The sequence below is a fragment of the Bombina bombina genome, chromosome 6 (genome assembly GCF_027579735.1).
Source record: "Bombina bombina isolate aBomBom1 chromosome 6, aBomBom1.pri, whole genome shotgun sequence".
NCBI classification, from domain to species: domain Eukaryota; kingdom Metazoa; phylum Chordata; class Amphibia; order Anura; family Bombinatoridae; genus Bombina; species Bombina bombina.
Genome location: NC_069504.1, coordinates 807,575,109 through 807,719,287, shown reverse-complemented (window position 1 = coordinate 807,719,287; position 144,179 = coordinate 807,575,109). Strand labels below are relative to the sequence as shown.

The 144,179-nt window shown below is 39.6% G+C and overlaps 1 protein-coding gene across 1 annotated transcript; it reads right to left on the bottom strand.

The window, feature by feature from the left end:
* Positions 1-25,586: 25,586 nt before the first annotated feature.
* LOC128662274 (peptidyl-prolyl cis-trans isomerase-like) lies at positions 25,587-135,420 on the bottom strand. Its single transcript, XM_053716087.1, has 5 exons — positions 135,326-135,420; positions 36,724-36,754; positions 35,181-35,269; positions 34,522-34,694; positions 25,587-26,080 (listed from the first exon to the last, which is right to left on the bottom strand). The coding sequence occupies exons 1-5, from the start codon at positions 135,392-135,394 to the stop codon at positions 25,930-25,932; spliced, it is 513 nt and encodes a 170-aa protein (XP_053572062.1). The 5' UTR covers positions 135,395-135,420; the 3' UTR covers positions 25,587-25,929.
* Positions 135,421-144,179: the final 8,759 nt, after the last annotated feature.

The following is a 144,179-nucleotide window of genomic DNA, read 5'->3' as shown; positions in this document are numbered from 1 at the left end:
TTGTAGCAGGGCTAAAGCAACAAGCAAGTAGTGGAAAAAACTGGCATTCCCTTATATAGCATTTATGATGTAATGCCAGGTGGTGCACCAAAGGGCACAATTTTTAACCCAAGTGAGAGGTGTACACAAACCACTTAGAAGGAGCACACAACTAACCATAAATATGGCATCCCTTTGTCAGACACAGATACATGCACAAGAGGTACAGAAAATAAGTAACTTTTATTATGTTAGCGAAACATTTGAATGTTCATTCTCATTAATGAATTTGATTGGTATTGAATACTTTTAATAAAGATGATATTCCTACTGGCAAGCAAATTCCCAGCACCTCTGAGTCCCAGCCACACACACAACCTATGTAAAATACTCTCTCTTTGCAATAATTCTCAAATACATATACATATAGATTCACATCTATATGTATTCCCCTATTCAGGGCCAGACTGGGACCAAAAATATGGGAACGCGCTGTAAAAAACAGCATATGAGAGGTAAAGAACTATATAAGGAATGTGGATTACACAAGAGTATAATAAAAAAGTTTATAATTGTATTACAATAAGCGATGCCGGCATCTGATACAAAGTAAAATAGTACAATTAAAATAGGATGAGAATCAGCATAAATTATAAAACATCAGTGTGTGGTGCTATAAGTAACTATAAAAATAATAATATGTTGCAAAGTAACACAATGTTAAAATTGAAACAGAGTCAATGTTACCGTCCTTTCACAATCAGGCCAGTGATTAGAGTGTCTGATCCAGCTGTTTATATGACTGCAGGTATGACTTGGAAAATTCCCTCTGCGTTGTTTTTAAAACAGCGAAAAGCTTGCAAAATCTTCTGGCTTGTATCCAATGACTGTGAGTTAAATTTCAAAGACACATTCACAGCCGTATTTGCGGGATGTCCCGTGCTGTGGACCGGTTCCGGTCAGGAGGTCAGAGTGCAGGAGTAATGATAAGCAACGACAGACTTCGTTTCTTTGAAGTAAAAATGAATCAGACTGCTTTTAACAAATGTGGGTCATGGGTGGGAATTACGCATATACAGGGAGTGCAGAATTATTAGGCAAGTTGTATTTTTGAGGATTAATTTTATTATTGAACAACAACCATGTTCTCAATGAACCCAAAAAACTCATTAATATCAAAGCTGAATATTTTTGGAAGTAGTTTTTAGTTTGTTTTTAGTTTTAGCTATTTTAGGGGGATATCTGTGTGTGCAGGTGACTATTACTGTGCATAATTATTAGGCAACTTAACAAAAAACAAATATATACCCATTTCAATTATTTATTTTTACCAGTGAAACCAATATAACATCTCAACATTCACAAATATACATTTCTGACATTCAAAAACAAAACAAAAACAAATCAGTGACCAATATAGCCACCTTTCTTTGCAAGGACAATCAAAAGCCTGCCATCCATGGATTCTGTCAGTGTTTTGATCTGTTCACCATCAACATTGCGTGCAGCAGCAACCACAGCCTCCCAGACACTGTTCAGAGAGGTGTACTGTTTTCCCTCCTTGTAAATCTCACATTTGATGATGGACCACAGGTTCTCAATGGGGTTCAGATCAGGTGAACAAGGAGGCCATGTCATTAGATTTTCTTCTTTTATACCCTTTCTTGCCAGCCACGCTGTGGAGTACTTGGACGCGTGTGATGGAGCATTGTCCTGCATGAAAATCATGTTTTTCTTGAAGGATGCAGACTTCTTCCTGTACCAATGCTTGAAGAAGGTGTCTTCCAGAAACTGGCAGTAGGACTGGGAGTTGAGCTTGACTCCATCCTCAACCCGAAAAGGCCCCACAAGCTCATCTTTGATGATACCAGCCCAAACCAGTACTCCACCTCCACCTTGCTGGTGTCTGAGTCGGACTGGAGCTCTCTGCCCTTTACCAATCCAGCCACAGGCCCATCCATCTGGCCCATCAAGACTCACTCTCATTTCATCAGTCCATAAAACCTTAGAAAAATCAGTCTTGAGATATTTCTTGGCCCAGTCTTGACGTTTCAGCTTGTGTGTCTTGTTCAGTGGTGGTCGTCTTTCAGCCTTTCTTACCTTGGCCATGTCTCTGAGTATTGCACACCTTGTGCTTTTGGGCACTCCAGTGATGTTGCAGCTCTGAAATATGGCCAAACTGGTGGCAAGTGGCATCTTGGCAGCTGCACGCTTGACTTTTCTCAGTTCATGGGCAGTTATTTTGCGCCTTGGTTTTTCCACACGCTTCTTGCGACCCTGTTGACTATTTTAAATGAAACGCTTGATTGTTCGATGATCACACTTCAGTAGCTTTGCAATTTTAAGAGTGCTGCATCCCTCTGCAAGATATCTCACTATTTTTGACTTTTCTGAGCCTGTCAAGTCCTTCTTTTGACCCATTTTGCCAAAGGAAAGGAAGTTGCCTAATAATTATGCACACCTGATATAGGGTGTTGATGTCATTAGACCACACCCCTTCTCATTACAGAGATGCACATCACCTAATATGCTTAATTGGTAGTAGGCTTTCAAGCCTATACAGCTTGGAGTAAGACAACATGCATGAAGAGGATGATGTGGTCAAAATACTCATTTGCCTAATAATTCTGCACTCCCTGTAGAGTCAATTCATATATTAAAGAGGCTCAATGCACCACACCTACCGCATATGTAAAGCAGTTGTATTGCAAATGGAGTTTGTAACAGCGTCCATATTATTCAGATTCCAGTGCTGGACAGAAGAAAGTAGATCATGGGTATGATGGTATTTCCAAGAAAAAACAACTCTGTGAATTAGAGTTGGTCTCACCCACCTTACCTACTACTTAATTTCACAAGTTATGAGCAAATTTTTACGCGTTTCAGCCTAGTCAGGCCTGACTAGGATGAAACGCGTAGAAATTTGCTCATAACTTGTGAAATTAAGTAGTAGGTAAGGTGGTTGAGACCAACTCTAATTCACAGAGTTGTTTTTTCTTGGAAATACCATCATACCCATGATCTACTTTCTTCTGTCCAGCACTGGAATCTGAATAATATGGACGCTGTTACAAACTCCATTTGCAATACAACTGCTTGACTTACATATGCGGTAGGTGTGGTGCATTGAGCCTCTTTAATATATGAATTGACTCTATATGCGTAATTCCCACCCATGACCCACATTTGTTAAAAGCAGTCTGATTCATTTTTACTTCAAAGAAACAAAGTCTGTCGTTGCTTATCATTACTCCTGCACTCTGACCTCCTGACCGGAACCGGTCCACAGCACGGGACATCCCGCAAATACGGCTGTGAATGTGTCTTTGAAATTTAACTCACAGTCATTGGATACAAGCCAGAAGATTTTGCAAGCTTTTCGCTGTTTTAAAAACAACGCAGAGGGAATTTTCCAAGTCATACCTGCATTCATATAAACAGCTGGATCAGACACTCTAATCACTGGCCTGATTGTGAAAGGACGGTAACATTGACTCTGTTTCAATTTTAACATTGTGTTACTTTGCAACATATTATTTTTATAGTTACTTATAGCACCACACACTGATGTTTTATAATTTATGCTGATTCTCATCCTATTTTAATTGTACTATTTTACTTTGTATCAGATGCCGGCATCGCTTATTGTAATATAATTATATACAAATATAAACTTTTTTATTATACTCTTGTGTAATCCACATTCATTATATAGTTCTTTACCTCTCATATGCTGTTTTTTACAGCGCGTTCCCATATCCCCTTGTTCTTTTTCTATTTTGGTTTGATGTTAGGAGGTGCACTTACCTTTTGGGAATAGCATTTGAGATTTGAGCGTTGTATCTTATACCTACCCTGTTGTTTTGGGACCAAAAATATGCCTGGGCATTTTAAGGCAGAGCAGCCCCCACAATATTTTAAATGACCATATGGAGGAGTGGCAACTTTTGGCCCAGCGATCAAGTACAACCCAGAGGCCCCGGGAACAGCAACTGCGCCACTTTGAAATCCAATATTTAATAATGAAAACAACAGAGTAAGTGAAACACATACGGCTAGATTTAGAGTTTGGCGTTAGCCGTCAAAACCAGCGTTAGAGGCTCCTAACGCTGGTTTTGGGCTACCGCTGGTATTTAGCGTCGTGTAGGTAAGGTTCTAACGCTCACTTTCCAGCCGCGACTTTTCCATACCGCAGATCCCCCTACGTATCCTATCTTTTCAATGGGATCTTCCTAACGCCGGTATTTAGAGTCTTGGCTGAAGTGAGCGTTAGAAATCTAACGACAAAACTCCAGCCGCAGAAAAAAGTCAGGAGTTAAGAGCTTTCTGGGCTAACGCCGGTTTATAAAGCTCTTAACTACTGTGCTCTAAAGTACACTAACACCCATAAACTACCTATGTACCCCTAAACCGAGGTCCCCCCCACATCGCCGCAACTCTATTAAAATTTTTTAACCCCTAATCTGCCAACCGCACACCACCGCCACCTACGTTATCCCTATGTACCCCTAATATGCTGCCCCTAACACCGCCGACCCCTATATTATATTTATTAACCCCTAATCTGCCACCCCAAACGTCGCCGCCACCTACCTACACTTATTAACCCCTAATCTGCTGACCGGACCTCACCGCTACTATAATAAATGTATTAACCCCTAATCCGCCTCACTCCCGCCTCAAAAACCCTATAATAAATAGTATTAACCCCTAATCTGCCCTCCCTAACATCGCTGACACCTAACTTCAAGTATTAACCCCTAATCTGCCGATCGGACCTCACCGCTACTTTAATAAATTTTTTAACCCCTAAAGCTAAGTCTAACCCTAACACTAACACCCCCCTAAGTTAAATATAATTTTTATCTAACGAAATAAATTAACTCTTATTAAATAAATTAATCCTATTTAAAACTAAATATTTACCTTTAAAATAAACCCTAATATAGCTACAATATAAATTATAATTATATTGTAGCTATTTTAGGATTAATATTTATTTTACAGGCAACTTAGTATTTATTTTAACCAGGTACAATAGCTATTAAATAGTTATTAGCTATTTAATAGCTACCTAGTTAAAATAATTACAAAATTACCTGTAAAATAAATCCTAACCTAAGTTACAATTAAACCTAACACTACACTATCAATAAATTAATTAAATAAAATACCTACAATTATCTACAATTAAACCTAACACTACACTATGAATAAATTAATTAAATACAATACCTACAAATAAATACAATTAAATATACTAACTAAAGTACAAAAAAAAAAAGAACTAAGTGACAAAAAAACATACAATACCCCCCAACATTACAACCCACATACCCCTAATCTAACCCAAACCCCCCTTAAATAAACCTAACACTAAGCCCCTGAAGATCTCCCTACCTTGTCTTCCCCACACCGGGTTCACTGATCCGTCCTGGCTCCGACGTCTTCATCCAAGCCCAAGCGGGGGCTGAAGATGTCCATGATCCGGCTGAAGTCTTGATCCAAGCGGCGGCTGAAGAGGTCCATGATCCGGCTGAAGTCTTGATCCAAGCGGGAGCTGAAGAGGTCCATGATCCGGCTGAAGTCTTCTATCAAGCGGCATCTTCAATCTTCTTTCTTCCGGGTCCATCTTCATCCCGCCGACGCGGAACATCCATCTTCGCCGACGACTTCCCGACGAATGACGGTTCCTTTCAGGTACGTCATTCAAGATGGCGTCCCTCGAATTCCGATTGGCTGATAGGATTCTATCAGCCAATCGGAATTAAGGTAGGAAAATTCTGATTGGCTGATGGAATCAGCCAATCAGATTCAAGTTCAATCTGATTGGCTGATCCAATCAGCCAATCAGATTGAGCTTGCATTCTATTGGCTGTTTAAAAGGTGCGGGGGAAAAAAAGCCAGCGTTAGCTACACGGGTCGTTACCGACAAAACTCTAAATCTAGCCGATAGCATATAATAAATTAAATAAGGCTGTTTAAAATTGAACTTTAATGTAACTATATAATGGTTATCAGAATCTATACACTGTGCATGCTACACTGTATAAGCGAGGAGTATGTATATGCCCCCAGCCCCCCTGTAATAAATTATACCCCAGCCGCCTTGTAATAAATTATACCCCCATCCCCCTGTAATAAATCATGCCCCCAGCTCCATGTAATAAAGTATGTCCCCAACCCCCCTTCAATAAATGATGCCCCCAGCCCCCTGTAATAATTTATGCCTCCAGCCCCCCTGCAATAATTTATGCCTCCAGCCCCCCTGTAATTAATTATGCCTAGAAAAGAAGTTTAAAAAACATAAGCGCTTCCTAAGTGACTGGCACACTTACTTAAATATGTAATATGTAAATTCTGAAAAATATGCCAGAATAGTTAAATGAGTATAGATATACACACATATAAAAAATGCAATGCAATATGCAGTAAGCAAAAAAAGCAAACAATGTTAGTATTAGTATAACTCTGTTTCAATGTTCAGCTGAGATATGGAGTCCACAGTGATCCGTGCACTGTGTAACAAAGACAGCACGCTCCCAATGTATGATAGTACCTGACCTTAGTATGTTTGAAAAGGTCCCAAGTAGGAGTGGTAATTCAAAAGATGATAGAAACAGAGCTGATGTGCCTGTTAGACGCTGTACCCACGATCTCAGCGGGATAGACTGAAGAGCCTTCGCTGCTGCGGTGTATTGATAGAAGTGCTGCTCCTTGTGAAAAAAGGTTCTCCGGTGACACCTTTATGTAGGAAAACTGTGAAATACAAAAGGAACAAGAGCGCACAGCCCAATCTAAGAGTAAAAGTCTTTACTAAAAGATAAAAGCGCATAAACAATAATAAACGTACAGGATAAAAACAATTAGATGCAGTGTGTGATTATATCACCATAAAGAGACTCCCCCACAGTTAAGGTGTATGCAGAGCTGCCGGAAACACTGGGATCTTTAGTCAGTCAGTCCGCTGTTCCTCAAGCCAAATGCATAAAATCCATTCGTGTTGCAGCCGGTCAGCTGTTCTGAAAGTCTTAACGGGGGTGAGTACAGATGCCTCAACGCGTTTCCTCTGGTCTCCACCAGACTTTTTCAAGAGGTATGTTTACATCACAGCCTAATGTGATGTCTTTTAAAGTGTCTGTTCACAGGTAACCGGTATCAATCTCAGTTGTGGATAGGTGGGTCAAAATGTCCATCACAGACCTAACAGCTGACAGGTAAATTAGAAACTGAGACACACCTATGATTCTCCTTTCTAGAATTAACCCTGTGTGGGCAAATTATTCTGAAAGGTCATTACCTGATATTCTATACAACAAATTCAATTAATAGTCCCCCTGTAATAAATTATGCCCCAGCAATAAATGATGTCCCCAGCCCCCCTGTAATAAGTGATGCCCCCAGCCCCCCAGCAATAAATGATTCCCCCAGCCCCCCTGCAATATAATAATGCCCCAGCCCCCCTGCAATAAAAATTATGCTCCCAACAATAAAATGATGCCCCAGCCCCCTGCAATAAAATGATGCCCCATCCCCCTGCAATAAAATAATGATCCCAGCCCCCTGCAATAAAATAATGCCCCCTGCCCCTCTGCAATAAAATGATGTCCCCAGTACCCTGCAATAAAAATATGCCCCCAGCCCCCCTGCAATAAAATGATGTCCCCCTGCAATAAAACAATGCCCCCATCCTCCTGCAATAAAATAATGATCCTAGCCCCCCTGCATTAAAATGATGCCCCCGGCCCCCTGCAATAAATGATGCACCCAGTCTCCCTGTAATAAATTATGCCCCCATCCCCCTTGCAATAAAATGCCCCCAGCTACCTGCAATAAAATGATGTTCCCATCCCCCTTACAATTAGATGATGCCCCCAGCAATAAAATGATGCACCCAGCAATAAAATGATGCCCCCAGCCCCCCTGCAATAAACAAATGCCCACAGCCACTTGCAATAAAATGATGCTCCTGCCCCCTTGCAATAAAATGATGCCCCCAGCAATAAATGATGCACCCAGTCCCCCTGTAATAAATTATACCCCCAGCAATAAAATGATGCCCCAGCCATAAATGATGCCCCAGACCCCCTGCAATAAAATTATGCTCCAGCAATAAAATGATGCCCCCAGCCCCCTGCAATAAAATGATGCCCCTAGCCCCCTGCAATAAAATTATGGCCCATCACCCTGCAGTAAAATAATGATCCTAGCCCCATAAAATAATGCTTCCACCCCCTCTGCAAGAAAATGATGCCCCCAGCCCCCCTGCAAAAAAATTATGCCCCAGCAATAAAATGATGCCCCCAGCCCCCTGCATTAAAATGATGCCCCATCCCACTGCAATAAAATGATCACCCCTGCAATAAAATGATGCCCCCAGCAATCCTAGGAGGGGGTAAGAGGGCGGATGGTGGGTAAGGGATCTGGTCAGTGGCCAGTTCGGGCCTGCCCCTATTGCTTGCATATTTTTTAACACTTAACGGCTTTTCGCACTCGTATATTTTTAAACGTGCATTGTTCATTTTTTGCGCATGTATTTTTTTGACTCAAGAATGATGACGCACCTTAGCTTTTGTGCTTGAGTGCATCGGCATGATGGTGTACATTTTGATGCGTTTCTTTCATTATATGACGCCAGAATGACGTAAGACTCCTATAGTATGTACGCTATTTGAATTACAGGTGTCCTGTGTACTACCACATCTCTGCCTTTAAATTTTGTTTTTACAAATTTAAAAATGATAAAGCTCTTTTCAGTTTTTTTTTTATTTATTTTTAAATAACATTGCTCTGATTTTCAGACTCCTAATCAAGCCCCAAAGTTTTAGGAGAAAATAGAATATCAACGTACACCTACTCCAGCTTGCTTCTGTTTGTGTAAAGGGTCTTTTCATATGCAAAGGAAGCGGGAGGGGGGAGTGTCTGTTATTTCCCACTTGCAGTGGGTGTTCCAGTAACCTTTTAAACAGAGCTAAACTGGAAGTAAGTTTTTCAACGGTTTTATACTGGATTTTTATATTAGTATCTATGCATATTAGTCTTTATAGTAGTGCCTATTCAATGCAGTTTTATGAAAATTGGTCTATACTGTCCCTTTAAGTGTTTATATTGTTTATAAGCTGAGTTTGGTTTATATCTCCAGCTAACTTATGCAATAAATGTATTAACATTCTAATGCATTCTGACCTATCTAAAACTGCATGCTTCTAAGGGTGTTACAGCTTTTTCTGCTTGTTTCTTACAGGAAAATACTGCTAGTTCTTGGAATCAATGATTTTATTCAGTCTGCTGTGAATGAAATGTTGGTGGACATGCTTCCTTCAAGTAAGCGTAAAATGTCATGTAAAAATGTACCTTCTACTAGAGGTTAATATTTATAGTCATAAAGCTGCTATGTCCTCAGAGGAAGAGGTTTGGTTTGGTTCTGATGATCAGGGGTTTACCTCTGAGTATGAAACTGAAATACATACTTATTTGTTTATATTTAGCATATTTGTTCTCTTTTTAAATAAACTTAGTTTTCTTCAGAGGTCCTAAAGTAGATAGGACAAGCCAGTTAACTGTTTAAATTATGTTTTTATACCTATGGTTAAATCCCCTGATGCAGTGGCGTAGCGTGGGTTGTCAGCGCCCAGGGCAAGGTAAGAATTGCGCCCCCCTAACCCATTATAATTTTTATATTATAACTTTTACATGCTATGGCAGTGGCTGATATATTGCAGTCAATAGGGTTGGCATCAGTTATCAGTATCTCTGTCACCTTCTAACACTGCGTTTTCCTGCATTGTACTTTCAGATCTTTTCTGTTATAAGATATCTTTTTTTAGAATTAAGCCTGCAATTGTTTTCCCTATAAAAGAAGGTATCATCTGTCTGTGTGTTTCTTTTGTTATTTTATTTGCTACCCTTTTTCTACATGTTTATTCTGCATACTTGCAGCTTGCTCCTGCTTATAATAAAATAAAAAAAGCACAGACTTCTCTCTTCCCATGAGACAGACATACGATAAATGTTGCAAAGTTAGTGTAGCTCAGCTACACTAACTTTGCAACATTTATCTTATGTCTGTCTCATGGGAAGAGAGAAGTCTGGTGCTTTTTTATTTTATTATAAGCAGGAGCAAGCTGCAAGTATGCTCACTGTGGGGGGGGGGACAGTGAGACAAACTAAGCAGCAACAAACATACACATCATAACATACACGGTGGCCGCTCAGCCACCGACATCCCTTTATCCTCCCACATTACTTATCTTAAAGTCGGGGGCGGCACAACGCTCTAGAAGAGACAGTCTTCCTCCATTTCTTGCTCCCTCCTGAACTGCGCTCTGGGAGTGGGAGGAGACTGGACGGTGGACCCGCCGTGCTAAGTGACGTAAAACAATGCTAGTCAGCAGGTAACAGTCTGATTACACTTACAGACAGTCACAGACTCTCAGGCATCGCTTGACTGACAATTGAAGTTCACACTTGACTTGAGACTCAAGACAGAACAGCAGGGCGCCTGTTAGAATGTTTATTCTCCCTCCCTGTTCCCTTTGCTTGCCAAAGCACCGCTGGAGTCTGGGACTGTCTAATGTCTGGTGGACGCTGTGAACCAAGCGCTTTGCGCCCCCCATAATTATGCGCCCGGGGCAACCACCCCTGTGGCCACCCCCCACGCTACGCCACTGCCCTGATGTATTTCCTATCCCTTATGCGGTTTCTGAGATTATTTCAACAGATTGGGCTAAAGCAGCCAAGCATGTATTCCTTTCAATCCTTCTGCAATATCCTTTCCCAGATTTCATTGTTAAATTTTGGGAAACTATTACCAAAGTGGATGGGGATATTTCTACTCTGGCTTTACATAACTCTATTCCTTTGGAAGTTTGAATCTTTCAATATTAGGGTTTTTACACAAGCATGTTATCTTTTTATGTCAGCTGTATCTAATTATGTTAAAGCCTTTAGGTTTAATAATCTTTTGGGGCAGTTTTCTGATGATTCTGCTAGTGAAGGTTGTTTAAACCTTCTTGGAGTTGCTTAAATGTGCTAATGCTTTCATTTGTGATACTATTTTGTCTTCATTAAGTTTTATGCTACAGCATGTCTTTAGCAATATTTTCTAAAGTCTTTAGAGATGTCCCGAATAGTTCGCCGGCGAACATAGTTTGTTCGCGTTCGCCGCGGTGGGCGAACATATGTGATGTTCGGTCTGCCCCCTATTCATCATCATTGAGTAAACTTTGACCCTGTACCTCACAGTCAGCAGACACATTCCAGCCAATCAGCAGCAGCCCCTCCCTCCCAGACCCTCCCACCTCCTGGACAGCATCCATTTTAGATTCATTCGGAAGCTGCATTCTTAGTGAGAGGAGGCACAGTGTAGCTGCTGCTGATTTAATAGGGAAATCTATAGCTAGGTATTCAGTGTCCACTACAGTCCTGAAGGACTCATCTGATCTCTGCTGTAAGGACAGCAGCCCAAATAGCCCTTTTAGGGCTAGAACATCAGTCTGCTTTTTTTTTCCTCCTGTGTGTCAGGCTCACTGCGTATACTGTGCCCACTTGCCCAGTGCCACCACTCATATCTGGTGTCACAATAGCTTGCATTTTAAAAAAAAAAAAACTTTTTTGACTGTAATATAATAGCAGTCAGTTTCCTTCACACGTGTGCGTTTCAGGGCCTGCCAGGGCACAGTGTCACACCAGTGCAACTCATATCTGGTGTACCAGTAGTGTACATTTAAAAAAAACAACACTTTTTTGACTGTGAAATAATAGCAGTCAGTTTCCTTCACACGTGTGCGTTTCAGGGCTTGCCAGGGCACAGTGTCACACCAGTGCAACTCATATCTGGTGTAACAGTAGTGTACATTTAAAAAAAAAAATTAGAAATTTGACTGTGAAATAATAGCAGTCAGTTTCCTTCACACGTGTGCGTTTCAGGGCCTGCCAGGGCACAGTGTCACACCAGTGCAACTCATATCTGGTGTAACAGTAGTGTACATTTAAAAAAAAAAACACTTTTTTGACTGTGAAATAATAGCAGTCAGTTTCCTTCACACGTGTGCGTTTCAGGGCCTGCCAGGGCACAGTGTCACACCAGTGCAACTCATATCTGGTGTAACAGTAGTGTACATTAAAATTTTTTTTAGAAATTTGACTGTGAAATAATAGCAGTCAGTTTCCTTCACACGTGTGCGTTTCAGGGCCTGCCAGGGCACAGTGTCACACCAGTGCAACTCATATCTGGTGTAACAGTAGTGTACATTTAAAAAAAACAACACTTTTTTGACTGTGAAATAATAGCAGTCAGTTTCCTTCACACGTGTGCGTTTCAGGGCCTGCCAGGGCACAGTGTCACACCAGTGCAACTCATATCTGGTGTAACAGTAGTGTACATTTAAAAAAAAAATTGAAATTTGACTGTGAAATAATAGCAGTCAGTTTCCTTCACACGTGTGCGTTTCAGGGCCTGCCAGGGCACAGTGTCACACCAGTGCAACTCATATCTGGTGTAACAGTAGTGTACATTTAAAAAAAAAAAAACTTTTTTAACTGTGAAATAATAGCAGTCAGTTTCCTTCACACTTGTGCGTTTCAGGGCCTGCCAGGGCACAGTGTCACACCAGTGCAACTCATATCTGGTGTAACAGTAGTGTACATTAAAAAAAAAACTAGAAATTTGACTGTGAAATAATAGCAGTCAGTTTCCTTCACACGTGTGTGTTTCAGGGCCTGCCAGGGCACAGTGTCACACCAGGGCAACTCATATCTGGTGTAACAGTAGTGTACATTTAAAAAAAAAAGTACAATTTTGACTGTAATAGATTGAATAGGAGTTAGTTGTCTGCAAGCGTGTGTGTCAGGCCTACAGCGTCTACTCTGCTAACTTCTGCCAGTGCACAGTGCCACTCATATCTGTTGTCACAGTAGCTTGCACGCATAGTACCACTAATCAGAAAAAAAATGACAGGCAGAGGCAGGCCACTCCGCAGGGGCCGTCGTGGTGCTGTGATTCCCTTTGGCCCTAGAATAATGCCCAGTGTTCAGAGGCCACGTACCCTGAACTCGAAAAGTTCTGAGGACATATTTGACTGGCTAACACAGGACACCCAATCTTCTACAGCTTCTGCTCGGAAACTTGACGCACCATCCTCCTCCAGCTTAGCTTCGGGCACCTCTCAAAGTACCACTCGCACGCCTGCCGCCACCACCAACACTAGCACCACAGCCGCTTCACTTGATCTGTCAGAGGAGTTATTTACACATCAGTTGGAAGAAATGAGTGATGCGCAACCATTATTGCCAGAGGATGTAGATAACAGGGATATGTCTCAGTCAGGCAGCATTACACACATGGGCGTACGGTGTGATGATGATGATGTTGTACCCGCTGCTGCTTCCTTTGTTGAGTTGTCAGATACAAGTGAAGAGGTTGATGATGACGATGCGTCCGTGGATGTCACGTGGGTGCCCGCTAGAAGAGAAGAAGAACAGGGGGAAAGTTCAGATGGGGAGACAGAGAGGAGGAGTAGACAAGTTGGAAGCAGGGGGAGGTCGTCACAAGGAGCTAGTGGCACAGTCAGACAGCATGCATCGGCACCCAGGGTCAGCCGGACAGCACACCAATCAACGCATGCTGTTGCCACCACCAGAATGCCGTCATTGCAGAGCTCAGCAGTGTGGCATTTTTTTTGTGTGTCTGCCTCTGACAACAGCGATACCATTTGCAACCTGTGCCAAAAGAAACTGAGTCGTGGGAAGTCCAACACCCACCTAGGTACAACTGCTTTGCGAGCGCACATGATCGCACATCACAAACGCCTATGGGATCAACACATGAGTACAAGCAGCACACACACTCAAAGCCACCATCCTCCTCCTGGTCCAGCATCTTCAGCCACGTCAACCACTGCTGTCCTCCTTGCCCCCTCTCAACCATCCACCACTCCGTCTTTTGCCTTGAGCAGTTCCTGCTCATCTGCCCACAGTCAGGTGTCTGTCAAGGACATGTTTGAGCGTAAGAAGCCAATGTCACAAAGTCATCCCCTTGCCCGGCATCTGACAGCTGGCTTGTCTGAACTCTTAGCCCGCCAGCTTTTACCATACAAGCTGGTGAAGTTTGAGGCGTTCCAAAAATTTGTAGCTATTGGGACACTGCAATGGAAGGTACCCAGCCGAAATTTCTTTGCCCAAAAGGCAATCCCCAACCTGTACTCGATTGTGCAAAAGGAAGTAATGGCATGTCTGGCACAGAGTGTTGGGCAAGGGTCCATCTGACCACTGATACCTGGTCTGCAAAGCATGGTCAGGGCAGGTATATCACCTACACTGCGCATTGGGTAAACCTGCTGACGGCTGCCAAGCATGGAATGCGTGGCTCTGCAGAGGAGTTGGTGACACTGCCACGACTTGCAGGCAGGCCTGCTGCCACCTCCTCTACTCCTCCTACTCCATCCTCTTCCATAACCTCCTTGGCTGAGTCCTCTTCTGCTGCTGCGTCTTGCTCCACATCAACGGCATCCCCCAGCTCCCCAGGTACTATTCCACATCCTGGATACGGCAGTGTCACGCCGTATTGGGGTTGATTTGCCTGAAAGCAGAGAGTCACACCGGACCAGCACTCCTGTCCGCCCTGAAGGCACAGGTGGATCAGTGGCTGACTCCGCACCAACTGGAGATCGGCAAAGTGGTTTGTGACAACGGAAGAAATTTGTTGGCGGCATTGAATTTGGGCAAGTTGACACATGTGCCGTGCATGGCACATGTGTGTAATCTGATCGTACAAAGCTTTGTGCATAAGTACCCAGGCTTACAGGACGTCCTGAAGCAGGCCAGGAAGGTGTGTGGCCATTTCATGCTTTCCTACACGGCCATGGCACACTTTCCAGATATCCAGCGGCGAAACAACATGCCAGTGAGGCGCTTGATTTGCGACAGCCCGACACGTTGGAATTCAACACTCCTAATGTTCGAACGCCTGCTCCAACAAGAAAAAGCCATTAACGACTATTTGTATGACCGGGGTGCTAGGACAGCCTCTGCGGAGCTGGGAATTTTTTTGCCACGTTACTGGACGCTCATGCGCAATGCCTGTAGGCTCATGCGTCCTTTTGAGAAGGTGACAAACCTAGTCAGTCGCAGCAAAGGCACCATCAGCGACATCATACCATTTGTTTTCTTCCTGGAGCGTGCCCTGTGAAGAGTGCTGGATCAGGCCATAGATGAGCGTGAAGAGGAAGAGGAAGAGTTGTGGTCACCATCACCACCAGAAACAGCCTTAGAAGCATCGCTTGCTGGACCTGCAGCAACGCTGGAAGAGGATTGTGAGGAAGAGGAGTCAGAGGAGGAATGTGGCTTTGAGGAGGAGGAGGAAGACCAACCACAACCGGCATCCCAGGGTGCTCGTTGTCACCTATCTGGTACCTGTGGTGTTGTACGTGGCTGGGGGGAAGAACATACCTTCAGTGAGATCACTGAGGACGAGGAACCGGACATGAGTAGCTCGGCATCCAACCTTGTGCAAATGGGGTCTTTCATGCTGTTGTGCCTGTTGAGGGACCCTCGTATTAAAAGGCTGAAGGAGAACGACCTGTACTGGGTGTCCACGCTACTAGGCCCCCGGTATAAGGAGAAAGTGACTGAAATGTTACCGAATTACCACAAGTCGGAAAGGATGCAGCAGTTCCAAAATAAATTAAAAAGTATGCTTTACACAGCGTATAACAGTGATGTCACAGCACAACGGGAATCTAACAGGGGAAGAGGTGAAATTAACCCTCCTCCTCCCACGACCACGCCGGCAAGGACAGGACGCTTTACAGACGTGTTGTTGATGGAAGACATGCAGAGCTTTTTAAGTCCTACGCAACGCCACAGCCCTTCGGGGTCCACCCTCAGAGAACGACTCGACCGACAGGTAGCAGACTTCCTCGCATTAACTGCAGATATTGACACTCTGAGGAGCGATGAACCCCTTGACTACTGGGTGTGCAGGCTTGACCTGTGGCCTGAGCTATCCCAATTTGCGATAGAACTTCTGGCCTGCCCCGCTTCAAGTGTCCTGTCAGAAAGGACCTTCAGTGCAGCAGGAGGCATTGTCACTGAGAAGAGAAGTCGCCTAGGTCAAAAAAGTCTAGATTACCTCACCTTTATTAAGATGAATGAGGGATGGATCCTGAAAGGACTGACAGTGGGCGATACATTCAACTAAAAAAGGCCTGATAAGATGAACTGCCTTGGGCTAAAAATGGTCTACACGCTGCTGTATTTTATCTCTGAATGCCGGATGACTTGCGTGACTTATCCGCCACCAACTAGGGTTCAAGCCGCAATGTTTTAGGGCACTTTCTGCCTGGGAAACAAACATCAATTTTTCAGGCTGCTGCTACAGCAGCGGCTGCAACAATACCTAATTTTTCAGGCATGTACTGTGGCTTCAAAAACCAAACCAAAAAAAAAAAGGCACATAACAGGGATTAAACTGATAGGAATAGTACTACTTAACACACCACTCCTATCTGGTGGCACATTAGATTGCACGCGCAGTGCCCCAAATTTGAAGTAGGAGGTCCGACCAAGCATCTTTTTCCATCTCCCGGTTCCTAAAATCGATGCCATATACACATCCCCTGATAGGGGACGTAACAGGGATTAAACTGATAAGAATAGTACTACTTAACACACCTTATAATAACGCAGAGAGAGGCAACGCAGAGAGAGGAGTCTGAAGAAGAGGAGTCAGAGGAGGAAGGTGGCTTTGAGGAGGTGGAAGACCAAACACAGCAGGCGTCCCAGGGGGCTTGTTGTCACCTTTCGGGGACCCTTGGTGTTGTACGTGGCTGGGTGGAGGAAGAGACCTTGAATGACATCAGTGAGGACAAGGAACGGGACATGGCTAGCTTGGTATCCAACCTTGTGCAAATGGGGAGTTTGCGGTTGTGCAAATGGACTGTTTGCGGTTGTTTGCGGTGCGTTAAACGGGGAGTTTGGTCTGTCACTGTGAAGCAGGCGTAACCCTTACACTACCTGATCGATACAACATCATACCTGATGTTTTAAAGCACATTATTCCAAACAATTTATGAATGTTATGTGATTTATGCCCTTTATCGATTAAAACCAGACTCTGCATCAACTATGTAATTTTCCATGGGAGTTTTGCCAGGGATCCCCCTCCGGCATGCCACAGTCCAGGTGTTAGTCCCTTTGAAACAACTTTTCCATCACTATTGTGGCCAGAAAGAGTCCCTGTGGGTTTTAAAATTCGCCTGCCTATTGAAGTCTATGGCGGTTCGCCCGGTTCGCCCGTTCGCGAACATTTGCGAAAATTCGCGTTCGCCATTCGCGAACGGAAAATTTTATGTTCGCGACATCACTATGGTTAAGTCTTGGTCTTCTGTTATGGTTTCTAATCCAGGCTTTTATCTCTTTCTTTCTGGGAAAGATTATATATGGTTCTGGTTTGGATTCTATTATCTCAAAGAGTGATGGAAGGTTAAGGAGCTAGAAGTCCAAGGGTAAATTTTAATCTCGCTTTTGTCCCTTTTGTTAGAACAGGGAAAAACAAATCTAATTCCTTCACTTTGAAGCAGGTTCCTCTGGTTCTATCTGGAAGCTATGTTCTACTTGGAACAAGTCTGAGCAGTCCAAGCATTTTTCTCCCTGATCTCTGTTTGCATAAAGGTGCAGCCCCTTGATCCAGAGACTCTGGTAGGGAGCAGTTTACTCTTTCAGGAAGGTTGGCCTCAGTCTGTTCAGGATCCCTGAATTCTAGATATAGTCTCCCAGGGTTATTGAATAGGTTTTGGAATGAGGCCTTCCTGTGAAGGTTATTTTCTGTCCTATGTTCTGTGAAATCCTGTGAAGGTTTAGACCTTTTTTATTTTTAACCTTTTCTTTATTCCTTTAAAGGAGGAAGCTTTTGAACCAATTCTATATCTAAAGGTTTTGAATTAATTTCTCAGAGTTCCTACTTTCTAAATAGAAACTATTTGGATTTTCTGCCTTTTGTTTAGCAAGGTCTGTTTTTGTTAAACAATAGGTTTATGGGATTCTTATCTTCATGTTCCTATTCTGAAGTAACATCCAGGGCCGCCACTAAGAATTTTGGGGCCCCTGACTTAACCATTGATCAGGCCCCCCCCCCCCCCCCTTGACATGTGCAATTTTTGACCAAGTTACTAAAACGTATATGCACTTTATTCTTAAGTGTCTATATAAACTTGGAAATGTTGTAAAGGTAGTAACATACAAACACACAGACACACTCATACACTGAAACACACACTCACACTCACACATAAGGATTCACATATAGACACTCTAGTGGACACGCAAAGAAACACACTCAGACAGACACCCAAACAGACACTCAGCACTTGTTTACATTGACCTGACAAGTAATGAGGTAGACTAAAGTTTTGTAAAAAAAAAAAAAAGGAGATTTAGAAAACAAAATATGGAGTTCTGATGATCTTTTTGTAAAGGAAGATGCCAACTAAATGATGACAACAGCATGCAGTGGCTGAAAGGAAGGGCCCTGAACTGCCTAAACAATAATTTAAAGGTTAAATTATGGATTGGTGACTTCCGGAAAGGTCTTATTAGTCTCAAAGTCTGTAGAAAGATGTGAATAATCAGTAGTAAGGTCAAAATGTCCTAAAAAGGAACAGACAATGGACACACACATAAACTCAAACTTGCACATACACCCAAGGAAACACCAACAGAGACAGCCTCAGAAAACACACAAAGACACACACACACACAGAAACTCACAGAAAACACACAAAGACATACACACACAGAGAGACAACCACATAAAACACAGAAAGACATACATACACACACCCTCACTGAGACATTCACAGAAAACACACAAAGATATACACACACCCTCACAGAGACACCCACAGAAAACACACACTCTCACAGAGACATCCACAGAAAACACAGACATACATACATACATACACCCTCACACACCCTCACAGACACATCCACAGAAAACACAGACATACACACCCACCCTCACAGAGGCATCCAGAGAAAATACACAAAGACAAACATACACACACCCTCACAGAGACACCCATAGAAAAAGCTCAAAGACATATGCAAACACCCTCACAGACATCCAAAGAAAATGCACAAAGACATACACACCCACCCTCACAGAGAGACCCACAGAAAAAAAATACAAACACACTCATAGAGACACAAACCAAAGAACAAAGACATAAACACAGACACCCACAGAAACACTCACAGGAGGAAACATTGATGCACCTTGCATCCCCTAAATCAACGTTGGGTGACATGCATGATAAAAAAAATGCAGAAATTAAGAGATCACTCTTTAAAGAATCATATTTGTAAATGTGCAAACAAAAATAATTCTGTGAATTCAAAATTGTACATTAATGATCTGGGTAGATGGCTAGATGAAGAAAAGTACTTTTAAAAGGTTGACACATGTTTGTTTTTTCCCCATTTTCCCCAACCAAAAGCACCACTTCAAATATAGTGTACAAAAGTTCCCATCTGTCAGCTTTACTTATGGATTTTGAAAATGCTGTACTCTATATGGTCTTGGTGGAGCCATAAGCTGTGGTACTCATACCATTAGATCTGGTTAATTGCAGGATTTAGGCTTGTTGGTATGTATTTCAAAATTAAGTCAGCAGTAGTGTAAACTGAACAGTTTTAAGTTAACCTGACTCATTTCAAACACTGAGCAATCTTAGTCTGAGAGTATAACATTTTATGCAGATGTAAAAATCTTAGATAAAATGCCTCCTTGCATCTGGAAAGTCTATGCATAAAGTGGCAGTAAACTGGAATGTAATATATATATATATATATATATATATATATATATAAAATGCATATCTGCCAAAAGGGCACCTACCATTTGTGTATTGAGGAGGTGCCAAGTGCCAAGTCTGTCTCACACTGTGCATAGTGGTTTAGTGCACACTCAGAAAACCTCTCAAATGCTAATACTTTACTCCTTGTAATAACATTTCCCATGCTCAATAGCACTCTGCTGTAGTACCCACTGGTGGCTGCCATTTTTTTTTTTTTTTTAAAAATATATATTTTTTTAGTTCTTGCCTCATGGGGCCCCCCTGGCCCATTGGGCCCCTGACAGGAGTAACCCCTGTCACCCCCTGATGGCGGCCCTGGTAACATCATCGGTTTCCTAGGTTTGCCTTTCTGGAATAGCATCTCCACTGTGTTGCTCTTCCATTTGGTCTGCATAATACTACCAGAATATTTTCCAAAGTCCTGGGTACCCTTTTGTCTGCAATCAGAACTCAGGGTATTGCAGTGTTTCCTTTTCTGGAAGATATTTTGGTTCAAGCTTCATCTTTTAAGCAGATTCTCTCACAAGCAGACTGTTGTGGAAAATAAAAAAAAATTCCAAAGAGTTTGCTGGTTCCTTAGACTAAGGTCGTTGTTTCTTAAGTTCAGATGGTTTCCTGGTCTTTTCTTGATATTTTTAAGAAGAATAAAGCTTGCCTAAACCTTCAGTTTCTTTCTTTTCCATCAGTTGCTCTTTGCATGGAGGTGTTAGGTCTCTTGTTTGTCACTTTGGATGCTATTACGTTTTTCTGCTTCCTTATAAGGCTTCTTCAGCTTTGTATGCTTAAGCAGTGATGTAGGGTTTTTACTCTGCAATCTAAAGGCTTCATTTAGATTTCAGAACAAGACAGTCTCTGTCTTGATGGCTGAATCATCAGCTTATTACGCAGAGGGCTTCTTTTGTTCATTTTACTTGATCTGTATTTTCTACAGATGTAAGTTTTTTCAGGATGGGGGGGCCATCTGGGGGTCTCAGAGAGTGCAAGGGTTGTTTTGGTTTCCTCAGGGGCGAGGTTTCCTATTAATGTTTTACTCAATGCCATTTTCAGAGTCCTTCAGTCCTGGCACCTCTTTTGGAAAGGGAGAGCCTTATCTCTTATCTGTTTTCAGATAAATTATGTTTCAGCAGTAAAATATGTCAGTCATCAAGGGCGAACTCTCAGTTTCCTAGTCATGAGGAAGGTATTGTGAATTCTTTCCTGGTCAGAAATCTATTGTTGTTATTTCTGCTGTTCTTATTCCTGGAGTGTACAACTGTGAAATAGACTTTCTCAGTCTTTAGCCCTTGCATTCAGGAGAGTGGTCTCTTCATCTTGATGTCTTTATCAGATAGTTGCTCTTTGAGGTCAGAGTTAGATCTGATGGTCTCTGGTTCAATCTTGAACTTTCCAGGTACCGTGCAAGGTCCATAGATCCTCAAGCACTGTTTGCAGATGCTCTGGTAGTTCTGTAGTCATTTCGACTAGCTTATCTTTTTTTCCACCTCTGGTTCTTCCCAGGTTGGTTGCCTTAATCAGATTAGAGGGAGCGCTAGTGGTTTTAACTGCTCTGACTTGGTTTCTCAGAGTTTAATATGCAAATCTAGTTCAGAGGTCCAGTTGCCCTCTTTTGTCTCTTCCTTTTTTACCATCTCCTGCACTCTGGTTGATGAAACACCATTTTTTTGATTGTTGTATTTTGTATCCTGATCTTTGGGAGTTCCCTACTACACTGGAGGCCAGTCTGCTGGGTGACTGTTAGATTCCAGCCTGCTTCTTATGCACCAAGAGAGGTGCTATACTACATGTTAGTGCAATTAATTCTGATACTATATTCCTTACAGTAATACAGTACTAGGCCATATTGGAATGCTTGTTTGTTCTCTCCACATTATCTACAGATTGCTGTTTTAATACAGGAGATCAGTCTGCTGGGTGACTGTTTGATTCCAGCTCACCTCTTCTGCACCACTAGGGGTGCTCTACTAAATGTGAGTGTAATATTTTACACATTAAATTGTATTTCCATCTATACAATTCTAGGCCATGTGGCGCTTCTGTTTCTCTATGTTGCTTACAGATTAATATTTTTATGTCGGGTTAACACACTTGAGAATATGCAATCGTGTTTGCGCCCGAGAAGGCATACGTTATCGCAGTCGCGATATTCTACTTTTTGTGTGCATCGGGTTAGTGCAGAAGCGAAAACTTTTTAAGTTCAACTTGTAATATGAGCAATACCCAACACGTGCAAAAACCTTACTTCTAGTGGTGTTAGCTCGTGAGCAGGAGCGAGAAATACCACTTCACTTGTAATCTGGCCCATAATATTTTCCACATTCATTTAAACAGGAACTTAAATCTTTCGGTGCTAGGACCTTTATGACCACTTTTGGTGAACCTACTATAAAGGCGTGTGTATGAAGCCACTAACCTCCAGCTACATGCAAGCATTACATAGCTGCTCCTTAGCATATCTAGGTATGCTTCTCAACAAAGGATATCAAGAGAATAATGTACATTTGATAACAGAAGTAAAATAAGAAGCCCCTTGTTCTATCTATACTAAAAGAAAAACATCAACATAGTCAGATTTTTCTGGAATCTCTCTGTTTATTTTTTGTATATCCTTCTGCTAGAAGGTGATTCCGCATAAATAAAACAAACAATCTAAAATAAACAATAAACTGATTAGAATATTCACAACATTTTAGGTATATCTTAGTCAGTCTTAAAACCTATTCCAGCACGTATGCCTAAAACCCTCTTTAGGAATATTATTCTCCATGTGCCTACTCCCTGTTTTCTTTTAGTAAAATGCAGTATTTGAAAAGTATGTTAAAGCAATTCAACTTTTAAGCTGCAAGAACCATTTATTTTATTTTTTTTATCTTTTTTTATTGAGCTTATGGTCATATCACCTTAAGAAAAAAAAATGAAATCATCTTTATGGCTCAAGTTAAATTTGTATGCAGATGAAAGAAAGCTAGTACTATTTATTTAGATTCACTGTATAATATCAATACCTCCACTTTTGGTATCTGTCTACATATCAATCTATCTATCTATTTTAATTAATCCACTCTCTGTTATTCAGGGACATTTCGGTCAAAATTTAAAAGCACACAGATGAATTATATCTTTGAACAGAAACATATATGCAATATAGATTTATTGGCAAAAATGCTTCTAGTAAAAGTTATCACTGTTTTGGTGTTAACATTTTTCTCTGCACGTGCATGTGAAGCATAGCTAGATATTCTCAGTGCACCAGCATTTTAAATACTGCAGCTGCCCAGAGCGCCAGTGGAACTTGTATCATGTCAGCAATTAAAAAAAATCAAGTCATTACCAGATGGTACAAACATCTTAGGCTGTTTAAAATGCTGGTGCACTGTGCATACTTAAATACAAATTTAAAAGAGCTATAGCTTTTGTTAAAAGCATTTTTGCTAATACATGTATATTACAAAAATGCATCTATTCAAAACTGAAATACATCCATATGGATTCCAAATTTGGCTGGAATTTTCCTTTAATAAAGTATACTCAGGGGTCAAGTTGGGTGGGGACGCATGGGAACTGAGTTCCTGCACTATTTTTGCAGGTGGAACTAAGTTCCCTCTGGAAAGAGAACAAAAAAGCTTCAGTGCTGCAATTGGTTGGAGGAGCTGTGACATAGTCTGGTTAGAGGGATAGTGAGATTCTCTAGTAATGGGCAGTAACACTTCCTACAATACACTAAATGCAAGCCTGTCAGCAGTCCTGCGGTGTGATCACAACGCACTGTGTGGAACACATGGTGTTTACATTTCTGTGTGGTTGCTCTGGGGTTATTTAGCTCCCTTCAGCATAAATAGAACTATTGCACCTTAAGTGGGTGAGACTCTGTGACAGAGGAGGAGTCTCTGGCCCAAAGGCAACCATTCAACTCTTTATTGGATTTAATTTGCTTTCATTAACCAAAGTGTATAGATTATATACATACAGTGTGTGTGTGTAAAACAATATTTATTGTGAGTGGGGTGGAAGTCTTGGTGAGTTCCCACACTTTTATTTGTAGGACTTGACCCCTGAGTATACTCTGTATGAACACATATATTGCAATAATCTGTATTACAAAATTGAATAATATAATTTTCAGTTCACAGAATAACAACTTTTCAGTAATTCTATGTTAAACCTATAATATATAATGCATAGATTTATATGCATAGATACAATTGGCTTATAACACATTTTACATTAGTAACACATATATTATAAAATGATATAATATGCACATACTAGCAGAGATAAAATACACTGTAATGTTGTGTATTACAATTCCCTACAATAATGATAGCTTGCATATGACTATTACTTTAATACATGGTTGCATTTGGCAGAATCATATAAAAGAAAAAAAAGTGTAACATTTCTAAAAATAAAAATTTTAGTCTTCAGGTGGCTACTGTTATGCTCCCTGCTTTGCAAACAATTTAAACACTTTGATAAAATCAATACACAAAATTGGGTCGCATTGTTAAATGGTGATGGATGGAATTGTTTCTTGTGGCTACAGCTCCCTCTGGTGTCTGCCATAGGTAATGGCAGACCGACAGATTCTCTTTTCCATTACAATAAAATAAAGTAGTCCAAAGTCAGCCTTTCCCTTTGTCAATCTTCACCTTATTCGAACTGGATGTTTTAAACAGTGATGTAATGTTCCACTGAGTTCTTCTTCCATGAAGGGGTTATGCAGGTTCAGCTTCAATATGGTGCTACAAGCGGTTTGCTGGGGTTAAGCTGCTTTGTTTTACAGAGCAGGTTAAAAAGAGGTCAGTATGGTTGCAGTAGTGCGTCTTTATTTCAGAGGGTGTAATAGTGAGTCATTAAGAAGTCAGACTGTGGGTGGGCAGGTTGCAAGCCAATAACTGGGCTAACAATGGCATTTGTAAAGTGTAGGTGGTGGAATTATCCAATTCATATTTTAGTTGTCACAGGTCAAGGGCCTATATTAAAGGGACATGAAACAGTTTTTTTTTTTTTTTCAATTTAATGATTCAGATAGAGCATACAATTTCAAACAGCTTTCTAATGTACTTATTGACATTTTTTCCTTCTTCTCTTGGCATCTTTTGTTTAAAAAGCTGAGGAGCGTGCACGTCTGGAGCAGTATATGGCAGCAGTTTTGCTAGAATATTATCCATTTACAAGAGAACTATTTCCTGCCATGTAGTGTTCCCGACCATAGGGATAAAGCAAATTTTATAATAGAAGTAAACTAGTATGCTCTGTCTGAATCATGGAAGAACATTTTTGGGTTTCATATCCCTTTAAGATGCCTTTCATCAAGGTTACATAGATACAACCTCTGCATTGAAATCCCATTTTCTAGCCAGACCCATATACAATCTATTTGCCATTTGGGAAAATATTCTCAAAGATTTTAAATGTTGTGGGGGGTGGGGTTTACTCTTAAAGGGATAGTAAAGTCAAAACTAAACGTTCATGATTAAGATAGAGCATACAATATTAAACAACTTTCCAATTTACTTGTTATCAAATTTGCTTCATTCTCTTGGTATCTTTTATTAAAGAGTAAAACTAGGTAGGCTCATAAGTGCTCAGGAGTGTGCACGTGTCTTTAGTACATGGCAGCAGTGTTTTGCAACACTGAATAATAAAGCTGCAAATAATGTTGCAAAACACTGCTGCCATAGAGTACTAAAGACACATGCACACTCCTCAGCCTACCTAGTTTTAGTCTTCAATAAAAGATACCAAAAGAGTACAAAGCAAATTTGATAACAAAAGTAAATTGGAAAGTTGTTTAAAATTGCATGCTCTATCATGAAAGTTTAATTTTGACTTTGCTGTCCCTTTAAATCTTGTGGATTTACTATATTTCAAATGATTTCTTAAATTAAGTCCTAGTTCATTCATGATGTTCTTGTTAAGCTCTTAAAAATGGTTGGTTGTAGTTATAGTGCGGTTGATCATATAGTTGAGCACATAAATTATGATAAAATTATTAGCGTGGATAAGGCTCGATCAGACAATGTCACATGACTTAGGATTTACTGACACTTTTTAAAGGGGGTGTGACCATGCAACAGATGTGTTTTGGGTGAGGTCACTCAGTGGGTGCATCATTTAAGACCCCGCAGTCATCTATAACAATCTTCTTGCTAGTCTTGCCACTGTTTGATCCATAACTTTCCATCTTCTTAATGACTTCCATACCCTCAACGACATGGCCAAATACCACATGCTTTCCATTTAGCCTATGGATGGATTGAGAGGAAAGACAAAATAGTCCATTAAACAGAGCAATGTAAAACAAGCAATCAGAAAAAATAAGATAAAAAATAAAGGGATAAAAAAATGCGGAGACATGTAAAGAAGACAAAGAACAAAACTGTTATTATTAAAGGAACATTAAACACTAAATGCATTTTATAAGCATTGTGTCAAGTTGATTTGGCAGGCAGGCAACTGCAATTAGATTACACTAGCAGACTGATGTTTCACAGTCAAAAAAGTTTTTTTTTACAACATTTACACTACTGTTACAACAGATATGAGTGATGGCACTGCAGGCAGGCAACTGCAATTAGATTACACTAGCAGACTGATGTTTCACAGTCAAAATTACACAGGCAAAAAAAAAAAAAAAAAAGATGTTCTAGCCCTAAAAAGGGCTTTTTGGGGGTGCTGTCCTTACAGCAGAGATCAGATGAGTCCTTCAGGACTGCTGTGGGTGATCCTCTAGCTGTCATATCCAGTAATTCGACCGAAAACAAACAGAGAAAGGAGAAACCATAGGGTGCAGTGGTGACTGTAGTTTAATTAAAATTTAGACCTGCCTTAAAAGGACAGGGTGGGCCGTGGACTGGATACACTACAAGAGAAATAAATTTATCAGGTAAGCATAAATTATGTTTTCTCTTGTTAAGTGTATCCAGTCCACGGATCATCCATTACTTATGGGATACCAATACCAAAGCTAAAGTACACGGATGATGGGAGGGACAAGGCAGGATTAAGCGGAAGGAACCACTGCCTGAAGAACCTTTCTCCCAAAAACAGCCTCCGAAGAAGCAAAAGTATCAAATTTGGAAAATTTGGAAAAAGTGTGAAGCGAAGACCAAGTCGCGGCCTTGCAAATCTGTTCAACAGAGGCCTCATTTTTAAAGGCCCAGGTGGAAGCCACAGCTAATCCTTTCAGGGGGCTGCTGTCCAGCAGTCTCATAGGCTAGGCGTATTATGCTCCGAAGCCAAAAGGAAAGAGAGGTTGCCGAAGCTTTTTGACCTCTCCTCTGTCCAGAGTAAACGACAAACAGGGTAGATGTTTGAAGAAAATCTTTAGTAGCTTGTAAGTAAAACTTCAAGGCACGGACTACGTCCAGATTATGTAAAAGACGTTCCTTCTTTGAAGAAGGATTAGGACACAATGATGGAACAACAATCTCTTGATTGATATTCTTGTTAGAAACCACCTTAGGTAAAAACCCAGGTTTGGTACGCAGGACTACCTTATCTGCATGAAAAATCAGATAAGGAGAATCACATTGTAAGGCAGATAGCTCAGAGACTCTCCGAGCCGAGGAAATAGCCATCAAAAACAGAACTTTCCAAGATAAAAGTTTAATATCAATGGAATGAAGGGGTTCAAACGGAACTCCTTGAAGAACTTTAAGAACCAAGTTTAAGCTCCACGGGGGAGCAACAGGTTTAAACACAGGCTTAATTCTAACCAAAGCCTGGCAAAATGCCTGGACGTCTGGAACCTCTGCCAGACGCTTGTGCAAAAGAATAGACAGAGCAGAAATCTGTCCGTTTAAGGAACTAGCTGATAATCCTTTGTCCAAGCCCTCTTGGAGAAAAGACAATATTCTAGGAATCCTAACCTTACTCCATGAGTAATACTTGGATTCACACCAATAAAGATATTTACTCCATATCTTGTGGTAGATTTTCCTGGTAACAGGCTTTCGTGCCTGTATTAATGTATCAATGACTGACTCGGAGAAGCCACGCTTTGATAGAATCAAGCGTTCAATCTCCATGCAGTCATTCTCAGAGAAATTAGATTTGGATGATTGAAAGGACCTTGTATCAGAAGGTCCTGTCTTAGAGGCAGAGTCCATGGTGGAAAGGATGACATGTCCACTAGGTCTGCATACCAAGTCCTGCGTGGCCACGCAGGTGCTATCAGAATCACCGATGCTCTCTCCTGTTTGATTTTGGCAATCAGTCAAGGGAGCAGAGGAAACGGTGGAAACACATAAGCCAGGTTGAAGAACCAAGGCGCTGCTAGAGCATCTATCAGCGTCACTTCTGGGACCCTGGACCTGGATCCGTAACAAGGAAGCTTGGCGATCTGGCGAGACGCCATGAGATCCAACTCTGGTTTGCCCCAACGATGAATCAACTGAGCAAACACCTCCGGATGGAGTTCCCACTCCCCCGGATGGAAAGTCTAATGACTTAGAAAATCCGCCTCCCAGTTCTCCACGCCTGGGATATGGATTGCTGACAGGTGGCAAGAGTGGTACTCTGCCCAGCAAATTATTTTTGAGACTTCTAACATCGCTAGGGAACTCCTGGTTCCCCCTTGATGGTTGATGTAAGCCCCAGTCGTGATGTTGTCCGACTGAAATCTGATGAACCTCAGTGTTGCTAACTGAGGCCAAGCCAGAAGAGCATTGAATATCGCTCTGAACTCCAGAATATTTATTGGAAGGAGTTTCTCCTCCTGAGTCCACGATCCCTGTGCCTTCAGGGAATTCCAGACTGCACCCCAGAAATTCTGATGACTAAAATACGACTAAAACTAAAATGACATTTTAGTCAAAAGACTATGACTAAAACTAAATCAAAATGGCATTTTAGTCAAAAGACTATGACTAAAACTAAATCAAAATTTGCTGCCAAAATTAACAGTTTCTAAATCTGTGTCTGTACTGGATGTTTAAACCTTAATTCAATAAATAATAACAGGTGTTATGTTTACACCTAGAGTATATAATAAGTTTGGAAATTATAGAGAAATGCTTAAATAATACATTACACTTTAACTAAACCCCTTAGAATTTAGTCAACTAAAATCTACTGGAGATTTAGTCGACTAATATAAACTGAAGATTTAGTCGACTAAAACTAGACTAAAACTAAAACAATTCAGATGACTAAAATACGACTAAAACTAAAATGGCATTTTAGTCAAAAGACTAAAACTAAGACTAAATTGAAATTTGCCGTCAAAATTAACACTGGCGCAAATGGCACTATGTCCATTGCCGCTACCATTAAGCCGATTACCTCCATACACTGAGCTACCGAAGGGCGCGGAATGGAGTGAAGAACACGGCAAGCATTTAGAAGTTTTGATAACCTGGACTCCGTCAGGTAAATTTTCATTTCTACAGAATCTATAAGAGTCCCTAAGAAGGAGACTCTTGTGAGTGGGGATAGAGAACTCTTTTCCTCGTTCACTTTCCACCCGTGCAACCTCAGAAATGCCAGAACTATCTCTGTATGAGACTTGGCAACTTGAAAGCTTGACGCCTGTATCAGGATGTCGTCTAGATACGGAGCCACCGCTATGCCTCGCGGTCTTAGAACCGCCAGAAGTGAGCCCAGAACCTTTGTAAAGATTCTCGGGGCTGTAGCCAACCCGAAGGGAAGAGCTACAAATTGGTAATGCCTGTCTAGAAAGGCAAACCTTAGAAACAGATGATGATCTTTGTGAATCGGCATGTGAAGGTAGGCATCCTTTAAGTCCACTGTGGTCATGTACTGACCTTCTTGGATCATGGGTAGGATGGTCCGAATAGTTTCCATTTTGAAAGATGGAACTCTGAGGAATTTGTTTAAGATCTTTAGATCCAAAATTGGTCTGAAGGTTCCCTCTTTTTTGGGAACCACAAACAGATTCGAATAAAAACCCTGTCCTTGTTCCGTCCGCGGAACTGGATGGATCACTCCCATAACTAGGAGGTCTTGCACACAGCGTAGGAATGCCTCTTTCTTTATCTGATTTGCAGATAGCCTTGAAAGATGAAATCTCCCTTGTGGAGGGGAAGCTTTGAAGTCCAGAAGATATTCCTGAGATATGATCTCCAACGCCCAGGGATCCTGAACATCTCTTGCCCACGCCTGGGCGAAGAGAGAAAGTCTGCCCCCTACTAGATCCGTCACCGGATAGGGGGCCGTTCCTTCATGCTGTCTTAGAGGCAGCAGCAGGCTTTCTGGCCTGCTTGCCTTTGTTCCAGGACTGGTTAGGTTTCCAGGCCTGCTTAGATTGAGCAAAGGTTCCCTCTTGTTTTGAAGCGGAGGAAGTTGATGCTGCACCTGCTTTGAAATTTCGAAAGGCACGAAAATTAGAATGTTTGGCCTTTGCTTTGGCCCTGTCCTGAGGAAGGGTGTGACCCTTACCTCCAGTAATGTCAGCAATAATTTCATTCAAACCAGGCCCAAATAAGGTCTGCCCCTTGAAAGGAATGTTGAGTAATTTAGACTTCGAAGTCACGTCAGCTGACCAGGATTTAAGCCATAGCGCCCTACGCGCTTGGATGGCGAATCCGGAATTCTTAGCCGTTAGTTTAGTCAAATGAACAATGGCATCAGAAATAAATGAGTTAGCTAGCTTAAGTGTTCTAAGCTTGTCAATAATTTCAGTCAATGGAGCTGTATGGATGGCCTCTTCCAGGGCCTCAAACCAGAATGCCGCCGCGGCTGTGACAGGTGCAATGCATGTAAGGGGCTGTAAAATAAAACCTTGTTGAATAAACATTTTCTTAAGGTAACCCTCCAATTTTTTATCCATTGGATCTGAAAAAGCACAACTGTCCTCAACCGGGATAGTAGTACGCTTTGCTAAAGTAGAAACTGCTCCCTCCACCTTAGGGACCGTCTGCCATAAGTCCTGTGTAGTGGCGTCTATTGGAAACATTTTTCTAAATATAGGAGGTGGGGAAAAAGGCACACCCGGTCTATCCCACTCCTTGCTAATAATTTCTGTAAGCTTTTTAGGTATAGGAAAAACATGAGTACACACCGGTACCGCATAGTATTTATCCAGCCTACACAATTTCTCTGGTACTGCAACTGTGTTACAGTCATTCAGAGCAGCTAATACCTCCCCAAGCAACACACAGAGGTTCTCAAGCTTAAATTTAAAATTAGAAATCTCTGAATCAGGTTTCTCCGAATCAGAGATGTCACCCACAGACTGAAGCTCTCCATCCTCATGATCTGCATATTGTGACGCAGTATCAGACATGGCCCTTACAGCATCTGCGCGCTCTGTATTTCTCCTAACCCCAGAGCAATCGCGCTTGCCTCTTAATTCAGGCAACCTGGATAATACCTCTGACAGGGTATTATTTATGATTGCAGCCATGTCCTGGCGTGCATCCCCTGAGCGGGAGGCAAAGGGTCTGACACGTGGGGAGAGTTAGTCGGCATAACTTCCCCCTCGTCAGACTCTTCTGGTGATATTTCTTTTATAGTTAAAGAGTGATCTTTACTGTTTAAGGTGAAATCAATACATTTAGTACACATTCTCCTATGGGGCTCCACCATGGCTTTCAAACATAATGAACAAGTAGTTTCCTCTGTGTCAGACATGTTTAAACAGACTAGCAATGAGACTAGCAAGCTTGGAAAACACTTTAAACAAGTTTACAAGCAATATAAAAAACGTTACTGCACCTTTAAGAAACACAAATTTTGTCAAAATTTGAAATAACAGTGAAAAAAGGCAGTTACACTAACGAAATTTTTACAGTGTATGTAACAAGTTAGCAGAGCATCGCACCCACTTGCAAATGGATGAATAACCCCTTAATACCCAAAACAGAATAATAACAGACAAAAACGTTTTTTCAAACAGTCACAACAACTGCCACAGCTCTACTGTGGCTTTTTACCTCCCTCAAAAACGACTTTGAAGCCTTTTGAGCCCTCCAGAGATGTCCTGGATCATGCAGGAAGAAGCTGGATGTCTGTGTCTGTAATTTTTGCTGTGCAAAAAAACGGCAAAATAGGCCCCTCCCACTCATATTACAACAGTGAAAAGCCTAAGGAAACTGTTTCTAGGCAAAATTCAAGCCAGCCATGTGGGAAAAAACTAGGCCCCAATAAGTTTTATCACCAAATACATATAAAAACGATTAAATATGCCAGCAAACGTTTTAGTTCGGTATCAGCAGCATTTTCTAGCAAATTCCATCCCTAGAAAAATATTAACTGCACATACCTTATTGCAGGAAAACCTGCACGCTATTCCCCCTCTGAAGTTACCTCACTCCTCAGAATATGTGAGAACAGCCATGGATCTTAGTTACTTCTGCTAAGATCATAGAAAACGCAGGCAGATTCTTCTTCTAAATACTGCCTGAGATAAACAGTACACTCCGGCACCATTTAAAAATAACAAACTTTTGATTGAAGAAATAAACTAAGTATAAAACACCACAGTCCTCTTACGACCTCCATCTTGGTTGAGGCTTGCAAGAGAATGACTGGATATGACAGCTGGGGGAGGAGCTATATAGCAGCTCTGCTGTGGGTGATCCTCTTGCAACTTCCTGTTGGGAAGGAGAATATCCCATAAGTAATGAATGATCCATGGACTGGATACACTTAACAAGAGAAATCAGCAGCAGCTACACTATCCCTCCTCTCACTAAGAATGCAGGATCAGAATGAATCTAAAATGGCTGCTGTCCAGGAGCTGGGAGGGTCTGGGAGGGAGTGTCTGCTGCTGATTGGCTGAAATGTGTCTGCAGACTGTTAGATACAGGGTCAAAGTTTACTCAATGATGACGAATAGGGGGCGGATCGAACATTGCATATGTTCGCCCGCCGCGGCAAACACGAACAAGCTATGTTCACCGGGAACTATTCGCTGGCGAACTATTTGCGACATCACTAATAATAATTATAATGTAGGTGGCGGCGGTGTCCGGAGCGGCAGATTAGGGGTTAATAATATAAAGTAGGGTGCGGCGATGTCGGGGGCAGCAGATTAGGGGTTAATAAGTGTAAGATTAGGGGTGTTTAGACTCGGGGTTCATGTTAGGGTGTTAGGTGTAGACATAAAAGTATTTCCCCATAGGAATCAATGGGGCTGCGTTAGGAGCTTTACGCTGTTTTTTTCATCCGGCTCAGCCCCATTGATCCCTATGGAGAAATCGTGCACGATCACATTTTACCTGCTTATAGCTAACGTAAGCAGCGCTGGTATTGAGGTGAGATGTGGAGCTAAATTTTGCGGCTAACGCCGGGTTTGTAAAAGCCTGTAATACCGGCGTTTTCTTAAGTGAGCGGTGAGAATAAAATGCTTGTTAATACCGCACAGCCTTACCGACAAAACTCGTAATCTAGGCGACTATCTTTACAATCTGTTGTAAAGACTAAACAAAAGTAATCATTTATATTGTTTTCTATTTGTTTATCTCCTTCCACTACTCTATCATCAGTCTTGAGTCTACTATCCCTCTGTTAATGTTTCTCTTTTAACTGATATAGCTAAAGGTTTTGTCACAGTTTTTTAATAGATTGTGCTATTTTCTCTTCTGCATCAGCTTTAGCTTTTCTGATTAAAGGGACACTCAGGTTAAATTAAATTTTACTTCCATTAACAAAAATGTGCACAGTCTTTTATATTTACACTTTTTGAGTCACCAGCTCCTACTGAGCAAGCATGTGCAAGAATTGCTATCACATGGTATAGGGGGAGTGGAACATAACTTTTGAAAATTGTTAGAAAAAAATCTACAACTCATTTGAACAAATCAGCATATACATCACACTCATATTGAGATAAATCAAATTACTATTTATTAGGGCAATAAAAAACAAACAAATTCAACTGAGCCTATATCAGGGATCCCTGAATAAATGTTACTGGTATAAATGTTGCAACTTAAAATATATTATAGCCATTTTAATGTAGGCTCAGTTGAATTTGTTTGTTTTTTATTGCCCTAATAAATATTAATTTGATTTATCTCAATATGAGTGTGATGTATACACTGATTTGTTCTTAAAGGGATGGTGTCTGTACAGTTGTATTTGATTGGCTTACTAGGGGGTTGCAGGATTAGGTTTACTGTTAGTGATCTCTTTGATCAATTTAATTATTTAAACTCCGTGCACCACAATCACCACAATTAATTATACAAGTGGTGCCCTGTCCCTAGCCACCCATATTCTCAATAGCTGGATATATATATATACTGTATATATATATATATATATATATATATATATATATATTTATTTATGTAGACATGTGTATGTATGCATATATATGTTAAAGCCTTTTGCAGCCCTAACACCTGAGACCTCTTATCTTTGAGCACTTATAACTTTTTAACGCAATATTTTTTTAAATGATTTTTTATCAGTTATTATGAATGTTACTGTACTTTTAAATGTATTTTTGATGTTTTTTTGTCTTCTGTAACAGTTAACCAGAACTCTGAAGTTGCTCTAACCCGATGCACATTAAACACAATTGCGCTCAAGTGAACGCGTTTACATTCATCTCATAATAAAACGCAAATTACCCCTTATCACTCACACGCTACAGCTTGCATGCCACTCGTAATCTAGCCCTTAATGGGGGGAACTTAATTTTGAGTTAATGTCCCTTTAATTCTATTCCATTACACATTATAACATACCCAAATATCAGAGGTGTCTTTCTTACCATTCAGCCTTGATAGTGGAGATAAAGAACTGAGAACCATTACTGTTGGGTCCAGCATTAGCCATAGCTAGTACTCCTGGAACACTGTGTTTCAGAGTAAAGTTCTCATCTTCAAATTTACCACCAAATATGGACTTTCCTCCTGTACCATTGTGATTGGTGAAATCTCCTCCCTGAAAGGTGGAGATCAAATTTTGGAAGGTCAGCATATTAAACAAAGGAAGAATGAAGTAGTAAAGTTTGGTAGAAGTAAAAAGAAAGTGATGAAAGGTGATATTGGAGAATCATAGAATATAGAAGAGGAATCATTGAGCAGACAATGATTTCTAGATAGAGATGAGTGATAAGTCACAACAGGAAGAAGAGGAACTCATAGGGCCTGATTATCTAAAGCTCTCCACTCAGAAGATCTAAGACATCTTGTCAGTATGGCGATGTGAATAATTTTTTATTATCTTGAGATATTTATCTCATTTTGCTGAGTTCTGTATTTTAAGGAGAGACTCCTACTTTAGAATATAAAGTCTAAAAAAGAATCCCAAAGATTTTCTGTGATTTCTCTCCATGTTGGCAAGTTTTTGATCATCAGTCCCATGGTGAGATAGGTGGGCAAAGTGAGAGGGGACAGCTGTAACCGCTTGTTCGTTTTAAGTCCTCACCTGGCAAATGAAGTGGGGTATGATCCGGTGGAAGGTGCAGCCCTTATATCCATATCCCACCTCTCCTGTACATAACTTGAGGAAGTTCTCTGCAGAAAAAGGATAGGTAACTAAAGCATTAAGATGTAAGGGATAGAATTAAAGGGAAAGAAACACATTTATAGAGGAGATGATATTAGAAGTAAATAGAGGAGGGATGGGAAAGTAAAGGTAGTTAGATGGTGGTATAGAAAGATGGTGGTATAGAAGAGAAAATAAAACTTAAAGGGTAGGGATGGGCGAATGTGTTTATATCCGAATTCGAATGTTAGAACGAATGTTATTGTAGAAATTCAATTTACATAATAGAATGTTGATAAGAACGATTATTCTTAAAAATTCGATTTTCGAATGTTATTTACAGTTTTCGATTGTCACATTTGAATTTGAATGTTACATTCGAATATCACATTTGAATTTGAATATTACATTTATAAAACACAATCGTAGACTAGAAACACTATTTTGAATGTCACATTCAAATCGAATATCACATTCGAATCGCATGTCACATTCGAATTCAAATATTACATTTATAAAACACAGTATTAGACTAGAAATACTATTTCAAATTCGAATGTGACATTCGAATTCGAATATAGCATTCAAATTCGAATATTACATTTATTAAACACAGTTGTAGACTAGAAATACTATTTCAAATTTGAATGTCACATTCGAATTCGAATATTACATTTCGAAATTGAATGAATACATAGCTAAACATTCTATTATTCGAACGAATATTTTCGAATTTTATTGAAAAATTCGAAAATAGAATGTTAGAATGTTATATAAACATTCAAAATTCGATTCGAACGAAAGAATGTATCAAAATTCGTTTTAAATTTCGGATTTTTAGAAACATTCGCCCATATTAAAGGGACAATAAACTTGAATAATAAAATGAATAGTGCACAATTATGTAACATCTTAGCAATAGCTTAAAAAACCTAAATATTTGAGATATTTTAGTTCTTTAAGTTGCACTTGGTCTCCTCTCCAAGCTCTTCTCATCAGGTGTTCTTTTTACCAAGTGGTTCACGGTCTTGCTGTCTAATCACAGCTCGCCCAATCGCGCTATAGAACTAAATGTAGCTCGCTCCTGCTCTCATCTGGTAGCGGGAGCAAGCTAAATTTAGTTCCATAGCGCTATCAGGCGTGCTGTGATTAGACAGCGCGCCCGCAAACCCCTTTTCAAAAAGAAGACCCGATCAGAAGACCATGGAGAGGAGACCAGGTAAGTGCAACTTTGAGAGCTAAAATCTCTCAAATATTTTGATTTTTAAAGCTGTTGCTAAGATAATGTTACGTAATTCCGAACTATGTACAGAATTATATTACATTATTTTTTAAGTTTACTGTCCCTTTAACAATTAAAGTGGCAGAAATCTGATGTGAGAGTGTAAGCAGATGCTGGGAAGTAGATGACAAGACAAGGTTAGTGATTATGACCAGCTGTTTTAGACATGTTACTATTTCAACCATTTTTAACTCTATATACCTGCAGTCTTCGGGACTACGTCAAACCGGAGCTAAGAAGCAGATAATAGAAACAATCAGAAATATAAATGCATTAAGCATAGAACACTTAAACAATGAAGTGTATAAGCCTAAATAATCATTTGTATGCTCAGCCGCAGAGAGTCAGTTCTCATAAATATGTAATTCCGTACTTCCTGGTTTATAAGACAAAGGAAATCCTGGAGGAAGTATAGAGGATGCATTTGGTTCATTGTGTGTGATATTGAAGAGCACGATGACTCCAGATAGGAACATCCACAATGTGCAAAAGGTACAGAGTTAGTCACAAATAACAGTTAAATTAAAGGGACAGTCTACACCAGAATTTTTATTGTTTAAAAAGATAGATAATCCCTTTATTACCCATTCCCCAGTTTTGCATAACCAACACAGTTATATTAATACACTTTTTACTTGTGTGAGTACCTTGTATCTAAGCCTCAGCAAACTGCCCCCTTATTTCAGTTCTTTTGACAGACATGCATTTTAGCCAATCAGTGCTGACTCCTAGGTAACTCTACTGGCGTGAGTACAATGTTATCTATATGGCACACATGAACTAACGCTCTAGTTGGGAAAAACTGTCAACATGCATTTAAGAGGCGGCCTTTAAGGGCTAGGAAATTGGCATATGAGCCCACCTAGGTTTAGCTGTCAACTAAGAATACCAAGAGAAGAAAGCAAAATTGATGCTAAGGGGCCTATCTATCAAGCTCCGAACAGAGCTTGAAGGCCCGTGTTTCTGGCGAGTCTTCAGACTCGCCAGAAACAAAAGTTATGGAGCAGCGTTCTAAAGAGACCGCTGCTCCATAACCCTGTCCACCTGCTCTGATGAGGCGGACAAGAATCGCCGGAAATCAACCCGATCGAGTACGATCGGGTTGATTTACACCCCCTGCTGGCGGCCGATTGGCCGCGAGTCTGCAGGGGGTGGCGTTGCACCAGCAGCTCACATAATGCTGAATACGGAGAGAGAGTATTGCTCTCTGCATTCAGCGATGTCTGTCGGACCTGATCCGCAGTGTCGGATCAGGTCCGACAGACATATGATAAATAGGCCCCTTAAAGTAAATTGGAAAGTTGTTTAAAATTACATTCTCTATCTGAATCATGAACGTTTATTTGTTTAACTTCATTTGCGCATCATTTAGTTCTGCAGTGGTGGCATAGCCTGTGACTGATACGTAGAGGCTTGCTGGCTTTTTTTGGGTTTAACTTTTTATTATTATTAAACTCAACCCCATGTGTGTAATTTTTTTTCTTGCAGAAAGATTAATTTAAACTGCACATCCATTCGTTTTGCTTTTGGGGCATAACCTGTGACTGAATGTAGAGGCCTGCCGGCTTTATTGGGGGGTTAAAAAAACTGCATATTGTTTAGTTTTGCTGTGGGGGCATAGCTTGTAATTGATAGGTAGAGGCCTATTAACTTTTTGGGGTGTTAAAAAAACATTTAATTAAACCTTAACCCTTTGTGTGCAGAAAAACTATTATAATTTTCTTGCAGTTAACTGCACGTTTAGTTTAATAATAATTATATTGCTGTGGGAGAATAGCCTGTGACAGATAGGTAGGTCTGATGCCTGTTTTGTGGTGTACACACAGGTTTTAATTAAAGTTGAACCCTTTGGGGCCTATTTAAGAAAGTGCGAGTGGACATGATCCGATATTGCGGATCATGTCCGCTGCACTTCGATAAATGCCGACAGCATATGCTCTCGGCATTTATCATTACACCAGCAGTTCTGGTGAACTGCTGGTGCAATACCGCCCCCCTGCATATTCGCGGCCAATCAGCCGCTAGCAGGGGGTGTCAATCAACCCGATCGTATAGGATTGGGTTGATTTTCATTGATGTCTGTCTGCCGCCTCAGAGCAGGCGGACAGGTTATGGAGTTCGCCAGAAACACGAGGCATCAAACTCCATACGGATCTTGATAAATAGGCCCCTATGTGTTCAGAAACATTTCTATTTTCTTGCTGTTAGTTTCAAACTGCATGTTTATTTTATTGCTGTGGGAGCATAGCCTGTGACTAATAGGTAGGCCTGCTGCTTCCTTTTGGGGAGAACACATACGTTTCAATTAAAGTTTAACCTTTTGTGTGCAAAACATTTCTATTTTCTTACAGTTAGTTTTAAACAGTATGTTTATTATGTTGCTGTGAAAGCATAGCCTGTGACTGATACGTAGGACTGCTTCCTTTTTCGGGGGGTACATAAAAGTTTCAATTAAAGTTTAAAGGGACAGTCAAGTCCAAAAAGAACTTTCATGTTTCAAATAGGGCATGTAAATTTAAACAACTTTCGAATGTACTTTTATCACCAATTTTGCTTTGTTCTCTTGGTATTCTTAGTTGAAAGCTAAACCTAGGAGGTTCATATGCTAATTTCTTAGACCTTGAAGGCCGCCTCTAATCTAAATGTATTTTGATAGTTTTTCACCACTAGGGCATTAGTTCACGTGTTTAATATAGATAACATTGAGCTCGTGCACGTGAATTTACCATGGAAACAGCTCTAATTGGCTAAAATGCAAGTCTGTCAAAAGAACTGAAATACGGGGGCAGTCTGCTGAGGCTTAGATACAAGGTAATTACAGAGGTAAAACGTGTATAATTATAACAATGTTGGTTATGCAAAACTGGGGAATTGGTAATTAAGGGATTATCTATCTTTTAAAACAACAAAAATTCTGGTGTTAACTGTCTCTTTAACCCTTTGTGTGTGGAAAAAAAATATTTCTTGCACATTACGGCATATTTTCTTGGTTACATTTAAATTTTTTTTTACTATATATCTTATTATATATACAGTATTTATATATATATATATATATATATATATATATATATATATATATATATATATATATAATTATAAATATATCTTTATATATTGTTAGGGAATATTGCTAGTGGTATCCCTCATCTGATTGAAAACATAGGGCGAGATTACATATGTGGCGCAAGCTTCAGCGCAACTGCTGAAACCCGCGCTGCCCTAATTTTACCTCGCACATCGGGGTAGGCAGTTCGTAAAGTGCCATAAGTCGTATAAACTAGCGATGTCCAGAAATGAGCGTAAATACAAATTTCTGGAGTCGCCAGTGATTTACGGCACAAAAACAAAATTAAATCTCCCGTAAAAGTCTAAGCCGTCTCCCAAAAATAATCCCAACACGTAAAAACCCCTATATCTGTCATCAAACCCACATCAGAACTAATAATAAAAGTATTAACCCCTAAACCTACAATCCCCCAGAATTCAATATGCCTAATTAAACTATTAACCCCTAATCCAGCATTCAAACACATTGCAATCTACCTAATAAAAGTATTAACCCCTAAATCCGCCAACCCCAACATCGCAAACTACCTAATAAATGTATTAACCCCTAATCTGCCATTCACTCACATTGCAAAGTCCCTATTAAAACTATTAACCCCTAATCTGCCATTAACTCAAATTGCAAGGTACCTATTAAAATTATTAACCCCTAATCTGCCATTAACCCACAACAAACTTTATAAAACTATTAACCCCTAAACCGCCAAACCAACACAACACAATAATCCTAATAAAACTATTAACCCCTAATCCGCAAAAACCCTCACAACGCAAGTACCCTTATTAACCCATTAACCCCTAATCCCCCAAACCCCCACAACGCAAATAACTAAATTACTAAAACCCCTAATCTAACACCCCCTAAATTAACCCCAATTACCTAAATTAAAAAATACTAAATTACAATTAAAAAAAAAAAGCTAACATTACTTAAAAATAAAAAAAAATAAGATTAAACTAATCTAAGATTACAAAAAATAAAAAAGTCTAACATTACATAAAATAATAAACCAAATTATCAAAAATTAAAAAATTAAACCTAATCCCTATGAAAATAAAAAGCCCCTCAAAATAAAAACACCCCCTAATCTAATGCTAAACTACCAATAGCCCTTTAAAGGGCTTTTTGTAGGGCATTGCCCTAAGTTAAACAAGTCTTTTACCTTAAAAAACACTAAATCCCCCCCCACCCTGCAAAATAAAAAAACCTAACACTTAAAGATCCTAAACTACCCATTGCCCCTAAAGGGGCATTTATATGGGCATTGCCCTTAAAAGGGCACTCAGCTCTTTTACTCTTTTAAGAGTGCCCAATAAATCCCTAATCTAAAAAAAAAAAAAATACTAAATCTAACCCCAAAAAAGGTACTCACCTTTCCTGAAGTCCGGCGGAGAAGGTCCTGTTACAGGGGGCGGTAAAGTCTTCTTCCAAGCAGCCAACATCTTGTTCCAAGCGGGGACCACTTCCTTTTTCATCCAGGACCAAGCCGCGCGCAGATAAGTGCGAAACAGGACCAGCGACCACGGAGCCATGGAGTGGCTACATACGATTGTCGCAGTACACTGAATAGTGAATTCAAAGCATGTGTTTAAATATGGCGTCCCTTGCATTCCTATTGGATGATTTGATTCTTAAAATTAAAATCAGCCAATAGGATGAGAGCTACTGAAATCCTATTGGCTGTTCAAATCAGCCAATAGTATTTTAGTAGCTCTCATCAATGGGTAGTTTAGGATTTTTTAGTGTTAGGTTTTTTATTTTGGACGTTGGTGGGGGTTTACTGTTTAGAGGGGGGACTTAGTGTTTTTTAAGGTAAAAGAGCTGTTTAACTTAGGGCAATGCCCTACAAAAAGTCTTTTTAAAACCCTACAAAAAGCCTTTTTAAGGGCTATTGGTAGTTTAGCATTAGATTAGGACATGTTTTTATTTTGAGGGGGCTTTTTTATTTTCATAGGGATTAGGTTTAATTTTTTTATTTTTGATAATTTGGTTTATTATTTTATGTAATGTTAGCTTTTTTATTTAATTGTAATTTAGTATTTTTTAGGTAATTGGGGTTAATTTAGGGGGTGTTAGGTTAGGGGTTAATAAACTTTATTAGTTATTGCGGTGGGGAATTGTGGTTGACAGGTAGATAGATTTTGCGCATGTGTTAGGTGTTAGTTATTGTCAGGAGGTAGAGAGATATTGCGCATGCGTTAGGTGTTAGTTACTATTTTCAGGGAGTTACAGTGCTCACATACTCAGTGCAAGTCTTGCTGCGCCTGCCTATGTGTGGCGAGGTGAAAATTGAGTAAAATTTCTCCATTTTCGCTGTGTAAGTCCTTGAGCTGAATATGTGATACCAATTTGCGACGCGGTTCTATGTTAGCTTATGGAAGTAATAATAGTGGCTGAAGGGTGAAATATACGTGCCGCATTTATATGCGCCTCCGTATATGTGATACCAAAACTGCGTAAAAACCGCTGCATATGTAATCTTGCCCATAATTGCTATTGCAGTGGGGTATTCTGTCATCATATTGTTAGTCGGTCAGAGTGTACTATGTTTCTGGCTGCTGCTGCCACCACCACCACCACCACCAGTAGAACCAGCATTGTCACTACCAGTGCAGCGCCTGTATCTGCTTTTACTTGAGTAAGTGGGACAAGCATAGTTGGCTCTGTCTTACAGATTCAATATCATTGCCCAGGCCATTGTCTGCTCCTCTGGCTCAATCATCTAGAGGAGCAGCAGCAGTAGCAGCAGGGTTATCGTCAGCATCTGCTGTAGCATACATTCCCATGTCCAACAGGAGTAAGAAATATGCAGGGCCCACCACTACCACGACAAGTAGCATCAGCAGCATGATTAACTGTAAGGGTCATGTAAGAACACCCATAAAATAAAAGTGGACAGTGAGAGGAACTGAAGATAAAGGTGCTGTATTGACATTGTTTGGCTCAAAGCCTAATAGTAGGACTAGGAGTGGGATCTGAGGTTACCAAGTGGCGTCCGTGTACACATCAACTTTTTACACAGTCTACTTCCAAAACCACCTGCACCAATGTTTGCCCATGTGCCATCATCAGTTCTACCACTGCCAGTTCTGTCACTCTTCTGCTTCCCTCCATGTTTTACAGCAGCAGCCTTGTGGGTTTATCACAATCTGAAAGGCTGTCTCTAAGTAAAGGCAGCAGCATCAGAGCAGATGCTGCAAGAGACGTAGATGATCTCATTGTGTCAAATAGTCTGGGAGAAGAGGGAAGTATTTAACAGGTTTCTTCCCCAGTTTCTGTTTTGAGCGATGAAGATCTTACTGCAACTCCTAGTATGACTATAGCCTTCACTCTCGACCAGGAGGAACTTGATTATGAGCCTGAGGAGATGTTGGAGGAGAAATAGATTCTGCAAGGAGTAGCAGCATTAGAACTTCCTCCATGATTTTAAAGCCTCAGATTTCTCCTGTATACGCTCCCTCTCCATTGCCACCATCATACCCTGTTGTGGAGCAGCAAATTCTTACAACAGCCTCACCCACTACCCATGTTGACAGTTCCACTAGTAGTGCAGTCTCTGTCAGTACTAGAATCCCTGTCAGTTCCACCACCACCACCCCACTAGGAGAAGAAAAAGTATTCCAAGAAGGGCAGAGAGAGTTTTCATTGCTACATCTCAAAGTTCCAGCAAGGAGACATCAACAGTGGTAGAAGGGCAGGCAGAGGCAGCAACTTCTTCACGTCGCTCAAAGGTGTGGGACCACTTTGTCAGCATCAGAAATGGCCCCTTTGCTAAGTGCAAATTGTGTGGCAAAGAAGTTAGCCATGTGAGAGTGTTGGGTCATCTCACTAGCCCCGGGATGAACCAGCATCTCTGCATGCACCACAAAGCTGTGTTATTTAGGGAAGAAGGCGGGCAAGTAGCAGTTAGAGTGTAACAGTCTCACAGCCAACAACACCACCTAATAGGAGCAGCAGCACCAGCAGTAGAACAAGGGATACAGTATTGATGGCAGTCAGCAGAGTCAGGTACCACCGTAACATCACAACAATGTGTTAAGTCAACCCTGGAGAGCCTTTCAAGTAGTTGATGGAAGTAGCTTTTCCCCACTACCACCTGCCTTCATGCAGCACTTTCAGCAGGAGTGTAGTCCCCTCACTATACTGTGTTAATAGATAAGCTGGCAAAGGATTCTGTACAGTCAGTGAACTTTAACACCAAATTATGGAGTGCTCCTAGTGGCCATCCTGCCAGCACACTGGTGGCAGCCCAGGGCATGTAATGAGGGTAGTGGTACTGCTAGGGGTGGTGCAGCGGCAGGCAGGTCTACCAATCATTCCTCCTCCATGCCAAGGTGTTGGATGAGCAGCATACAGCTAAAAATATATTGCAGACTCTTAGGAGGATGGGGGCACAGTGGGTAGGGGAGCGAGCATGATGCACCAAGGTGGAATTGGGATTCATTATCACCGACGGATCACCCAATATGTCGAAGACTGTGAGGGTGACTTTATCGGTGTGCGTTGTTTGGCTCACATTCTTTACCTGGTGGTAAAGGCTGCTATTCCTGAAGGCAACTCTAGCTTATGGATTGCAGGATGCTTCCATCACAGTGTTAAAGACAGTCAGCTCCTTAGGCAGGAACAGGAGAAGGCAGGGCAAGACATAACTACTAGGTGGACCTTTTGATTTGCTGGAATTTATCCTGGAGCAGCAGAGGGCTTTCCATGTTTCTAATAAATAAATTGCATCTGAAGTCTATTAGGCAGAGATGAGTGGACCATTATTGGTCATTTAGTGTCAGTACTAAAACCTTTTAGGGATGTGACCAAGAACTTGCACCAAAACACTACCAGTCTGGGTCAAGTCATACCCTTGTTCACTGACCTATTGAGCAAGAAGGATGCCTTCATGGAAACTCATTATGTGGTTCCTGGTGGGGTACTAAAAAGTGAGGTAGCAGCACTTGTCAGGAGGCTGAAGTAGCAGTTAAAAGGTTGCATGTGGGACCAACTAAAGAAATGCCCTGAACTGAGGCTGGCCACCTTCTGTGTGAAATTAATGGCAAATGGCACTTACAACTTATAAACTACCAACGTGGAGGGACAAACTGATTCCCAGGGTGTGGGGCCAAAAAAAGAAGCACATGCTTTGTGAGGGAGAAGTGGAGCAGCGGGGGGCAGATATTATTTTTTTCAACTTCAACCAGCAGCTGAAACAGCACAACACAGCTGAATGGAGCAGCTGTATTTTGATTAGAGGCATAAGACTGTTTGGTGGGACCCATTGAAGCCCCCTCAAAAGGGGGAGTAGTACAAATGCTTCAGACATGGTAAAGGCTTATCTTTGTGAACCTCCTTTTCCCCCAACAGCAGATTCTCTGAGCTATTGGGATGACAAGAGGACTTTGTGTCCTGACCTGGCTACAATAGCTCAGGAACTCCTCTCTTGTCCGCCAACCATCGTGCAAAGTGAGCATATGGCATTTCTCAAATTTAACATTCCAAAGCTAAATTACCTTGCCCTTAGCTTTGACACCCATTCATTTTAAAATGTTTTCCACTCAAGCCCCTGCCCACCCTATTCCATGGTGGTCATCATCCATCAATGCCAAATTCTCAGGGAACTTCTGGCTGCCCTAGGCAAGTGTTTGCCATCCTCCTCCCCTGGAGGTGTATTGGTTTATGTACTGTCAGGCCTATCTACCTAGTTCAGTAACTCTGCTGCCTGTTGCCACTTCTGCTCCTGCCTTTCTTGCTCTGTAGTGGTAATCATCCATCAATGACAAACTCTCAGGGAACTGCCGGCCACTGTGTTTAAGGGGCTCTAGACACATGTTGCCCTCCTTCTCCCCTGGTGGTATATTTTGAGGTTTATGTACTGTCAGGCAATCTACTTAGTTCAGTAACTCTGCTGTCTGATGCTGCTACTCCTGCTCTCCCTACTCTGTGGTGGTTATCTTACATTAATGCCAAATCCTCAGGAATAGCTGGCCACTATGTCCAAGGGGCTCTAGAACATTTTTGCCCTTCTCCTCCCCTTTTTAGAGGTGTATTTCTGAGGTTTATGTACTGTCAGGCATACCTACCTAGTTCAGTAACTCAATTGCCTACTGATGTTTGTGCTGCTTTTACCCCTGTTGCTGCCCTTCCTGCTCTGTGGTAGTGGTCCTCATCCATCTATTTCAAATCCTCATGGAACTGTTTTCTGCTGTGTCAAAGGGGCTCTAGCCACGTTTACCTTGCTCCTCCCCTGCCTGCCCTTGAGGTGTATTTTTGAGGTTTAAATACTGTCAGGCCTACCTATGTAGTAAAGTAACTCTGCTGCATGCTGCTACTCCTGCCCTCCCTGGTCTGTGGTGGTCGTCTTCCTTCAATGCCAAAACCTCATAGAACGATGTGTCGATGTGTCAAAGGAGCTCTAGGCACATGTTGCCCTCCTCTTCCCCTAAAGATGTATTTTTTGGGTTTATCTACTGCGAGGTCTACGTACCAAGCTCAGTACATCTGCATCCACTCCTGGTTCTGCCCTCCCTACTCAGTGGTGGTCATCATCCATCAATGCCAAATCTTCAGGGAACTGCTGGCCACTGTGTCAAAGGGGCTATATGCACCTGTTGCCACCTTTCTCCTCCCTGGTTGTGTATTTTTGAGGTTTATGTACCGCCAGGCTTACCTACCTATGTTGTCTGTTGTGTAACTCTGCTGCCACTCCTGTTCCTGCCCTCCCTGCTCTGTGTTGGCTAATCATCATCTGTTAATGCCTAATCCTCAGGGAACTGTTGCCCTCTGCATCCCCTGGAGGTATATGTATTCAGGTTTATGTACTATATTATTATCAGAAGCCTAGTTTGGTTAATTGGCTTCCTGCCCTTCTCTGAGTTGAGTTTCCAAGGATAACTATTAACTATAAACTTGAGGAGCAGGTGTGTGAGAAAGTGGGGAATATGAGAACTTTAGTATGAGGGATTTACAAAAAAAAAATAATGAATAGAATGAAAAAAAAATATTGTATGGAAAGTTTGAAGGGCTTTTAATTTCAATTAATTTAATTACTTTAAAAACTTGTTCCAGTTTCTGTATGTCCTCGTGTCCCAGTTAGCAGTGATTATTTGGATTGTTTAGCCTTTCCTAGCAGTGTAATTTTGTGCATAAAAGAATGGTATGCAGGCTTCCCATAGGGCTTAATGCAATTTAACAAATTTCTTATCAAACAAAATTCTTATCCAAATTTTTGGACAAACAGAACATACTGACGAAACAAAATTCTGACAAACCGAATTGATCGAAAATTCTGAACTAAAAATTTCACAAGGACTGGATTTTTCACCTGTTCACATGTCTAATCTGAAAAAAGGAAAAACAAATCTAGAGACACATTTTTGTTTCTCCCTTTGGAATCTTGCCGCATGTTTCAGATTGGCTTCAGACCTATTACTTATAACATGTCTAGAAACATGACTTGCTTTTGAACTTTGCATACTGTTGGCCTAGTTCTTAAAAAAACTAGCTGGCATGAAGAGGAATCATCAGCTTATTTTACTGAATATAAAGTGTCTCTCCTTAAAAGAAAACAAACCTAAAACTTTTCTTTCATGATTCACGTATAGCATGCAATTTTAAACATATTTCTAATTTTATTCTATTTTTATCCATTCTCTATTGGTATCTTTTGATGAAAAGCAGGAGTGTGCACAAGCCTGGAGCACTATATGGCAGCAGTTTTGCAAAAATGTAATACATTAGTAAGAGCACTAAATGGCAGGATAAAGGATATTAGTGATATCCCCTTAGTGAGATATGCAGCTCCCAAGATAAAAACTGCATTTAAATAATCTTCGAGGGGTGTTATAATACTGACAGGGCATTTTATAGAATCTCACCAGACCAAAAAAAACATATTTTATGTAAGAACTTACCTGATAAATTCATTTCTTTCATAATGGCAAGAGTTCATGAGCTAGTGACGTATAGGATATAAATTCCTACCAGGAGGGGGCAAAGTTTCCCAAACCTCAAAATGCCTATAAATACACCTCCCACCACACTCACACCTTAGTTTAACGTAAAGCCAAGTAGTGAGGTGTAAAAATGAGTAAAAAAGCATATAAAAAAGAGGAACTGGAAAATAATATTGTGCTTTTATACAAAAAAATATAACCACCAAAAACAGGATGGGCCTCATGGCTCTTGCCATTATGAAATAAATTAATTTATCAGGTAAGTTCTTACATAAATTATGTTTTCTTTCATGTAAATGGCAAGAGTCCATGAGCTAGTGACATATGGGATAAAATACCCAAGATGTGGAAGTCTACAGAAGAGTAACTAGAGAGGGAGGGATAAAATAAAAACAGCTATTTCCGCTGAGAAATTAAATCCAAAAAATAAGTTCTTCTTATAAACAGAAGAATCAAACAGAGACAGCTGCCTGAAGAACGTTTCTACAAAAGACTGCTTCAGAAGAAGCAAATACATTGAAATGGTAAAATTTAGTAATTGTATGCAAAGAAGACCAAGTTGCTGCTTTGCAAATCTGATCAACTGAAGCTTCATTCTTAAAAGCCCAAGAAGTGGCAACTGATCTAGTAGAATGAGCTGTAATTCTTTGAGGTAGAGACTGTCCCGCCTCCAAATAAGCCTTGTGAATCAAAAGCTTTAACCAAGATGCCAAAGAAATGGCATAGGCTTTCTGACCTTTCCTAGAACCAGAAAAGACAACAAATAGACTAGAAGTCTTCCTGAAATCCTTAGTAGCCTCAACATAGTATTTCAAAGCCCCTACCACATCCAAAGAGTGTAATGATTTTTCAAGAGATTTCTTAGGATTCGGACACAAGGAAGGAACAACAATTTCCCTACTAATGTTGTTAGAATTCACAACCTTAGGAAGGAATTTAAACAAAGGCCACAAAACAGCTTTATCCTAAAGGAAAATTAGAAAAGGAGACTCACAAGAGAGAGCAGACAATTCAGAAACTCTTCTATAGCAGAAGAGATAGCCAAAAGGAACAAAACTTTCCAAGAAAGTAGTTTAATATCCAAAGAATGCATAGGCTCAAAGGGAGGAGCTTGCAAAACCTTCAAAACCAAATTGACTCCATGGATGAGAAATATACTTAATAACAGGCTTGATAAGGACCAAAGCCTGAACAAAACAGTGAATATCAGGAAGTGTAGCAATCGTTCTATGAAATAAAACAGAAAGAGCAGAGATTTGTCCCTTCAAAGTACTTGCAGATAAACCTTCATCCAAACTGTCCTGAAGAAACTGTAAAATTCTAGGAATTCTAAAATAATGCCAAGAGAATTTATGAGAACACCATGAAATATAGGTTTTTGAAACCTTATAATAAATCTTCCTTGAAACAGACTTACCAGTCTGCAACATAGTATTAATCACTGAGTCAGAGAAACCTCTATGACTAAGCACCAAACGTTCAATTACCATACATTCAAATTTAGTGATTTCAGATCCTGATGAAAAAACGTCCCTTGAAACAGAAGGTCTAGCCTTAAAGGAAGTGACCAAGGTTGGCAACTGGACATCCGGACAAGATCTGCATATCAAAACCTGTGAGGCCATGCTGGTGCTATCAGAAACACATACAATTGTTCCATTATGATCTTGGAGATTACCCTTGGAAGAAGAACTAGAGGTGGAAAAATATAAGCAAGTTGGTAAGACCAAGGAACTGCTAATGCATCCACCATCTTCGCCTGAGGATCCCTGGACCTGGAAAGGTATCTGGGAAGTTTCCTGTTTAGATGGGAAGCCATCAGATCTATTTGTGGAAGACCCCACATCTGTACAAACTGAAAAACACATCTGGATGGAAAGACCACTCCCCCAGATGTAAAGTCTGATGGCTGAGATAATCTGCTTCCTAATGTCTACACCTGGGATATGAATCACAGAATTTAGACAGGAGTTGGATAAGGATTCTACCCAAGAAAGTATCCGTGATACTTCTTTCATTGCTAAAGGACTGCGAGTCCCTCCCTGATGATTGACATATGCCACAGTTGTGATATTGTCTGTCTGAAAATAAATGAAAAGTTCTCTCTTTAATAGAAGCCAAGCCTGAAGAGCTCTGAAAATAGCACAGAGTTCTAAAATATTGATTGGTATCCTCGCCTCTAGAGGATTCCAAACCCCTTGTGCAGTCAGAAACCCCCAGACAGCTCCCCAACCTAAAAGACTTGCATCTATTGAGACTACAGTCCAGGAAGGACAAACAAAAAAAGGCCCCTTGCACAATACAATGATGGTCTAGCCACCAAGTCAGAGAGAGTTGAATGCTGGGATTTAAGAATATCAGTTGTAATATCCGAGTATAATCCCTGCACCATTGATTCAACATGCAAAGCTGCAGAGGTCTCATATGAAAATGAACAAAGGGAATCATGTCCAATGCTGTAGTCATAAGACCTAAAACTTCCATGCACCTTCCACCGAAGGGAATGATCGAGACTGAAGGTATCGACAGGCTGAAATATATTTCATTCGTCTCTTGTCTGTTAAAGACAGAGTCATGGACACTGAATCTATCTGGAAACCTAAAAAGGTGACCCTTGTCAGAGGAATCAAGAAACTCTTTGGTAAATTGATCCTCCAACCATGTCTTTGAAACAACACTAGTTGATTTGTGTAAGTTTCTGCTAAATGAAAAGATTGAGCCAGTGCCAAGATATCATCCAAATAAGGAATCACCGCAATACCCAGCTCTCTGATTACAGATAGAAGGGCACCGAGAGCCTTTGAAAAGATTCTTGGAGCTGTTGCTAGACCAAATGGAAGAGCGACAAATTGGTAATGCTTGTCTAGAAAAGAGAATCTCAGAAACCGATAGTGATCTGGATGAATCGGAATGTGAAGATAAGCATCCTGTAAGTCTATTGTGGACATGTGATAACCTTGCTGAACAAAAGGTAGAATAGTCCTTATAGTCACCATCTTGAAAGTTGGGACCCTTACAAAATGATTAAAAAACTTCAGATTCAGAACTTGTCTGAATGAATTTTCTTTCTTTGGGGCAATGAATAGATTTAAAAAAAAACAGACCCTGTTCCTGAAGCGGAACTAGTATAATTACCTGAAAGCTCTAGATCTGAAACACACTTTAGAAAAGCCTGAGCTTTCACAGGATTTGTTGGAACATGAGCGAGAAATAATCTTCTCACAGGAGGTCTTACTCTGAAGCCTATTCGATACCCTTGAGAGACAATGCTCTGAATCCACTGATTTTGAACAAAATCTGCCCAAATTTCTTGAAATAATTTAAATTTGCTCCCCACCAGTTGAACTGGATTGAGGGCTGCACCTTCATGCAGACTTGGGAGCTGGCTTTGGTTTCTTAAAAGGCTGGGATCTATTCCAACTTGAAGACGACTTCCAATTAAAACCAGAGTCTTTAGGGGAAGGAGAAGCTTTAGATTTACCCTTAGATTTTTTTTATCTTGAGGCAAAAAAAAAACCTTTTCCCCCCAGTGAAATAATAGAATCCAACTGAAAACCAAATAAATTATTACCCTGAAAAGATAGAGATAATAATCTAGATTTAGATACCATGTAAGCATTCCAAGATTTAAGCCATAATTCTCTTCTAGCTAAAATAGCTAAAGACAAAGATTTAACATCAATCTTGATGATATCAAAAATAGCATCACAGAAAAAATGATAAGCATGTTGAAGCAAACGAATAATGCTAGACAAATCAGGATCTGCTTCCTGATGTGCTAGGCTATCCAACCAAAAAGTTGTTGCAGCTGCAACATCAGCCATAGAAATGGCAGGCCCGAGAATATAGCCAGAATGCAAATAAGCTTTCCTTAGATAAGATTCAATCTTCCTATCTAAAGGATCTTTAAAAGAATTACTATTTTCCATAGGAATAGTAGTACGTTTGGCAACAGTAGAAATAGCCCCATCAACCTTAGGGACGTTTTCCCCAAACTCCAATTTAGCCACTGGTAAAGGATATAGCTTCTTGAACCTAGAAGAAGGATTAAAAGAAGCACCAGGCTTAGACCATTCCTTAGCAATCACATCAGAAACAGCATCTGGAACAGGAAAAACCTCAGGACTAATCACAGGAGGTTTAAAAACAGAATTTAAACACTTACTGGATTTTTTATCAAGAGGATCAGACTCCTCAATATCCAAAGTAACCAATACTTCTTTCAATAAAGAACAAATATATTCAATGTTAAAAAGATAAGAAGATTGATCAATTTCAATGTCTGAAGTAGGATCTTCTGAACCAGAGAGATCCTCTTTAGAGGAGGATATTTCAGTATGTTGTCAGTCATTACAAATTTTATCAGACTTATGAGAAGTTTTAAAAGACCTTTTACAATTATTAGAAGGTGGAATAGCAGACATAGCCTTCTGTATTGCATCAGTAATATAATTTTTCAACAGGGATATCATGTACATTAGATGTTGATGGAACAACAGGCGCTGTACTAGTACTAATAGAAACATTATCGGCATGCAAACGTTTATCATGACGACTGTTACATAATAAAGCCGGAGATATAATCTCAGCTTGCTTACAATAGATACACTTAGCTTTGGTAGAACTGTGTTCATGCAGCATGGTTCCTACAGTAGCTTCTGAGGCAGGGTCAGACTGAGACATCTTTGCAAAAATGTAAAAGAAAAAATAACATTTAAACAAATATCCAATTTCCTCATATAGCAGTTTCAGGAATGGGAAAAAAATGCATATGCTAAATAGGCAGAAAAGCAAACAGCATAGCCCTCTAGAATATAAAGAGAGCAAAAGCATAAAAGAAGTGAGGTAAAATAACTAAAATGTTTGGCGCCAAGTATGACGCACAACGCAAATAGTAATGAAATTTTTTTGGCGCCATCCAACATCCGGAAATGACACAACTTGCCAAACAACCTAACTTCAACAAAGACGCAGGAAATGACAAAACTTGCACCACTGTAGTAAAAAATTTGAGCCAAAAAGTTTTGCTCCAAAAATGACGCAATAAATAATAGCATTATTGTGCCCTTGCGAGCCTAATTTGTCCTGCGAAAATAAGGAAAAGCAAGTAAAATTGGAAAAAAAAAATAAACCCCAGGTAAAAAATAACTTCCTAAAACATGATTCCCATACTGAAACTGTTAGACTGCAAAGGGAAATACACATGGACCTGACTCATGGCAAATATAAGTAAATACATACATTTAAAACTTTATATTAAAACATAAAGCACCAAAACATAGCTGAGAGTGTCTTAAATAATGATACATACTTACCGAAAGACACCCATCCACATATAGCAGACAGCCAAACCAGTACTGAAAACTATCAACAGAGGTAATGGTATAAGAGTATATCGTCGATCTGAAAAGAGAAGTAGGAGATGAATCCCTACAACCGATAACAGAGAACCCTTGAAAAGATTTCCCATGAGTGAAACCATAAAAATCAACAGGCAATACTCTCTTCCCATTCCTCTGTCAAACACTGTACTCTGAGAGGAATTGGGCTTCAGAATGCTTAGAAGCACTTATCATAGAAGAAATCATAGAAATCAAGCACAAACTTACTTCACCACCTCCATAGGAGGCAAAGTTTGTAAAAACAAAGGTGTGAGTGTGGTGGGAGGTGTATTTATAAGCATTTTGAGATTTGGGAAACTTTGCCCCCTCCTGGTAGGAATGTACATCCCATACGTCACTAGCTAATGGACTCTTGCCATTTACATGAAAGAAATTGGGCCCTAAGTGCGATGCATTTTTACATCAGCTTCAGTTTTTTTCATGTATTTATCTCCCCTAAAAAGAACATCATATGGCTACACACACCCTCCAAAAAAATGTTAGCTCCTGTCTGGCTTATACATTTTTTACAGATGGAGCTCAGGAGGGGGTCATGCAGGGACGTGCCATCATTAAAGGCAGGTGAGGCATGGCACTAGTGAGTGATCCATGTTGCGCAGTGAAGAAGACGCAGTGAGCCGTTCAGCTGCTCTCCATTGCGTATCATGGCTAAGGCTTGCTAATTTGTGTATGAGCCGCGAGAGCCAGCGCTACCAACTACTGGTGCTTAAGCTCTTTGCGGCCCATATGCTCCCAATAAAGGCTGCTCTCCAAGCAGCCTCTATGCAGAAGCCAATTAGCGCTGGAGTCTGAGTGTCCGAGTGAGTCACATAAAGTGACTGTCTTCTACTGGAGGTGTGCTCCCTAGAAGGACTGGAGGGAATAAGAAGAGCCACGAGTCACGTGGTCACGTGTGTGAGATGGTATGATGGCGTGAGGGAGAGCTGAGTAGAAGAGCTGCTGGAAAGAAGTCAACTAGTGCTGTGGTGAGAGGTTGAGAGAGCGCTGCATGCAAAACGAAGCTGAGGACCTTCCCTGGACATCTGACATCTGCCCTGGACATCTGAGGTGAGGATGACCATTACGGTAAGTTAATATTCTATTTTTTATTTTTCCCCAATTTGAGTCGGCCACCATCTGAGAGTACTAGTATTATATATACTTATGTGACACAACTTGTATATGGGACACTGTGTGTATGAGGGGCAGTACTTAAGTGGCACAGCTTGCATATAGGATACTGCATGTATGAGGGGTAGTACTTAAGTGGGGCAGCGTGCATATAGGACACTGCATGTATGAGGGGTAGTACTTAAGTGGGACAGCTTGCATATAGGACACTGCATGTATGAGGGGTAGTACTTAAGTGGGACAGCTTGCATATAGGACACTGCATGTATGAGGGGTAGTACTTAAGTGGGACAGCTTGCATATAGGACACTGCATGTATGAGGGGTAGTACTTAAGTGGGGAAGCTTGCATATAGGACACTGCATGTATGAGGGGTAGTACTTAAGTGGGACAGCTTGCATATAGGACACTGCATGTATGAGGGGTAGTACTTAAGTGGGACAGCTTGCATATAGGACACTGCATGTATGAGGGGTAGTACTTAAGTGGGACAGCTTGCATATAGAACACTGCATGTATGAGGGGCAGTACTTATGTAGCACAGCTTGCATATGGGACACTATGGGGTTGAATTATCAAGCTCCGCCGGAAACAGAAGACTGCTGCTCTGAGGTGGCGGACAGAAATCAACCCGATTGATACCGCCTGTTAGCGGCCGATTGGCCGCGAATCTGCAGGGGGCGGTATTCCACAAGCAGTTCTGGTGAACTGCTTGTGCAATGATAAGTATATGCTGTCGGCATTTATCGATGTGCAAGGGACATGATACGCTACATTTTATCATGTCTGCGCACACTTTGATAAATATGCCCCTATGTGTATGAGGGGCAATTCACTCCCATGATTTAAATGTAAATGAAAACCTGTGATTCTCCTGCAATTCATAGATTATATTGCATATAACACACTATGTAAAATAGTGTGCATATTCTGCAGGATACATTGGGTGTTTAGGGTCTAGCATAATTCAAAGGCCTACGGCCTGCGGCAAAGTGTTGCTGGATTTTATTTTTTTTAAATGTTGGCAGTTATGCGCTGCCACTCCCTAAAGGAACAAGACCATTCCTGCCTTAAAGAGCTTTAAAACCAGTTTCCTAGGATATTGCAAACAGCAAACAAATAATATAAATTCTGGTTACTGGCCTCTGATACCAAGCTCAACTTTAATGCTCCTATGAAAGAGAGAGAAAAAAAAGATTTAAAAAAAAAAACATATATATATATACAGGGAGTGCAGAATTATTAGGCAAGTTGTATTTTTGAGGATTAATTTTATTATTGAACAACAACCATGTTCTCAATGAACCCAAAAAACTTAATATCAAAGCTGAATAGTTTTGGAAGTAGTTTGTAGTTTGTTTTTAGTTATAGCTATTTTAGGGGGATATCTGTGTGTGCAGGTGACTATTACTGTGCATAATTATTAGACAACTTAACAAAAAACAAATATATACCCATTTCAATTATTTATTTTTACCAGAGAAACCAATATAACATCTCAACATTCACAAATATACATTTCTGACATTCAAAAACAAAACAAAAACAAATCAGTGACCAATATAGCCACCTTTCTTTGCAAGGACACTCAAAAGCCTGCCATCCATGGATTCTGTCAGTGTTTTGATCTGTTCACCATCAACATTGCGTGCAGCAGCAACCACAGCCTCCCAGACACTGTTCAGAGAGGTGTACTGTTTTCCCTCCTTGTAAATCTCACATTTGATGATGGACCACAGGTTCTCAATGGGGTACAGATCAGGTGAACAAGGAGGCCATGTCATTAGATTTTCTTCTTTTATACCTTTTCTTGCCAGCCACGCTGTGGAGTACTTGGACGCGTGTGATGGAGCATTGTCCTGCATGAAAATCATGTTTTTCTTGAAGGATGCAGACTTCTTCCTGTACCACTGCTTGAAGAAGGTGTCTTCCAGAAACTGGCAGTAGGACTGGGAGTTGAGCTTGACTCCATCCTCAACCCGAAAAGGCCCCACAAGCTCATCTTTGATGATACCAGCCCAAACCAGTACTCCAACTCCACCTTGCTGGCGTCTGAGTCGGACTGGAGCTCTCTGCCCTTTACCAATCCAGCCACGGGCCCATCCATCTGGCCCATCAAGACTCACTCTCATTTCATCAGTCCATAAAACCTTAGAAAAATCAGTCTTGAGATATTTCTTGGCCCAGTCTTGACGTTTCAGCTTGTGTGTCTTGTTCAGTGGTGGTCGTCTTTCAGCCTTTCTTACCTTGGCCATGTCTCTGAGTATTGCACACCTTGTGCTTTTGGGCACTCCAGTGATGTTGCAGCTCTGAAATATGGCCAAACTGGTGGCAAGTGGCATCTTGGCAGCTGCACGCTTGACTTTTCTCAGTTCATGGGCAGTTATTTTGCGCCTTGGTTTTTCCACACGCTTCTTGCGATCCTGTTGACTATTTTGAATGAAACGCTTGATTGTTCGATGATCACGCTTCAGAAGCTTTGCAATTTTAAGAGTGCTGCATCCCTCTGCAAGATATCTCACTATTTTTGACTTTTCTGAGCCTGTCAAGTCCTTCTTTTGACCCATTTTGCCAGAGAGAGAGAGAGATAGATATAGATAGAGAAAAATATAGAGATAGATATATTTATATCTACAAAAAAGAGACGTGGGGAATAAAAAAATGTAAGCTAAACTAAATCAATTAACATAGTTCTATATATCACATATGGTGCAAACCCTTAGAAACTTATATCTGAAAAAAATCTACAAGAAGACTTGGCAATCCATAATACGTTTGCTAAATAAAGTAAGGGGCTACAGCACTCTTTTCAAAAAGAAATTAATTTAAAAAACAAAAATGTTTCAAAAAACCTAAGACATATCACTCACTGTACAAATAGAAGAATACATTAACCGACTCTAATGATATACACAACTATTAAAATCATATACAGATCACATGACTAGAATGTTACTACCAGCACTGTATGTGCATATGTAATTATGAGAATGTGTGTGTGCATATATATGTTTCTCATATATATCATAGCATATCATAGCCAGTGTCTCACCAAACTCTGACCTCACCGCAAGCCACTGGGGTCATGTACCCCCACTAAACATGCAGGGATCATTGGTATGTAATAAAGCATTTAGACAGCATATAAGTGGGGGGGGGGGGAATGCCTTAGAACTACCCTAGGGCATATATTGACCTTAGTTAGTATAGGCCAAAATAAGCCCTGAATAACACATACAAAGGACCACATGCCACATTATAAGGAATAAGAGACCTAAAAAGATATGAAATGTGTTTCATTAGGTTGGTAAACACTCTCACCTAGATTACAAGTTTTGCACTATAGAGGGTGCTAAACGAATGCAATAAAAGTTGCATTATTTCACCCTCCATAGCGCTGCCATTACAAGTTTCAGAAAAGCTGCCTTGTGCGTGCGATATAGTGGCGATAAGCTCCATACCGCACAAAATCCAAGGGCTAAGAATAGGTGCTCGTGCACGCATTCCCCATAGACATCATTGGGGAGAGAGTGTTAGAAAAAACCTAACACCTGCGATCGCGGAATGAAAAGCTCCATAACGCAACCCCATTGATGTCTATGGTTAAAAAAAGTTATGTTTAAACCTAACGTAAACTCCAAGTGTAAACACCACTAATCCGCCACCACAGACATCGCCAACACCTAAATAAAGTTATTAACCCCTAATCTGCCGCTCCCGACATCACCGCCACAAATAAAAGCTATTAACCACTATTCCGTCGCGCCCCGACATCGCCGTCACTATAATAAAGTTATCAACCCCTATTTCCCCGCACCCCAACATCGCTGACACTATAATAAAGCTATTAACCCCTATTCTGCCGCTCCCCGACATCTCCGTCACTAAATAAAGTTATTAACCCCTAAACCTCTGGCCTCCCACATCACCGCCACTAAAATAAACCTATTAACCCCTAAACCGCCAGCCCCCCACATCGCAAAAAAACTAAATGAAACTATTAAACCCTAAACCTAACAATTGAAATTAAAAAACCTAAATTTAAACTAACAATTAACCTAACATAACTATTATACTAAAATTAAAATAACTACCAATTAAATAAACTAAATTACACATTTAAAAAACTAACACTACTAAAATAATTTAAATCTAAAATTACAAAAAAACAAAAATGAAATTATCCAAAATAAATACAATTACACCTAATCTATTAGCCCTATAAAAATAAAAAAGCCCCCCCAAAATAAAAAAACCCCTAGCCTACAATAAACTACCAATAGCCCTTAATCAGCAGTTTTACCTGTAAAAAATACAAAGATCACCCAACAGTAAAACCCACCACCCAACCAACCCCCCAAAATAAAATACCTAACTCTAACAAAAACCTAAGCTACCCATTGCCCTGAAAAGGGCATTTTCTATGGGCATTGCCCTTAAAAGGGCGTCACGCTCTTTTACATTGCCCGAGTGCTAAGCAGGATTTTAAATGTTTCTGTTTTTCACTATTTTTAAAAAAAAAGACGTTTTTTCCCCCAGATCCCCAAGACTTATACCGTTATAAAGGTTAGGAGAATAAATTTCCAACGGTGGGTCTTGGGGGCCTGTAGCTGCTTAGATGCCTGAGATACAGGCTTTTAAGCAGCATGCCCCCTTTCCCTATATGTTGTATTGTTAATTTTAAATAAAGTTGCGCAGTGATGTCATCACGTCATTGTGCATGACGTCACTAGTGGGAGTCAGTGGGAGCCCCCAGATTGCTCAAAAGGTGGTTAAGTGCAAGCGATGGCTCTGAGCCGTCGTTAGCACTCATGGGGCTAAAAGGGCATTCAGCTCTTTTAAAAAAGCCAGAACCCTAATCTAAAAAAAAAAACACCCAAAAAAGTTTAAAAAAACCTGACACTATCCCCCGACGATCCACTTATTTAAATAGCCAATAGAATTTCAGTAGCTTTCATCCTATTGGCTGATTTGAACAGCCAATAGGATTTCAGTAGCTCTCATCCTATTGGGTGATTTGAATTTCAAAAATTTTGAAAAGGCTAACTTGCATTGAAGATTCAGTGTACGATGGTGACCGTATGAAGAGGATGCTCCGTGCCGGATGCCGCCTGGATGTAGACTTCTCACTGCCTGGATGTCCGGACTTCAAAAACTGTAAGTGGATGGTCGGGGGTTAGTGTTAGGTTTTTTTTTTTACTTTTTTTGGGTGGGTTTTTTTTTAGATTAGGGTTTGGGCTTTTTTAAAACAGCTGAATGCCCTTTTAAGGGCAATGTAAAGAGCTGAATGCCCTTTTAAGGGCAATGCTCATACAAATGCCCTTTTCAGGGCAATGGGTAGCTTAGGTTTTTCTTAGAGTTAGTTTTTTTGGGGGGGTTGGTTGGGTGGTGGGTTTTACTGTTGGGGGTCTTTGTTGATCACAGACAAAAGGGCACCCAGAACCTTTGCAAATATTCTTAGAGCTGTAGCCAAACCAAATGGTAGAGCAACAAACTAAAAATGCCCATTCAGAAAGGCAAATCTCAGAAACTGGAAATGTTCTCTGTGAATTGGAACACAAATGTAAAGCATCCTTTAAATCTATTGTGGACATAAACTGACCTTGCTGAACAAAAGGCAGAATAGTCTGAATAGTTTCCATTTTTAAAGATTGAACCCTTACAAACTTGTTCAGAGCTTTCAGATATAGAACTGGTCTGAAAGTATATTTCCTTATTTCTATAAAATCCCATCCCCTGTTCCTGCAAAAGAACTGGAACAATCACTTCCATAGCTTCCAGATCTGAGACAGACTTTGAAAAAGCTTGAGCTTTTACAGGATTCCTTGGAACATTATACAGGAAAAAAAAACTTCTTCTGGGAGGCCTTGTTCTGAATCCTTTTTCATGTCTCTGAGAAACCATATCCAGAACACAGGGATCTGGAACAGACTGTAACCAAACCCACTGAAATAGGCTTAATCTGACCCCTACCAGAATCTCTGGATAGGGGTCACACCTTAATGCAGTTTTGGTAGCAGGGATAGATTTTTTTACCCTGCTTTGACTTGTTCCAGTTAGCACTAGGTCCCCAGACTGAACGAGAGGTGCCTTTCTTTGTGAGCAGAGGAGTCAACCTTTTGTTCCCTATTCTGATGAAAGGAATGAAAACTATTATAAGTTTTAGAATTACCACTAGACTTTTTGTCCTGAGGAAGAAAAGCTCCTTTACCTTCAGAAACAGTAGATATTATAGAATCTAAATCAGAACCAAACAGTTTCTTTCCCTGAAAGGAAGGAGATAATAATCTGGATTTTGACACAATATCAGCAGATGAAACTTCACCCTCTGAATACATAAAAGTATCCCTGGTTTCAGGATACTAACTTGTGGAAGATAAAATCAGAACAGACCTTTTACGCTTGTTTTAAGGGGGGAGAGCTGCTAGTGCCTCAGAAACTGTAGCCTTGATAACGATTTTCACCGTAGGTGAAACCATATCAGTATTCTCCTGTAATGAACAAACAGAAGGTGGGTTAATACCCAAGGGAACAGCATTAGGTTGGTCTGATTGCATTAACAATTCTAAACATGAGCCACATAAATGAGCCGGAGAAGGCACTTCTTGCTTTTTTACAATAAGCACACCTAATAATGGTAGAAAGGTGTTCAGGAGACTCAGTTTCTTGGGTAGATTTAGAAACAAAAATCAGACTGCTCTATTATAGCATATGGAAAAGCAATGCAATAAACACTATAACCCCTTTAAAATGCTCACAAGGAATGGAAATCACTTACCCCATCCTAAGTAGCTTTTTAAATAAACTAACAGGTTCAATGCACACCATGGCCCATATTTATTAAAGGTCTTGCGGACCTGATCCGACAGTGCGGATCAGGTCCGCAAGACCTCGCTAAATGCGGAGAGCATTGCACCAGCAGCTCACAAGAGCTGCTGGTGCAACACCACCCCCTGCTGACTCGCGGCCGCCAGCAGGGAGGTGTCAATTAACCTGATCGTACTCGATCGGGTTGATTTCCGGCAATTCCTGTCCGCCTGCTCAGAGAAGACGGACAGGGTTATGGAGCAGCGGTCTTTAGACCGCTGCTTCATAACTTGTGTTTCTGGCGAGTCTGAAGACTCGCCAGAAACACGGCCCTTCATGCTCCGTACGGAGCTTGATAAATATGGGCCTAAGCCATACTGGAAAACAAAGCAGAAACTATTAAATGGGCAGTAAACTTACAAGCTAATGTTATATAATTCAGCACAGAGTGCAGAATTATATAACATTAGCTTACCGGCAGCTTTATACATTAAATTATTGCAAATAAATTATAAGTAAAAGCTCCTACTACCAGAACGCCGCTCTTTGTTTTACTGAGCGGGTATGGTTTTTCCACAGCACATCCGGCAACATAGTCACAGTGTGCCCGGTCGCGCCATTAAAATTAATGTAGCTCGCTCCGGATCTGGTCTAGTAGCAGGAGCGAGCTACATTCATTTTAATGGCGCGACTGGGCACACTGGGACTAGACAGTGTTACCGGATGCGCTGTGGAAAAACCAGACCCGCTCAGTAGAACAAAGAGCGGCGTTCTGGTAAAAGGAGCTTTTACTTATAATTTCTCTGCAATAATTTAATGTATAAAGCTGCCGGTAAGCTAATGTTATATAATTCTGCACTATGTGCAGAATAATATAACATTAGTTTGTAAGTTTACTGCCCCTTTAACATAACATCCGAAGGCAGATAACATCTAAAGGGACATGCACTTACCAGACTAGCGTTAACCCGACGTGCACAACTGGGGTGCTCTTAAACCTAAAGGCCGGCAAGCAAAATTCAAACTAAGCATGCCAAAAAAGCTGACGCGTGCAAAACAGTAAGGGAATAGTGTAAAGGATTATGTCCCAGGGCCATTAGCAAATATATATACAAATTTAAAAAGTGACCATAACATAGAATGTCTAAAATGTATAATAAATTATACTTATCAATAGACACTCGTCCACCAGCAAATAAGCAGCAGACAGCCAAACCAGTACTGAAACGTATCAGCAGAGGTGGAATAGGAGTATATTGTAGATCCATATTGTAGGGAGGCAAAAAAAGTCCCTGTGACCAATTAAGGGACAGTCTGCACCAAAATTGTCATTGTTTATGATAAAGTAATTTTTTATTATTTTGTAACAAAGGCATAATAACAGACAAAGTGTGAAAAAAAGATGAATCAAAATAAATCAAGAGAACAAAAATCTTGGTTCTCTAAAGTTACATAGTAATAAAAACAATGCAAAATACAAATCAATAAATCGTTCAATTACTGAGTTATAGCATGTAGGGTCGCTCTTACAGGAGAATTTTAATAGCGTCATGCGTTGAGGGACAATAGTCCTTTTAATATAAATTCTCATGTTTGAGCTATAATTCAAATTGTTTAGTGCATTTTTATGAAGCTGTAAGGCCCACATTAGTTGCATATTACCAAGGTAAAGGTCATCTAGATAAAGTATTAGTGAAAGAGGAAAAGAGTAAGGTAAAGCAAAGGGAGAAAGAGAGATGGGGTGTAGAGAGGGGAACAACTCCTGACCATTCTGCTCCAGTTTGTGTAAAGATTTATTTTATGTGGGGTTAATATGACTCCTATTAATCTGTGTTATACCTATCTTTTCTGGGGACTCTATGTGCCTGAGGGTGGGGCCCCTTAAGTGAGGGGTTCTATCCTGTTAGACTAATGTGTTAAGACCCATTATGTAATATCCAGTAATACCATACTTTCTGGAAGGTTTCTTGGGTATCCAGGAGAAATGCTGCCTGTTCTGACATATTATAAAAGAATTTAATTTTGTGTTGGATTTCTTCCCAGGAAGGGGCACACTCCCTCCAGTGACGGGCTATACAGATCCTTGTGGCAGTGCATGTTATCCTGATAAACAAATTAATATGTTTGTTAAATTCTTTAAGCCTGACATGGAGCAGTGCTTGTTCCATGGTAAGTCTAATGGGGCTGTCTAGGGTAGAGCTTAAGAACCGAGATAGTCGGTTCCACACCCTATGTGAATAGGTGCAATCCCACCACATGTGTTTATAGTCCCCCACCTCCCCACAGCCTCTATAACAAAGTCTGGATCTATCTTTGGTAGAGTGTGAGGTTATCAGCGGTGTTAGATACCAACGGAAGTTGGTTTTAATGCAGTTTTCCCACATGTCTGCACTCAACAATCCCTTTCCTGCACTAGAGAGAGTTATATACCAAACTTGAACCTCCATTTCCTTGTTGATATCCTTTTCCCATTTAGTTTGTAAAGAGGATTTTGAGTTGTCTGAAGCTAGCTGAATTGCCTGGTAAAGCCTGGAGATAGTGTTCTTGGGTCTGGATGAGGAGCTGCATATGTTTTCTAATGTAGAGGGTAAGTTTTTAGTTATGAGTGGTAAGAGGGGGTGAATTATGGAGGTTAGCTGCAGGTAAAGGAACCATTCTAGTTTGATTGGCTGTCATTTTTCTTGTAGTTGTGTGTAGCTCATCATTTTGCCTCCTACTATAATGTCAGCGATTCTATAAAGTCCTCTGTTTTCCCATTTTTTATGATGGGAACCAGTTCATGCCTAACTGGGCTAGTGAGTGTGGCTTTAACTGAGTGTAAAGGGAGTAGAGCCAGGGAGGTGGTTAGCCTGGACCATTGCTTGATCATAAAATCTATTATTGGGTGTTCATGTTGTGTCTTGCTAAGGCACCGTTTAGGGTCCCAAAGAATCGAGTCGCGTGGGATAAGTCCTGCAATATCTGACTCTAGCTGTGTCCAAACAATGTCCTTGTCTGGGTCATTAAGAAGAGCTGTCTGCGCTAGTCTAGCTGCCTGAAAATAGTGCTTAAGATTTGGTGCCCCCACCCCCCCTAACTGTCTGTTTCTGGAGAGGACTGCCGAAGGGATCCTAGCTTTTTTGTTTCCCCTAATGAAATTGATTATATGTCTTTGGAGGTTGTCTAAGTCTGGGGCTGGTATTCTGATTGGCAGGGTGCGAAATAAATATAGGATCCTTGGTAATATCATCATTTTGATTGCCGACAGTCTACCAAACCATGAAAATCGTAGCTTACTCCATCTATTTAGATCTTGTTTAATAGATTTGTACAAAGGGGGGTAATTTACGTTATATAAAGTCTTTGAGCTTGTGGTTAGATTAATCCCCAAATATCTGAGAAGGTGTTTGGCCCATTTAAATTCAAAGTTAGCTTCTATTAGCTTTTTGGTGTGTTCCGGTAGATGTATAGGTAATGCTTCACACTTCTCAAGGTTAATTTTATAGCCTGATATGGAGGAGAAGGAATCAAGGGTTTGGTAGAGGTTCGGGAGTGTTATCATTGGTCGTGACAGAGAGAGGACATCGTCTGCAAAAAGTGTGAGTTTATACTCCTTCTGCTTTATTTTAATACCGGTTATATCGGGAGATCTTCTAATGTGTTGGGCCAGGGGTTCTATGCACAGAGCAAACAGTAATGGAGACAGAGGACAGCCCTGACGGGTCCCATTAAGGACTGCGAAATTTTCGGATTGGTGGCCCATAGCTCTCACGCTTGCTGAGGGAGTGGAATATATATTTTGAATTGCGCTCATGAATTCTCCAGATATGCCTATTTTAGTTAATACTGCCTGCATATATGTCCAATCAACTCTATCAAACGCCTTCTCCGCATCCAAAGAGAGGAGCAGAGAAGGCGTTTTTGTTTCATGTATATAGTCAATTAGGGACACCATTCTCCTGACGTTGTCTGGTGCTTCTCTATTTTGAATGAAGCCTACCTGGTCCGGGTGGACCAGCTTGGGAAGTAGGGGTTTGATTCGATTAGCTAGAATTTTTGTGAAAATCTTGAGGTCCTGGTTTATGAGGGATATTGGCCTATAGTTTTGACACAATGTCTTATCTTTACCTGGTTTCGGAAGTACTATAATTTTAGCATTTAACAATTCAGATGGGATCCTATGGCCTTTTAGGATAGAATTACAGAATTGTACGATGTGTTTGGTGAGAGTTGGTTTAAATTGTTTGTAATAGTCCCCTGGGAACCCATCAGGGCCAGCTGCCTTGCCTGGTTTTAAATCTTTAAGAACCCCGAGGACCTCTCTGTCAGTAATGTCTGCATTCAAGGAGTCTAGTTCTTGTTTGCTTATCTTGGGCAAAGCAGCCTCCTCTAGGAAGGTGTCTAGGGAGTTCCGTGTGGTTTCTGTTTTAGTTACTTTCTGACCGTCATACAGGGATCCATAGTATGTCGCGAATGAGGCAACTATGTCTTTGGGGTTTGATGTTAGGACCCCCTGAGAGTTATATAGGGCAGGGATTGACATGTCCCTAGTTCTATTTCTGATTTTATAGGCCATGAATTTGTCTGGTTTGTTTGCATAAAGAAAATATTTAGATTGAAGTCGAAGCCCTGCTCTAGATGATCGGTCAGAAAGCATTTTGTCGAGTGCTTGTCTTTTGTCTAGAAGTGATTTATAAAGGCTAGGTGAGCCAAATTGTCATTGTTTATAAAGATAGATAACACCTTTACTACCCATTCCCCAGCTTTGCACAACCAACATTGTTATATTAATATACTTTATAACATTTAAACTTCTAAATGTCTGCCTGTTTCTATGCCAATACAGACAACCTCTTATGGCATGATTTGTATTAACTTTTCACAACAAGACACTGCTAATGCATGTGTGCCATATAGATACCATTGTGCTCACTCCCATGGAGTTGTGCAGGACACAGCACTTACAGGTTAAAATACAAGTCAATAGATAATAAATAAATATCCCTGAGATAAGGGGGCTTTCTGCAGAGGTTTAGATACAAGGTAATCACAGAAGTAATAAATGTATTAATATAACCATGTTGGCCGTGCAAAACAGGGGGATGGGTGATAAAGGTATTATCTATCTTTTTAAACAATAAAAATGTTGGAGTAGACAGTACCTTTAAGGAAGGTTACTCTAAGGGGAAAACAGGCCTACACATAGACTGAAAACCCATCTCTCTGAAGAATCAAATGCACATCTTCATTCTTCAAGTAAAGACTGAGGTATGTTTGAGGTGGGAGTGGTTTTATATGGCTTTCAGTGTTTGGGAACCTTTGCCTCCTCCTAGTGGTAGAGAAGAGTAATTCCCAGGAGTAATGGATTGTGGACTCTCACCACCTTTATAAAAGAAAAGCATGAACTCTGCATGCAGGTTGTAGGTTAATTAGGGTTGGCACCTTTCTGGGAATGACCCGTACAGTTCGGGTTTTCATTTGTGTATATGGGTTTGAACCTGAGACAGGTCCAGACATGCAAATGTCCGGGTTTGGTGGGAGCCAAAAAGGAGACTTTGTGCATTTGCAAGATACTGCACATATCTACAGTTATTTCTTTCTTTCGTGTGTTTGTCTTTGTGTGGAAGTGTGTCTGTGTGTGGGAGTGTGTGTATCTTTGTCAGTGTCTTTCTGTGAGTGTGAAAGAGTGGGAGTGTTTCGGTGTGTGTGTGTGTGTGAGAGAGAGAGAGAGAGAGAGAGAATGTGTGTGAGTGTGTGTCTATGTGTGTGTGAGAGAAAGAATGTGCGTGCGATAGATATTCACACTCTCACACACACTCTCTATGTGCGAGTTTGTGTTTGTGTGTTTGTGTGCTATTATACATTGTATACTATGCAAAAATAATTTTGCTGTGCTGTGCACGGCGCAAGAGTGTTCAGCTTTGGACTGAACTACAGGTGGTAACCCTAAGGTTAATGTATCTGCCAGTTTAATGTTTTTACTGTCACTGTGCCTTAAATGAGAAATAGAATTCACTGATTTACAAAAAGCTGTTTCAAATTGTAAAATAAAGTTATTGAATTTTGGGTAACTACTGTATAATTTTTCAATTTCTTCATGAAACTTTTTGATTTATGAAGTTTGAACATGATCTTGCCTTTACAACGAGGCATCTTGTCTATGAATCTAGGCCTATGTTTATTTAAGGGTCAAACGCACGTACACACACACACACATATATATATATATATATATATATATATATATATATATATATATATACAGTATATATATATAAATACAATTGTCTGGATAAGAAGTGGTCATTTTGTAATAACACAGAGTGCTTTCCTGCTTGTTTGCTTATATAGGGCTAGATTACGAGAAGAGTTCCAAGATCTGCGCCCGAGTGATAAGGGGTTTATCATGAGGGTTTGTGTAGGGGAGGGAGGAGATTTATTGCAGGCACACAAGGATAGACTATTCACCCTTACAGAATTTTACAGGGAATGTCAAGCAGCTTTATTCCTTCCTGTTAGACAGGTCAGCCGATGTTCTGTCGGATTCTACGCCCGTAAGAATGTGTGACCAGGGGCTCTTTGCATGTGCATCATCACATTCCGGACATATTTGTGTACTTACTAGGGGTAGCAAAATCTGTCAGAAAACCACCCATCACCATACGTCACCAGTTGCAAAATCCGACAAAACTGCTCCCGTCTGATCTTGCAACTGCGAAGTGCGCATGCGTGCGCCTATGTACTAGGAATAGATATACAGGTATTGGTACATACAGATATATATATAAAAATATGTATTCATAAAAAAAGGACATTAAGAACACAAATACTTCAAATATATCAAGTATTGTAAATAACTTTGTCCCTTTTGCTTTTCTCAAAGTTACTGAGCACAATATATCAATCGATAATCAGTGAGTACCGGAACCTTTTCTTTTACAAAAAAAAGCACAGGGCATAGGTATATATATATATATATATATATATATATATATATATATATATATATATATATATATATATATATATATATATATAATTGTGCATTTACAATAAAAAACAAACATTCCTGTATGTAAAATATTTAAAGTAAAGCCAAAGTAAAACACAATAAATATTATTAGGAAATTATAATTTAGATACACAAACATATATATAGATAAAAGCCCTTTGCAGTCAAATAAATTGCCATATACAATTTAACCCTTATAATAATAAAAAAAAAACATTTATGTGAATAACTTTTATCAGTTAGTGTTTATATGAGTGTAACTGCATTTTAAATGTATTTATGTTGTGTTTGGTGCAACTTTTTTTTAATTCCGTTGTACTAACCCAATTGCATTCTCGCATTTGCGTTTACTTTTAACTTGTAATACGGGTGATAATTAACGTACCCAGGATAATCTAGCCCATGATGTTCTTTCCTTAAAGGGACAGTCAACACTTACTTTAACATGTTTTAATATTGAAAATAACAAAACGGAGGTCCGCCTACACTATACCCCTCCTGCCTTGCCGCCTTGCTTCTGTCCTAATCAGCGGCGCTAACTACTCTAATACCCGGTAAATATGGATGCCGGACTCCCCCCACCATTACGTAGCTGCCTTCTTCTTCAACTGATAAGCAAATCAGAATCCAGTCCTCGGACAGAAATTGCACATAATGGTGGGGGGAGTCCGGCATCCATATTTACCGTAATTCATGTAATCCACCAGCACTAGTAGGTAAAAAATATCTTTTATTGAGGATCAAATTTTAAAACAAGCAACGTTTCGTGACACAGTGTCACTTAGTCATGCTTTACCGGTTATTAGAGTAGTTAGCGCCGCTGATTAGGACAGAAGCAAGGCGGCAAGGCTGGAGGGGTATAGTGTAGGCGGACCTCCGTTTTGTTATTTTCAATATTAAAACATGTTAAAGTAAGTGTTGACTGTCCCTTTAAAAGCTACCAAACACACTTAAAGGGGAGAGCTATGCACGCAAGGACTCTCTAATTATCACTCTTATATAAATCTAAAATAGATATTTAACACACAAATGCATAATATAATAGAAAGCTCAAGCCCTTTAAGATTTAAAATGTTACGGTACCACTAGTAAATATGTCTTGGTATTGGGTAGTGATTATTTCTACCATAAGACTAACAGTCTTCCCAAAACGACAGATTAATCATCACAACAATCTAGTAACATAAGGCTGTCCATCAATAAGGTCACAATATCACCAGTATGGATGGCCAATATATTCTACCTAAAAAGTAGTCTTTGTATACGTGTAATCCTAGGTTTCAATTTTAGATCCGTTGGGAAGGGATAAAGTTAGGGGAGCTAGGACTCGCTTCTCTGGGTGTCTTTGCTTCTTTATCTTTTACCTGATGTTCTTGCTTTAAAAAAAACAAAAAAAACAACAACTATATATTGATAAAATAAATAGTATAATCAAATTATTCTATTAGAAAAGGTAATTTGTAATTGGAATGTAGGGGATCTAATCAGTATACCACTTTTTTTAATGTTTTTTCCTGCTCCTGGGACTTGTTGAAATACAACAAATAATCATTTTCCTTTGTATAACATTTTAATATTACTGATTGTGATCTTGTAAGATTCTCTTACTCACCAATAAAGTTTTTAAATTGAAAAAAAAAAATGTGTCTGCTGGTTCTGGAAGTTATTTCAAATTGTATTATGCATCACGAGACATTATTTTCCTGTGACAGTCAAAATAAATATGTATCCATGCCACAAATTTATTGTTTTAGCTCCTCGCTCCCTGGGGTGTTTCTGATAATTCTTGTAGCATCACATTGTCTACTTTCATACCAAAAGATTTAAATGTGAATTGATTTATTGACAAGCAGAGATGATATCATTAGAAGCTAAATCCCAGCTTGGAAGTACATGGGTTTTAGAGCTATAAATAAGGACGGGCATGAGATAGACTGTGACCAAAACAGTTTTAATCCATGAGCCCTATGGAAAAAAAATTCTCTGTGCCTAGTCCTGAGCAACCCAATAAATTCATCTAATCTCCCACCATAACAACCCCCACCCCCCCTTCCATCCTGTCTTCATTCTAGCTCTCAATGTATTTAGCAATTGCAATAATCATATGATTCTGGCTATGCTCTTAATAAAAATAAATAACACCACTGGCTATTAGTGACATGTTGCCTGATAACCTGCTCTCTTCATATTTAAAGGGACAGTATACACCAATTTTCATATAACTGCATGTAATAGACACTACTATAAAGAATAATACACACAGATACTGATCTTAAAATCCAGTATAAAACCTTTTTAAAACTCAGACGCTCACAGTTTAGCATTGTTGATGAGGTAGTCTGGGACACCCAATGAAAGGGGCTGGGTAAACAAATAGAGCAGAGACTCCCACCCCCTTTCCCTGCATATGAAAAGACAGATAACATAAACAGGAGCCTGCAGGAGTCTGTAAACGTGTGTGTACAGCTGGCACTGTGGGGCTTGGTTAGGAGTTTGAAAAACATTTTTATAAAAACACTACCAGATGGGCTATATAAATGGATCATCTACAAAACATTTATGCAAAGAAAAATCTGGTGTACAATGTCCCTTTAAGCCCATGTTTACTGAGACGCTTGTCACCTATACTTAAAGGGACACTGAACCCAATTTTTTTCTTTTGTGATTCAGATAGCGCATGCCATTTTAAGCAACTTTCTAATTGACTCCTATTATCAAATTGTGTTCATTCTCTTAGTATCTTTATTTGAAATGCAAGAATGTAAGTTTAGATGCCGGCCCATTTTTGGAGAACAAACTGGGTTGTTCTTGCTGATTGTTGGATAAATTCACCCACCAATAAACAAGTGCTTTCCATGATTCTGAACCCAAACAATAGCTTAAATGCCTTCTTTTTCAAATAAAGAAAGCAAGAGAACGAAGAAAAATTGATAATAGGCGTAAATTAGAAAGTTGCTTAAAATTGCATGCTCTATCTGAATCACGAAAGAAAAAAATTGGGTTCAGTGTCCCTTTAAGCAGGAATATCCTGAAATTCTTACCTGTTGTCATACTGAAAGTAGGTGTGAGAAACTTGTTTTTACTGTCGCTTTTAGACTTTATTTCCATAACCTTATTACAATACAATCTATAAAGTCTTTCTGAATAGCTTGCAGAACTCTCTACATTCCACTGTGATAACCTTGCAGAATTTTACTTACTCAACATTTGGCGTGTAATTAGCCCTGTCATACCAGACTTGTATATCTAATAAAAACCTTCAAATATATTAAAGGACTAAGTACATGAGGAGATAGAAATATTTGGTTTTAGAAGAAAGCTGCACACTCAAATAATACATCTTTTACAGAAGATATTTCAGATGTGGGTTATAGTCTATCAATAAGGATGTAAATGAGAAATACAGTACAGGGAATACAAAAATATTTGAGATCTATGTGTTATGCTTTTTACCCAGTATCAATGCAATGTAAATACCTCCTAACATTAAACGTATTTTCTTTTCAGATTTTAATGCATAAATCCAGTTCATCATTGCACCACATTGTGCTGCTCTGGGTGAGTTAATAGGTGATTTATTCAGTGAGTGTGTTGCGTTTTGCAATAAACTGTGTGCCACTCTTATTAGCAAGTAATCTGTGCATATTCTGCAATCCAGTATGTTGCTCCCACGCACAGTGAAGTCATCAGCAACTCCTCCCATTGGCTATGACCAATCAGCAACCTTATTCCGTAGTACTGCAGTGTCTCTTATACACCCATACACACAGAAACCCTGCATACTGACACTCATGTCACTAACTGACAAAAGCAATGCACCTGAATAACACTGGGCACAGACACACATAGCATACACAGTAGCGTTATAAGAAATTGCACAACACACTACATAAAATACTGCATAAAGGAGAATGAAAGCACTGTAAAGAGACACATATAGCATACAAGCATACAAATAAAGGGAAACAAAACTAACTTATTTTTCTATTTTAATCTTTCCTTTTTTTTTTAAGAGGAGAGTAACAGGAAGGAGGGGGTAGAGGAGGGGAATATATTTAAATATATTTTTTTAATTTCTACTTTTCGTCTATCTATTTGTTCCTCTGCCTTTATATTTTTGAGGGGGATATTGTTTAAATTTATATTGTGGTTAAAGCTATGATGTAGTTTTGCACTTGGGTTTGTTTAATAATTTTGTTCTTTTAAGGTGTTAAAATCCTTTGTCACAAAAAAAGTTTAAAGAAAAAAAAAACTTGTCACAAAGTTAGAAATTTCTCTTTTTTTAGAGCTAAATTACATGAAAAAGGAAAAAAAAAATAATGAAAATATATTGCTGTTTCATTGTGCATAACTAAACATTTTATATAAAAATCTTAAGGTGTTTACTGTCCCTTTAAAAAGGAACAGGTTAAATAAAGAAATTCTCTACTTTAATTTGTTCCCAATGATCCATTTTACCTGCTGGAGTGTAACTGTTTACAAGTGGTTCCTTTACCCTTATTTCTGCATTTGAAGTAGCTGGTTTAGCATGTGGTATCCCCACCTATACTGAAAGTTTATTGACAGGCAATGTAAACACAGCCAGCAGAAGACACTACACGTGTGGGGTGTATAAGAAATAACTAATGAAATTATAATTTCTCATACATTTTATACTCTGCAGTAGATATGTGCATGATCGAAAAATTCGGTTCGGATCGATTCGGAGGTTTTCGAATTTCGTTTCGGATCGATTTGAATTCGGAAAACTTCGAATGAATTCGTTTCGGATTCGTTTCGGATTCATTCGGATTTGAAAAAATTTGGCTGGATTCGGTTCGATTCGATTCGGAAATTCGGAATTTCGGTATGTGTTCTGTGTTTTAGACTAGTATTATGTACTGTATATTAGGTGTAACCCATAGCAGAGTGATATAACCTAATATACTGTACAATACTAGTGTAATCCATGTCCATCCGAATTTACCGAATAAATCCGAACTAATCCGTTTTTTTCCGGAAATTCGGCAGTATTTTAATTCGGAAATTCGGTTCGAATCTCCAAATTTTCTGAATTTTCAGAATTTCCGAATCGAACCGAACCGAATTGCACATGTCTACTCTGCAGCTGGTATAACAAGTAATTGAAAATACATTAAGGGAAAAGCAATTTTACTGTATACTGTCCCTTTTAAATGAAAAAATAAAAAAGTAATTCAGTTGCATCTGTGATGCTAGCCAGTAAAAGATGATCATTCATTTCATCACTTGAATCAATTATTTATTGATATGCAGATAGATAGACAGATGGACAGACATATAATGTTAGAGTGAGTAGTTTTTGCACTGCTCACCATGGAAAGCTTTGTTTTTAATTCCCACAAAGGGGTTGAATCCATAGATAACGTCACACTTGGGAGGTGTAGAGAAATGCTTGTCCAGAGTAGGAAACAGCTGGTCTGCTAAATGGCAGCTGCAGTCACACAACTCTGCCAATCACTGGCTGTGTTCAGCTTGGGAGACACGTTAGTTTGACTTTATCTTTCTGTTTAAAGGGACACTGTACCCAAAAAATTTCTTTCGTGATTCAGATTGAGCATGACATTTTAAGCAACTTTCTAATTTACTCCTATTATCAAATTTTCTTCATTCTCTTGGTATCTTTATTTGAAATGCAAGAATGTAAGTTTAGATGCCGGCCCATTTTTGGTGAACAACCTGGGTTGTCCTTGCTGATTGGTGGATAAATTCATCAACCAATAAAAAAGTGCTGTCCAGAGTACTGAAACCAAAAAAAGCTTAGATGCCTTCTTTTTCAAAAAATGATAGCAAGAGAACGAAGAAAAATTGATAATAGGAGTAAATTAGAAAGTTGCTTAAAATTGCATGCTCTTTCTGAATTACAAAAGAAAAAATTTGGGTTCAGTGTTCCTTTAACTCTTTTGCCCTGCAATGTCCCTTTAATTACCAGGGTGCATATATTTGCTGACAGTCTGTATCATGCAACTGCACATAACTCCTACAGCAATATAAACAACAGGAGTGATAACAAAAAACACATGGTAGGTTAAGAGTTGTGCATTAAGGTAAAAAAGGTAAAAAAGCAGCGTTAAGAGGTCTTAACGCTGCTTTTTTACGCCCGCTGGTATTACGAATCTTGCAGGTTTTAGGGGCACTGCACACTTCTTTGGCCTTACTGCAAAACGACTTACGTAAACTTCGTAAACTCTTTTTTTCTATGGGACTTCCATAGCGCCGGTATTATGAGTCTGTCCTGGGAGGCCAAAAAGTGAGCGGTACACCCTACCCTGTCAAGAGTCCTAATGCATTTAAAAGTCAGTAGTTAAGAGTTTTACACTACAACGCTGTAGCATAAAACTCATAACTAAAGTGCTAAAAAGTACACTAACACCCATAAACTACCTATTAACCCCTAAACCGAGGCCCTCCCGCATCGCAAACATTATAATAAAAATTTTAACCCCTAATCTGCCGCTTCGGACATTGCTGCAACTATAATAAACATATTAACCCCTAAACCGCAGCACTCCCACTCGCAAACACTAGTTAAATATTATTAACCCCTAATCTGCCGTCCCTAACATCGCCGCCACATACCTACATTTATTAACCACTAATCTGCCGCCCCCAACGTTGCCGCCACTATACTAAATGTATTAACCCCTAAACCTAAGTCTAACCCTAACCCTAATACCCCCTAACTTAAATATAATTACAATAAATCTAAATAAAAATTCCTATCATTAACTAAATAATTCCTATTTAAAACTAAATACTTACCTATAAAATAAACCCTAAGCTAGCTACAATATAACTAATAGTTGCATTGTAGCTATCTTAGGGTTTATTTTTATTTTACAGGCAAGTTTGTATTTATTTTAACTAGGTAGAATAGTTATTAAATAGTTATTAACTATTTAATAACTACCTAGCTAAAATAAATACAAAAGTACCTATAAAATAAAACCTAACCTAAGTTACAATAACACCTAACACTACACTATAATTATGTAACATATCTCAGCCTAATGTCACTATCCCTTTAAGACTTCCTTCCCTGACTGCTGGTTTTGGGCAGTATTTACATTCAGCCTGCCTGCCTGATTAATCATTCATGCACCTGATTCCCTCAGCCTCTTTTTAAGCCTTCTCAGGTCTAATGTTCTTTGCATTAACTTTGAAGTTGTGATCCTGAACAACAGAGGTCTGTGACTGTTTCCTGCATGAATTTACCAACTATTTCAACCTACAGCATTTTCTATTACCAATGCTTAAAATCATCAAATCGCAAGTATCCAAATAATTCCATTTCTGTTTCCTGGACACTTCTACTTAACAAACTCTGAACTTTATTATAAATCAAGCATACTTTTGGTTATCATCACTCTCTAATTACAACAGCATCTTACTCAGAACTTTATAACTATTTCTCTGCTACAAGTTGTCATTGCTGAAATATCCTGCTGCAAATATGTTAACATATTCAGAACTCTGCATCTATATGTTCAGTTAAAAGCTTTCATGTGATTCTCCAATATATGTACAAACAGTAATTGATGCCTTAAACTTAACTTTCACCTGTGCTGCTCTGCTAATTACTGACATACAGCTCTATATAATATTATGTACCGTGAACCTGCAACAAACCTAGTTTGCATATATATGCACAAACAGTAATTAATGCCTAAACTTGCAGCTTGTCTAAATACCTGTGCAGCTGTGCTTAACTCTGACATACAGCTTTATATAATATTATGTACTGTGAACCTGCAACAAACCTTAGTTTGCATCTAAGTGTCAATCTTCTACCAGTTTACTCTGAAGCCTGAACATTCCACATTGCTATATTTTTCTCTCATTGAATCCTGCAGCTACTCCTATTAACTAACTATAAGTCACAGTGAAGTCAGAATATATTGTATACAAATGTTGCACTCTCCATTTATTCTACAATAACTTCTAGCAACTATGAATCACAGAATATCATCTATCCACGTCCAGGATACTCTTCCCCGGGTCAGGGGTCGGTGTCTCCAAATCCCTACCACTGCCCCGAGGGTCTGTGTCCTGAGCGCATGTACACCGGATCATGACAAATTAAATAAATTAACTAAATTAACAACAATTAAATAAATTAAATTAAATTAGCTAAAGTACAAAAAACCCCCACTAAATTACAGAAAATAATAAACAAATTACAAGATATTTAAACTAATTACACCTAATCTAATAGCCCTATCAAAATAAAAAAAAAACTAGCCTAAACTATCAATAGCCCTTTAAAGGGCCTTTTGTGTGGGCATTGCCCCCAAAGTAATCAGCTCTTTTACCTGTAAAAAAAAAATACAAACAACCCCCCAACAGTAAAACTCACCACCCACACAACCAACCCCCCAAATAAAATACTATCTAAAAAAACCTAAGCTCCCTATTGCCCTGAAAAGGGCATTTGGATGGGCATTGCCCTTAAAAGGGCAGTTAGCTCTTTTGCGGCCCAAACCCTAATCTAAAAAATAAAACCCACCCAATACACCCTTAAAAAAACCTAACACTAACCCCCTGAAGATCGACTTACAGTTCTGAAGACCGGACATCCATCCTCAAGGAAGCGGCAGAAGTCTTCATCCAACCGGGCCGAAGTCCTCAATGAAGCCGGGAGAAGTCTTCATCCAAGACGGGCGAAGTGGTCCTCCAGACGGGTAAAAGTCTTCATCCAGACAGCATCTTCTATCTTCATCCATCCGACGCGGAGCAGGTCCATCTTCAAGACATCCGACGCGGAGCATCCTCTTCAAACGAAATCTTCTTACTGAATGACGGTTCCTTTAAGTGACGTCATCCAAGATGGCGTCCCTTAGATTCCGATTGGCTGATAGAATTCTATCAACCAATCGGAATTAAGGTAGAAAAAATCCTATTGGCTGATGCAAAAGATCTAACTGCCCTTTTAAGGGCAATACCCATCCAAATGCCCTTTTCAGGGCAATGGGGAGCTTAGGTTTTTTTAGATAGTATTTTATTTGGGGGGTTTGTTGTGTGGGTGGTGGGTTTTACTGTTGTGGGGGTTGTTTGTATTTTTTTTTACAGGTAAAAGAGCTGATTACTTTGGGGCAATGCCCCGCAAAAGGCCCTTTTAAGGGCTATTGATAGTTTAGTTTAGGCTAGGGTTTTTTTTATTTTGGGGGGGCTTTTTTTATTTTGATAGGGCTATTAGATTAGGTGTAATTAGTTTAAATATCTTGTAATTTGTTTATTATTTTCTATAATTTAATTTTGTTTGTTTTTTGTACTTTAGCTAATTTAATTTAATTTATTTAATTGTTGTTAATTTAGTTAATATATTTAATTATAGTGTAGTTTTAGGTGTTATTGTAACTTAGGTTAGGTTTTATTTTACAGGTACTTTTTGTATTTATTTTAGCTAGGTAGTTATTAAATAGTTAATAACTATTTAATAACTATTCTACCTAGTTAAAATAAATAAAAACTTGCCTGTAAAATAAAAATAAACCCTAAGCTAGCTACAATGTAACTATTAGTTATATTGTAGCTATCTTAGGGTTTATTTTATAAGTAAGTATTTAGTTTTAAATAGGAATTATTTAGTTAGTGATAGGAATTTTTATTTAGATTTATTTTAATTATATTTAAGTTAGGGGGTGTTAGGTTAGACTTAGGTTTAGGGTTAATACATTTAGTATAGTGGCGGCAACGTTGGAGGCGGCAGATCAGGGGTTAATAAATGTAGGTAGGTGGCGGCGATGTTAGGAATGGCAGATTAGGGGTTAATAATATTTAACTAATGTTTGCGAGGCGGGAGTGCGGTGGTTTAGGGGTTAATATGTTTATTATAGTGGTGGCGACGTTGGGAGTGCGTTAAGGAGCAAAATTTTGCTCAACGCTCACTTCTTGCCTTTTAACGCCGGGTTTGTAAAAACCTGTAATACCAGCGCTGCAGGTAAGTGAGCGGTGAGAGAAAACTGCTCGTTAGCACCGCATAGCCTCTAACGCAAAACTCGTAATCTGGCCGTCAGAATGTAATCCAGCCCCTGGTATTTAAAGTGATATTAAACAGTAAAATACATAATGATGTAATCAAAGCTAAATTTAGCCTTAGAATAATATGTAGATTTTTTTTTTTTACAATGATATTAGTTGTTTAAATATTGACAATATAAATGTAAAAGTTTAGCTTCTATAAAGTAATGGGCAAGTTTTCTATTTACCACTGTCTTCTGCTCAGACAATTAACCCTTCCCGTGTTAGGACATTCCATGCCGTCCTAATTGGGCTTTAGTGCCCTTAGATGAACAATACAAAACTTTAAATAAATATAAAGTGCTACTAAAAGCACGGATTAAAGGGCCATGATACCCAAATGTTGAAACACATGAAAGTGATGCAGCATAGCTGTAAAAAGCTGACTAGAAAATATCACCTGAACATCTCTATGTAAAAAAAGAAAGATATTTTACCTCAAAATGTCCTCAGTAGCCACATCCCATTGTAAAGGACTTCTAAGCAGCAAATCAGTATGTCTGTCCCAGGACATCGAAAGGAGCGAGCATTTGTGCATTCTCATCTTATTTCCCTATTAAGTTTAAGGAAGTTTACTATGAAATCTCATGAGAGTTAAGTGAAATCTCATGAGATCACATTACAAGAGTTCATGACCTCAGCACTGCTGATGCTGATTGGCTGCTGTTCATTTCTTCATTTTTTATTTTTTTTACCTGCAGCTGAGTATAACTTTTTACACAGAACTTACTCTGCTGAGCTGAGGAAATTGTGAGGTAAAATATCTTCCTTTTTTACATAGAGATGCTCAGGTGATATTTTCCTGTCAGCTTTAACAGATATACTGTATCAATTTCAAGTGATTTAGCATATGAGTATTATGTCCCTTTAACTGTTTATGTAATGAATTAAAGTTTCAAATAAATAGCAAATGTCATTTATTAACCCTTTCGTGTCGGGGTTAACGTGTCTACATCACAATAACTGTTCCGATGTAAACAAATTGAAAACTCTTGATCGTGCACATGATCACGAGATTTCAATGATAGGATTGCGTCCCTATGATGCTAGGCACACCCTCCAGACCGCGATCCCATCAGGGAAGCACCAGTGACTTCAGGAAAGCCAAGTGGTTAGGACGTTGTATTCTGTCCTTCGGCACTAAAGCCCAGCAAAATTCTGATGGAATACAACGTCCTAACGGCGTTAAAAGGTTAAACGAGTATTGTACACATAAAAAAATACTGTAAGGGACGTCTCCCATATGAACAATTTAAAAGACAAGTACATGCTCATATAAAAACACCTTATATTAAAAGTAAACTATAAAAAATAAAATCAGATCATCTACTTGACGGCATCCAAGTGAAGTTTATGCCTTTACAGTTTGCAGACAATAGGACAGAGTTTTATGCCTTATGCTTTCTTATTGGGTCTAATCTGGATAAGACCTGCTGTCCGTTTCCAAAAGTAACACACAGGATCCCTCTGCGGTTCTACTTTCCGCGTCTTGGAGAGCAGCTAGAAAACTTTCACCACTAGCCTTTACTTTTAATAGGTGATAGTGTAGCAGGTTTCACTCAATGAGAGATAGTGGTGAGGACTTTGTTGCAGCTAGGTCGTAGCGTAGGTCAAAGCATGTGTGGCAGGAAAGTGTCAATATTAACAATAACAGTTTGTAGCTCCTTACAATTTGTAGCAGTTACAGATATACTGGCACGTTTGTATCTTTCTTAGTTCCAAGGCCAATCCTCTCTGTTGTCCGTATCAGAGTTGCACCTCCCTCCGTTCTAGATTCAAACTCCTCAGGGTAGGTCCAGGATGTGTGGTAGTTTTTAGTAGTGGTAGCAATGACACCAGAGGTCTTAGTCAACGCGTTTCGCCCTTTTTGATCTGAGCTTTATCAAGACTTATAGGTACTGGTTATTCTGATGGGCTTTTAAAAAGTGTGCACTATCATTTGATAGGCTTAGGTGACTATTCTATTGGATGCCGTTGTATATTTACGGTGGAATTGACAGGTATTTCCTGGTCACCGTCTGTAAAAGTTTAGCTTCTATAAAGTAATGGGCTAGTTTTCTATTTACCTCTCTCTTCTGCTGAGACAAGTAACACCTTCCTGCGTTAGGACATTCCATGCCGTCCTAATTGCACTGGGCTTTAGTGCCCTTAGGACAGCATGGAACGTCCTAGCCGTTTGGCTATCCTAAAGACTGCAGCTTTCTAAATTGAATTTTTGGGCTGGAGGACGTGCCTAGCATCATAGGCACTTCCCCCTGATCTGATCCCATCATTGAAATCTCGCGATTGCATGAACGATAGATGAACTTTGTAGACAAATAAGTCCAGGTGGGAAGGGGTTGAAGACAGATATAAATAATGCAATAAAATAGTGTTTGTGCAAACAAGGCTGTGTGAAAACCATTGTTTGAAGAGTCTTTTATTGCCTGTTTTATATCTGTTGCTAATTGTCCTCAGCAGAAGTGTGAGATAACAGGAGCACTTAAATGGACATTAAATTCATTTTTTTATGATTTAGAAAGAACATGCAATTTTAAACAACTTTCCAATTAACTTATATTATCTAATTTCTCTTGATATCCTTTGCTGAAAAGCATATCTACATAGGCTCAATAGCTGATAAATGGTGGCTTCACATAGATCCCTCGTGTCATTGGCTCACCCATTTGCATTGCTATATCTTCAACAAAGGATATCTAAAGAATGAAGCAAACTAGATAATATAAGTAAATTGGAATGTTGTTTAAAATTGTATTCTGTAACTAAATCAAATTGTAGGTTTCATGTCCCTTTAAGTTCAAACATGGCTGTGCCCGTTACTTAGACTCAGAGTAATTAGAAAACCAACAATTTTCAGAGTTACATTATAGTAAAGGGGGGCAGAATAAATAATTAAAGTTTATTGCAGTTAGTTATTTTAACTGCACATAATTAAACATTTTATATTATAATCTCATACTTTAATACCTTTTAAGAAATGCTGGCAAATTAATAAATCACTTTATTTCAAACTGTAGCATGCAACCCAACTGTCCTTATCGAGCAAATGCCCCTGTCTCTTCTGGACCTCAAAATATCTCTCTGTTTTTGTTTTGTTTTTTGAAGGGCTTCCAAGTTTGAATAGCAAATACAACAGTTACATGAATCTCATTAAAAGTTGTATTTTTCCATTTATAAGCTGTTTTCTAATTCCTTTGAAGTAACAAACCCTGAGTGTATTTGCTTCATAGTACACCTGTTTGTAGAGATATTAACAGATTTGACTAAAACTAATGTTGTGTGTATCAGACGCACTGGCAAATAATGCAAGGGACTTAAAGGGACATTGTACTCTAGATTTTTCTTTGCATAAATGTTTTGTAGATGATCCATTTATACAGCCCATCTGCATGTATTTTTGTAAAAAATATATGTAGAGTTTTGCTTATTTTTAAATAACATTGTGCTGATTTTCAGACTCCTAACCAAGCCCCAAAGTATTAGATGTATACTGATGTATACAGACTTCAGATTGCTTCTGTTTGTATAATGGGTCTTTTCATATGTTGGGAGGGGGGAGGGTTTCCTTTTAGCCCCTTTTTAGTGGGTGTCCCAGCCTAATTTCCTCAACAGTGCTAAATTGGGAGCTTCTAAGTACGTTTTAAAAAGGTTTTATACTGGATTTGTATATCAGTATCTGTGCATATTCTTCTTTATAGTAGTGTCTATTTCATGCAGATAAATGAAAATTGGTTTATACTGTGCCTTTTTACATAAAATGTTTATTTATGTGTAATGAAATAACTTTGCAATATATTTTTATTACTTATTTGTTCCCTTATCATGTAATTTAGCTCTGAAAATATAGCAATTTCTAACGCTTAGACCTTGAAATACACCCGGCTGTAGGTTTCCTTAGGAGATACTTTCAGCTGGTAGGCGGCTATATGTTTCATCCAGCTGTTAGTGTAGCTTGTGTATCTGCAGCTACTGCAGTCTTGTGTGACATCACTGACAATATTTCCCAAGAAGCTTCCCTTAAGGAAATGCAGGATCGCTTGAAGTTGGTGAAGACTGAGAACAGTTTCATTTGTCATGCAGCTGTTGAAAGAACTTGCATTAATGTGAAATGTGCTGCTATGACTGTTCTGGCTAGAAGAGCCTTATGGCTCAAGTTATGGTCTGCTGATATAGGGCCAGATTATAAGTGGAGTGCTAACAGTAACACGTGATCGAAAAGGGATTTATGGTGGGTCTTTACGCGCATCGGGCTTGAGCGCAATCGCGATTTACGCTAGAATGAATACCGCGTCTGGTAACTGTTTTGCGAAACAAAAAATATTTCACATTTCAATGTTCTGCACATAGCAGAATATGTTTTATGTATTTCTAAATATATATATATATATATATATATATATATATATATATATATATATATATATATATATACAAACAAAAAGGTATTGGCACACATTCATTTTCAAAAGCACAACATATTTTTTTGAACTGCTGCAAAAAAATTGCCTGCAATCAACATCAAGAGACAACTATCCTTTTAAAATAAAATTGGGATCTTAGTCACACAATATGGCCATATTTTGCTTAGCCAGTCACCACTTACAAGGAGTCTCATTCTATTATGAAGAGTAAAAGCAGGAATTATTCAGCCCTCTGTGGCAAAGGACTGTAGTGTTAGGACCAGTCTATATTGGGGCACCTTGTAAGTGGTGACTGGCTAAGCAAAATATGGCCATATTGTGTGACTAAGATCCCAATTTTATTTAAAAAGAATAGTTGTCTCTTCATGTTGTTTGCAGGCATTTTTTTGCAGCAGGTCAAAAAATATGTTGTGCTTTTGAAAATGGATGTGCGCTGATACCTTTTTGTTTGTGTAATTACTGGGTCATATTGGCAGCACTCCCAAAGATGTGTATATAAACTTTTTGTAAGGTGTGCTAAACCAAATTTTGTATTTGTATTAAAACATAATCAGGGAGACTGACCATCTCCCATTGGTTAAAGCACCCCACCCAAGCTCAGGTGTGCTCATGAGTCTCATTCTATTATGAAGAGTAAAAGCAGGAATGATTCAGCCCTCTGTGGCAAAGGACTATAGTATTAGGACCAGTATATATTGGGGCACCTTGTAAGTGGTGACTGGCTTAGCAAAATATGGCCATATTGTGTGACTAAGATCCCAATTTTATTTAAAAAGAATAGTTGTCTCTTGATGTTGTTTGCAGGCATTTTTTGCAGCAGTTCAAAAAATATGTTGTGCTTTTGAAAATGGATGTGCGCCAATACCTTATTGTTTTTTAAATTACTGGGTCATATTGGCAGCACTCCCAAAGATGTGTATATAAACTTTTTGTAAGGTGTGCTAAACCAAATTTTGTATTTGTATTAAAACATAATCAGGGAGACTGACCATCTCCCATTGGTTAAAGCACCCCACCCAAGCTCAGGTGTGCTCATGACAGTGTAATAGAGTTGTGAATATTAAGCCAGGGAGTCTCATTCTATTATGAAGAGTAAAAGCAGGATTTATTCAGCCCTCTGTGGCAAAGGACTGCAGTGTTAGGACCAGTCTATATTGGGGCACCTTGTAAGTGGTGACTGGCTAAGCAAAATATGGCCATATTATGTGACTAAGATCCCAATTTTATTTAAAAAGAATAATTGTCTCTTGATGTTGTTTGCAGGCAATTTTTTGCAGCAGGTCAAAAAATATGTTGTGCTTTTAAAAATGGATATTCTCCAATACCTTTTTGTTTGTGTAATTACTGGGTCATATTGGCAGCATTCCCAAAGATGTCTATATAAACTTTTTGTAAGGTGTGCTAAACCAAATTTTGTATATATATATATATATATATATATATATATATACATATATATATATATATATATAAAATTATGAATAAATATAATATATTCTATGTGCAGAACATTGGAATGTCAAATATTCATATTTTCATGTCGGGTTAGTGCACTTGTGAATATGCAATCGAGTTTGCGTGCAAGATGTTTTTTTCCACTTTTTTTGCTCCATTGACTTCTATGGGGGAATACGTTATCACACGCACAATATTCTAGTTCTGCTTTTTCCGCACATCTGGTTAGCGCGAAAGGGAAAAACAACCATACGGAGCTTGATAAATATGCCCCTATGAGCGCAACCCAATGCGTTCAAAAAAATTACTTCTATTGCAGTTAACGCTCGAGCAAAAGCATTAAATAACGCTCCACTTGTTATTTAACCTATAGTATCTAAATGCAGTCTTCTTTCCCTTCCATTTCAGGGAAATATTTTGCTTGGACCAGGACTGGACCCTATCATTGCTACAGTGGTTGGAACCTTTTTGCCACAAAACAAAAACAAATAAGGGCAAGGTACAAACACCTGTTTGTGATAGTAGGAGATATGCTAAAGTGATATGCAAATTAAGCTATTACCCTTCTACTAAGAAAGAGTTATGGTTGAGAAAGAAGCAGCTATAAAATAGTATAATAGGAATATAAAGAAATCAACATGATGTGTCTTCTTCCATCACTGAGCATGAGTGTTAACCTTTTCTCTGCCATATTATTGTATGCTGGGTAATGATTTATCAGTGAAAATCCTATCAGGGAGGTCAGTTTTTGGAATATAGTTTATAGGGGCTCCAGTGAGGCTGCTAAGGGATTAGTTTTGGATTTTAGATTTTGGGATCTAGTTTCATAGTCTTTGTGTTTACTCAGTTTCCATCTGTTCTTAAAGCTTTATATATATTTTCTAGAAATTCACCCTGTGATCCCACACATATAAAGCAGCATACATATATCATATCCTACATATTTTATATGCATGTAAATTCTGTAGACTGCCTAAATGATTAATAAAGAGGGGCAGTCTTAAAGGGACATTAAACACTTTGAGATGGTAATATAAAATGATAAATTGTGTATATATAAAACAACTCTGCAATATACTTTCATTATTTATTTTGTCCTCTTTGCCTGTAATTCCATTCTAAAATTGTGAGCTTTTCAGTTCCTGTTAGAAATGGAAGTGCAGAACACTGTTAAATCCAGCACAACCATTGGCTGCACACTCTAGTGACCTATTTATAACTGACCCTAATTGGCCACAGCAGAGAAGGTAACACAAGTTACAACATGGCAGCTCCCAGTGTTTTATAGACACTAAAACTTTACACTTATTTTGTCACTTTTTAAACAACTAATGAAACTTTAAAAAATACATCTACATGTTAGTCATGGACTAATCTTTTCTTTGAATGCATCATTCTATCTAGCATGTATTTAGTGTTTAATGTCCCTTTAAGATATCACAAAATTTAAACAAAAGGGAGGTGTGGCACAATAGCGTTAATCTAATGTGCGATGTTTAGGGTGATAATCCCCTTTTCCTTATTGCCCTGATACGTCATACATTAAAGGGACAGTATCCACCAATTTTCATAAAAGTGCATGTAATAAACAATACTATTAAGAAGAATATGCACAGATACTGATATAAAAACACAGTATAAAATATTTTTAAAAGTATTTAGAAAGCTACCAGTTTAGAACTGTTGATGAGGTTAGACTGGGACACCCAGTGAAAGTGGCTGGCAAATCAGAAACAGCAATTCCTCCCCACCTCCCCTGCCTATGAAAAGACCTTTACACAAACAGGATCAAGCTGGAGTCTGTAGACATTAGTATACATCTATAACTTTGGGGCTTGGTTAGGAGTCTGAAAATAAGCGCAACGTTATTTAAAATTAAGCAAAACTATACATTTTTACAAAAACACCCCAAGATGGGCTATATAAATGGATCACCTACAAAACATCTATGTAAAGAAAATTCTAGTGTACAATGCCCCTTTACCTTAATGTTTTAACCCTTTCACTACTGGGAATGTCCAAGAAAAACTTGCCCCCCAAAAAACTGGATAATTTTTGGCATTTTTGCTATCTCTCTGTTAAATAGAAATAGAGTCTTTGTTTTTTTCTATATTTACCTATGAAAACTATATATATATATATATATATATATATATATATATATATATATATATATATACACATACATACGCACATACCTTTTTGGGAATAAAGAGAGCTTTCAGAGAATGACTATCTATTAATTCACAGAATTCAGAAATGATTGTAAAATTACCCCAATTTTTTTTTATAATTATATATGTATAAACTGTAGCTTTCTAACTGTAGAAAAAAAATCATAATGTCTAAAATGATGCATCATTTTAGACATTATGATTTTTTTTCTACAGTTAGAAAGCTACAGTTTATACATATATAATTATAAAAAAAAATTGGGGTAATTTTACAATCATTTCTGAATTGGGCTAACTCTAATTTGGTATAGCAGAACATTTTGTTTTTATGGACTAATAAATAAAGATTTTCTTTATTTTTTGCTTTCCGATTCATTGGGGAGTACAGGGACTCCGCTGCCCGGAAAGCTATTTTTGTACTAGAGGCGGTTTTGCACTTTTTTTTCGGATCGCTTGTGGGCTTGCTGTGCTGGAATGCTTCTCCTTTTCACTCTCGCTACTGTGTGAGCCACCTTTGATGAAGTTATCTTCACCACAGTGGAAGTAGCGGCTGTAGAGTGGGACGCCAGGTTTGAGCTGCTGGATGCTGGTGATTGGACTAAAGTTACCTTGCAAGCGGTAAGGACAGGGGAGTATTAAGGCATAGGCCAACGAGGCCGGTGCCTAGGGCAGCAGATTTTTAAGGGGCAGCAGAATTTTGAGTCCCTAGGGCCACTCTACTGAACTCAGGGCCGGGTGGCTAAATCAACCAGGGCCTGGCTATTGCTATCCTATGGGATTGTATGTGGGTGCGCATGACGTGGTGACAGTGGATGCGGAGCTCACTTGCGCAGCCTGGCCTGGACTGAGAGGGAATGCGGTATTCTTCCTGGCTCCACCGCGTGATTGAGATTTACACAGACTACACAGTGCAGTGTGCACTACACCATGACCACTGTGAAACAGCATATGCCTTTCTCCCTTCAATACATCTTCATTAGGCATTAAAATACTTAAACGGATTAGTCACTAAATACTTGTACATTTACTGTTTGTCTATCTGTTATACATGCAAAGAATAAGTATTTATTGCTGAATCTATACAACCATGTGACTTAAAACACAACTAAAATATGTTGTATGCATTTAATACATTCAGAAACAATACAAGTATATACTTTATTATGATTGTATCATGTGACTTTATCCCCTATACAATTCCTAAACCTATCATAACTATTGTTGTATTTTTTTTAAGTACTTTTAAAGGCCAGTTTGTATATTCATTACATATTTATCCAAGCAGATATTTTGCTTAAATAACTGTCAATCACCAAAGAAGATGTTTAAGGTTAAACAACTACGTACTGACAAACTATCATACAGTGAAGGATATTTTTTTCTGATATAAAACTTTAATCATCTGACTTGCAAAATAATGTCTTTATATATATATATATATATATATATATATATATATATATATATATATATATATGTGTGTGTGTGTGTGTGACCAGAGTAAATGCAAGCCCTGGTGAACATCTACTTAAAAAGACATTATTTTTTTAAATTTTTACACCCTGCCCCAAAAATATAATGTCTAAAAAAAGGCCTTAAACCTGGGGTGGGGTGGGGGGTGGGGGGGGCAGCAGAATTTTGAGTGCCTAGGGCAGCACAAAACCTAAATACGCCCCTGGGTAAGGAGCTTGTTAGCTGATGATTTTCACCGATGGGTCAGGCTATACTGGTACCTGAATGAAGACGCCGGAGGTATGTGAACTTTAATTAAGCTGTGCGAATTAGGGGTTATCGGTTCCTCTAACTGGATGCTGTGGGGCTCAGATCCACACACACTGTTTCGTGATCCTATTACAGTTCTGGCTTTTGAGCTGTATTATTGGGGTGAGAGTGGTGCATCCGCGGTCCCCATATACAGCTTATGAGCTCTTAAAGGAACAGCCTCACTCCAATACAGATCTCCATTTGCTTGTTTTTTAAAACAAAGTGTGGCTAAAGCTTCTCTGGGATCCCATTTGTTCAGGAATATCGCAGATATGCATGGCTTTGCCATTGGTTTTGGTAATTAAAAGGTGGCTAATTGCAACTGAGCATCAAATTTCTAATATTCTCTGCGGTGCAGTGAAGCGGTTAATCAGCTAGCTGATAAGGGTAATATTTGTGTGGTGTGGGACTACCCTACCACCTGATACCTATCACCCCCTCAACCCTACCTGATCCCTTCCAAACAGCTCTGTTCCCTCCTCCGTGCCACTGATCACAGTATCATTTTTTCTGTAGTGTAGGGTTCCCCCTCCCCCCTCTATGCGATCATTTGTCTTTTTCTATTTATATCTTTTTTTCTGTAGCTTTGGGTCCCATCCCTCCCTCTCCCTTATAAACCCTTTTTGCCATAATGCAGGGAACCCCACTCCTACTTCCCCTCTCCTCTGCTTAGCCAACGACCTGCCTCCCACCTTCCCTTGCACACGAGTTGCCCCTCAGCAATTTTTTCTTGGACAGTTATGATTTACACATGCAGCAGGGTATACAGGGGAGAAGATGGATAGTGTTGGTCAGCAGCACTATGTGATGTCCAGAGGCACAATACATTTTCCTCCCTGTACACCCTGCCTGCAGCATGTGTAACTCATAGCTCTCCAGGAAAGCATGGCTGGGGTGGCAACACTACCTCCCAATGGCACCACCAGGTGATCATTACAGACAGTGACACTGAAAGTGTCATTGTTTTTTAACGATTGGACAATCTAGCTTCATATAGAAAGGGAGCATGATTAGGGTTACCATATTGACGCTTTAAAGAAATGTGTTTATAAGAACCCTGATATATGTATTTTTCATATGTGTCCTTTTTTAAACAGCTTTGACATATTTTTTTTTCTTCATACATGTCCCTTTTAAAGCGGCAATATGGTAACCCTAAGCATGATCAGATGCCCGCAGTTCTCAAACAGCAAGTACTGGCTGTCAGCTGCATAGTCTTCCAACATGTCAGATCTACATTATGCCGTACACTGACTCTTGCACAGCATGACGACGATCAACATTGGATTGAGCAAAGGGGTTAAAAGTCCAGTGAGTGCTGCCTCCCTTTTGATTAAAGGGACAATAAACACCTTCAGATTTTTAAGTAAAATGTTTAGTTATGCATAAAGAAACAACTTTGCAATATATTTTTATTATTTATTTTGCCCCCCTTTTCATATAATTTAGCTCTGAAAACTGAGCAATTTCTACTTCTAAGGACATGAAAAAGACCATGCTGACTTCTCAAAGCTAACCCTGCTACATATCTTTCACTAATTGGCTTTAACTGATAAAAGCTGCAAAACAGAGTACTTTATACTACCTTTAAGACCATAGCTAGCCTTGTTGTCTGCAAACTAGAGCCCAGATTGGCTTCCCAAAATAAGACAAATGCTGGGTGGGGTTTGAATATTGAAAACTAATTGCAGTAAAAAGGATGTTAATTTGCTTTAAAAACATTAAAACTTGGCTGATATGTTACTCTAGCAACACAATAGAAATGTCTTGTAATTACAAGGTGTTGACTGTCCCTTTAAATGTGGTGACATCTTAAGACTATTACTGCTAGATTTAGAGTTTGGCGTTAGCCATCAAAAGCAGCGTTAAGGGGTCCTAACGCTGCTTTTGGCCGCCCGCTGGTATTTAGAGTCAGGCATGAAAGGGTCTAATGCTCACTTTCAAGCCGCGACTTTTCCATACCGCAGATCCCCTTACACCAAATGCGTATCCTATCTTTTCAATGGGATCTTCCTAACGCCGGTATTTAGAGTCTTGGCTGAAGTGAGCGGTAGAGCCTCTACCGACAAGACTCCAGCCGCAAAAAAAAGTCAGTAGTTAAGAGCTTTATGGGCTAACGCCGGTTTATAAAGCTCTTAACTACAGTGCTCTAAAGTACACTAACACCCATAAACTACCTCTGTACCCCTAAACCGAGCCCCCCCCCCACATCGCCGCCACTATAATAAATTTTTTAACCCCTAATCTGCCGACCGCACACCGCCGCCACCTACATAATCCCTATGAACCCCTAATCTGCTGCCCCTAACATCGCCAACACCTACATAATATTTATTAACCCCTAATCTGCCCCCCCAACGTCACCACCACCTAACTACCCTTATTAACCCCTAATCTGCCGACCGGACCTCGCCGCTACTCTAATAAATGTATTCACCCCTAAAGCTAAGTCTAACCCTAACCCTAACACCCCCCTAAATTAAATATAATTTTAATCTAACGAAATAAATTAAATCTTATTAACTAAAGTATTCCTATTTAAAACTAAATACTTACCTGTAAAATAAACCCTAATATAGCTATAATATAACGAATAATTATATTGTAGCTATTTTAGGATTTATATTTATTTTACAGGCAACTTTGTATTTATTTTAACTAGGTACAATAGCTATTAAATAGTTATTAACTATTTAATAGCTACCTAGTTAAAATAATTACAAAATGACCTGTAAAATAAATCCTAACCTAAGTTACAATTAAACCTAACACTACACTATCAATAAATTAATTAAATAAATTACCTACAATTACATACAATTAAATAATCTAAACTAAATTACAAAAAACAAACAAACACTAAATTACAAAAAATAAAAAAAGATTACAAGAATATTAGGCTAATTACACCTACTCTAAGCCCCCTAATAAAATAAAAAAGCCCCCCAAAATAATAAAGGTCCCTACCTATTCTAAATTAAAAAGTAACCAGCTCTTTTACCAGCCCTTAAAAGGGCTTTTTGCGGGGCATGCCCCTAAGTAATCAGCTCTTTTGCATGTAAAAAAAAATACCCCCCCCCAACATTAAAACCCACCACCCACATACCCCCTACTCTAACCCAAAACCCCCTTAAATAAACCTAACACTACCCCCCTGAAGATCTCCCTACCTTGAGTCGTGTTCACCCAGCCGGGCACCAATGGACCAAAAGAGGACATCCGGAGCGGCAGAAGTCTTCATCCTTTCTTGGCAGAAGAGGACATCCGAACCGGCAGACATCTTCATCCAAGCGGCATCTTCTATCTTCATCCATCCGGAGCGGAGCTATCTTCTTTCAGCAAACGCGGATCCATCCTCTTCAACCGACGCCTACTAGCCGAATGAAGGTTCTTTTAAATGACGTCATCCAAGATGGCGTCCCTCGAATTCTGATTGGCTGATAGGATTCTATCAGCCAATCGGAATTAAAGTAGGAAAAATCTGATTGGCTGATCCAATCAGCCAATCAGATTGAGCTCGCATTCTATTGGCTGATCGGAACAGCCAATAGAATGCGAGCTCCATCTGATTGGCTGATTGGATCAGCCAATCGGATTGAACTTGAATCTGACTGGCTGATTTAATCAGCCAATCAGATTTTTCCTACCTTAATTCCGATTGGCTGATAGAATCCTATCAGCCAATCGGAATTTGAGGGACGCCATCTTGGATGACGTCATTTAAAGGAACCTTCATTCGGCGAGTAGGCGTCGGGAGAAGAGGATGGATCCACGTCGGCTGGAAGAAGATGGCTCCGCACCGCTCCGCTCCAGATGGATGAAGATAGAAGATGCCGCTTGGATGAAGATGTCTGCCGGTCAGGATGTCCTCTTCTGCCCGGATAGGATGAAGACTTCTGCCGCTCCGGATGTCCTCTTTTGGTCCATCGGTGCCCGGCTGGGTGAACACGACTCAAGGTAGGGAGATCTTCAGGGGGGTAGTGTTAGGTTTATTTAAGGGGGGTAGTGTTAGGTTTATTTAAGGGGGGTTTGGGTTAGAGTAGGGGTATGTGGGTGGTGGGTTTTAATGTTGGGGGGGGGGTTGTATTTTTTTTTACAGGCAAAAGAGCTGATTACTTAGGGGCATGCCCCGCAAAAAGCCCTTTTAAGGGCTGGTAAAAGAGCTGGTTACTTTTTAATTTAGAATAGGGTAGGGGCCTTTATTATTTTGGGGGGCTTTTTATTTTATTAGGGGGCTTAGAGTAGGTGTAATTAGCCTAATATTCTTGTAATCTTTTTTTATTTTTTGTAATTTAGTTTTTTTTTTTGTAATTTAGTTTAGATTATTTAATTGTATGTAATTGTAGGTAATTTATTTAATTAATTTATTGATGGTGTAGTGTTAGGTTTAATTGTAACAGGTTAGGATTTATTTTACAGGTAATTTTGTATTTTAACTAGGTAGCTATTAAATAGTTAATAACTATTTAATAGCTATTGTACCTAGTTAAAATAAATACAAAGTTGCCTGTAAAATAAATATAAATCCTAAAATAGCTACAATGTAATTATTAGTTATATTGTAGCTATATAAGGGTTTATTTTATAGGTAAGTATTTAGTTTTAAATAGGAATACTTTAGGTAATAAGATTTAATTTACTTCGTTAGATTAAAATTATATTTAATTTAGGGGGGTGTTAGGGTTAGGGTTAGACTTAGCTTTAGGGGTTAATACATTTATTAGAGTAGCGGCGAGGTCTGGTCGGCAGATTAGGGGTTAATACTTGAAGTTAGGTGGCGGCGACGTTGGGGGGGCAGATTAGGGGTTAATACTATTTATTATAGGGTTTGCGAGGTGGGAGTGCGGCGGTTTAGGGGTTAATAACTTTATTAGAGTAGCGGCGAGGTCCGGTCGGCAGATTAGGGCTTAATAAGTGTAGGTAAGGTAGCGGCGACGTTGGGGGGGGGGCAGATTAGGGGTTAATAAATATAATATAGGTGTCGGCGATGTTAGGGGCAGCAGATTAGGAGTACATAGGGATAATGTAGGTTACGGCGTTGTCCGGAGCGGCAGATTAGGGGTTAATAGTATAATGCAGGTGACAGCAATAGTGGGGGCGGCAGATTAGGGGTTAATGAGTGTAAGGTTAGGGGTGTTTAGACTCGGGGTTCATGTTAGGGTGTTAGGTGCAGACTTAGAAAGTGTTTCCCCATAGGAAACAATAGGGCTGCGTTCGGAGCTTAACGCTGCTTTTTTGCAGGTGTTAGGTTTTTTTTCATCCCAAACTGCCCCATTGTTTCCTAATAATTAGTGATGTCCCGAATAGTTCGCCGGCGAATTGTTCCCAGCGAACATAGCTTGTTCGCGTTCGCAACGGCGGGCGAACATATGCGATGTTCGATCCGCCCCCTATTCGTCATCATTGAGTAATCTTTGACCCTGTATCTCACACTGCAGACACATTCCAGCCAATCAGCAGCAGGCCCTCCCTCCCAGACCCTCCCAGCTCCTTGACAGCAGCCATTTTAAATTCATTCGGAAGCTGCTTTCTTAGTGAGAGGAGGGACAGTGTAGCTGCTGCTGATTTAATAGGGAAATTGATAGCTAGGCTAGTGTATTCAGTGTCCACTACAGTCCTGAAGGACTCATCTGATCTCTGCTGTAAGGACAGCACCCCAAAAAGCCCTTTTAAGGACTGCTTTTTTTTTTCCTGTGTAATCTAATTGCAGTTGCCTGCCTGCCAGCGTGTGTGCCAGGCTCACAGCGTATACTGTGCCCACTTGCCCAGTGCCACCACTCATATCTGGTGTAACATCAGTGTCAATTTAAAAAAAAAAAAACTTTTTTGACTGTGAAACATCAGTCTGCTTCTGTAATCTAATTGCAGTTGCCTGCCTGCCAGCGTGTGTGCCAGGCCCACTTGCCCACAGTGCCACCACTCATATCTGTTGTAACAGTAGTGTAAATTTAAAAAAAAAAAACTTTTTTGACTGTTAAACATCAGTCTGCTAGTGTAATCTAATTGCAGTTGCCTGCCTGCCAGCGTGTGTGCCAGGCTCACAGCGTATACTGTGTCCACTTGCCCAGTGCCACTCTGCTAGTGTAATCTAATTGCAGTTGCCTGCCTGCCAGCGTGTGTGCCAGGCTCACATCGTATACTGTGCCCACTTGCCCAGTGCCACCACTCATATCTGGTGTAACATTAGTGTAAATTTAAAAAAAAAAACTTTTTTGACTGTGAAACATCAGTCTTCTTGTGTAATCTAATTGCAGTTGCCTGCCTGCCTGCCAGCATGTGTGCCAGGCCCACTTTCCCAGTGCCACCACTCATATCTGTTGTAACAGTACTGTAAATTAAAAAAACAAAACTTTTTTGACTGTGAAACATCAGTCTGCTAGTGTAATCTAATTGCAGTTGCCTGCCTGCCTGCCAGCGTGTGTGCAAGGTCCACTTGCCCAGTGCCACCACTCATTTCTGGTGTAACAAACAGTAGTGTCAATTTAAAAAAAAAAAAAAATTTTGACTGTGAAACATCAGTCTGCTAGTGTAATCTAATTGCAGTTGCCTGCCTGCCAGCGTGTGTGCCAGGCCCACTTGCCCACAGTGCCACCACTCATATCTGTTGTAACAGTAGTGTAAATATAAAACAAAAAACTTTTTTGACTGTTAAACATCAGTCTGCTAGTGTAATCTAATTGCAGTTGCCTGCCTGCCAGCGTGTGTGCCAGGCTCACAGCGTATACTGTGCCCATTTGCCCAGTGCCACCACTCATATCTGGTGTAACATTAGTGTAAATTTAAAAAAAAAAAAACTTTTTTGACTGTGAAACATCAGTCTGCTTGTGTAATCTAATTGCAGTTGCCTGCCTGCCAGCGTGTGTGCCAGGCTCACAGCGTATACTGTGCCCACTTGCCCAGTGCCACCACTCATATCTGGTGTAACATTAGTGTAAATTTAAAAAAAACAAAACTTTTTTGACTGAAACATCAGGGGCGCGATCCGATATGCAGCGTAGTTTGCGGCGCAAGCGAGGGAACCCCCGCCGCCCACAGTTTCAGCTTGCAACTCGAGCTATCCTATATACGGCGCCGTCAGATGCTAAAGTGCCGTAAGTCTGATAAGCCAGCAATGTCCAGAAATCGGCGTAAGTACAAATTTCTGGAGTCGCCAGTGACTTACGGCACTTTAGAAACTGCCGGCGCCTACAAAACCTGACTAAAGTATCAAATCACCCGCACTGTCTAACACGCCTCCCTAACATAGCCCGACACGTCTAACCCTCTATCCGCTATCCCCCCCACTATCCTAACAATAAAAAACGTATTAACCCCTAAACCGCCGCTCCTGGACCCCGCCGCCAGCTATAGTAAATCTATAACCCCCTAATGTGAGCCCCTACCCCGCCGCCATCTACCTTACCTACCCCCTAAACTGAGCCCCCTACCCCGCCGCCATCTATCTTACCTACCCCCTAAACTGAGCCCCTACCCCGCTGCCATCGATCTAACCTACCCCCTAAACTGAGCCCCCTACCCCGCCGCCATCTATCTTACCTACCCACTAAAGTGAGCCCCTACCCCGCCGCCATCTACCTTACCTACCCCCTAAACTGAGCCCCTTACACCGCCGCCATCTATTTTAAAAATATTAACCCCTAATTTAATCACCCTATACCGCCGCCAGCTACATTAACCCTAATTATATTAGGGTTAATATAGTTAATATAGTTATTATATTATATATATTAACTATATTAACCCTAATTATATTAGGGTTAATATAGTTAATATTGCTGAACCAATCAGCCAATCGGATTGAACTTGAATCTGATTGGCTGATTCCATCAGCTAATCAGATTTTTCTACCTTAATTCCGATTGGCTGATAGAATCCTATCAGCCAATCGGAATTCGACGGACACCATCTTGGATGACATCATTTAAAGGTACCTCATTCGTCGGGAAGTCGTCATGCCGGATGGATGCTCCGCGGCGGAGGAGCGAAGAAAGAAGATTGAAGATGCCGCTTTGCTTGAAGACATCGCCGGATGGAAGAAGACTCTCTGCCGCTTGCTTGAAGACATCGCCCGGATGGAAGAAGACTTCATTGCCGCTTGCTTCAAGACATCGCCCGGATGGAAGAAGACTTCATTGCCGCTTGATTGAAGACATCGCCCGGATGGAAGAAGACTTCACTGCCGCTTCATTGGACATCGCCCGGATCGGATGAAGAGTTCTGCCCGGCTGGGTGAATACAAGGTAGGGAGATCTTCAGGGGGTAGTGTTAGTTTTTTTTAAGGGGGGTTTGGGTGGGTTTAGAATAGGGGTATGTGGGTGGTGGGTTGTAATGTTGGGCTGTGGTATTGTGTTTTTCTTTTACAGGCAAAAGAGCAGAATTCTTTGTGGCATGCCCCGCAAAAGGCCCTTTTAAGGGCTGGTAAGGTAAAAGAGCTTTGAACTTTTTTAATTTAGAATAGGGCAGGGAATTTTTTTTATTTTGGGGGGCTTTATTATTTTATTAGGGGGCTTAGAATAGGTGTAATTAGCTTAAAAATCTTGTAATATTTTTTTTTGTTTTTTGTAATTTAGTGTTTTGTTTTTTTTGTAATTTAGTTTAGATTATTTTATGGTATTTTAGTTTAGATATTTGTAGTTTATTTAATTTATTGATAGTGTAGGTGTATTTGTAACTTAGGTTAGGATTTATTTTACAGGTAAATTGGTAATTATTTTAACTAGGTAGCTATTAAATAGTTATTAACTATTTAATAGCTATTGTACCTAGTTAAAATAAATACCAAGTTACCTGTAAAATAAATATAAACCCTAAAATATCTGCAATGTAATTATTAATTACATTGTAGCTATCTTAGGGTTTATTTTATAGGTAAGTACTTAGATTTGAATAGGAATATTTTAATTAATAATATTAATATTAATTAGATCTATTTTAATAAGAATTTAGTTAGGGGTGTTAGCGTTAGATAGGGTTATTATACTTAATATATATATATTATAATAACGATATTAACTATATTAACCCTAATATAATTAGGGTTAATATATATAATATAATAACTATATTAACTATATTAACCCTAATATAATTAGGGTTAATATAGTTAATATAGCTGGCGGCGGTGTAGGGGGATTAAATTAGGGGTTAATATTTTTAAAATAGATGGCGGCGGTGTAAGGGGCTCAGTTTAGGGGGTAGGTAAGGTAGATGGCGGCGGGGTAGGGGCTCACTTTAGTGGGTAGGTAAGATAGATGGCGGCGGGGTAGGGGGCTCAGTTTAGGGGGTAGGTAAGGTAGATGGCGGCGGGGTAGGGGGCTCAGTTTAGGGGGTAGGTAAGATAGATGGCGGCGGGGTAGGGGCTCAGTTTAGGGGGTAGGTAAGGTAGATGGCGGCGGAGTAGGGGGCTCAGTTTAGGGGGTAGGTAAGGTAGATGGCGGCGGAGTAGGGGGCTCAGTTTAGGGGGTAGGTAAGATAGATGGCGGCGGGGTAGGGGCTCACTTTTGTGGGTAGGTAAGTTAGCTGGCAGCGGGGTAGGTGCTCACTTTAGGGGGTAGGTAAGATAGATGGCGGCGGGGTAGGGGCTAAGTTTAGGGGGTAGGTAAGATAGATGGCGGCGGGGTAGGGGCTCAGTTTAGGGGGTAGGTAAGATAGATGGCGGCGGGGTAGGGGGCTCAGTTTAGGGGGTACGTAAGATAGATGGCGGCGGTGTAAGGGACTCACATTAGGGGGTAGGTAAGATAGATGGCGGCGGTGTAAGGGACTCACATTATGGGGTATGTAATGTAGCTTGCGACGGTGTAGGGGGATCACATTAGAGGGTTAGACATTTAATATAGGTGGTGGCGGGGTCCAGGAGCGGCAGTTTAGGGGTTAAATACTTTATTAGGGATTGCGGCGGGGGATTGCGGTTGACAGGTAGATAGATATTGCGCATGCGTTAGGTGTTAGGTTTTATTTAGCAGTTCGCGGTTGACAGGTAGATAGACATTGCACATGCGTTAGGTGTTAGGTTTATTTAGCAGCTAGTTTAGGGAGTTACGGGGCTCCAATAGACAGCGTAAGGCTTACTACGGCTGCTTTTTGTGGCGAGGTGAAAATGGAGTAAGATTTCTCCATTTTCGCCACGTAAGTCCTTACGCTGTATATTGGATACCAAACTGCGCTGGTTTGGTATACCTGCCTATGGCCCAAAAAACTACGGGCGACGGCAGAAATATACGAGCGTAACTTCTAGGTTACGCCGTATATAGGGTACCAAACCAGCGCAAAATTCAGCGTCGCCGGCATTTGCGGGCGACGCTGCATATCGGATCGGGCCCCAGTCTGCTAGTGTAATCTAATTGCAGTTGCCTGCCTGCCAGCGTGTGTGCCAGGCCCACTTGCCCACAGTGCCACCACTCATATCTGTTGTAACAGTAGTGTAAATTTAAAAAAAAAAACTTTTTTGACTGTTAAACATCAGTCTGCTAGTGTAATCTAATTGCAGTTGCCTGCCTGCCAGCGTGTGTGCCAGGCTCACAGCATATACTGTGCCCACTTGCCCAGTGCCACCACTCATATCTGGTGTAACATTAGTGTAAATTTAAAAAAAAACTACTTTTTAACTGTGAAACATCAGTCTGCTTCTGTAATCTAATTGCAGTTGCCTGCCAGCGTGTGTGCCAGGCCCACTTGCCCACAGTGCCACCACTCATATCTGTTGTAACAGTAGTGTAAATTTAAAAAAAAAAACTTTTTTGACTGTGAAACATCAGTCTGCTAGTGTAATCTAATTGCAGTTGCCTGCCTGCCTGCCAGCGTGTGTGCCAGGCTCACAGCGTATACTGTGTCCACTTGCCCAGTGCCACTCTGCTAGTGTAATCTAATTGCAGTTGCCTGCCTGCCAGCGTGTGTGTCAGGCTCACAGCGTATACTGTGCCCACTTGCCCAGTGCCACTCTGCTAGTGTAATCTAATTGCAGTTGCCTGCCTGCCAGCGTGTGTGCCAGGCCCACTTGCCCACAGTGCCACCACTCATATCTGCTGTAACAGTAGTGTAAATTTAAAAAAAAAAACTTTTTTGACTGTTAAACATCAGTCTGCTAGTGTAATCTAATTGCAGTTGCCTGCCTGCCAGCGTGTGTGCCAGGCTCACAGCGTATACTGTGCCCACTTACCCAGTGCCACCACTCATATCTGGTGTAACAGTAGTGTAAATTAAAAAAAAAAAACTTTTTTGACTGTGAAACATCAGTCTGCTTGTGTAATCTAATTGCAGTTGTCTGCCTGCCAGCGTGTGTGCCAGGCTCACAGCGTATACTGTGTCCACTTGCCCAGTGCCACTCTGCTAGTGTAATCTAATTGTAGTTGCCTGCCTGCCAGCGTGTGTGCCAGGCTCACAGCGTATACTGTGCCCACTTGCCCAGTGCCACCACTCATATCTGGTGTAACATTAGTGTAAATTAAAAAAAACAAAACTGTGTCTTCTTGTGTAATCTAATTGCAGTTGCCTGCCTGCCAGCGTGTGTGCCAGGCCCACTTGCCCACAGTGCCATCACTCATATCTGTTGTAACAGTAGTGTAAATTTAAAAAAAAAAAACTTTTTTGACTGTTAAACATCAGTCTGCTAGTGTAATCTAATTGCAGTTGCCTGCCTGCCAGTGTCTGTGCCAGCCTCACAGCGTATACTGTGCCCACTTGCCCAGTGCCACCACTCATATCTGGTGTAACATTAGTGTAAATTTAAAAAAAAAACTTTTTTGACTGTGAAACATCAGTCTGCTAGTGTAATCTAATTGCAGTTGCCTGCCTGCCAGCGTGTGTGCCAGGCCCACATGCCCACAGTGCCACCACTCTAATATAAAAAAAAATATTAAATATAAAAAAAAAACTTTTTTGACTGTTAAACATCAGTCTGCTAGTGTAATCTAATTGCAGTTGCTTGCCTGCCAGCGTGTGTGCCAGGCTCACAGCGTATACTGTGCCCACTTGCCCAGTGCCACCACTCATATCTGGTGTAACATTAGTGTAAATTTAAAAAAAAAAACTTTTTTGACTGTGAAACATCAGTCTGCTTGTGTAATCTAATTGCAGTTGCCTGCCTGCCAGCATGTGTGCCAGGCCCACTTGCCCACAGTGCCACCACTCATATCTGTTGTAACAGTAGTGTAAAATTAAAAAAAAAACTTTTTTGACTGTTAAACATCAGTCTGCTAGTGTAATCTAATTGCAGTTGCCTGCCTGCCAGAGTGTGTGCCAGGCTCACAGCGTATACTGTGCCCACTTGCCAAGTGCCACCACTCATATCTGGTGTAACATTAGTGTAAATTTAAAAAAAATAAACTTTTTTGACTGTGAAACATCAGTCTGCTAGTGTAATCTAATTGCAGTTGCCTGCCTGCCAGCGTGTGTGCCAGGCCCACTTGCCCACAGTGCCACCACTCATATCTGTTGTAACAGTAGTGTAAATTTAAAAAAAAAAACTTTTTTGACTGTTAAACATCAGTCTGCTAGTGTAATCTAATTGCAGTTGCCTGCCTGCCAGCGTGTGTGCCAGGCTCACAGCATATACTGTGCCCACTTGCCCAGTGCCACCACTCATATCTGGTGTAACATTAGTGTAAATTTAAAAAAAAACTACTTTTTAACTGTGAAACATCAGTCTGCTTCTGTAATCTAATTGCAGTTGCCTGCCAGCGTGTGTGCCAGGCCCACTTGCCCACAGTGCCACCACTCATATCTGTTGTAACAGTAGTGTAAATTTAAAAAAAAAAACTTTTTTGACTGTGAAACATCAGTCTGCTAGTGTAATCTAATTGCAGTTGCCTGCCTGCCTGCCAGCGTGTGTGCCAGGCTCACAGCGTATACTGTGTCCACTTGCCCAGTGCCACTCTGCTAGTGTAATCTAATTGCAGTTGCCTGCCTGCCAGCGTGTGTCAGGCTCACAGCGTATACTGTGCCCACTTGCCCAGTGCCACTCTGCTAGTGTAATCTAATTGCAGTTGCCTGCCTGCCAGCGTGTGTGCCAGGCCCACTTGCCCACAGTGCCACCACTCATATCTGCTGTAACAGTAGTGTAAATTTAAAAAAAAAAACTTTTTTGACTGTTAAACATCAGTCTGCTAGTGTAATCTAATTGCAGTTGCCTGCCTGCCAGCGTGTGTGCCAGGCTCACAGCGTATACTGTGCCCACTTACCCAGTGCCACCACTCATATCTGGTGTAACAGTAGTGTAAATTAAAAAAAAAAAACTTTTTTGACTGTGAAACATCAGTCTGCTTGTGTAATCTAATTGCAGTTGTCTGCCTGCCAGCGTGTGTGCCAGGCTCACAGCGTATACTGTGTCCACTTGCCCAGTGCCACTCTGCTAGTGTAATCTAATTGTAGTTGCCTGCCTGCCAGCGTGTGTGCCAGGCTCACAGCGTATACTGTGCCCACTTGCCCAGTGCCACCACTCATATCTGGTGTAACATTAGTGTAAATTAAAAAAAACAAAACTGTGTCTTCTTGTGTAATCTAATTGCAGTTGCCTGCCTGCCAGCGTGTGTGCCAGGCCCACTTGCCCACAGTGCCATCACTCATATCTGTTGTAACAGTAGTGTAAATTTAAAAAAAAAAAACTTTTTTGACTGTTAAACATCAGTCTGCTAGTGTAATCTAATTGCAGTTGCCTGCCTGCCAGTGTCTGTGCCAGCCTCACAGCGTATACTGTGCCCACTTGCCCAGTGCCACCACTCATATCTGGTGTAACATTAGTGTAAATTTAAAAAAAAAACTTTTTTGACTGTGAAACATCAGTCTGCTAGTGTAATCTAATTGCAGTTGCCTGCCTGCCAGCGTGTGTGCCAGGCCCACATGCCCACAGTGCCACCACTCTAATATAAAAAAAAATATTAAATATAAAAAAAAAACTTTTTTGACTGTTAAACATCAGTCTGCTAGTGTAATCTAATTGCAGTTGCTTGCCTGCCAGCGTGTGTGCCAGGCTCACAGCGTATACTGTGCCCACTTGCCCAGTGCCACCACTCATATCTGGTGTAACATTAGTGTAAATTTAAAAAAAAAAAACTTTTTTGACTGTGAAACATCAGTCTGCTTGTGTAATCTAATTGCAGTTGCCTGCCTGCCAGCATGTGTGCCAGGCCCACTTGCCCACAGTGCCACCACTCATATCTGTTGTAACAGTAGTGTAAAATTAAAAAAAAAACTTTTTTGACTGTTAAACATCAGTCTGCTAGTGTAATCTAATTGCAGTTGCCTGCCTGCCAGAGTGTGTGCCAGGCTCACAGCGTATACTGTGCCCACTTGCCAAGTGCCACCACTCATATCTGGTGTAACATTAGTGTAAATTTAAAAAAAATAAACTTTTTTGACTGTGAAACATCAGTCTGCTAGTGTAATCTAATTGCAGTTGCCTGCCTGCCAGCGTGTGTGCCAGGCCCACTTGCCCACAGTGCCACCACTCATATCTGTTGTAACAGTAGTGTAAATTTAAAAAAAAAAACTTTTTTGACTGTTAAACATCAGTCTGCTAGTGTAATCTAATTGCAGTTGCCTGCCTGCCAGCGTGTGTGCCAGGCTCACAGCGTATACTGTGCCCACTTGCCCAGTGCCACCACTCATATCTGGTGTAACATTAGTGTAAATTTAAAAAAAAAAACTTTTTTGACTGTGAAACATCAGTCTGCTTGTGTAATCTAATTGCAGTTGCCTGTCTGCCAGCGTGTGTGCCAGGCCCACTTGCCCACAGTGCCACCAATCATATCTGTTGTAACAGTAGTGTAAATTTAAAAAAAAAAACTTGTTTGACTGTTAAACATCAGTCTGCTAGTGTAATCTAATTGCAGTTGCCTGCCTGCCAGCGTGTGTGCCAGGCTCACAGTGTATACTGTGCCCACTTGCCCATTGCCACCACTCATATCTGGTGTAACATTAGTGTAAATTTAAAAAAAAACTAAACTTTTTTGACTGTGAAACATCAGTCTGCTTGTGTAATCTAATTGCAGTTGCCTGCCTGCCAGCGTGTGTGCCAGGCCCACTTGCCCACAGTGCCACCACTCATATCTGTTGTAACAGTAGTGTAAATTTAAAAAAAAAACTTTTTTGACTGAAACATCAGTCTGCTAGTGTAATCTAATTGCAGTTGCCTGCCTGCCAGCGTGTGTGCCAGGCTCACAGCGTATACTGTGCCCACTTGCCCAGTGCCACCACTCATATCTGGTGTAACATTAGTGTAAATTTAAAAAAAATAAACTTTTTTGACTGTGAAACATCAGTCTGCTAGTGTAATCTAATTGCAGTTGCCTGCCTGCCAGTGTGTGTGCCAGGCCCACTTGCCCACAGTGCCACCACTCATATCTGTTGTAACAGCAGTGTAAATTTAAAAAAAAAAAACTTTTTTGACTGTTAAACATCAGTCTGCTAGTGTAATCTAATTGCAGTTGCCTGCCTGCCAGCGTGTGTGCCAGGCTCACAGCATATACTGTGCCCACTTGCCCAGTGCCACCACTCATATCTGGTGTAACATTAGTGTAAATTTAAAAAAAAAACTTTTTTGACTGTGAAACATCAGTCTGCTTGTGTAATCTAATTGCAGTTGCCTGCCTGCCTGCCAGCGTGTGTGCCGGGCCCACTTGCCCACAGTGCCACCACTCATATCTGTTGTAACAGTAGTGTAAATTTAAAAAAAAAAAACTTTTTTGACTGTTAAACATCAGTCTGCTAGTGTAATCTAATTGCAGTTGCCTGCCTGCCAGAGTGTGTGCCAGGCTCACAGCGTATACTGTGCCCACTTGCCCAGTGCCACCACTCATATCTGGTGTAACATTAGTGTAAATTTAAAAAAAATAAACTTTTTTGACTGTGAAACATCAGTCTGCTAGTGTAATCTAATTGCAGTTGCCTGCCTGCCAGCGTGTGTGCCAGGCCCACTTGCCCACAGTGCCACCACTCATATCTGTTGTAACAGTAGTGTAAATTTAAAAAAAAAAAACTTTTTTGACTGTTAAACATCAGTCTGCTAGTGTAATCTAATTGCAGTTGCCTGCCTGCCAGCGTGTGTGCCAGGCTCACAGCGTATACTGTGCCCACTTGCCCAGTGCCACCACTCATATCTGGTGTAACATTAGTGTAAATTTAAAAAAAAAAACTTTTTTGACTGTGAAACATCAGTCTGCTTGTGTAATCTAATTGCAGTTGCCTGTCTGCCAGCGTGTGTGCCAGGCCCACTTGCCCACAGTGCCACCAATCATATCTGTTGTAACAGTAGTGTAAATTTAAAAAAAAAAACTTGTTTGACTGTTAAACATCAGTCTGCTAGTGTAATCTAATTGCAGTTGCCTGCCTGCCAGCGTGTGTGCCAGGCTCACAGTGTATACTGTGCCCACTTGCCCATTGCCACCACTCATATCTGGTGTAACATTAGTGTAAATTTAAAAAAAAACTAAACTTTTTTGACTGTGAAACATCAGTCTGCTTGTGTAATCTAATTGCAGTTGCCTGCCTGCCAGCGTGTGTGCCAGGCCCACTTGCCCACAGTGCCACCACTCATATCTGTTGTAACAGTAGTGTAAATTTAAAAAAAAAACTTTTTTGACTGAAACATCAGTCTGCTAGTGTAATCTAATTGCAGTTGCCTGCCTGCCAGCGTGTGTGCCAGGCTCACAGCGTATACTGTGCCCACTTGCCCAGTGCCACCACTCATATCTGGTGTAACATTAGTGTAAATTTAAAAAAAATAAACTTTTTTGACTGTGAAACATCAGTCTGCTAGTGTAATCTAATTGCAGTTGCCTGCCTGCCAGTGTGTGTGCCAGGCCCACTTGCCCACAGTGCCACCACTCATATCTGTTGTAACAGCAGTGTAAATTTAAAAAAAAAAAACTTTTTTGACTGTTAAACATCAGTCTGCTAGTGTAATCTAATTGCAGTTGCCTGCCTGCCAGCGTGTGTGCCAGGCTCACAGCATATACTGTGCCCACTTGCCCAGTGCCACCACTCATATCTGGTGTAACATTAGTGTAAATTTAAAAAAAAAACTTTTTTGACTGTGAAACATCAGTCTGCTTGTGTAATCTAATTGCAGTTGCCTGCCTGCCAGCGTGTGTGCCGGGCCCACTTGCCCACAGTGCCACCACTCATATCTGTTGTAACAGTAGTGTAAATTTAAAAAAAAAAAACTTTTTTGACTGTTAAACATCAGTCTGCTAGTGTAATCTAATTGCAGTTGCCTGCCTGCCAGCGTGTGTGCCAGGCCCACTTTCCCAGTGCCACCACTCATATCTGTTGTAACAGTAGTGTAAATTAAAAAAAAAAACTTTTTTGACTGTGAAACATCAGTCTGCTAGTGTAATCTAATTGCAGTTGCCTGCCTGCCAGCGTGTGTGCCAGGCCCACTTGCCCAGTGCCACCACTCATATCTGTTGTAACAGTAGTGTAAATTTAAAAAAAAAAAACTTTTTTGACTGTGAAACATCAGTCTGCTAGTGTAATCTAATTGCAGTTGCCTGCCTGCCTGCCAGCGTGTGTGCCAGGCACACTTGCCCACAGTGCCACCACTCATATCTGTTGTAACAGTAGTGTAAATTTAAAAAGAAAAACTTTTTTGACTGTGAAACATCAGTCTGCTAGTGTAATCTAATTGCAGTTGCCTGCCTGCCAGCGTGTGTGCCAGGCCCACTTGCCCAGTGCCACCACTCATATCTGGTGTAACAAACAGAAGTGTAAATTTAAAAAAAAAAACTTTTTTGACTGTGAAACATCAGTGTGCTAGTGTAATCTAATTGCAGTTGCCTGCCTGCCAGCGTGTGTGCCAGGCTCACAGCGTATACTGTGCCCACTTGCCCAGTGCCACCACTCATATCTGGTGTAACATTAGTGTAAATTTAAAAAAAAAAAACTTTTTGACTGTGAAACATCAGTTTGCTTGTGTAATCTAATTGCAGTTGCCTGCCTGCCAGCGTGTGTGCCAGGCCCACTTGCCCACAGTGCCACCACTCATATCTGTTGTAACAGTAGTGTAAATTTAAAAAAAAAACTTTTTTGACTGTTAAACATCAGTCTGCTAGTGTAATCTAATTGCAGTTTCCTGCCTGCCTTCCAGCGTGTGTGCCAGGCTCACAGCCTATACTGTGCCCACTTGCCCAGTGCCACCACTCATATCTGGTGTAACATTAGTGTAAATTTAAAAAAAAAAAACTTTTTTGACTGTGAAACATCAGTCTGCTAGTGTAATCTAATTGCAGTTGCCTGCCTGCCTGTCTGCCAGCATGTGTGCCAGGCCCACTATCCCAGTGCCACCACTCATATCTGTTGTAACAGTAGTGTAAATTTAAAAAAAAAAACTTTTTTGACTGTGAAACATCAGTCTGTTAGTGTAATCTAATTGCAGTTGCCTGCCAGCGTGTGTGCCAGGCTCACAGCGTATACTGTGCCCACTTGCCCAGTGCCACCACTCATATCTGGTGTAACATTAGTGTAAATTTAAAAAAAAAAACTTTTTTGACTGTGAAACATCAGTCTGCTTGTGTAATCTAATTGCAGTTGCCTGTCTGCCAGCGTGTGTGCCAGGCCCACTTGCCCACAGTGCCACCAATCATATCTGTTGTAACAGTAGTGTAAATTTAAAAAAAAAAACTTGTTTGACTGTTAAACATCAGTCTGCTAGTGTAATCTAATTGCAGTTGCCTGCCTGCCAGCGTGTGTGCCAGGCTCACAGTGTATACTGTGCCCACTTGCCCATTGCCACCACTCATATCTGGTGTAACATTAGTGTAAATTTAAAAAAAAACTAAACTTTTTTGACTGTGAAACATCAGTCTGCTTGTGTAATCTAATTGCAGTTGCCTGCCTGCCAGCGTGTGTGCCAGGCCCACTTGCCCACAGTGCCACCACTCATATCTGTTGTAACAGTAGTGTAAATTTAAAAAAAAAACTTTTTTGACTGAAACATCAGTCTGCTAGTGTAATCTAATTGCAGTTGCCTGCCTGCCAGCGTGTGTGCCAGGCTCACAGCGTATACTGTGCCCACTTGCCCAGTGCCACCACTCATATCTGGTGTAACATTAGTGTAAATTTAAAAAAAATAAACTTTTTTGACTGTGAAACATCAGTCTGCTAGTGTAATCTAATTGCAGTTGCCTGCCTGCCAGTGTGTGTGCCAGGCCCACTTGCCCACAGTGCCACCACTCATATCTGTTGTAACAGCAGTGTAAATTTAAAAAAAAAAAACTTTTTTGACTGTTAAACATCAGTCTGCTAGTGTAATCTAATTGCAGTTGCCTGCCTGCCAGCGTGTGTGCCAGGCTCACAGCATATACTGTGCCCACTTGCCCAGTGCCACCACTCATATCTGGTGTAACATTAGTGTAAATTTAAAAAAAAAACTTTTTTGACTGTGAAACATCAGTCTGCTTGTGTAATCTAATTGCAGTTGCCTGCCTGCCAGCGTGTGTGCCGGGCCCACTTGCCCACAGTGCCACCACTCATATCTGTTGTAACAGTAGTGTAAATTTAAAAAAAAAAACTTTTTTGACTGTTAAACATCAGTCTGCTAGTGTAATCTAATTGCAGTTGCCTGCCTGCCAGCGTGTGTGCCAGGCCCACTTTCCCAGTGCCACCACTCATATCTGTTGTAACAGTAGTGTAAATTAAAAAAAAAAACTTTTTTGACTGTGAAACATCAGTCTGCTAGTGTAATCTAATTGCAGTTGCCTGCCTGCCAGCGTGTGTGCCAGGCCCACTTGCCCAGTGCCACCACTCATATCTGTTGTAACAGTAGTGTAAATTTAAAAAAAAAAAACTTTTTTGACTGTGAAACATCAGTCTGCTAGTGTAATCTAATTGCAGTTGCCTGCCTGCCTGCCAGCGTGTGTGCCAGGCACACTTGCCCACAGTGCCACCACTCATATCTGTTGTAACAGTAGTGTAAATTTAAAAAGAAAAACTTTTTTGACTGTGAAACATCAGTCTGCTAGTGTAATCTAATTGCAGTTGCCTGCCTGCCAGCATGTGTGCCAGGCCCACTTGCCCAGTGCCACCACTCATATCTGGTGTAACAAACAGAAGTGTAAATTTAAATAAAAAAACTTTTTTGACTGTGAAACATCAGTGTGCTAGTGTAATCTAATTGCAGTTGCCTGCCTGCCAGCGTGTGTGCCAGGCCCACTTGCTAAGTGCCACCAATCATATTTGTTATAACAGTAGTGTAAATATTTAAAAAAAAACTTTTTTGACTGTGAAACATCAGTCTGCTAGTGTAATCTAATTGCAGTTGCCTGCCTGCCTGTCTGCCAGCATGTGTGCCAGGCCCACTATCCCAGTGCCACCACTCATATCTGTTGTAACAGTAGTGTAAATTTTAAAAAAAAAACTTTTTTGACTGTGAAACATCAGTCTGTTAGTGTAATCTAATTGCAGTTGCCTGCCAGCGTGTGTGCCAGGCCCACTTGCCCAGTGCCACCACTCATATCTGGTGTAACAAAGAGTAGTGTAAATTTAAAAAAAAAAACTTTTTTGACTGTGAAACATCAGTCTGCTAGTGTAATCTAATTGCATTTGCCTGCCTGCCTGCCAGCGTGTGTGCCAGGCCCACTTGCCCACAGTGCCACCACTCATATCTGTTGTAACAGTAGTGTAAATTTTAAAAAAAAAAACTTTTTTGACTGTTAAACATCAGTCTGCTAGTGTAATCTAATTGCAGTTGCCTGCCTGCCAGCGTGTGTGCCAGGCTCACAGCGTATACTGTGCCCACTTGCCCAGTGCCACCACTCATATCTGGTGTAACATTAGTGTAAATTTAAAAAAAAAAACTTTTTTGACTGTGAAACATCAGTCTGCTAGTGTAATCTAATTGCAGTTGCCTTTTTATCACAACACAAATACAGTGGCACCACACCGGCAACCTTTTCTATATTTATATTAGCTAACATAAACTATGTTTATGTCTAGATATTTATTGTAGCAGAAAAGTTGGTGCTGTGCAGTGTGTAATATACTGGACAGAAAAGAGGAAGAGACCTCTCAAAAGACTGCACATATAGCACTCTGAGCCTGGACTAGAAGTGGAATAATTGGGAAAATTTAAAATGTAACTTTTATTAGATTTTTTAAAATAAAACACTCAAATTAAAAACAACCAAAGAAATGTGGGCCTATTCCTTAATCTTCATTAAGCCTTTGATGTATCAAAAGTATTAGAAGGAAATTGTGTAGGTAGGAAGCTATAGCTAAGATCACTATTAGAGAAATCAATAATTGTTAGAGACAATCAATTTTGATATCAAGCACTGAATATACTATAAAAGTATAAAGTATTTAATAAGCTGTGGAAGTTTTCATATATTAGGGATATAATATCCCTCTATGTCAAGCTCTGAAAATATTCTAATAAGGGTAAATGTACTAGTTAGAAAGTTAGTCTTGGGGGCGGAGCTAACCGCCAAAGCATCTAGACGTACATAGCTGGAGCTCCTGGCCTGAATGGGACTTTTGGGGTTTTTTTATTGACTAGTTAGCCCATAATAAGTGCCAGATGGTCTCTGAATCCCTTCCCAAGAGCCTACCGTGAGGATCTGCAAAATATCTGGGAGCTTCACTCATAACCTTCTGACAGGGTAACTTACTGCGGCCTAACTAGGAGGCAGCACAACATGGCGGACTCCCGCGCAACTATCTTAGCCCTCTTTGAGGAATATGAACGATATATCCTCAGCAGATTTGACCGGCTTATCTCGCTTGTTGCATGCCGGGCTGAAAAAGAAGTAAGCGCTGAGCCAAATGGAGGAGCGATTGAGGCTCCGGGAAAGCACATGATTGGCGACAAGGGGACTATCGTCCGATACTCTACACCGGAGACAGCCTACCCTCCAGAGAATGCTCCAGCTTCCGGGAGCATCGGTTGCCCTCTTTACCTCTGTACTCCGGGAACTGTGGCTGACGATCGGGAGCCAACTGAGACCTCATTGTACCCGCAGGAGGGCACGGTGCTGAGGAAGGCTGAGGCTGGGGTCCTTGCGATGATTGGAGTAGGAGTCATGGCGCAGACTGCACACAACATTTCCACTTCTGAGGTACACTGCCCTGCCAGATGGGCATTCTTGCTGCATGGGCTGGGATTGCAGCGGAGCTGTTTTACCATCCACATTCTTGTGCAGTCTCATTGGGGACCGGGAGAGACTGGCCGCGCCAACATGAAAGTAGGAGTCGGGTGACATTTTTGCAGGGGCAGCTAGTCCCAAACGCTTTAGCTTGCAGCACCACTCTTATCTGCCCCTAGCTATAACTTTTTATTCCTCGAGAACAGAGCACCAGCACTTATGAGGATTCCTATCTAAATATGTGTGAATTCTACAGTTGAATCTTCCAACTATTTCTTAAGTATACCTTTACTAACTGGCGAATAGATTTGATATCCAAAAAGAATTGGTATATCTGCAAAAGGGATAGACTTATTATGCTAGTGCATCTCTACAACCTGACTTACTACATTAGGTTGCCTAGATATAATATGGACATATTTTTCTGTAAGAGAGGTTTGATTTATTACCTGGGGCCCAGCACAATTTACAGCGAGAGTGACATATTCTTTGAAAACCAAGCTATATAATGCTGTTCCTTGTGTTGATATGGGTCTATCTATCTATACCTCTCAAACCCATTAGTTCCTTAATGCTTTATTATAGCTGGCCTGTGAAAATTCTCTCTAGGGCTGTATAGTCCTCTATCATCTAATTCCTAGTGTTTAAAGTCCCTTTATATCCATAATCCTGGGAGTGGGGCAGTTGTTCTGTTATTTATTTATTAAATTTATCTACTGTTCTTTATCATTTCCTATGGCTCAGAGCTATGTCTAAGAATAATTTAAAAATGTTTTAAGGCAGACTGAGCATTGCTAAGCATGGTCTGTTGGTTTTGTATTTTATCATACTGTCTGCAAGGCGTAGGATGACAAGTGATATCACTGTAGTAAGAGTGTAAAGTCTAATGGACAAGATAATATATAATGGGAACAAAGTGCATGTATAAATGTTTATATGTCATATTGTACTAGTTGTCCATTGTACTGATATTGAAATGCAGGACTATGTAAACAGCAATGTATTACTGACAGGTAAAACGCATCTTCACTGCTTAAGTTATTCCCACCCAGGATGAACAAACCTGTAATGTTGTTTAACAAATTTTTGTGATTTCTGCTAATATACACGGGATGCATGTTATTTGAATAATGAGAGCATTCACAGAGGATACAGGTCAGACTAGGAATCAATTTTGATAACGGGGACTTCATTAGTAGTCTTTCATGCGCCCCCCTCATCTCTCCCCTCCCCTTCTCCCCCCCCCCACTATAAGGTAAGAGATAGACTATTTATCCCCCACATTCAAACTGTTAGTAGAGTTTTGTTGCCTTTACCCTCCCGTAGAGCCATTTTCATAGTTCGTCCATATATTAGTATAAAGAAGGCTCTCCGGGCCCTAGTGTGGAGGAGCCAATTGTGCCTTTCTGTATGTGTTTCCTAGCTTTATATGAGTTATTACCGTATTCACTGTTATTAGTCCATATTCTGTTAAAAAGTTGTGAACCCCTTCCATTCTTGTACCAGTTTTCTGGACCTACCCAAGGTCCTGGTAGTGGTGTGAAGGAATAGGTTAAATATAGGCCCAAAAGTGGCCTAAAGCTTTTAAAAATCCTCTGATTGTTACTTTAAGTGCATTGGGGTCCAAAAGTGGCCGCAGCCATTCCTGAGGTACAAAAAAGGGGGAGGTTTGATGTTTGCTCTCTAACCATTATGCACGTTCAATCAAACTGTTATACTTGAGGTTATGTATGTTACTGTACATCTCTGTATTAACTTATGACTTTTGTTATACTGAGCAAACTGAATTTTGTATTTGTATTGTTGGTCCCTCAATAAAAACTATTAAAAAAAAGAAAAAAGAAAGTTAGTCTTGTATTTATTCAGGGCAATGTGATATGTGAGTACACAACTATGTTACTATCTTATTGTAGATATATTCATGCTTCTGGATAGTAGGCTATCTTATGTCAAAAGTTTATCAATCAAAGCTCTTGGTCTTAATGTAATATTATTGTTGGGATTAGTTATAACATTGGTGACACTCAGTACGGGTAATGTTGATTATTGTATGGTATCGCTTGTTTTGTGCGTATAACTTCACATTTATGTTGCACTTAGATGAGTACTAGATAATCTGGGTTTCAATGCATTTTGAGTTACACATAACACCTTGTGAGTGTTTTAATACACTTTATTTCCTGTGTGATATCACTTTATTTGTGCATATGATATCCTATAGTGCTCAAGTTGCTATTGAATAATGTAGATTTCAAAGTTTTTCAATTACACACAACCCTTTATGAGTGTTTATATATGTTTATTGTGACTGCATAATATCACAGTATTTGTACAAATACCATCCCATTCCTATTATATAATAGTTAATACAACATGGTATAGATTTCAGAGCATTAAATTACATGTACCACCTTATGACTGTTTTGTTACAGTTTGTACCTCTTATAAATAGGTTGAATTCATAAAATTGCTAGTTGTTTATTGTAATTATACAAACAAAGTTTATTTCACTATTTACATATATTCAATAGTGAAATAAACTTTGTATAATAAACATATATAAACACTCATAAAGGGTTGTGTGTAATTGAAAAACTTTGAAATCTACATTATTCAATAGCAACTTGAGCACTATAGGATATCATATGCACAAATAAAGTGATATCACACAGGAAATAAAGTGTATTAAAACACTCACAAGGTGTTATGTGTAACTCAAAATGCATTGAAACACAGATTATCTAGTACTCATATAAGTGCAACATAAATGTGAAGTTATACGCACAAAACAAGCGATACCATACAATAATCAACATTACCCGTACTGAGTGTCACCAATGTTATAACTAATACCAACAATAATATTACATTAAGACCAAGAGCTTTGATTGATAAACTTTTGACATAAGATAGCCTACTATCCAGAAGCATGAATATATCTACAATAAGATAGTAATATAGTTGTGTACTCACATATCACATTGCCCTGAATAAATACAAGACTAACTTTCTAACTAGTACATTTACCCTTATTAGAATATTTTCAGAGCTTGACATAGAGGGATATTATATCCCTAATATATGAAAACTTCCACAGCTTATTAAATACTTTATACTTTTATAGTATATTCAGTGCTTGATATCATAATTGATTGTCTCTAACAATTATTGATTTCTCTAATAGTGATCTTAGCTATAGCTTCCTACCTACACAATTTCCTTCTAATACTTTTGATACATCAAAGGCTTACTGAAGATTAAGGAATAGGCCCACATTTCTTTGGTTGTTTTTAATTTGAGTGTTTTATTTTAAAAAATCTAATAAAAGTTACATTTTAAATTTTCCCAATTACTCCACTTCTAGTCCAGGCTCAGAGTGCTATATGTGCAGTCTTTTGAGAGGACTCTTCCTCTTTTCTGTCCAGTAATTGCAGTTGCCTGCCTGCCAGCGTGTGTGCCAGGCCCACTTGCCCACAGTGCCACCACTCATATCTGTTGTAACAGTAGTATAAATTTAAAAAAAATACTTTTTTGACTGTTGAACATCAGTCTGCTAGTGTAATCTAATTGCAGTTGCCTGCCTGCCAGCGTGTGTGCCAGGCTCACAGCGTATACTGTGCCCACTTGCCCAGTGCCACCACTCATATCTGGTGTAACATTAGTGTAAATTTAAAAAAAAAATTTTTTGACTGTGAAACATCAGTCTGCTTGTGTAATCTAATTGCAGTTGCCTGCCTGCCAGCGTGTGTGCCAGGCTCACAGCGTATACTGTGCCCACTTGCCCAGTGCCACCACTCATATCTTGTTTAATAGTAGTGTAAGTGTACATTTAAAACAAAAAAACTTTTTGGACTGTGAAACATCAGTCTGCTTTTTTTTTTTGTCAGGCTCACAGCGTATACTGTGCCCACTTGCCCAGTGCCAACACTCATATCTTGTTTAATAGTAGTGTAATAGTAGTGATACATCTTACAAGAGAAATGACTTTTTTATGGGACTTCCATAGCTTAGCAATCTGAGAGCAGTAGTTATGGGTTTTACGCTACAAAACTGTTACATAAAACTCATAACCAAAGTGTTACATTAAATTCCCATACACTACCTGTTAACCCCTAAACCAAGGCCCTCCCGCATCGCAAATACTATACTAAAGTTATTAACCCCTAAACAGTAGTGTAAATTTTAAAAAAAAACTTTTTGACTGTTAAACATCAGTCTGCTAGTGTAATCTAATTGCAGTTTCCTGCCTGCCAGAGTGTGTGCCAGGCTCACAGCGTATACTGTGCCCACTTGCCCAGTGCCACCACTCATATCTGGTGTAACATTAGTGTAAATTTAAAAAAAATAAACTTTTTTGACTGTGAAACATCAGTCTGCTAGTGTAATCTAATTGCAGTTGCCTGCCTGCCAGCATGTGTGCCAGGCCCACTTGCCCACAGTGCCACCACTCATATCTGTTGTAACAGTAGTGTAAATTTAAAAAAAAAAACTTTTTTGACTGTTAAACATCAGTCTGCTAGTGTAATCTAATTGCAGTTGCCTGCCTGCCAGCGTGTGTGCCAGGCTCACAGCGTATACTGTGCCCACTTGCCCAGTGCCACCACTCATATCTGGTGTAACATTAGTGTAAATTTAAAAAAAAAACTTTTTTGACTGTGAAACATCAGTCTGCTAGTGTAATCTAATTGCAGTTGCCTGCCTGCCAGCGTGTGTGCCAGGCCCACATGCCCACAGTGCCACCACTCATATCTGTTGTAACAGTAGTGTAAATTTAAAAAAAAAAACTTTTTTGACTGTTAAACATCAGTCTGCTAGTGTAATCTAATTGCAGTTGCCTGCCTGCCAGCGTGTGTGCCAGGCTCACAGCGTATACTGTGCCCACTTGCCCAGTGCCACCACTCATATCTGGTGTAACATTAGTGTAAATTTTAAAAAAAAACTTTTTTGACTGTGAAACATCAGTCTGCTTGTGTAATCTAATTGCAGTTGCCTGTCTGCCAGCGTGTGTGCCAGGCCCACTTGCCCACAGTGCCACCACTCATATCTGTTGTAACAGTAGTGTAAATTTAAAAAAAAATAATAATTTTTGACTGTTAAACATCAGTCTGCTAGTGTAATCTAATTGCAGTTGCCTGCCTGCCAGCGTGTGTGCCAGGCTCACAGCGTATACTGTGCCCACTTACCCAGTGCCACCACTCATATCTGGTGTAACATTAGTGTAAATTTAAAAAAAAAACTTTTTTGACTGTTAAACATCAGTCTGCTAGTGTAATCTAATTGCAGTTGCCTGCCTGCCAGCGTGTGTGCCAGGCTCACAGCGTATACTGTGCCCACTTGCCCAGTGCCACCACTCATATCTGGTGTAACATTAGTGTAAATTTAAAAAAACAAAACTTTTTTGACTGTGAAACATCAGTCTGCTTGTGTAATCTAATTGCAGTTGCCTGCCTGCCAGCGTGTGTGCCAGGCCCACTTGCCCACAGTGCCACCACTCATATCTGTTGTAACAGTAGTGTAAATTTAAAAAAAAAACTTTTTTGACTGTTAAACATTAGTCTGCTAGTGTAATCTAATTGCAGTTGCCTGCCTGCCAGAGTGTGTGCCAGGCTCACAGCGTATACTGTGCCCACTTGCCCAGTGCCACCACTCATATCTGGTGTAACATTAGTGTAAATTTAAAAAAAAAAAACTTTTTTGACTGTGAAACATCAGTCTGCTAGTGTAATCTAATTGCAGTTGCCTGCCTGCCAGCGTGTGTGCCAGGCCCACTTGCCCACAGTGCCACCACTCATATCTGTTGTAACAGTAGTGTAAATTTAAAAAAAAAAACTTTTTTGACTGTTAAACATCAGTCTGCTAGTGTAATCTAATTGCAGTTGCCTGCCTGCCAGCGTGTGTGCCAGGCTCACAGCGTATACTGTGCCCACTTGCCCAGTGCCACCACTCATATCTGGTGTAACATTAGTGTAAATTTAAAAAAAAACTTTTTTGACTGTGAAACATCAGTCTGCTAGTGTAATCTAATTGCAGTTGCCTGCCTGCCAGCGTGTGTGCCAGGCCCACTTTCCCAGTGCCACCACTCATATCTGTTGTAACAGTAGTGTAAATTAAAAAAAAAAAACTTTTTTGACTGTGAAACATCAGTCTGCTAGTGTAATCTAATTGCAGTTGCCTGCCTGCCTGCCAGCGTGTGTGCCAGGCCCACTTGCCCAGTGTCACCACTCATATCTGTTGTAACAGTAGTGTAAATTTAAAAAAAAAAACTTTTTTGACTGTGAAACATCAGTCTGCTAGTGTAATCTAATTGCAGTTGCCTGCCTGCCTGCCAGCGTGTGTGCCAGGCCCACTTGCCCACAGTGCCACCACTCATATCTGTTGTAACAGTAGTGTAAATTTAAAAAAAAAAAACTTTTTTGACTGTGAAACATCAGTCTGCTAGTGTAATCTAATTGCAGTTGCCTGCCTGCCAGCGTGTGTGCCAGGCCCACTTGCCCAGTGCCACCACTCATATCTGGTGTAACAAACAGAAGTGTAAATTTAAAAAAAAAAACTTTTTTGACTGTGAAACATCAGTCTGCTAGTGTAATCTAATTGCAGTTGCCTGCCTGCCAGCGTGTGTGCCAGGCCCACATGCCCACAGTACCACCACTCATATCTGTTGTAACAGTAGTGTAAATTAAAAAAAAAAAAACTTTTTTGACTGTGAAACATCAGTCTGCTAGCGTAATCTAATTGCAGTTGCCTGCCTGCCAGCGTGTGTGCCAGGCCCACTTGCCCAGTGCCACCATTCATATCTGGTGTAACAAACAGAAGTGTAAATTTAAAAAAAAAAACTTTTTTGACTGTGAAACATCAGTCTGCTAGTGTAATCTAATTGCAGTTGCCTGCCTGCCAGCATGTGTGCCAGGCTCACAGCGTATACTGTGCCCACTTGCCCAGTGCCACCACTCATATCTGGTGTAACATTAGTGTAAATTTAAAAAAACAAAAAACTTTTTGACTGTGAAACATCAGTTTGCTTGTGTAATCTAATTGCAGTTGCCTGCCTGCCAGCGTGTGTGCCAGGCCCACTTGCCCACAGTGCCACCACTCATATCTGTTGTAACAGTAGTGTAAATTTAAAAAAAAACTTTTTTGACTGTTATACATCAGTCTGCTAGTGTAATCTAATTGCAGTTTCCTGCCTGCCTGCCAGAGTGTGTGCCAGGCTCACAGCGTATACTGTGCCCACATGCCCAGTGCCACCACTCATATCTGGTGTAACATTAGTGTAAATTTAAAAAAAAAAACTTTTTTGACTGTGAAACATCAGTCTGCTAGTGTAATCTAATTGCAGTTGCCTGCCTGCCAGCGTGTGTGCCAGGCCCACTTGCCCACAGTGCCACCACTCATATCTGTTGTAACAGTAGTGTAAATTTAAAAAAAAACTTTTTTGACTGTTATACATCAGTCTGCTAGTGTAATCTAATTGCAGTTTCCTGCCTGCCTGCCAGAGTGTGTGCCAGGCTCACAGCGTATACTGTGCCCACATGCCCAGTGCCACCACTCATATCTGGTGTAACATTAGTGTAAATTTTAAAAAAAAAACTTTTTTGACTGTGAAACATCAGTCTGCTAGTGTAATCTAATTGCAGTTGCCTGCCTGCCAGCATGTGTGCCAGGCTCACAGCGTATACTGTGCCCACTTGCCCAGTGCCACCACTCATATCTGGTGTAACATTAGTGTAAATTTAAAAAAAATAAACTTTTTTGACTGTGAAACATCAGTCTGCTTCTGTAATCTAATTGCAGTTGCCTGCCTGCCAGCGTGTGTGCCAGGCCCACTTGCCCACAGTGCCACCACTCATATCTGTTGTAACAGTAGTGTAAATTTTAAAAAAAAACTTTTTTGACTGTTAAACATCAGTCTGCTAGTGTAATCTAATTGCAGTTACCTGCCTGCCAGCGTGTGTGCCAGGCTCACAGCCTATACTGTGCCCACTTGCCCAGTGCCACCACTCATATCTGGTGTAACATTAGTGTAAATTTAAAAAAAAAAAACTTTTTTGACTGTGAAACATCAGTCTGCTAGTGTAATCTAATTGCAGTTGCCTGCCTGCCTGCCTGCCTGCCAGCATGTGTGCCAGGCCCACTTTCCCAGTGCCACCACTCATATCTGTTGTAACAGTAGTGTAAATTTAAAAAAAAAAACTTTTTTGACTGTGAAACATCAGTCTGTTAGTGTAATCTAATTGCAGTTGCCTGCCTGCCAGCGTGTGTGCCAGGCCCACTTGCCCAGTGCCACCACTCATATCTGGTGTAACAAAGAATAGTGTAAATTTAAAAAAAAAAACTTTTTTGACTGTGAAACATTAGTCTGCTAGTGTAATCTAATTGCATTTGCCTGCCTGCCTGCCAGCGTGTGTGCCAGGCCCACTTGCCCACAGTGCCACCACTCATATCTGTTGTAACAGTAGTGTAAATTTAAAAAAAAAAACTTTTTTGACTGTGAAACATCAGTCTGCTAGTGTAATCTAACTGCAGTTGCCTGCCTGCCAGCGTGTGTGCCAGGCTCACAGCGTATACTGTGCCCACTTGCCCAGTGCCACCACTCATATCTGGTGTAACAGTAGTGTAAATTTAAAAAAAAAACTTTTTTGACTGTGAAACATCAGTCTGCTTGTGTAATCTAATTGCAGTTGCCTTTTTATCACAACACAAATACAGTGGCACCACACCGGCAACCTTTTCTATATTTATATTAGCTAACATAAACTATGTTTATGTCTAGATATTTATTGTAGCAGAAAAGTTGGTGCTGTGCAGTGTGTAATATACTGGACAGAAAAGAGGAAGAGACCTCTCAAAAGACTGCACATATAGCACTCTGAGCCTGGACTAGAAGTGGAGTAATTGGGAAAATTTAAAATGTAACTTTTATTAGATTTTTTAAAATAAAACACTCAAATTAAAAACAACCAAAGAAATGTGGGCCTATTCCTTAATCTTCATTAAGCCTTTGATGTATCAAAAGTATTAGAAGGAAATTGTGTAGGTAGGAAGCTATAGCTAAGATCACTATTAGAGAAATCAATAATTGTTAGACCCAATCAATTATGATATCAAGCACTGAATATACTATAAAAGTATAAAGTATTTAATAAGCTGTGGAAGTTTTCATATATTAGGGATATAATATCCCTCTATGTCAAGCTCTGAAAATATTATAATAAGGGTAAATGTACTAGTTAGAAAGTTAGTCTTGTATTTATTCAGGGCAATGTGATATGTGAGTACACAACTATGTTACTATCTTATTGTAGATATATTCATGCTTCTGGATAGTAGGCTATCTTATGTCAAAAGTTTATCAATCAAAGCTCTTGGTCTTAATGTAATATTATTGTTGGTATTAGTTATAACATTGGTGACACTCAGTACGGGTAATGTTGATTATTGTATGGTATCGCTTGTTTTGTGCGTATAACTTCACATTTATGTTGCACTTAGATGAGTACTAGATAATCTGGGTTTCAATGCATTTTGAGTTACACATAATACCTTGTGAGTGTTTTAATACACTTTATTTCCTGTGTGATATCACTTTTTTTGTGCATATGATATCCTATAGTGCTCAAGTTGCTATTGAATAATGTAGATTTCAAAGTTTTTCAATTACACACAACCCTTTATGAGTGTGTAATCTACCTGTATATTAGGCTGTAAAAATATGTCAAGTAGTTTGATTCATATCTGCAATGTAAGTAACAGATCCAATTGATATTGATACTACTAACTAGTTCCATTGTGTTTTAGTACTACTAACTGGAGCACTTTTGACAAGAATTTCAAGCTTCCTGCGTGCCATGCACTAAGAGCAGGACCTGTAAATAGAACCACATAGAAAAAGCATCATGGATGCAAGTCTGCAAATACTGAAATTGAACAGCTGTGATTACCTACATAAAAATAAACCCAGGAGCAGTGTTTAGACGTGACGTCAGACGCCATCGGTCACATGGGGTAAGACCGCAGTCGGAGTAAAACTCCTATACAGCAAGAGGATTGCTGCACTTGTAAAAACAACAATCGGATGCCTGGTATAGAACTGTCTAAGGTAATTTTATATTGCAACTATATTGTCATACTTACTTCTTCACGATAACGATAGTGTATGGAAGCCTGGATACTTGCCCTCTAATATAAGGTGGCAGCGCCTATGGTGGTACACTTCCAAGAAGCTTTATATTCAAATTTCAATATTGATTGAGACTGACACTTATGTTGCCTATTTAAAAACACGCTGCTCACTACAACTTCTTTAAACTAGACTAGATTACACGGATTTCATACCATACTTTCTTCACTATATCAATAGTGGATGGGAGTTTGGATACCTGGACTGTAATATAAGGTGGCAGAGCCCACGATGGTAAGCTTCATAGAAGCTTGTTTTATATACAAAAATATCTATTGGATCTGTTGTTACTTATGTTGCATATTTGAATCAAACTGCCTAATATATTTTTACAGCCTAATATTCGACTAGATTAAGAGTTTTGCGTTAGGTTTAAAAAGCAGCGTTAAGAGGTCCTAACACTGCTTTTTAACGCCCGCTGGTATTACGAGTCTTGCAGGTACAGGTGTACCGCTCACTTTTTTGGCCAGACTTGGAAATACCGCAAATCCACAAATACGCAAATACCATGCGTATCCTCTTTTTTCAATGGGACTTACATAGCGCCGGTATTACGAGAATGCCAAAAAGTGAGCGGTACACCCTCTCCTGTCAAGACTGGTACTGCATTTTAAAGTCAGTAGTTAAGAGTTTTACACTACAACGCCGTAGCATAAAACTCTTAACTAAAGTGCTAAAAAGTACACTAACACCCATAAACATATAACATTTTTAACCCCTAATCTGCCGAACCGGACATTGCCGCCACTATAATAAACATATTAACCCCTAAACCGCCGCACTCCGCCTCGCAAACATTTGTTAAATATTATTAACCCCTAATCTGCCATCCCAAACATCGCCGACACCTAACTACATTTATTAACCCCTAATCTGCCGCCCCCAACATCGCCGCCACTATACTAAATGTATTAACTCCTAAACCTAAGTCTAACCCTAACCCTAACACCCCCTAACTTAAATATAATTAAAATAAATCTAAATAAAAATTCCTATCATTAACTAAATTATTCCTATTTAAAACTAAATACTTACGCCTAGATTTAGAGTTTTGCGGCCAAAGGGGTGCGTTAGCTACGCATGCTTTTTTCCCCCCGCACCTTTTAAATACCGCTGGTATTTAGAGTTTACAGAATGGCTTGGTTTTCAGTGCGTTAGGCTCCAAAAAGGGAGCGTAGAGCATAATTTAACACCACTGCAACTCTAGATACCAGCGGTGCTTACGGACGCGGCCAGCCTCAAAAACGTGCTCGTGCACGATTCCCCCATAGGAAACAATGGGGCAGTTTGAGCTGAAAAAAAATCTAACACCTGCAAAAAAGCTGCGTTCAGCTCCTAACGCAGCCCCATTGTTTCCTATGGGATCAGCCAATAGAATGCGAGCTCAATCTGATTGGCTGATCGGATCAGCCAATCGGATTGAACTTGATTCTGATTGGCTGATTCCATCAGCCAATCAGAATTTTCCTACCTTAATTCCGATTGGCTGATAGAATCCTATCAGCCAATCGGAATTCGAGGGACGCCATCTTGGATGACGTCCCTTAAAGGAACCTTCATTCGGCGAGTAGGCGTCGGTTGAAGAGGTTGGATCCGCGTCGGTTTGAAAGAAGATGGCTCCGCTCCGCTCCAGAAGAAAGAAGATTGAAGATGCGGCTTGATAGAAGACTTCATCCCGATGATGGACTTCCGACTTCAGCCCGATGATGGATTTCTTCAGCCGCCGCTTGGATCCAGACTTCATCCCGAGGATGGACGTCACTCTTCAGCCCCCTGCTTGGGCTTGGATCAAGACTCTGGACCGATCGGTGAACCTGGCATGGTGAAGACAAGGTAGGAAGATCTTCAGGGGCTTAGTGTTAGGTTTATTTAAGGGGGGTTTGGGTTAGATTAGGGGTATGTGGGTGGTGGGTTGTAATGTTGGGGGGGTACTGTATGTTTTTTTTTACAGGCAAAAGAGCTGAATTCTTTGGGGCATGCCCCGCAAAGGGCCCTGTTCAGGGCTGGTAAGGTAAAAGAGCTTTGAACTTTTTTAATTTAGAATAGGGTAGGGCATTTTTTTTATTTTGGGGGTCTTTGTTATTTTATTAGGGGGCTTAGAGTAGGTGTAATTAGTTTAAAATTGTTGTAATTTTTTTCTAATGTTTGTAAATATTTTTTTATTTTTTGTAACTTAGTTCTTTTTTTATTTTTTGTACCTTAGTTAGTTTATTTAATTGTATTTATTTGTAGGAATTGTATTTAATTTATTTATTGATAGTGTAGTGTTAGGTTTAATTGTAGATAATTGTAGGTAGTTTATTTAATTAATTTATTGATAGTGTAGTGTTAGGTTTAATTGTAACTTAGGTTAGGATTTATTTTACAGGTGGCGTGTGTGCCAGGCTCACAGCCTATACTGTGCCCACTTGCCCAGTGCCACCACTCATATCTGGTGTAACATTAGTGTAAATTTAAAAAAAAAAAACTTTTTTGACTGTGAAACATCAGTCTGCTAGTGTAATCTAATTGCAGTTGCCTGCCTGCCTGCCTGCCTGCCAGCATGTGTGCCAGGCCCACTTTCCCAGTGCCACCACTCATATCTGTTGTAACAGTAGTGTAAATTTAAAAAAAAAAACTTTTTTGACTGTGAAACATCAGTCTGTTAGTGTAATCTAATTGCAGTTGCCTGCCTGCCAGCGTGTGTGCCAGGCCCACTTGCCCAGTGCCACCACTCATATCTGGTGTAACAAAGAATAGTGTAAATTTAAAAAAAAAAACTTTTTTGACTGTGAAACATTAGTCTGCTAGTGTAATCTAATTGCATTTGCCTGCCTGCCTGCCAGCGTGTGTGCCAGGCCCACTTGCCCACAGTGCCACCACTCATATCTGTTGTAACAGTAGTGTAAATTTAAAAAAAAAAACTTTTTTGACTGTGAAACATCAGTCTGCTAGTGTAATCTAACTGCAGTTGCCTGCCTGCCAGCGTGTGTGCCAGGCTCACAGCGTATACTGTGCCCACTTGCCCAGTGCCACCACTCATATCTGGTGTAACAGTAGTGTAAATTTAAAAAAAAAACTTTTTTGACTGTGAAACATCAGTCTGCTTGTGTAATCTAATTGCAGTTGCCTTTTTATCACAACACAAATACAGTGGCACCACACCGGCAACCTTTTCTATATTTATATTAGCTAACATAAACTATGTTTATGTCTAGATATTTATTGTAGCAGAAAAGTTGGTGCTGTGCAGTGTGTAATATACTGGACAGAAAAGAGGAAGAGACCTCTCAAAAGACTGCACATATAGCACTCTGAGCCTGGACTAGAAGTGGAGTAATTGGGAAAATTTAAAATGTAACTTTTATTAGATTTTTTAAAATAAAACACTCAAATTAAAAACAACCAAAGAAATGTGGGCCTATTCCTTAATCTTCATTAAGCCTTTGATGTATCAAAAGTATTAGAAGGAAATTGTGTAGGTAGGAAGCTATAGCTAAGATCACTATTAGAGAAATCAATAATTGTTAGACCCAATCAATTATGATATCAAGCACTGAATATACTATAAAAGTATAAAGTATTTAATAAGCTGTGGAAGTTTTCATATATTAGGGATATAATATCCCTCTATGTCAAGCTCTGAAAATATTATAATAAGGGTAAATGTACTAGTTAGAAAGTTAGTCTTGTATTTATTCAGGGCAATGTGATATGTGAGTACACAACTATGTTACTATCTTATTGTAGATATATTCATGCTTCTGGATAGTAGGCTATCTTATGTCAAAAGTTTATCAATCAAAGCTCTTGGTCTTAATGTAATATTATTGTTGGTATTAGTTATAACATTGGTGACACTCAGTACGGGTAATGTTGATTATTGTATGGTATCGCTTGTTTTGTGCGTATAACTTCACATTTATGTTGCACTTAGATGAGTACTAGATAATCTGGGTTTCAATGCATTTTGAGTTACACATAATACCTTGTGAGTGTTTTAATACACTTTATTTCCTGTGTGATATCACTTTTTTTGTGCATATGATATCCTATAGTGCTCAAGTTGCTATTGAATAATGTAGATTTCAAAGTTTTTCAATTACACACAACCCTTTATGAGTGTGTAATCTACCTGTATATTAGGCTGTAAAAATATGTCAAGTAGTTTGATTCATATCTGCAATGTAAGTAACAGATCCAATTGATATTGATACTACTAACTAGTTCCATTGTGTTTTAGTACTACTAACTGGAGCACTTTTGACAAGAATTTCAAGCTTCCTGCGTGCCATGCACTAAGAGCAGGACCTGTAAATAGAACCACATAGAAAAAGCATCATGGATGCAAGTCTGCAAATACTGAAATTGAACAGCTGTGATTACCTACATAAAAATAAACCCAGGAGCAGTGTTTAGACGTGACGTCAGACGCCATCGGTCACATGGGGTAAGACCGCAGTCGGAGTAAAACTCCTATACAGCAAGAGGATTGCTGCACTTGTAAAAACAACAATCGGATGCCTGGTATAGAACTGTCTAAGGTAATTTTATATTGCAACTATATTGTCATACTTACTTCTTCACGATAACGATAGTGTATGGAAGCCTGGATACTTGCCCTCTAATATAAGGTGGCAGCGCCTATGGTGGTACACTTCCAAGAAGCTTTATATTCAAATTTCAATATTGATTGAGACTGACACTTATGTTGCCTATTTAAAAACACGCTGCTCACTACAACTTCTTTAAACTAGACTAGATTACACGGATTTCATACCATACTTTCTTCACTATATCAATAGTGGATGGGAGTTTGGATACCTGGACTGTAATATAAGGTGGCAGAGCCCACGATGGTAAGCTTCATAGAAGCTTGTTTTATATACAAAAATATCTATTGGATCTGTTGTTACTTATGTTGCATATTTGAATCAAACTGCCTAATATATTTTTACAGCCTAATATTCGACTAGATTAAGAGTTTTGCGTTAGGTTTAAAAAGCAGCGTTAAGAGGTCCTAACACTGCTTTTTAACGCCCGCTGGTATTACGAGTCTTGCAGGTACAGGTGTACCGCTCACTTTTTTGGCCAGACTTGGAAATACCGCAAATCCACAAATACGCAAATACCATGCGTATCCTCTTTTTTCAATGGGACTTACATAGCGCCGGTATTACGAGAATGCCAAAAAGTGAGCGGTACACCCTCTCCTGTCAAGACTGGTACTGCATTTTAAAGTCAGTAGTTAAGAGTTTTACACTACAACGCCGTAGCATAAAACTCTTAACTAAAGTGCTAAAAAGTACACTAACACCCATAAACATATAACATTTTTAACCCCTAATCTGCCGAACCGGACATTGCCGCCACTATAATAAACATATTAACCCCTAAACCGCTGCACTCCGCCTCGCAAACATTTGTTAAATATTATTAACCCCTAATCTGCCATCCCAAACATCGCCGACACCTAACTACATTTATTAACCCCTAATCTGCCGCCCCCAACATCGCCGCCACTATACTAAATGTATTAACTCCTAAACCTAAGTCTAACCCTAACCCTAACACCCCCTAACTTAAATATAATTAAAATAAATCTAAATAAAAATTCCTATCATTAACTAAATTATTCCTATTTAAAACTAAATACTTACGCCTAGATTTAGAGTTTTGCGGCCAAAGGGGTGCGTTAGCTACGCATGCTTTTTTCCCCCCGCACCTTTTAAATACCGCTGGTATTTAGAGTTTACAGAATGGCTTGGTTTTCAGTGCGTTAGGCTCCAAAAAGGGAGCGTAGAGCATAATTTAACACCACTGCAACTCTAGATACCAGCGGTGCTTACGGACGCGGCCAGCCTCAAAAACGTGCTCGTGCACGATTCCCCCATAGGAAACAATGGGGCAGTTTGAGCTGAAAAAAAATCTAACACCTGCAAAAAAGCTGCGTTCAGCTCCTAACGCAGCCCCATTGTTTCCTATGGGATCAGCCAATAGAATGCGAGCTCAATCTGATTGGCTGATCGGATCAGCCAATCGGATTGAACTTGATTCTGATTGGCTGATTCCATCAGCCAATCAGAATTTTCCTACCTTAATTCCGATTGGCTGATAGAATCCTATCAGCCAATCGGAATTCGAGGGACGCCATCTTGGATGACGTCCCTTAAAGGAACCTTCATTCGGCGAGTAGGCGTCGGTTGAAGAGGTTGGATCCGCGTCGGTTTGAAAGAAGATGGCTCCGCTCCGCTCCAGAAGAAAGAAGATTGAAGATGCGGCTTGATAGAAGACTTCATCCCGATGATGGACTTCCGACTTCAGCCCGATGATGGATTTCTTCAGCCGCCGCTTGGATCCAGACTTCATCCCGAGGATGGACGTCACTCTTCAGCCCCCTGCTTGGGCTTGGATCAAGACTCTGGACCGATCGGTGAACCTGGCATGGTGAAGACAAGGTAGGAAGATCTTCAGGGGCTTAGTGTTAGGTTTATTTAAGGGGGGTTTGGGTTAGATTAGGGGTATGTGGGTGGTGGGTTGTAATGTTGGGGGGGTACTGTATGTTTTTTTTTACAGGCAAAAGAGCTGAATTCTTTGGGGCATGCCCCGCAAAGGGCCCTGTTCAGGGCTGGTAAGGTAAAAGAGCTTTGAACTTTTTTAATTTAGAATAGGGTAGGGCATTTTTTTTATTTTGGGGGTCTTTGTTATTTTATTAGGGGGCTTAGAGTAGGTGTAATTAGTTTAAAATTGTTGTAATTTTTTTCTAATGTTTGTAAATATTTTTTTATTTTTTGTAACTTAGTTCTTTTTTTATTTTTTGTACCTTAGTTAGTTTATTTAATTGTATTTATTTGTAGGAATTGTATTTAATTTATTTATTGATAGTGTAGTGTTAGGTTTAATTGTAGATAATTGTAGGTAGTTTATTTAATTAATTTATTGATAGTGTAGTGTTAGGTTTAATTGTAACTTAGGTTAGGATTTATTTTACAGGTAATTTTGTAATTATTTTAACTATTTTAGCTATTAAATAGTTCTTAACTATTTAATAGCTATTGTACCTGGTTAAAATAAATACAAAGTTATAATTTATATTGTAGCTATATTAGGGTTTATTTTACAGGTAAGTATTTAGCTTTAAATAGGAATAATTTATTTAATAAGAGTTAATTTATTTCGTTAGATTTAAATTATATTTAACTTAGGGGGGTGTTAGTGTTATGGTTAGACTTAGCTTTAGGGGTTAATCCATTTATTACAGTAGCGGCGAGATTCGGTCGGCAGATTAGGGGTTAATAATTGAAGTTAGGTGTCGGCGATGTTAGGGAGGGCAGATTAGGGGTTAATACTATTTATTATAGGGTTATTGAGGTTTGTATTTATTTTAACTAGGTAGATTAGTTATTAAATAGTTATTAACTATTTAATAACTACCTAGCTAAAATAAATACAAAGTTACCTGTAAAATAAAACCTAACCTAAGTTACAATTACACCTAACACTACACTATAATTAAATTATTTCCCTAAATTAAATACAATTAAATAAAATTATCTAAAGTACAAAAAAAACAAACACTAAATTACAGAAAATAATAAACAAATTACAAGATTTTTAAACTAATTACACCTAATCTAATCCCCCTAACAAAATAAAAAGCCCCCCCCCAATAAAAAAAGCCCTACCCTACACTAAATTACAAATAGCCCTTAAAAGGGCCTTTTTGCGGGACATTGACCCAAAGTAATCAGCTCTTTTACCTGTAAAAAAAATTACAGGGGTTTATAAGTATATAATGTAGGTGTCGGCGATGTCGGGGGCGGCAGATTAGGGGTTAATAAGTGTAAGATTAGGGGTGTTTAGACTCTGAGTTCATGTTAGGGTGTTAGGTGTAGACATAAAATGTATTTCCCCATCGGAATCAATGGGGCTGCGTTAAGGAGCTTTACGCTGCTTTTTTGCAGGTGTTAGACTTTTTTTCAGCCGGCTCTCCCCATTGATTCCTATGGGGAAATCTTACATGAGCACGTTACACCAGCTCACCGCTAACGTAAGCAGCGCTGGTATTGGAGTGCGGTAATGAGCAAAATTTTGCTCAACGCTCAGTTCTTGTCTGGTTTGTAAAAACCCGTAATACCAGCGCTGTCTGTAAGTGAGCGGTGAGCATAAACTGCTCGTTAGCACCGCACAGCCTCTAACGCAAAACTCGTAATCTAGGTGACAGTTTTTTAGTTTCTTATTTTTATTTAAAGGGAGACGTCCCTATTTTAAATTTAAAATCTATTTCCAGCTAATTGTTTTAATAAATGTAATGTTTATACCTTGAGCTTCTGTAGCGCTCTCACTTATTTCCTATTTCTCCAGTATCCACACCTTTAGAAACAATAGAAGGATTGTTTTTCCTAGTGAGTAGTTTGATATATTTTACCCTAGCGCACTACTATACCTCTTTTAATCTAAACTGTATTAAATTGTTTATAAGTAGCTCATTTACAATTAGTCAGGCATTTTAAATATGTGAGTTAGCCTTTGATTTCTCCTCCTATACTGACAGTTTCTTTACTGGAGTCTAGGCTATTAACATGATTTGTGAAACGCTAGGATTTACCATTGGAACAAATAAATGGGACTTTCATTCATGAAGTATAAAATACTTCATGCTGAAAGCTCCTTTATTTGTTCCAATCGATCACCGCACTGAGCTACTAAGGTAGCCCACCGGCAGAATGCTATTTTCACTATCTGGCAGAGAGGTGACATTTCCACCTCTTAGCCAATAGCATTGCAGGAAATCCGGCTTGGCGCCGCAATATGCTTACATTAAGTTTATTGAAGAGGCTGTCTTTTTCCTACTTACACACAATTACTTCACTTTTGAAGGACAATTCTTTCTGCAAAAGTGTGGCACAGCGATGGGGGCAAAATTTACCCCATCGTATGCCAATCTTTATCTAAACCATTTTGAGATGGAAAATGATCTTTGGTATCAGTAATCAATTTAAAGAGAACATCAAATTTTACTCTCGCTATATTGACGACTTAATCTCCAGAATTTGTGAATTATTTGAATATGAACAACATGAATTAAAAATTCACCTTTGAAGTCTCTGGAGTGAAAATTCCATTTTTGGATGTACTGATTACCAAAGACGTTTCTGGGAAATTAGTTACTGAAGCTTATAGGAAGAAGATAGCAAGTAACACCATTTTAAGAGCGTACTCCCATCACCCAATGCATGTGAAAAAACGATCCCAAAAGGACAGTTTATACGTTCTAGACGCAATTACACCAAAGATAGTGTTTATTTTAAACAAACTGATGAACTGACGTCTAGACTAGGGACCAGGGGTTCCAACATAAAGAATGTGAATGATACTAGGGACCTAGTAGCCAGGATGGATAGCTCTACATTGCTAACTGATAAGAAAAGGTCCAAACATAATGACAAAGTTGCACCGCTTAGGTTTATTACCACTTATAGTAGACAATACAGTCAAGACTGTAAAATTATTCACAGAACCATCCCTATCCTTGAGAAAGATCTCCTCATTGACAAGCTTATAATGGAAAAAGGGATACAATGTATTCCCAGGAGAGCTATGACATTAGAAAATATGCTTAAAGGGACATAATACTCATATACTAAATCACTTGAAACTGATGCAGGAAAATATCACCTGAGCATCTCTATGTAAAAAAGGAAGATATTTTACCTCACAATTTCCTCAGCTCAGCAGAGTAAGTTCTGTGTAAACAGTTATACTCAGCTGCAGCCCAGCAGCAGGTAAAAAATAAATAAATGAAGAAATGAACAGCAGTCAATCAGCATCAACAGTGCTGAGGTCATGATCTCTTTTACTGTGATCTTATGAGATTTCACTTAACTCTCATGAGATTTCATTGTAAACTTCCTTACGCTGAATAGGGAAATAAGAGTGTGCACGAAAGCTCGCTCCTTCTGCTGTCCCGGGACAGACATACTGATTTGTTGCTTAGAAGTACTTTACAATGGGATGTGGCTACTGAGGAATTTTCAGGTGATATTTTCTAGTCAGCTTTTTACAGCTATACTGCATCACTTTCAAGTGTTAAAACATTTGGGTATTATGGCCCTTTAAGAGAAATTTCCCAAGGAAGGGGACCTGAGTTGAAACCTGGCTAGACCCCAAGAAAGGTTTCTTTAAATCTGGTACACTACCATGTAAGGGCTGTGAGTATGTATCGAGAGAAGACAAGTTTTATTCTACTGTAACCGGACATAGCTACAATGTATTTAGTCATTTAACATGCAATTCCAAGTATGTGGTTTATTTGATAACCTGCCAAGTGTGCTCAAAACAGTACATAGGCCGTATGACCCACCCCCTCAAAGATCGTATTAGGGAACACCTAAACTCCTTTGAAGCAGAGACACCCAAAACACAAGTTGCCAGACACTTTGCAGGGCATTTTGAGCATGATAATAAAATAGGGTGACCATATTGCCGCTTTAAAAAGGGACACATTTGAAAACTACATATGTCAGGGCTGTTTAAAGAAATGTTTTGTATAAGAACCCTGACATATATATTTTTCATATGTGTTCCTTCTTAAAGCGGCAATATGGTCAGCCTATAATAAAAGCATAAAAAATATGTTCTCTTTTCAGGCCATTGACTGTGTACTTAGTACTAACACAGGTGACATGCTAGCTAAGCACAATAGGAAAGAAGCTTATACTGGTGTCTCTTTTTTTTATAAGATAAGATCTGAATCATAAATGGTGTACACAACAACATATGGATTATATACATTTAGAATAAATCATATGTCATGTCAGAGTACAATCTGTGTCTGGACTGACTAGGTACTATCTAGGTTTCAGATTACTAAATTGCTAAACTGTCTTTCACATTCAACTTTGAAGTTCCAATTTACATAGATGTACCATACTGCTTGTATGCTTACTATTTACTTATATCCAGGGGATCCAAGTAACGACTGACATCTGGGTATCTAGATACATAGGGGCCGATTTATGAAAGTGCGGACAGACATGTCCGCCGCACATCGATAAATGCGGACAGCATACACTGTCGACATTTATCATTGCACAAGCAGTTCTGGTGAACTGGTTCTGTTTTTAAATAAAGATATATGTTTTTATGATACACTTGCTGCTGTATGGAATATTTTCACGCCGGTTCGTGGAGCTTTGGCGAGGATTCTGTTTGCCAAGAGAGTGGTCTACTGGGCGATTGAGAAGTCCCAGCTTGCTGTTACTGCATCTGGAGGTGCAGTATTTATTGTAAGTGTGACCTTATATTACCTTTACACTTGATTGGACTGTACTAGGCTATGGTAGCTCTTTTTTGTAACTCCTTACAGACACTGTTGCCGTATTGCTGATCAAGCGTGCGTTTATGTGCCCTGCGTACCTTTCACAGTGAGCTGGACCACTACAAAGTTCCAGTCTGCCCCACTAGCACTATTGGGTGCACTGTGTTTGTGAGTACCCTTTCTCATATATTTTAATATCCATCTGCCTGACGGTACTAGGCCATGTTGGCGCCTCTGTTTCTTTTTTGCTTCAGAATTTCGCATCCCAGGGACTGACCATCCTTTATCAGAGAGCAGCCACAACATTGGAACCCTAAAGACTTTATCACTGTATTATATTTTTATATATCTTTTTTATATATTTTTTTGTTTTGTTATATTCGGACATTTGTTTTGTGATATATGGTTGTTTTATAATTTTTGGATTATTTTTTTATATGTATATTTTATAGCAACTATATACTTAGGAAGCGCCCCCTATGGGATTGATGCCTAGTTGCATTTCTCCCTAACACTGCTTATAGATCTCACCTGTTAGGGACTCTAAGGAGTTGCAGTACATGTAAACCATTATCGATATATTTTTTATATAGGGAATGTATTTAATACTGGTTACATCTGAGCCTGTCAATTGATGATATACTGAAATAGTTAATGCAAACTTTTGTTCATAGTAAAATGGGTTAATCTGTAGAGTATTTAAGACTGATTGGGGAGGCAGTACCTTATTCCTGATGAAGTGACTTACGGCATGAAACACGTAGGATGTTATTTGTAAGCCTGCACGGCCCTGTATGTCTCTACACAAATCTACAATAAACCTCAACACTGTTTTCCTCATTTGTGGATCTATAGCTTATACTGGTGTCTCTTTTTTTTATAAGATAAGATCTGAATCATAAATGGTGTACACAACAACATATGGATTATATACATTTAGAATAAATCATATGTCATGTCAGAGTACAATCTGTGTCTGGACTGACTAGGTACTATCTAGGTTTCAGATTACTAAATTGCTAAACTGTCTTTCACATTCAACTTTGAAGTTCCAATTTACATAGATGTACCATACTGCTTGTATGCTTACTATTTACTTATATCCAGGGGATCCAAGTAACGACTGACATCTGGGTATCTAGATACATAGGGGCCGATTTATGAAAGTGCGGACAGACATGTCCGCCGCACATCGATAAATGCGGACAGCATACACTGTCGACATTTATCATTGCACAAGCAGTTCTGGTGAACTGGTTCTGTTTTTAAATAAAGATATATGTTTTTATGATACACTTGCTGCTGTATGGAATATTTTCACGCCGGTTCGTGGAGCTTTGGCGAGGATTCTGTTTGCCAAGAGAGTGGTCTACTGGGCGATTGAGAAGTCCCAGCTTGCTGTTACTGCATCTGGAGGTGCAGTATTTATTGTAAGTGTGACCTTATATTACCTTTACACTTGATTGGACTGTACTAGGCTATGGTAGCTCTTTTTTGTAACTCCTTACAGACACTGTTGCCGTATTGCTGATCAAGCGTGCGTTTATGTGCCCTGCGTACCTTTCACAGTGAGCTGGACCATTACAAAGTTCCAGTCTGCCCCACTAGCACTATTGGGTGCACTGTGTTTGTGAGTACCCTTTCTCATATATTTTAATATCCATCTGCCTGACGGTACTAGGCCATGTTGGCGCCTCTGTTTCTTTTTTGCTTCAGAATTTCGCATCCCAGGGACTGACCATCCTTTATCAGAGAGCAGCCACAACATTGGAACCCTAAAGACTTTATCACTGTATTATATTTTTATATATCTTTTTTATATATTTTTTTGTTTTGTTATATTCGGACATTTGTTTTGTGATATATGGTTGTTTTATAATTTTTGGATTATTTTTTTATATGTATATTTTATAGCAACTATATACTTAGGAAGCGCCCCCTATGGGATTGATGCCTAGTTGCATTTCTCCCTAACACTGCTTATAGATCTCACCTGTTAGGGACTCTAAGGAGTTGCAGTACATGTAAACCATTATCGATATATTTTTTATATAGGGAATGTATTTAATACTGGTTACATCTGAGCCTGTCAATTGATGATATACTGAAATAGTTAATGCAAACTTTTGTTCATAGTAAAATGGGTTAATCTGTAGAGTATTTAAGACTGATTGGGGAGGCAGTACCTTATTCCTGATGAAGTGACTTACGGCATGAAACACGTAGGATGTTATTTGTAAGCCTGCACGGCCCTGTATGTCTCTACACAAATCTACAATAAACCTCAACACTGTTTTCCTCATTTGTGGATCTATATTTTGATTTGTTCTTATTTGAGACCACCACCCATTAAAATAGCTTGTTCTTGCAGGGAAATCAGATCTCTTTATTTGATCACTTTCTATACACACACTTCTGCTTCTTTATATTATATCTGTCTGTATACCAAAGCCCAATACTTAGAGAGTACAATGGAAATTAACATTTTATCTCTCCTAACCCCTACTGGGAGTGTAATTTCTTCTTTACACAGCTACACAGCTTTCAGCATAGGAAGGGATTCCACAGGCAAAATAAGCTATTTCAAATACAAAATAAAGGGAAAGGAACTATTTGTAAATTATTTAATAAACATCTGCAGGTAAAATAAATCATTGGGAACATATTAAAGAGAAGTAAAAATAGAGTGCACTGTCCCTTTAGACAGACAGGAAAGTGGGTAGAGTAAAAGGGCCTTAAAAGGAAATTTAACAATTCTTGCTTTTGTGTAAATACTGTTCCTTCTCACAAGCTGCCTAAAGAGCCCAAAAAGCAACTGTAACCTAGGTTTTCAAAATGCTGCAAACTACCTTACCCATGTATTTGATTTTCAGCATGTGCAGGTTTAGTTTTCTCTAGGTAAAGCACAATTTTTACAAAAGCAGGCATTTATACATTCCAATTGTAATTTTAAGGTTAACAACTTTGTTCCTCTATGTGTTTAACCAACGTAATGGGGATAAACACATAGTTAAAGTACTACTCTGGAACTGTACAGCACTGCTAGTCCTGAGTGAAAGCTGACACTGATCCAATTAGCATCTCTAATTGCACTACCCAGCTGTGTAACTAGTGTTGCTGATTAGATCAGCGGTAGTTTCTGCTCTGGACCAGTAGTGCTCTGTGAGACCTGAGTGGTACTTCCATGTATTTAAACCCACACATAGAGGTGCAGGGTCACTAGTCTTAAAATTACATGCCCTAACTAATTATAGTGGCCCTTCAAGGTTCTTGTCTTCCATCAAAATCTGAAATACTCCCCATGCAATAGATTTAAATCTTACAGTTTGTGGCTGTTCAGGAAATCATTTTTTACTCTATGGTTTTTGTTTGAGAATATAAACCACTATTAAATTTTTCAGTGCTTCGGGATTTTATAATAAAAGTATATATGTATGTACAATATATATATATATATATATATATATATATATATATATATATATATATATATACACTCACACACATAAACACAAGTTATATTAATTACAATTCTAAAAATATATATCCCATGATAGGGATCATAATAAATTGCTATTTATTAAAAAAAAGAACATATACACTAATGAGCTTAAAATACAAAGACTTTAAAAGAGTATTTGATTAGCCTCTAACCTCTGACCTCCAACTGCACTTTCCTTACCAAGCTTCATTAATAAATTATTCAAACTTAATTATAACCTTGTATCTCTCCAAGTAATGCATCTGACCTGGCATGGCCAACACGATCAATTATTAAATTTTGGTTGCACTAAATTGGCTAACATATTAGAAATATATTTCCATCTTAGGAGCAGCTTTTTTTTCAACCTACTGTAATTAGTTGAATTACATTGCAGGTAAAAAACAAAAAACAAAAACAAAGGAGATACATAATTTACTATCCCACTTTAAATGCATATACTTATATTTTTAAGTGATATATTCAGATACTTACAAAAACTAATAATATAAAGGATATTTAATAATTTACCCTCCAAAAAACAAAAATCACATCTAATAAATGTAAAATATCTTTTTAAGTTCAAGAGGGTTTGCATTACCTCCATAACCACCCGACCAAGGGGAATACCATCAGCAGTTATGTCAAAGAATACGCGTTTGTTTTCCATGAAGATGCTGGAAACTGAAAACTGGTCACCTCGAAAAAAACCCCAGAAAGAACTTGAATAGGGTGTCTGCCAATCCACTTACTCTTATATACCCACCTACCCATGTCAGTTCTGCCAATCACATAAAAAAGACATAGGAGGAAAGAATCCTGGCTACAGTGCATGGATTCCCCCCCTAGAGTTGTTGAACCAGGAATGTTTGATACGGACTCAGTATATTCCCTTCTAATCCAGACGGATATTTAGTGGGTAGCACCAAATGCTATGTGATTAGGATAGGGGAGTGTATGCAATGAACGCAGTGCTATTTCCGTAACATCTCATAACAGACAAAGGTTTATTGTTGAACTGATGGGCGACAGATAACTTCGTCCTTGTCTGGTTTTAAGTTACTACAGATAAATAAGGACAAAGTAAACGCATAAAAGAAATAGTAAACCCCATAAAAAATTGTGCTCTTTAAAAAAAAAAAATACAAGCAATTATATTTTAGGTAATGATCAAGTCTAAACATTATAAAATAACTAAAATAAAAACTGTTAAGGAGAGACATATTATCTTCCAAAAATGAACCATGAAAAAACAACATATGATTCTAATGCTTAATGGGTTTATCTCCACTAAAATGCAATTAATTGGCAGCTGCCGGATTATGTTATCCATAGGGCTTATAGATGTATTGGTTGCTACATATGATATAGGCAAAAAAACAGCTAACAATAGACATTAAAAAGTTTCACAAGAGTATAGATTCATAATATAATCCTTAGATAATGACTTTGTCTCCTTTGTGATTGTCTTTGAATATTAAAGGGACATAAAAGTATGTTTGTTTTCACATGAAATATATCAAAAATTAAGAAATGCTTTGTAAAAAAAAAAATATATATATTCTTATAAAAGAAATGTAAAAGCATTTTGTTATTAATAGTAGTTATAAAACTTTAAAAGGGACATTAAACACTAAATAAATGTGAGATAGAATGACGCATTCAAAGAAAAGATTATTCTGAAAATACTATGTAGATGTATTATTTAAAGTTTAGCTGTTTAAATAGAGCAAAAACAAGTGTTAAGTTTTAGGGGCCAAATTATTAAGCTGCAAATGCAGACGTTTCCGCGTGAACCTTAAAGGAACACTGAACCCAATTTTTTTTCTTTCATGATTCAGATAGAGCATGCAATTTTAAGCAACGTTCTAATTTACTCCTTATTAATTTTTCTTTGTTCTCTTGCTATCTTTATTTAAAAAAGAAGGCATCAGGGGCGCGATCCGATATAGATCGTTGTTTGCGGCGCAATCGAGGGAACCCCCGCCGCCCGTAGTTTCAGCTCGCAACTCGAGCTATCCCATATACGGCGCCGTCAGAGGCTAAAGTGCCTTAAGTCTGACAAACCAGCGATGTCCAGAAATCTGCGTAAGTACAAATTTCTGGAGTCGCCAGTGACTTACGGCACTTTAGAAACTGCCGGCGCCTACAAAACCTAAGTTATAAAATCACCCGTACTGTCTAACACGCCTCCCAAACATAGCCCGACACGTCTAACCCTCTATCCGCTATCCCCCCTCACTATCCTAACAATAAAAAATGTATTAACCCCTAAACCGCTGCTCCCGGACCCCGCCGCCACCTAATAAAGTTATTAACCCCTAAACCGCCTCTCCCAGAACCCGCCGCCAGGTATATTAAATCTATAACCCCCTAATGTGAGCCCCTACCCCGCCGCCATCTACCCTACCTACCCCCTAAAGTGAGCCCCTTACACCGCCGCCATCTACCTTACCTACCCCCTAAAGTGAGCCCCTACCCCGCCGCCATCTACCTTACCTACCCCCTAAATTGAGCTCCTTACACTGCCGCCATCTACCTTACCTACCCCCTAAAGTGAGCCCCTACCCCACCGCCATCTACCTTACCTACCCCCTAAAGTGAGCCCCTTACACCACCGCCATCTACCTTACCTACCCCCTAAAGTGAGCTCCTACCCCGCCGCCATCTATTTTAAAAATATTAACCCCTAATTTAATCCCCCTACACCGCCGCCACCTATATTAAACACATTAACCCCTAATCTAATCCCCCTACAACGCCGCCACCTATATTAAACACATTAACCCCTAATCTAATCCCCCTACACCGCCGCCACCTATATTAAACACATTAACAAGTAGAATACTTCCACACAGATTGTTTTTTCACATATGCAATTCTGTGGGATTTTTTTATACAAATATAATTGTTCTTGGTGTGAGATACAAGGTTTACAGCTGCTACTGGAAGATTCATTTATATAGATATCATTACACCTGTATAACCGTTGAAGACACATCACACCTTGATTTAAAAGGAGTCTTTCAATTTACTATTTAATCCCTTTAGATTTGCATATGACACAGATGCAAATTTAGGGACATTGTTCAGTTTTATCTTCTTAAACACATTAACCCCCAATCTAATCCCCCTACACCGCCGCCAGCTATATTAACTATATTAACCCTAATTATATTAGGGTTAATATAGTTAATATAGTAATTATATTATATATATTAACTATATTAACCCTAATTATATTAGGGTTAATATAGTTAATATAGTTATTATATTATATATATATATTAAGTATAATAACCCTATCTAACTCTAACATCCCTATCTAAATTCTTATTAAAATAAATCTAATTAATATTATTAATTAAAATATTCCTATTTAAATCTAAATACTTACCTATAAAATAAACCCTAAGATAGCTACAATGTAATTAATAATTACATTGTAGCTATTTTAGGGTTTATATTTATTTTAACTAGGTACAATAGCTATTAAATAGTTAATAACTATTTAATAGCTACCTAGTTAAAATAATTACCGATTTACCTGTAAAATAAATCCTAACCTAAGTTACAAATACACCTACACTATCAATAAATTAAATAAACTACAAATATCTAAACTAAAATACAATTAAATAAACTAAACTAAATTACAAAAAAAACCCCACTAAATTACAAAAAATAAAAAAAGATTACAAGATTTTTAATCTAATTACACCTATTCTAAGCCCCCTAATAAAATAATAAAGCCCCCAAAAATAAAAAAAATTCCCTACCCTATTCTAAATTAAAAAAGTTAACAGCTCTTTTACCTTACCAGCCCTTAAAAGGGCAGTTTGCGGGGCATGCCCCAAAGAAAACAGCTCTTTTGCCTGTAAAAAAAAACACAATACCACCCTCCAACATTACAACCCACCACCCACATACCCCTATTCTAAACCCACCCAAACCCCCCTTAAAAAAACCTAACACTGCCCCCCTGAAGATCTCCCTACCTTGTATTCACCCAGCCGGGAAGAACTCTTCATCCGATCCGGGCGATGTCTTCAATCAAGTGGCACAGAAGTCTTCTTCCATCCGGGCGATGTCTTCAATCAAGCGGCAGAGAAGTCTTCTTCCATCCGGGCGATGTCTTCAAGCAAGCGGCAGAGAAGTCTTCTTCCATCCGGGCGATGTCTTCAAGCAAGCGGCAGAGAAGTCTTCTTCCATCCGGCGATGTCTTCAAGCAAAGCGGCATCTTCAATCTTCTTTCTTCGCTCCTCCGCCGCGGAGCATCCATCCGACACGACGACTGAACAAGGAATGAGGTACCTTTAAATGACGTCATCCAAGATGGCGTCCATCAAATTCCGATTGGCTGATAGAATTCTATCAGCCAATCGGAATTAAGGTAGAAAATTCTGATTGGCTGATTCAATCAGCCAATCAGATTCAAGTTCAAATCGTCCGGTTCCGGTGGGAGGAGCTAGCGCAGCACGAGGAACGCTGAGTGCTGCTGCGGAGAGCTCGAACTACACCAACCCCTGCTTCTAGCCCGTTGCTGCAGGCTATCTGCCTGCCTAGGGCGCTTGCACTAGATCACTGGTGCACAGTTCAGAGACCTGGAACAAGCCGACTGGCTCGGTCGCTGGAGCCTGACACGTAGTACCGCTGTTTCTGCTGTTCCTGCTAAAACTATTGCTTGCCTGGAGGTCCGCCACAGGAATTAGCCTTGGTGGCTCTATAGAAAGTCCTGCTGGATGTAAGCACTGTTTGGGAGGCTGACAAGTTGAGCAGTATTTCTCGGCGGAGGGAAGGAGTAGAAGCTTACAGAAACCCCCTGGCTACGGGTAAGACAGCACTGGATAAGGTCTTTCCTGGTAAAGACCGAGGTAACACGCAGAGGACACGCTTGGGGAAATCTCCCAGAGCTGATACATCACGGTTTGCCAATTTCTTGTGCTATTCGATCTACAGACTGTAAGTAGAGATTTTGGTACTTATAATTGATTGATCTACAATCTGTAAAGCAGAGACTCGGGTACTTATAATCGAGGTTGTTGCCTGGGAAAAGTCTTCAGAACTTTCAGAGTTACTTTGCATCACAGTCCTTTTAATCAAAAAGATTCCCGCACACAAGTAATCTTTCCCTAAAAGTTAATCCAAGGGAAGGGGAAAGCTGACGTTAAGGGAAAGGAAGAAAAGGGGGGAAAATAAGGGAGGAAAAATCCTATATTGACTCACATATCATCCAATGTTGGGACCCACATCCCTGCTACCGCTGTATAAGCCGGAGGGCACAGGTTCTCACCCCCTTTCCTTTTGGTTACAACTCTGACACAGCAGTCCATAGAGCTTATACACTTCTAAACCACGCTAGCAAGCTGTGCCCTGGATCCTCAACTGTGAGGGCTAAAGGAAGGGACGATTGCCATATATCTGCAAAACAGATCCCAATACAATACCCCACAAGCAATTAAGAATTGGACTCCCAAGGACATGTCTTATGAATATATCCCCCAGAATTAAAGGGAAAGGAAACGGAAAAAGGAAAAAGAAAAGAAAAAAAAATCTGTTGAAAAGTGTATCTAATGTCTCTATTTGTATAGCAACAGGCATATGGTTAAAGAGAGGATATGTGATCTTTTTATAAAAACACAGTGTATTGTTTCTCCTGCAAATTTTCCTGTTCAGCCTGATATATTGCAACACTGTTGTTTGTTGTATATAGGTATCCTTCGGTAATATATTAAGGAATACAGACCTTATTTTAATTGTCACAAGAGCTAAAGAAGGAGGTCCCTGATGAACTCTTATTGTTACCTGTAAATAACACCTGTTTACTACATAGTAGCACCATTTAGTATCATAATTTTAAGTAGTAAACGGGTAAACAGAGGTATTAATAGGACATATAAGAGTTTAACATAAAGTGTATAGGCATGTTCGATGTGTAGAACTTGTTTATGTTATCTGTATAACAGTAGCATCCTCCTTAAAAAGGGGGAGAAGGAGAAGGGAAGAGGAAAATGAACCTCACACATTATTACACTTAAACTTGTCTTATTGGGCGACATGATTGGCTAGGAAGACACTCGCTTCACTCCCCTTTTTTTTTTTTTCTTTCCCCGCACTAAGGACATTTGCATGATCACACTTGCACTGGGCAGAGATTAAGTAATATCACTACACTAAATTCACTTTTTCACTTAAACATTGGAATTTATGGGGCTATGCCCGCCCCGGTTTGTAACTAAATTCCCCCCCTGCACTCTTTTTTTTATAGATTAAATGCACATGGATAAATTTATCACAAACCTTAAAGCTAACTCGCCAATCATGCCCCCCAAATCGAAAGACAAAAAACCACGCACATCTGATGTACATACAGACACTGTAAATGAACCAACACTACATAGACTTGATACTCAACCATTAGTCAATCAGATGTCGGATCTCTTTCTGCCACAATTTGAGTTGTTAAAAACCCAAATGACTGACATAATGTCAGAATTTAAACAGTTCTCTAATCGACTCACAGAAGTTGAAAATAGGGTATCGGCAAATGAGGATATATTATATAAGCAGGAACAAAATATAGATGCAAACACTAAAACCCTGAAAGTGCTCCAAGCAAAAATGCATGAGTTAGAAGATCGCTCGAGGCGAAATAACCTTAAAATAATTGGCCTCCCCGACAACGGGGATTATGTAGATTTAATTAACTTCTCAAATACAACTCTCCCCATGGCTGTTGGTATCTTACAGAAAGATATACCAATACCAGTAGAAAGGGCACATAGGTTGGGGCCAATTAGGGATGCTATAAATGATAAGAATTATAACAGACCAGTAATGGTTAAATATCTCAACTATCAGGATAAGATGAATATCTTAAAACTCTATAGAAAGATGGAGAACCTATATATTGGCCAAAGCAAAGTTTTAATTTTTCAAGACTATTCCAGTGAAACCGCCTCTAAAAGAAAAGAGTTAGCCCCATATTGTACTAAACTGATCAATGCTGGCTTCAAGGCTAGACTCGTTTACCCTGCTAAAATTGTAATAGAGGAACAAGATGGTAAATGCATCCTCAACAATGTGTCAGAAGCCAGGGAATTTTGTAAAAATAAGAAAGTTATCTGGTAAAAATTGCAGACAATGATAAGTCAAATTAGAAGCATACACGAGTATTATGTGTTTTTTTATTTTTAAACTGTGTGTTAGCCGGCTGCGGCTAATAATGTTGATGTGTTTTGAGATGTCTAAACTAGCAATTTACCTGCAGCTCAGGGATCTGAGTGCTGTCTTCTGTCTTTCTTTCCTATCCTTTTTTTTTTTTTTTTTTTCCCTCCGCCCTCTCTCTCTCCTACAGTCCATCTCTCCTCCTTGGTCTACCCCTCTATTATTATGAATATGGTATATTCGATGAATCATTACCCTACTTCTGACACCCCAGCATAATGATAGATAAACTAAAATGTCTCTCTTGGAATGTTGGCGGAATAACATCTCCCAGTAAAAGGAAAATAATTATCAAACAACTTGCTAGACACAAACCAGATATTGTATGGTTGCAGGAGACACATTTAAAGAGAGTAGAGATGGAGAAGTTTAAATGTAAATGGATAGGTAAGGTCATCTCTTCAGATTGTTCCAGGAGAAGGAAGGGGGTCGCTTTTCTTATTAACAAAAATTTACAACATAGCATTCAGAATATTCAAATTGATACACATGACAGGTGGTTAATTTTACATATCGAGATTGCTGGGGTTTGATATGTTCTGTGCAATATATATGGGCCTAATAATATAGACCAGGCTTTCTGGGATGACATCATTATCAAACTATCACCCAACTTAGATCAGAAAATTATAGTGGCGGGTGACTTCAATCTGACCCCTACGTCTGCCCTTGATAGATTTACACCTAAACAGTATATCCTCCCTCTTAAAAAAACGCGCTTATTTTGTCAGATCTGTAAAAATCTTAAACGACATGATATTTGGCGTATTCAACACCCCGATACTAAATTATACACCTGTGAATCTAAATCCCATAGATCTTTTTCTCGGATTGATTTTTTTTTTATTTCTAGTCCTCTTCTTAAAGTCAGAAGTAAAGCTCAGATAAATGACATTGTAATCACTGATCATGCTATAATCTCCCTCGAAATGGAACTTCGACCTCCTCTAGCAGAAGCAACTAACAATTTCTATTTCCCAAAACACCTAATAAACAATATCTCGTTCCAACATTGGATACGTCATAAATGGCAAGAATATAGTTCTGACAATTATTTGCACGCAGATAAACCAGAAATTTTTTGGGAAGCCGCAAAGGCATTCCTACGGGGACAGATTAAAGCCTATATGGTTACAGCCAAAAAGAAACACATTGCACGTGAACTACAGCTATCAAACACAGTCACGAACGCTTACAGAAACTACGTAATTACACCACTAAAGAAATTTTGGGACAAATATAAGATGGCTAGGCAAGATAGGGACCTTTTCTTAAAATCTAAGTTGACCATGGAAGAAATGAGAATGAATGCCCTTTACACAGGACATTATGGTAAATCTGCAAAATATCTTGCCAGACTTGACAAAGTTAGGAAAAAGAATAATACGATTGAGCAGTTAGTAGTGGGTGTTAAGAACTATACAGCATTGGCGGATATCAAAAATGTGTTCTTTGATTATTATCATAAGATATATACTGCCAAAACAATTGACCCAGAGGATAGTGTGAGGTTCTGGAATAGTATCTCATGTCCAGTAGTCTCTCCTGACCAGATAGAAGTATTGAATCTCCCCATAACAACTCTGGAAGTTACAAAAGCTTTAGAGGAAGCTAAACTAGGTAAGGCCCCTGGTCCAGATCAATTACCTGCTGAGTTTTACAGATTACTTAAAGATGAGATTGTGCCTATCCTTACCCTGCTGTTTAATGAGTATTATGTCAAAAAAAAGGCCATGTCCAGATTCTTCTCGGCGTCAATCATCACCCTCATTCTTAAAAAGAATAAAGATCCTTCAGACCCTGGTTCATATAGACCGATTTCTCTACTGAATGTAGATTATAAACTGCTCACAACTATTATTGCTAATAGACTTAAAAACGTATTACAGGAGATTATTCACCCAGATCAGTCAGGCTTTATGATGGGCAGATCTCCAACAAAAAACATTCGTAGAACATATATGATTCTTGAACATCTATGGAATAAACTTCATGAAAACAAAGTAACATGTAAACAAGATTTTGCCATGGTGATGATTGACGCCGAGAAGGCTTTTGATTCTATTATTTGGCAACATCTTCACAATTCTTTGTTCAACTTTGGTTTCTCTGGAAACATAATTCATTTTGTGAAAGCCATTTATAATTTCCCCATCTCCACGATTCTGGTTAACGGTAGCCAAACCGCGTCTTTTAAACTAGAAAAAGGGACACGACAGGGCTGCCCT

Bases quoted from the DNA above. Each gene is read 5' to 3' on its own strand.
- LOC128662274 (XM_053716087.1), bottom strand. From the start codon at position 135,394: ATGGAAAACAAACGCGTATTCTTTGACATAACTGCTGATGGTATTCCC. The intron at 35,270-36,723 runs GTATATAGAGTT...CTTTTTCTGCAG, and splicing joins CGTAGTCCCGAAGACTGCAG to AGAACTTCCTCAAGTTATGT. The intron at 26,081-34,521 runs GTAAGAAAGACA...ATCCATCCATAG, and splicing joins TCCACTATCAAGGCTGAATG to GCTAAATGGAAAGCATGTGG.